The sequence below is a fragment of the Paramacrobiotus metropolitanus genome, unplaced genomic scaffold (assembly GCF_019649055.1).
Source record: "Paramacrobiotus metropolitanus isolate TYO unplaced genomic scaffold, Prichtersi_v1.0 Parri_scaffold0000143, whole genome shotgun sequence".
In the NCBI taxonomy this organism is placed as follows: Eukaryota; Metazoa; Tardigrada; class Eutardigrada; order Parachela; family Macrobiotidae; genus Paramacrobiotus; species Paramacrobiotus metropolitanus.
The window spans coordinates 1-108,917 of NW_026570363.1; the positions used below are offsets into that span (position 1 = coordinate 1).

The following is a 108,917-nucleotide window of genomic DNA, read 5'->3' on the forward strand; positions in this document are numbered from 1 at the left end:
ATTAAATTAGCACAACATTCGATTGCGGAATACGATGTTACTAATTTCGGATTTCGATGTTACTAAACAAGCAATTCTCAGCGACGCCGGCCCAGGTGTGCATCTGGCCGTAAAGGGTTTTAGGATCCAGTGGATCGCCTTTAATTAAATAATAAGTGCGAGTAATTCAGTTTATTATTCAGTTTAGCTCTTGATTCAACAGCTAAATTCATCAAGTACGTGGTTTATTTATTTACGTATTTATTTTAATAATCTGTATCAAATTCAGCAAACTGAAGACCTTACCGTTTCTTATTAAATACTACACGTATAACTCCAAAATTGTATCAAATAACCGATGCCATTTATAACTGACCTTAAATAAAAGCAAAAAATGGAAAAAATGGAAAATAACCAAAAAGCAATCGTCAGTTATTTTTTTAAAAAATTATCACCGTCAGAAGTATTTCCAAATAACCCCAAAAATACATTTTAACATGAATAAATAAATACAGAAGATAACAAATAAATAAAGTACTTAATTAGAAAACAGTCCCCAGATATTTGATGGCTGCTTGGGTTAATTACGAATAAAATACAGTAACTGGCACTTACCGGGGAGAGATCATCAGCGCGCATCTGGGCAACCTTCTCGGCGTAATCTATCACATTTCCCATGAGCACCGTCACTTTCTGAAGACGAAATACAGAAAATATTATATTCACTTGGACGACACATCAACGATTGTGTGCTGACTAATAACTCTTAATTAAATTCTCTTTAACAGGATTTACTTTTCATATTTATTTAGTATTTTTTAGGCACTAGCTTCATGATTTATTAACATCAAATTTGAAACACCCAGAAAAACCACTGGCAACATTTTTTTGGAAATTGTTTCAAATAATTCAATATAATTTTAAGCCATTGTTTCTAATTAAAATTAAATGCAGTAATCTGCCGGAAAACGTTGTTATCTTCAGGGCCTTTTTCCAAAAAACAAAGGGCAACTTATTCGTTAGACGTGCAAGCACCGTCAGCACGTGACGTGCTGAACTCTACTGCACGTCTCACGAGTCTACGAGAAATTACCATAGAGGCTGTGCAGCACGTAACGTGCTGCATTTCTCCTAATATCACCCGCTACCATACTACCACTCCGCGAAACGGTACCACCGCTCTGCCGTGGCACCGTAACAAGCGTGCCTATATGCAGCCGGGCTTATTAGCGCCAGCACTGGTAGCGGCTGATATATGCACACTTGTACGGTACCACGGCTCTGCCGTGGCACCGTAACAAGCGTGCCTATATGCAGCCGGGCTTATTAGCGCCAGCACTGGTAGCGGCTGATATATGCACTTTTGTACGAAAGGCTCTGCAGCACGTGACTTGCTACTCGGAACTACAGTAGACGTCTAACGCCTGCGATTACACCTTGGACACTGACAACTTAATTGCCAACGACTAGTCACATTAGTCGTTATTGCACCAGTGGTACTTCTGCTCGTTCTGATCCATGTGAATAATGCAACTGACCAAAAGGTTTTTACAGCTAATGTGACATTAGCTGTAAAGACGTACGGCATCTAGCTGTTCGTTTTGGCCGGTTACGAACATACGGTCAGTGCCAATACACTTCACTTCAAGGGTAGTCTTTTCTGCAAAGTTTGCAAATCGAAACTGTTAACCGAACGCAACGCTCATCTGTCCCGGAAGCTGCTTATTTAACTCAGAGAGGTAGTTTTTTGCTGAATGGTAGTGGAATTAGTTGTCTCGTGTTATTAAATTCAGACAATTTTCTGATGGTGGTTCACATACTCGTTTGAAACTCCGCCAAGCAAAAGCGCTGTATTTGATTAGCTTGAATCACGGGGAGTCGTCGTCAGACCTGAAAACTCCAACAATCTTTTATTCGCATCAAATATGTGAATTTAATCATCGACATGCATATACGAGTACGTACTTTTGCGCGCTGCCGTGGGCATATGAGAATAAAGGACAACCACTGCATACAACCGCTCGCCCTTTGTCACCAGTTCACAACACTGAAGGCTCACCGCGGCAGAAAAAATACACCCGGTGAGTCGGTGACCATGGGGAGCATAACAAAGCACGAAAGCGCTTTACTCTGAAGTCGTCAATGAAATTGTCGTCACCGGTGGCAGTGACTATTGATTCAAATCTGTACGACTGACTTCAGCGGCACGGTACAACGACACCGCTCATGACGCATGGTTGACATCACCGTAATTAGTGGCACAGAGATCAAACCAGTCACGATTAAGGAGCGGTGGAGGACCACCCTGATTCGGAAGAGGAAGATTATAGAGCGGATCGATTTGTTAATTATGTGTTTGTGTATATTATTTCCAGATTGTGGCTTATATTATCACTTACGGCGATGCCATCGCCGCGATGTATAGATGAGTTTCCCTAAGGGATCTCTCCGCATTCACCGTTTTGCTTTTCCTATATCATTCATCACCATTGAATACCATTGTATTGATTGGTTTTCCCATGCACAGTTGCACACCTTCATTGACCACCCAATACAATGTATCCAGGACTAAAAATGTATGCATTTCGTTTTATAACAAATACAGCGTAAACAAGCGAATTATTACGTTTGTTATATTTGTTCGAACCCTGTTCTCGACATCTCGAATATTTGTTTCTGTGCAATGGATACGTCCTGTTGCACAGTGTGCACAAAAATACAGTAGTTTAATTTCCGTTAGTAAAGTACTGAACCGCTGACCTACTGGCGTCGTTACACTGCTTAGTCCTATATTGCACGAAAACACCACCGCAAATGGATTCGAATGGGACAGCTGCTCAAAATCTATCATCAGTTCTCGGGATGCTCCACGTCAACACCACGCTATCGCTCCCACCACCGTATAACTCATCGATTGGTCGTTCGGTATCAGCCGGTCTCATTAGCACCGGGATACTGGCCGTGACATTCAATACCCTAGCACTACTCTTGACTCTGTTGAAGAAATCGTTGCGAACACCGTTTAACATGTATGTTGTTGCTTTAATGTGCAGCAATGTGGCGTTTGTGTGTGTGGACCGTTCTATGCTCACTTTGGCGGATGTATACGGACCATCCTGGCTGGGTAATTCCTTATGCACGGTTCGCCTGTATTCCTTATACGTACTGGCCCCTCTGATCTACCATTATCACCTGATGATCACACTGAATCGCGCCTGGGCACTATTCGGACCGCTGTCCTACCGCGCCCGGCATAATCACACAACCGCCGGTATTTTGTGCGGTGCGGTGGTCGTTTACGTGCATCTCTTCATGCTGCCACAAGTGGTACGGGATCACCTGTACTATCGTCTACCGGTGGAGAAAGGCTGCCGACTCAATCCCGCCAGCCAGTATACGCTGACGGAATTCACATATGTCTGGATTTACGATGTCCCGACGGTGGCTATCATTATCGCGTATCCATTTCTACTATGGAAGATGTTGTCCCGACGACGGTGGCGACGGGCTAGACCAATTTCCGGTAATATACCTGAACCTCGTCGATACGATACTAAACAGGAAGCGTTCCATCGTCCGTTCATCCTGCTGACGCTGTACACGTGCAGTACCATGGTGTGTTGGCTGCCTAGTATGTACTATTACACTGTTCTTGGCAATTTCCCCACTATCCCATTAAGCCCGGCCCTTTACCAAGTCACGTCCAGTCTGTACAACGTGCAGTCCATCCTGGATCCACTGTTCTTCTGTCTCACCGTCAGTAATGTACGGAGTTATGCGCGCCGACTTTGCAAAGGTACCAGCGATAATCGAGTTGGTAGTTCCAGCGATGGAGCTGAGCTACGAACCGCTCCAACGGGAAGCAAGGAGGATACGAACGCTGTGGCTATGATGTCTTCGTACGTGAGATGATGCATGTTCTAGCGCAGCGAGCCCACCAGGCCGCCACTTTTGCATTTTTGTTCCGCGCATGAATCGTCAGTTTTTGTTACGGCATCTGTTTTGCTGTGCTCGTTTTAGATGTTAGCCGCACCTCACTAGTGCTGCTGCTCTAACCGGTCACATTACTTTACCCTGCATTTAAAATAGTAAAAGGTTTGCAGAAATAATTTTAAAACGTTCTTCTCTATAGACTGTACGTACACACTATATTTACGTAGCTTCGGTGAATTCTACGTATTCCAATCGGTAAAACAGCAGAATCTTCACTCCTCATTACTTTGTTAAAATAATCTGCATTCATCCATGCCACATTTCTATTTCAGATTTTTAATTAAACGACTAACACAAGCAAGATAATGAGCCGATATTGTTGTACCAAGGAGCAGAAAATAATTGAAGATCGGATGTCAATACCGCACATGAACCTCCAAAATTGGCTGCAGTACAAACACGCATCGTGCAACCAGATTCTACTTGAGCCGATTTTATACTTAAGCCTATATCTGCGGAAAGATTGGGCAAATAATGACCGTTGACAAAAGTCCACCATGATCCGTGTAAAGAAGTCCCGGAATAACCCCTTCCACAATACGGATACATGGCCTTCAGTTTTCGCACCTCATTAGGGGTGAATTCAGTAAATAACCTAATACAACAACAAAAAACCGGGCTCTGCGAATCCAGGCAGCGGACTATTCTTGGCCGATTTTCGCGCATGATCTTACGTATTATGGCTACCAAAATTTTCCAGCACCCAGTTAGTGCCCTTCGGCCGAATGGTCCAGACTTCACGGTTAATGGCGAAATAATACCGCCCGTAATGCATCACCGAATAAATGTCATAGGGCAAGCCAAAGGTGGTGGTGCTTATCTTATCAAAAGCGTAGTAATATTCTGCAGTGATACCACAAAGTAAGAAGTTAAGAACAACAAATAACACACATCGGCTCTTGTACCGCAAAACTTTTTAGTGTCTGTGCTCGTACTTGGTTGAATGTTTGGTCTGTTTGTTTCCACGTAAGTATCCCGGTCTTCGCGACTCTGCTCGTGATAAAAACCTAAACAGGGATTTCCAGAGTTTATAATTTTGTTGTCGCAAAATTTATTCGTATTTTTCTTACCAACTGTGTGCATCAGTTCATGCAACACTGTTTTAAACCGTAAACAATCTGCAAAAAACAGTCTATTATTTAACAAAAGGTCCGTGTTCGTTATAGGCTTAGGAAATACTTTACTTCCACAGTTCCACTTACAGCCAGTCGAGGAGACCTCGAGGTTTATTGTCTGGTTCTTGCCAAGTTTTCCAACATAAGAGTTGCACCCACAGTCAGTAACCTTTCTGCATTCGGCCATTTAAAAAAAAAGATGATGTCTTTTGATAACTACCCCACTCCTGATCCACCTTTACGGATGTCCACATAATCAACATCTCCTGATTTCCATGGCAGGAATACCATATGCGCTACCTTAAGGAACTCATTCATTGCTGCCAAAATAATGTCTTTTTCGGAATCCGCTAATAAAGGAAGTCATAGGAAGACAACATCAGAATTTGTATTACCGCAGCGTTTGACCATACTCACAAAAGGAGCTGTCAATTTTGTATGGAATAAACACTGGCCACCGGTAATTCGCGCCAATAATCCCACTTCGACTTAGCTGACCATTCTGTAATTTAGTGTGCTGTGAACGGCCTACTGTTTAACTGTTTAATACGACATCGGCGCATAGTTTGGGTTGAGGCCCAATACGAGGCAGCAAATACGTCATAAAAATATCAGAGAGAGCATCAAGTATCAAACGTTCAACATGATCTGAAGCATTTGCATTGCAAGTACTCCCAATCTGACTTGGGTATATAATAATAACTATATATGTAGATATTAGCGGTTTTTTTAAACACCCTACGTACCTCGTATTTAATACCCCAAATATCTCCGTCGAACAGGTTTTCGTTCTCAGCGGCGAATGGAGCGGGGGGCTTGTCTCCGTAATCGGTCGTCACATTCTCGACATGAAAAAGGTACTGCAACTGAGGCTCAGTTATAACTAGCGGAGGAGCAACCGCACACTGCGCCAGGACACAAAGTCCTAGAAAAAAAGGTAGTGAATGTAAAACCAGGAAAACCATCCTCACTGGGACACGAGACTGCAGTGGGGAAGTTTCATTTTGTAACCTGCGCATTTATACTTCGTCTTAAGTTATCAGAAGCTTCTTCAGGCGCACAGTATAACAGCTGCCCGTATCGCAGTTTTTCGGATAACACTAATCGGAAATATGTTTTTACGGCGTCAGTGGTGACGTTTTGTTGTTCGGCAGGATTCGGTTTATGTGACAAAATGCGTATTATGTGATAAGGGCTTATTAAGTGAACACAAGATTGTCACTTTCTTAATCCAGGTCTTAATTCCGTAATAAAATCGTAGTGATAAAAACTGATCAAACAATCCTTGCTTCCTGTTTCCTGTTTTCTTCGTTTTGCGGTTGTATGTATTATGCGATTACTCTTAGGCAACGAAAGCTATAAACCTGAATTTAAAAAAATACGAACCGCAGAAATAGTTTTGGTTGTCGCACTGTTAGATGCAGTGGACTGATTTGCATAAATTTTATGAAAACCACTTTTAATCGCAACGTACGGTTGGTGAGTTATGCAGATGGAACTGGACAAGTTGATGTATTTTACTGATTTAAGTTTAAGATTAAGACATTCAAACTATATTGCGAACGGTTTAAAGCTCTGCTACAAGATTCACCGGAATCTGTATTTGCTGCGTAATTACCGGTGAGGCCAAATAGTGGAGAAAGGGACAGTTTAAAGTCTGTCGTTACAATTGTTTGCTTGTTAGTTGTTGCTAAGACTATGTTGTTACTACTAAAGGCACCAGATACAGTGGTCTGAGAGAAATCTCAAATCGGTGACTAGTGCCACCATCAGAATAATTAATTCAGAGTCGGCAGCGCGTGACGCTCACAATGATATGCCGGGACCAATATCCAGACTCGAATTAGATATTTGTAGCATTCTTGTTATACCATTGCACGAATTTGACTGGCATCTGTGATTAAATTTTTTGATTTCATTGGAAGATAACATACAGGTACAGCACATTGACAAAGTCGTTTACATGCAAAATGTAATGATAAATTCTTTTGGATAGCGTTAAACAAATCCAAAGCTTCCATGCGCCACTGCACGTTTCTTTTCCATAGCAGCGCTTGAGGTTGGAAAGCGTCTCATTTACTTGGAAACAAACTGAGCGCAAATTGAGCGGATGAGAACTTTCACTCGCTTCCGGTAGTCACGTGACATTATCAAGAAAACCATCTGAAAGCCATCAGACACATTCTCATCTTGCATAATTTAGTTTACAGGGACAAGGCAATGATAATAATTTACGCAGATAGCTGAAATCATATTGCACCTAATGCTCTTTCGAGACTCTGTAACACGCAGATACGATACATTTATTACAGGTTTACCGGCGTTCCGGCAATCCCGCAAAAATACACGGTCCGCATCCAGAACTGCACAACGGGATGCTTAACAAACAGCACAGGATACTGCGATGAAATCCACGTGTGGGGAGTATAACAAGCCAAATACCAAATCGACGATACAAACAGCATCTGCGCCAGGCGCAGCCGCTTCAAACGAGCGGACACCGGCAACGGCAGTCCCGTAGGACTTAATGGCTCTACAGTGCCCGGCGTCGGTGTAGTCCAACCGATAACGTTTCTGTGACGCGCTAAGGCCATTCCCGTCAATATCGCAATGTAGCACAAAAAGGTCACAGCCAGAGGAATATGTACACGAAGAATATACAACGCCGTAATTCCCCATGTTGACTTGTCCGGTGTCGAAGGCGCAGTGGCGCATGCCGTCCACATCATATTGACGCGAGCGTACTGTCCGCCCGCGTTTAGTGTCAAGCATAAATCGATGCTGCACGGGATGACCCAGCTGAAGGCGATAAAAATCCTAGTGAGGCGATGACTGACGTCTTCCCGATAGAAAACCGGCGTCAGCACCGCCATCACACGATGTACAGCCAGAAAGCACACCGACCAGTTCTCGGCGCCCCACGCCAAAACGTAGAAAAACAAGAAGACGCGACAGTCCGTTGGGTGCATTAGGTAATTTGACAGAATGCCGGAAAGATTTAGGACGGTCTGCAATGGACCGCAGACCAAGAGATCGATGCAGAGGAGGTGGATAAGTTGTTTGCTGGACGATGATAGTTTCCCGGTCCTGATGACAGATATCAGCAAAATGCTCAGAAAGCATGAAGCGGCTTGTATGATTACGTTAAAAGCGAAGCAGAGAATACCGGAAATTTTGCCATCCACAAACGCATGCACAGTAAAATTCGCTGTGGTATTCATATTTGCAATTTTCTGCTAACGTATAACGAAGCCCTATAAACTATAAATCAGTGTCTTTTGTCATACAGCTGGAAACAGAGCTGTAGATTTGTTTTATTCTTGATGTCTGGGGTTAACGATGAATGCAAAGAAATTTAATGCCAATAGGAAATTAAGATGTCGCATGATTACAGCTATTTACGGGATGACGAGAATGAAATTCGAGCACGGGAAATGCCGAGGACGAAGGAATGCATTACTTAGAGACTATTACATAGCAGACAAACTGTTTCGTCCTTCGTTTTGAACATCACGTCGTGGCTAGTGGCTAATGGAGTTAGTTACCTTGCTTTCTTGCTTCGAAAAACACGTTTTGCAAAAGCATTACGTAAAAGCATGATTAACCGAGAAGTTTATCGAATGCTCCGTTTTCTCGTTAATAAGGGAATTAATGCCTATCGGAAGAATATTCGACCGAAGCGAAGCGAAGGTCCTCTATGTTCAAGAGAATAGAAAATTTTGTCCGTCGGTCACGCACGTCGGTCACACCCTAAGTTGTCGGTCACACTCTAAGCTGTCGGTCACAAACTATGCCCATATATACGTATTACGTAACACTAATCTTTAGAAATTCAATAGCGCTAAAGCACTAATTTAACAGCGCTTTGTGTGCGGGAAAGAGCACCAAAGCATAGTGTTAAGCTAATATGTTGCCCAGTGCCCGTTATTCCCCTAACCAGGCTAGCGTCACAGGCCCCCCTCTCAGAAAAACTTCATTTTTTGCAGGATTGCAGAGTAACACTAGGGTATGCTTAAAAAAATAATTTCATCTGCCATGGTCAGCAGGGCGTGGCCAAACAGAATTTAGAAGTTACAAACTTGCTATGTTATAGCCTATGGCCAATGCATTGCTTCGTACTTTAAACCATTTACGAATTAATACGAACCACTTGAATGCGCTATCGTACGAGGCCTATGTGTGTCCAATATTCCCCGTTAACCGTTTTTGTTTCTGAAGCGGCCTGTACGTGGTACTTAACAATATTTTGTAAGAGCTAGATTAGCAGGTGTAATTGTGTAAATACTTCCATTTCCATTCGCGCTATCAGTTTTTATCACATACCGCTAGCACGAAAACCGAGGTAATGAGGACCTACAGATTATCTCTAAACTTGAAAATAATTAACTGTCATCTACTAGCCCGTTTCAGAAACGGGAAGCCGAGAATATTTAGCGCACATAAGCCTCGTACGATACCACGTGAAGTGGTTTGTATTAAATCGTAAATGTGCTTAAAGTACATTAAATCGTAAATGTGTGAAGCAATGCATTGGCCATAGGCTATAACATAGCAAATTTTAAACTTTTAAATTTTGTTTCGCCACGCTCTACAGACCATGGCAGAAGGAACTATTTTTTAAGCATACCCTAGTGTTACTCTGCAACCCTGCAAAAAATGAAATTTTTCTGAGAGGGGGGCCGGTGACGCTGCCCTGGTAAGTGTCTTCATGGTGTACTAGCCCTGTGCCCTATTCCTTACGTAGTACTTAATGATACCCAATAATGCCTTGAGTATCTAAAAATTTCAAGTAACTGCGCAGTTTAATAGGTATAGCAATAATGTACGAAGGTGCTGACTTGTATTGTCTTAGGAAGGCACTAAAATTTGGTAGTTTATTCGGCATTTACATCGAAATCGAAATACAAGATACCAGGACGATCGCTAATGTGCTTGATATCTTCGTCTTCGTAGCTTTCGGGCAAAAAAGATACACCGATAGCGTAGCACCCCTGAATAGTACTTAAGCAACTGCAGTGTGGGTGGTAAGGCACTGCGAATAAACTTTCTAATTTAGCGAACTAAAATTTCTAATTTAGCGGGCTAATTCGCGGGCCGAGTCAACCAGTGTTTGAATAATCACGGTGGAATAACATTATTCAATGTTATTTCATTAAAGAACAATGTTTTCAACGTTATTCAATGAAATAACATTTTACCGTACCTATCCGTCGTTAACGTTTTACTACTAACCACTCCGTAATAAACCTCTCTCTCATAACCTGATTGAATAATAAAGCATCTCCCCGAAATTACCGCCCGGGGTGCGTTAATAAATATCAAGCGCCCCAAAATAATAAGTACTCTATATACCACCAACTGCTTCATAACAATTACTGTGATTTAATGGGTAACAGTACATGAACTTAAAGGTAAAGTGATGTTCGTTGGCTAACCGTTTTAGGTGTATGTTCCAGCCTTCCAGGATGCTGCTTGCAAGGCTGAGCAATTACTGTACCGGTAATTTCTGCGCTCAGTTTTATAGAACAGGATGAGCAGTTGTTTGAATATAGCCGTCCCCTCCGAAATATGCTTTCTTTATTTCGTAAGAATAAAACCGGTACATCACATATGACTTAACATAGAAATATGTGACCCACTCCTGTTAACCGTTAGCAGAGCCAGAAGCAAGCTATCATGCTTTGTCAACTGCTATTCCGAAATATCATTCTGACACCATTAATTTTGACTTGCATTTCCCAACAGTCTCGATGATAATTTACTAAGCAATGCAAGCGGTTCATCTGCATACAGCCTGCGGAAGCTAGCGTTTATACCAAAAAGACTTGCAAAAAAAGATGTTAGCGCCCTACTGGGTCACCTTCACAGTTATCTGCATATTTCTGTCCTTCGTATTGAAAAAATGGCATACCATTCTGTTGTTTAAATGAACATTACCGTATAAACTACTCTTAGGCTTCGCTTCGGTCTTATAGTGCTAGCCTAAAGCGGTGCACTTTCCTAGTTTAGTATATCACATACATATGATATCTGCGACACACTGAAGCAGTTATTTTGGCTTTGTCGATAAATTTGGATTTCGGTAATATCAGTAACCCCACGCCGGTTAGCGCCCACGTTTTCAGTAAAAAATCCGAAAAATATCTTATATCTTCTGGGTGGTGAGCCGGGATTTGTTCTGCTTTCTAAATAACTGCCAAGAGTTATAACGTCATACTTTGTACGTAAATTATTTATCGCTCCATCACAATTAAGCAAATCACATGAAAATCTGCGTAATCAGAGGCCTGAAAAAACGTATATTTAAGATTTCGGACGTCTACCGTAATGTTTACGCTTTCGTCTTGGCCGATAAATACAGGACCTCAAGGTCTGCGAGACAGCTATGGATTCTTTCGCTTTAAGTGGGCAATAAAAACGGTTTGTACAGTATCTGGTATTGTGCATGCACATTATCGGTTAGAAACTACAACTAACTAGGAAAGTGCACCGCTTTAGGCTAGCACTATAAGACCGAAGCGAAGCCTAAGAGTAGTTTATACGGTAATGTTCATTTAAACAACAGAATGGTATGCCATTTTTTCAATACGAAGGACAGAAATATGCAGATAACTGTGAAGGTGACCCAGTAGGGCGCTAACATCTTTTTTTGCAAGTCTTTTTGGTATAAACGCTAGCTTCCGCAGGCTGTATGCAGATGAACCGCTTGCATTGCTTAGTAAATTATCATCGAGACTGTTGGGAAATGCAAGTCAAAATTAATGGTGTCAGAATGATATTTCGGAATAGCAGTTGACAAAGCATGATAGCTTGCTTCTGGCTCTGCTAACGGTTAACAGGAGTGGGTCACATATTTCTATGTTAAGTCATATGTGATGTACCGGTTTTATTCTTACGAAATAAAGAAAGCATATTTCGGAGGGGACGGCTATATTCAAACAACTGCTCATCCTGTTCTATAAAACTGAGCGCAGAAATTACCGGTACAGTAATTGCTCAGCCTTGCAAGCAGCATCCTGGAAGGCTGGAACATACACCTAAAACGGTTAGCCAACGAACATCACTTTACCTTTAAGTTCATGTACTGTTACCCATTAAATCACAGTAATTGTTATGAAGCAGTTGGTGGTATATAGAGTACTTATTATTTTGGGGCGCTTGATATTTATTAACGCACCCCGGGCGGTAATTTCGGGGAGATGCTTTATTATTCAATCAGGTTATGAGAGAGAGGTTTATTACGGAGTGGTTAGTAGTAAAACGTTAACGACGGATAGGTACGGTAAAATGTTATTTCATTGAATAACGTTGAAAACATTGTTCTTTAATGAAATAACATTGAATAATGTTATTCCACCGTGATTATTCAAACACTGGTTGACTCGGCCCGCGAATTAGCCCGCTAAATTAGAAATTTTAGTTCGCTAAATTAGAAAGTTTATTCGCAGTGCCTTACCACCCACACTGCAGTTGCTTAAGTACTATTCAGGGGTGCTACGCTATCGGTGTATCTTTTTTGCCCGAAAGCTACGAAGACGAAGATATCAAGCACATTAGCGATCGTCCTGGTATCTTGTATTTCGATTTCGATGTAAATGCCGAATAAACTACCAAATTTTAGTGCCTTCCTAAGACAATACAAGTCAGCACCTTCGTACATTATTGCTATACGTATTAAACTGCGCAGTTACTTGAAATTTTTAGATACTCAAGGCATTATTGGGTATCATTAAGTACTACGTAAGGAATAGGGCACAGGGCTAGTACACCATGAAGACACTTACCAGGGCAGCGTCACCGGCCCCCCTCTCAGAAAAATTTCATTTTTTGCAGGGTTGCAGAGTAACACTAGGGTATGCTTAAAAAAATAGTTTCATCTGCCATGGTCAGTAGGGCGTGGCCAAACAGAATTTAGAAGTTTAAAATTTGCTATGTTATAGCCTATGGCCAATGCATTGCTTCGTACTTTAAGCACATTTACGATTTAATACAAACCACTTCACGTGGTATCGTACGAGGCTTATGTGCGCTAAATATTCTCGGCTTCCCGTTTCTGAAACGGGCTAGTAGATGACAGTTAATTATTTTCAAGTTTAGAGATAATCTGTAGGTCCTCATTACCTCGGTTTTCGTGCTAGCGGTATGTGATAAAAACTGATAGCGCGAATGGAAATGGAAGTATTTACACAATTACACCTGCTAATCTAGCTCTTACAAAATATTGTTAAGTACCACGTACAGGCCGCTTCAGAAACAAAACGGTTAACGGGGAATATTGGACACACATAGGCCTCGTACGATAGCGCATTCAAGTGGTTCGTATTAATTCGTAAATGTGCTTAAAGTACGAAGCAATGCATTGGCCATAGGCTATAACATAGCAAGTTTGTAACTTCTAAATTCTGTTTGGCCACGCCCTGCTGACCATGGCAGATGAAATTATTTTTTTAAGCATACCCTAGTGTTACTCTGCAATCCTGCAAAAAATGAAGTTTTTCTGAGAGGGGGGCCTGTGACGCTAGCCTGGTTAGGGGAATAACGGGCACTGGGCAACATATTAGCTTAACACTATGCTTTGGTGCTCTTTCCCGCACACAAAGCGCTGTTAAATTAGTGCTTTAGCGCTATTGAATTTCTAAAGATTAGTGTTACGTAATACGTATATATGGGCATAGTTTGTGACCGACAGCTTAGAGTGTGACCGACAACTTAGGGTGTGACCGACGTGCGTGACCGACGGACAAAATTTTCTATTCTCTTGAACATAGAGGACCTTCGCTTCGCTTCGGTCGATGAAACTTTACTGTTCGAATTGCCTAAAACGGTCGTTTTTTATGTTAAGGTGTTTGCTAACCTTTAGTCAGCGCATGTGCTAACAATAAGCTGCGGTCTTTTATAGAACATTTCACCGGATGTTTTTGCTATTTGCGAAATGGGTTTTACCCAGGGAACTTAACTGCGAAGTTAGAGTAACAATGAAGAACGTATACACTCTGCCCACTGATAACATTACTGGGAAATTCGCATTTACATACTGCGTCAGCGGCGGCATACCGTTGTTCAGCAGAATATGATATTATGTTAACACCTATCTATACGTTACTACGTAAGTACTTCTTGAGTCTTGATGTTCTTATATGGTAAGAACTGAATACTACCTGCAGTTTGTACGGTGTACAACAATATCACCTCCTGCATTTCCATAAACAAACGGTTGTAGCTATATCAAAACTTCGATCGACAAACTTCGTCGCAAATTTTCTTCACATTTTAAGTTTCTGCTCTTATTTCACCTTGTTTGGCTTTGAAGATGTGTTAAGAGAACCACAAGCGTCAGAAGTGGGAATAGCCCAATTCCACCGCTTGCGTTACATTTACATATGCATTTCATAGCTAAACCAAAATGTTCAACTGGCCTGATTATATTGGGTTAAGTCAAGTACGTGCACTGAAAAAGAAATATAAAATGAGACCTTTCATCGGTACGCCATTAACAAAGTGTACGAGTAATCAACAAGCGCTGTTCAACAGAAAAAAACGACATACGCGCATAAATCGCCAGCACTGATCGCAAACAGAGAAGCGTTTTGCCATTTCCAGTATTAAGGAGCTCCTAGAATCTGCACTCGGTTAAGAGAAATGATCAAGTGCGGGATGGCAGTTTGTGATTTTATGGCTAAAAGTATTGAGAATATTGCTTTCGCACATTTCTGAACACTTTCTCAGTTCTCGTTCTGTTGCATTTTAGAAAAGCTCATGTAAAAACAGCTTGTGCGTTTAACATTCGGTTACTGAGGAATGTAAATTACAACGGAACAATGCTTGTAATATGTACGCCTATGAATTTATTTACAGCAAAAGTTAATATTTCAAAGCTTTGCTTCAGGACGAAATGCCAGTAACTGACTGAACCAACGTATGCAGCAGGTTTTTGAAATTTATATAATTATTATTATTATTCTCATGTACAAAGTAGTAATGTACATACTGCATTGTTACTTCGATCAACGGGAAAAGAGTGTAATGAACTGCGTTCATTTCATGATCATCTGCACGGCAGCCTGATGAATTAAAAAGTTGCCGGGAATGAACGCAAAAGAAGAAAGGTACAGAAGACTACAGCTTTTTCATGGAAGGAAACTCTGTTTGTCAGTGTTTTCAACACTGCAATTTGTTTACGGAACTAGAAACGCGTAGAGCCCTGCACGAGCCGAGCAGCTCGGCTCGGCTCACGAGCGCTCGCTGCTCGCGAGCGCTTCGAGCGAGCACGCGCCGTTTTGCGTTTTTGCGAACGAGCTGAGCATCAGGAAAAAAATAACGAGCGAGCCGAGCGAGCGGGATAGCCGGATGCGAGCGATCCCGAGCTGACCGCCTTCTGCTGTGCGAACTGAAAACTGTTGTGAGAAACTGCATAAAAAAGCTCTTAAGGCCTTTAATCCATCGTCAGCGTCGCGCTTCGCGCGACAAAGTTTTCATTGTGTTTTCAGGCTAGCAGCAGCCTGGTAGCTAATACACAAACATAACTTCGCCCTAATGCTTCCTAAACAAGGGTTGGAGATGCTGAGTTTTCGAAAGTGCAGCAAGTAAAAAGTTAAAATATGGAATCTGATTTTGAATTTAGGAAGTTCTGTTTCCAAAAAACACGAAATTGCCATAAAATAGCGTAACTGTGAGGAGGTGAAGCAGAAAAATCGCAGATCGTCCACAAAAGTGCTCTTAGCGGCAAAATAAATTCTGTGAAATGCTAGTCGCGCACAAAAAATTTTATTTTCCGTGTATAATTAATTTTTCACTGCCGATCTTGCGAGCGAGCCGATCTGGGACCATAATAAGCACGAGCGAGTTGAGCGAGCAGGAAAAAAGAAAAGCTGAAAAATGAGCGAGCCGAGCGAGCAAAGGTAGGAGCGCGAGCGAGCTGAGCGAGCAGGAAATTGTGAAAAGCTCAAACGAGCGAGTCGAGCAGCACTTTTGCTGCTCGTGCAGGGCTCTAGAAACGCGTAGGTGATAAGGAAGCGGCATCTCCGTAGACAGAACAATACCAAAGTCTTATCACACACTGAGTACAAGTTATTCTGCAGGACAACAACACGTCGTCGCTGACGCTGAAGGTGGGAACTTCACATTAATGGCATCATTAGACATACTGTAAAACAAAAATAGTGCATTTTTATTATGATCTATGTTATTGATTCCCCAATAATAAAAACCATTTTGAAAGCCGCATAAACATCCGGTTAAGGAAAACGATGCCATAATATAAAAACGACAATTTTTAGTCCACAATCTTACAATTCACCTCAACTATCAAATAAACAGTTCAAGAGTATTGACTTGGCCTAGGCCCCTCTTCACAGTGTCAAAAGTTCCAAGACAGTTCTTTGCTAACCCTTAAGAATGCGATCAATCAATATATTTCTCGTTTTCGTTGGGGTTGCGCTCCTGGTCGCTGCCTGCATGGCTTCCGGTAAGAATTAATTCATCTGTGCTTAAGCGCCTCACATTACCCGCAATCAATATAATTTTCTTTTCTTCACTTGGAATAGATATTTGCATTATAACTGCATATTAATCCAAAGTATGCACAACTGCGATGGTCAACCATGACACTTTAGAAGCTTAGAGTTGCGCCGTAAGGTTAAACATTTGGGGGTCTTATTCTCTTTCGTGGATTTGGGAGTCATTGAATACAGTATTTTGGTCTAAGTTGTCTTCCTGTCGTACCTGTTGACTTCGTGATCGCAGATGTTGAATTTCTGGACGACAAAGAAGTTGCCGCTGCGGAAGGAGAGGCACGTGGGTCGTGCGGATGTCCGCTGGGATTTCTCTGCCGACGCAACTGCCGTCGTCGAGGCTACAGCAGCGGAAAGTGCCATCCGGATCCATGGCAGTGCCACTGCCATGGATCCCTGAACTTCACCTGCGGATGCAACAACGGCCAAGGACCACTGATTTCCATTGCAAATATGTGCTAGACTGATAAAGAAATCGCAGTTTGACTGTTAAAAAAAGTATGCGGAAATTAGAGCGGAAAGATAAATGGTTTCTGCACATGCAGATATTACATTGTGCCCGCTGTTTTGGACAATAGCGTTGATTCTGCTTGTAAATAGTTGTCTTCGTCCAATTTTAAAATTTATTGATAAAATCGAATAATAACATGTCACAACGTGCTCGTATTCCATCAGATCAGTCATTGGTGAAAAGCCTGACCTTGGCAGAAAAGATCGGAATCCCTTTTTATTAGTTTCCAAAGTACCGGTGGATTCTTTGCGGTGAGGACAGGTGCTGCTTGCTCTTGCTATCCGTATGGCTTTCAGAAGTGCCGCTGGTGCGAATTCGGTGATACCCGTGTTCCAATGGGCCTAGACTCCAACTCTGACTCTGACTCTGATTCTGACCACTCACACTCTGACTCTGACTACTCAAAGTCTGACTCTGACCGCTCAAAGTCTGACTCTGACTCTGAAGGTTCTTAGGTTTCTTAGGTTTCTTAGGTTTCTTAGGTCTCTTAGGTTTCTTAGGTTTCTTAGGTTTCTTAGGTTTCTTAGTTTTCTTAGGTTTCTTAGGTTTCTTAGGTTTCTTAGGTTTCTTAGGTTTCTTAGTTTTCTTAGTTTTCTTAGGTTTCTTAGGTTTCTTAGGTCTCTTAGGTTTCTTAGGTTTCTTAGGTTTCTTAGGTTTCTTAGTTTTCTTAGGTTTCTTAGGTTTCTTAGGTTTCTTAGGTTTCTTAGGTTTCTTAGTTTTCTTAGTTTTCTTAGGTTTCTTAGGTTTCTTAAGTTATTCTTAGGTTATCCAGTCAGAGTCAGAGTCAGAGTTTGGACAGTCCGAGTCAGACTTTGAGTAGTCAGAGTCAGAGTTTGAGCGGTCAGAGTCTGAGTCAGAGCTTGAGCGCGGGCCGTTCCAATGTTCCAGCCTGTCCGCCGCAGTCGCAGTTACTATCTGTACAGTCACAATCAGTACGGGTAGTGTCACTAGACTCACTACTAATATCTGTACATCGCGGTGCAGTTTGTTTAGGCGTTAGATCTCACTGTAGTCAGTGCCACTAGCGTTACTACCCATTGTGCTGCAGCCGTTTTAGAATTTTTAAACTTTGCTGTCACAGGTTCGTCTTTCTCAGTGACTTTGCGACCCGGAGCTGTAACCGGACTCTTCTACGCGCTGTTTTGGTTCGTGTCTTCACGTTTCTGTCGGACGTTTCCATTCAGAGCAATTCCGCTTGAGTCTGGTTTGATGCAGTGTTGGGCTGATAAATAAATAGATAGCCGCCGACTGGCAACAAGAATAGATAGATGTGAGATCCAGAATGGAAAAAAAATATTTTTTTGTTGATATTTTGTTACGCTCGCTGTTGACAATAGCATTGATTCTGCCTGTACATACATGATACAGATATATAGCCATTTTGTCCAGTTTCAGTAAATTTCAATAAACTGGATAATAAACTTTTCAATGTCCAATTTCAATAAACCTGACACACCAAAACGCGTTCAAAGGTTTTGTCTAATAAAATTAGTTGTCTTTTAAAAAACGTGATGTCGGCAGAAATGACCATTTTATTGAGTTACCGTGGTCCAAATCGAATGCTGAACAGGGGCAGCAGTTCCTGCTGCTGTTAGTTGCAGTGTTGTCGCTGCCGGTGTGAACTGGTGATATTCGTTTTCCACACTTCCAGCGCGCTTGCTTAAGTCACGACCACATTCGTAATCGTTGCACAATTCACCATTGCGCTACAATTTGTTTAGATTTCTAGCTCTGCTGTTACAGTTCCGTGTGGCGTCTTTCTCAGTGACGTTGCGACCCGGAATCGTACAGTAACCCTGTCTGTGTTAAAAATTTAGGTTTTATGCACTATTTTTTGTGAACGGACAGATTACTTGCTATCGTGGTATTCACTCTTGGATTAAGTTTGATACAAACGCAATGGTTCGTTGTATTGATCCACCGTTTTTATCTCATCCAAGTCTTAGTGGCAGTATAGTTGTCATTTTACGTGGCCGTATGTATTAGAGTGCAATTATCGTACTTTATTATTCCTTCTCCTACGCACGCATCCTCGCAAAATTGTGCACTGTTAACCAGCAAGCAATATTAACGGAGTGTTCTAAATGTATCGTCGAGCGCTGCAAACATCATGGTCGGAAGATTGCGCACAAATACTGTCGGCTCTCAAGGACCTCGACACCACCGCTTGCTCCGACAGCGAACTGGAGCAGTTAGCTACCGCTTGTTTGGCCGCTGCGGAACGGGAGCGTGCCGTACACAAAGTCCTAACAACCACGGCATACTATACGTACGATATCTCCCCCAAACACCTGGCATTCATTCAACAATCGCAGGATGCCGTCAAAGAGCGGTTCCTGGAATTCTGTCAACGCATTACGGTGAGAACATGATATAAGCGTGGACCTGATGAAGGTTCACGCGTAGGAACAGAATTAACGGAATTCTGCCTACCAAACAGATCTGGCAATGCTATACAGCGCCTACGCTATGGAAAGCGAGAAATGGCGTGATTGCTAGAACTTTATGACAACACTAAATTCGTAAGAATTTCCATGTGGACAACTCCGCATTGCTGACTGCAGCAAGCGTGAAAAATGCGCACGTAGCCGCCACATGATGCGGGTGCGCGCAGAACACCATGCTTTCGCCACGCGTAAGGCGGGCGCGCTATGAACACGCAACAGACTGCCAAGCGAGGGTGTACGCATGTACGCCTGCGCTCACATGCCTCTGGGAGGGAGGCTGAGCTCCGTCGAAGCAGAATCCACGTCCAATTCCTTGGGATCCTTGACGGCTCGTCTGTGCGATTAATAAAACATCGAGATTTAATCTCCCTTTAACATCACAAATTCCAATTACATGTGTGAATAAAGAGATCTCGGAACAAAAGTAAAAACAGTAAAAAAATATCAACAGAATTCATTATCAAAACGACTAGGATCCTCCGACTCCTAAAGGTCACTGGGTCCTGTCAACCGTAATCCGCTTTGGTCCATTCCGCTTTTTTGAGCAATCTTTATCATCACAATGAGAGATCCGCTTCTTAGGAATAGGTGCGTATCAAGTACGACTTCCGAATACTGCTGCTTCATCTTTGGATAATTCACGTATCAAGTACGACTTCTGGTAAGGTCATTCTCTTTTTCTCGATGACTCTCTTGAGCAGTGAAGTTCTCAAAGGTCATCCCATTCTCTTTGATGTGCGACTCGTTTGGGCCGTGACGATCCCAAAAGGTCATCCATTTTTCCATAATGAGTTCCGTATTAAAGGTCATGGAGGAACTTAGCCGATTTTTGGCTTCCAAGCAATTCTGCTTGCCTCCCTTGCAAAGGTCATCATTCTCTTCAACCACTTTCTTCGGTCGCACATCCTTTTCTTTTCCTTATAGTGCAAATTGACGCGCACTTTTCTTCTTTCCTTACCAGGTTCGAGGGCCGGTTAACGCCGTAACTCCTCTTTCTTCTGAGGCCGGTTATCGCCGTAACCTCAACATCTGAAAGTTTTACTCCTATTTTCTTGAACTCTTTCTCTTTTTCACCCTTGTGGCTTCTGTCATTCCGCGAGTGTGCCGACTCAGTAGGCCGCAACTACACTCTAAAGGTGACGTTTTAAATGTAATGAGGAAGGCCGGTTAGCGCCGTTACTCTTCCTGCTTCGAGGGCCGGATGACCTCCGTAACTCCCCATATTTCGGATCGCCTTGATCCTCTGCAACAAAACTCTGAAAACAATAGAAACACAAACGATATGACAGTTCAACAAGTTATGTCTCCTTCGCCCTGATACTGTACCTTTATCACCATTCTCGTGCTGCCGACTGATGGCCGTAACTAGCACATCAGCGATGCCCTAAAGGTCATCACTGATCATTTGAACCATTGTCGCGGTTCCGATCGAAACGTCGTCTTTCTTTTTCATTACGATCAGACGTTCGATCTCAAGGTTCCCTTTCCCTCTCTTGCAGCTCGTCTCCTTCGCTCCGGCTGCAGGTAGCACTGTGCCGATTTCGGTCACCTCTGCGCTGAATGCAGATCAAATGTTTTCTTGCGTCAACCATCCTTACTTTTTAAGTCCCGTGACCTTTCTCGTGGATGATTGGATGACCTTTCGTCTACGCGTGACCTTTCTGATTCTCGTGACCTTTTTCGAGAATGATCGAATGACCTTTCGTAAACGCGTGACCTTCCATTTCTGTCGGCTGACCTTTTTTTCGAGGATGATTTCGGTCGTTTGAACTCGTCTCTCTTGAAACTGCTAAAGGTCTCCGTCATTTCTTTTTCTTGCGTACAGAACTTGCGCATTTCCTCGACTTTGTCTTCGATCACAATTTTGGTGACCTGCGACCATCGGCTCCCTTTCGTCAGGTTGACCTTTTCTTGCAGGAATATCGTATGTTCCTCTTTCGTTAGTGAGAGTGGATCCTTGAGGATGATATCCAATTGCTGGATAAGTGATTCGCGGATTATCACCTCCTCTACCTCTTGTTTATTCAATATCGCGTCCGAAACGGGTACTGCAAGTCCCGCATGACCTTTAGCTGCATTGGCTAAACCCTTCTCTGCCGCAGCTTTTTCTCTTTCTTCCAAGCGCTTTTTCTGCATCGTTCTTGCTGTGTCTTTTTTAAACTTCTTTCTGAACGCATCCGCTTCCGCAGTTCTCGGAGGTTCAAGAGTGACATCCCATCCAGGTCTGCGTCCTACCCACATTCGGTATTTATCCTCCAAGATCACTCTATCTTCGGGCGATAGTTTTAGCCACGTTTTTCTTCTGACCAGGTGTCGAAATACATCTAAATTGCCTCTTCTTGCTTCGTGCGGTATTATCAGGAGCTGATTTGGCATCGGCACGGCCACCACGCATTCCCAGCAAGGGAATCGTTCACTTGAAAGAATGTTGTTGCGCTTGCAATCCGGACAATCCTCGTTGTAATTTGTCAACGGGTCGCCGGTGTCCTTTTTGATCGAAGGTCTTTGTCCCTTCTCTGCCTTCTGATGAGGTTGGCTCCGTTCAGCCATTCTGACCTTTCAACCTGCAATCTCAACAATTGTAAGTCCCGTGACCTTTTACTGATTTCATTTTCCAACGTCTATCTTTAAGCCTATGATAACAAGGCTATTCAGTGCTGAGCTGAAACTTTTCGCTGCTCTTTGATGATGACCTTTGTCATCCTTCTTTGACTGAACCATTTTCATCTGTATGGGTGACCTTTCCCATCTTAGCCCATTCGCTAAGTATTTTAGCCCCTTCGCTAATTTGACTCTTCTTGCAGAGTGTGGTTCGAAAGTAAGTCACGCTCTGCGCTTTCATTCTCATTTCTGATTCGCGTTAGCTTCATCTTGTGTGGTGGACCTTCCTCCCACACTTTGCTTCTTGCTGATGTATGGTGACCTTTCTCTGCTTCATCAGCACCATGACATTTCGGTCCTCTTTTGCTTCTGAATGAGTGCTACGTCTTTTTCCATCAAAGTCTTTCAAAATAGGCGCTTCTTCTTCTTGCTTGAGCACGGGTGACCTTCCCCCCGCTGCAATTTCTGCTGACCTTTAGCTGCCAGCTTTCCGGATAAAATCTAATGACCTTTTTCTTCCAACGTTTTGGCTAAAGTCTGATGACCTTTCTGCCTCGATCGCTTTTTAAACCTTTTCTCCTTAACTGCTCAGTACCATTCTCTCATGAGCAACTTTCAGCGAAGTCAATAATTCCTTCCTCTGTATCCTTTAGCTCGGGTGACCTTCTGCCCCGGCTGAGCTTCCCGCTGAATTCTGATGACCTTTAAGTGTTTCACTCGCTCTTTGATCCTTCCGTTCCCTTTCGTCTTGCGCCAATCGTTCATGAGCGATTTTCATTCAACGGCGTGATCGGAAATGACTTCGATTAGCGGGTTTATTTCTGATGACCTTTATGCCGTCCCAACTTCCAGTCTTAATATCATAAACTCCTATAAGCCTGATTTTCGGGTTTATTTGTTTTCGTCCTTTAGTTATCCGATCAAGTAATGCTTTGTCGGCTTCGTCTTCGTCTTGGACTTCTCCTCTCAGAATCTGTTCTGGAGTCGGCTTCGGAGTTTTCTTCATTTTCTTGACCTTTCGCTTCTCAATTTCGTTCGCGATCCGTTGGCCAAGTTGGTCGGCTTTTTCTTTGACGGCTTTTATTTGTTCCGCTCTTGAGAGGTCATCTTTGACGCTGGTAGCAGAACATGGTTCGAAAGTATCTTGAGGTTTACGCTCTGCTACTCTGCGAGCAGGCTCAACCATTTTCGCTCTTGAAAGGTCATCCCTAATGTTAGTAGCGGAGCGTGGTTCGAAAGTAGGCTCCACTTGAGATCCATGCTCTGTGCTTTCTTTATCCTCATTTCGGTGTGACCTTTCATTTTGCTCAATCGTGGTCAAGTTCCCCGCTTCTTGATTAAGCTTCATCGTGACTGGCGTCTCAAAGTCTTTAATCTCTTTCTTCTGTCGTCCTCTCTTTTTCTTAACTGGCTCTTCCGCCTCTTTTGGCTCTTCTGCCTCTTTTGGCTCTTCTGCCTCTTCTGGCTCTTCTGCCAAATCAGGTACAGAGCGTGGTTCGGAAGTATGCTGACGACTACGCTCTGCTTCATCTTGACCTTTCTCAATTATCTCCGAAGCTGCCCTTTCAGCTTGACCTTTCTGAACCGGTAACGGTGGATGCCACGGTTTCAGACGATCCACCGAAACGACTCGTAGGTCCGGTTCTTTCACCGCATCTTGCTCGATGACCTCGACTTCGTTCGGTCTCGGAAAACTGAGAATTTTCCACACTTTGTCATATTTATTCTTGAAGTCGGATTGGTTTTCCTTCTTTCCTTGCTTTGTATCTTTCGGGAGTCTAATTAAGACTCGATCTCCGACTTTGAATTGCGGCTCTGACTTCTTCTTGTTGTAGATTTCCGCGTGCTTTTCGTAAGCATCTTTGATGTTGCACTTCGCCACTTCTTCTGAAAAGGTCAAGTTCCTTTTCATGGTTTCGACCCATTCGTCTGGTGCACCGTAGTCGTCAGGAACGTTCGTCTTCGTCACTACGTCTTCTGGCATGGTCATTTCTCTCCCGTGAAGCATGTAGTACGCTGAGTACCCCGTCGTTGCATGTACTGCACGGTTCATTGCCGATATGACGTAGGGAAGATACTTGTTGAACTTCCTTTCATTTCCCGCTTTCAGGTACTGCGACAATCCATCACTGATGGTCTGCATCTGCCTTTCCACCTGTCCTTGACCTTCAGGATGGTATGCTGTTCCAAACGTGTGTTTGATTTTGAACACGTTGGTGACCTTTTTCAGTACTTCTGCGGTGAAATGCCTTCCGCGATCCGTATGGAGAATATGTGGCGCTCCGTGCACCAGAATTACGTGCTTCACAAAGATCTTTGCGAATTCCTTTGCAGTAGCTGTTTTCATTGGCTCCGCTATGACATACTTCGTCAGCTGGTCGATGAAGACCGCGATGTATTTGTATCCTCTTTTCTTCGTTGGAAGTAGGGGTCCTTTCAGATCCGCATAGACTCTGAAGAATGGATGTCCGACTTTGATCTCTTGGAGCTTTCCAGGCGGACACTTCCTTGGTGTCTTTATGAACTGACATCCTTGACACGCTGTAATGTAATTCTTGACATCCGTACTCATACGGTCCCAGTAATACCTGAGCCGGATCGCGGTCAGCGTCTTTTCGAAACCAAGGTGACCTGCTGCTTTTTCATCATGCAGTGCATGGATGATTGCCCTTCTCATTTGCAGCGGTACCACATATGTCCTTTCCAGTCTTCCTTTCTGGTCTTTGACGCGATACAGTATGCCGTTCCATAACTGGTAATGCGTCTCAAACTTTGACCTTTTGTCTGCGTCTTGCAGGTGCTCCAATTCATCGATGATCATTGCCAAGTGCGGATCTTTTAGCTGCTTATTCCGCAACTGCAAATTCGTATCATCTTCTTCTTCTTCGTCTCCTTGGAGGTTGACGATGCGGACTACTGCCGTGCTGAGTTCGTTCCAATCTTTGATGACCTTGCATCTCGGAAGAGGCTTGTGACCTTTCTCGATTTTCTTTGAGAATCTCAGCAATCTGATGGGACACTCTTCCGGAATGTATTCGGAGAGAATTTCTGCTTCGCGAAGGTCATTCTGGTCTACCATTTTCTGACCGTCTTTCGTGACCTTTCCATCTTTTCGTTCGGAAGCTTCTTTTCTCACTCTGTTGACCTTTATCTTGGTAGCGGAGCGGGGTTCGAAAGTAAGACGACGACTACGCTCTGCTTCATTTATGCTCGAGCGCATGTCTCCGCTTTTCTTTTTCTTCCGACACAACCCTTCTCATGTCGGCTTTCAGCCGTTCTTCCCTTTCTTCGGCTAATTGTACGAAAAGTTGCCAAACTTCAATCGGAGGTTCTTCTCTGTTGAGTTCGTTCTTGTAATCTTCGAAGTTTGGGATTTCATCATACTCTTCTTCGTTGCAAGTAGGACCTTCAATTGGCGCTCTTGAAAGGGCATCTGCGTTGTCGCAGTATTTGCCCGGCTTGTATTCGATCTTGAATCGGTGACCTTGAAGTGCCAATGCCCATCTTGTCAATCTTGGAAGTTCATACATGATTTGTTCGACTCCGATCTTAAGAGGTTCGTCAAAGCTTTGTGATCCGTTCTCACTGTGAATTCGGAGTAGTCGATGTACGACTTGAACTTTCTGACGGCGAAAACTACCGCCAGGCATTCCCATTCTGTTACTCCGTAATTCTTTTCCGCTCCATGCAAAACGCGGCTTGCGTATGCAATGGGATGTCCATCTTGGGACAAGATCGCACCTAGCCCTTCCTTTGATGCGTCGCACTCGATCACTGTCGGCTTTGTCGGATCGAACTTCTTCAATACTGGATCCTTGCATAGCGCTTCTTTAAGGTCATTGAATTCTTGGTCATGGATTGCTGACCAATCTCTTTTGATGTTCTTGTCATGTCTTAGCAATTCGTAAAGATGCGCCGTCTTTTGCGCGTATCCAAGGATGAACTTTCGGTAATAGTTTGCTAATCCGAGGAATGACCTCAACTGCCGTTCAGTTGTCGGTTTCTTTTGGCCATTAACTGCCATGACCTTTTCGGGATCCATTTTAATACCATTCTCGCTGAGGATATGCCCCAGGAATCCCATTTCGCGCATGCCAAATTCGCATTTCGTCGGCTTAATTGTGAAGCCTGCGTCGACCAAACTTTGAAGGACATTCCTTAAGTTCTGCATGAAGATCTCCCAGGTCTTTCCTGCGAAGATTACATCGTCGATATAGCCGAAAACGCATCCCATTCTCTTTGCGTTCGACAAGACTTTATCCATACAAAGTTGAAAGGTCGCAGGTCCATTGCAGACTCCAAAAGGCATTCTTTTGAAACGGAACATTCCGTCCTGCGTGACGAAAGTTGTCTTATCTTTCGAGGCTGGATCCATTGGGATCTGCCAGAAGCCACTTTGTAAGTCCATCTTGCCGTAGTACTTGTTTCCCGCGCATGCGTCAAGCAGTTCGTCTGGGTTCGGCAGTGGATAGTTGTTCTTTTTCGTCAGCTTGTTCAGCAAAATGTAATTGACGCAGAATCTTGTTCCCATAGTTCCGTCGCCATTCTTCTTTGCGGCGAGTACGACCGGAAAACTCCATTCCGCATCGGATGGTTCAATGACATCTTGCTGTAGCATCTCTTCGATGTGCTTTGTGATGAATTCACGACCTTTCCAACTTGTTCTTGCTGGATTGCATTTAACCGAGTTTGGCATCGGCTGTGTCAATAGTGTGCGTTACCCCTTTGACATCGCCGTACGGTTTCTTTGACGTGGGGAGAACTTTCCAAAACTCCCAAAATGCATTTCGCACGTCATTTTTCTGTTCTTCAGTTAGGTCTGGTCCCAACTTTAATCTTTCAATGATGTCGTTCAGTTCTTCTTTCGTCTTTGCGTCCACTTCAGGATCTTCAAGTATGTTTTTCACGACGGTAGCCGAGTTGACCTTTACATTCTCTAGGTGTTCGTAATGTTCTACGTAACCGAGAAATTGGCCCTTCCTTACGGTCTTTCGGCTTTTGCTTCGGTTTTCGATAATAATTTCGAATCGAGTGCCGTTATGGTCCGTGACTCCCGTTCTCGGTTGGACTTCATTATCCTTTTGAGGAATTGCTGTATACATCAGCTTCTGATTCCGTGGCACATGAACGCCCATCTTGACCTTTACGCGTGTGCCAAGGTTTGGTCTCAGCTTAACTCGTTGGTCGCTGTAAACCTTGATCGCTCCTTCTGGGATTCTTGCTTTCTGCACTTTAATTCTTCGAACAATGATCTCTTTCTCTTGTTGTTCGTTCTTTTCATCGTCTTCGTCGAGGTCCAGCAGATCTTCTTGATCTGAAAGGTCACTCACTCCAGAATCTTCAGAAGTGGTCGAGTTATCGCTCGTGCTCGAGAATTCCGAGTCGGATTCGCTGCTGTGGTTAGCTTCAAGCTCTTGACCTTTGCTTTTTCTCGATTGGTCGCTCATCGACGCCTTCGTCTTCACTTTCTGTTGAAAGGTCATCGCTTTCATCCTTGGAAGCGCTAAGTTTTTTCACTTTTCGTTTTTCGGGCAGAGGTTTGTCCGTTTCCTTGGACTTTCGTCCGTTTCGTGCTGCTATCCTCGGATTTGTTCGTGTTGCACGAATCCTTGCTCGTGACCTATCCCTTTCATCGTCTTCCGAGCTATCATCTGCTTGAGCGGTATTCTGTGACCTTTTTGCTTTTCCAACTGGCGGTCCTTCCTCGCCAGTTTCAGGTGACCTTTCGTCAACTTTCGAACTGACCTTTCTGGCTCCTCTTCCAGCATCGCGTTTAGTGACCTTTCGTTCTTCTCGGTTGGTGGCCCTTCCTCACCGTTACCGAGTGACCTTTGTAGTGAAGCCACTAACGACGCTGCTTTCTTCTCTTGCGGCGACATTTGAGCCTTTTTTGCCTCTGTTACCGGGATTCCGTTTTCCTTATCCCGAAACGCCTGGTTCAGTTCCTTGATCATCTGAGCCAACTCATACGCCGTGTGCGTTGGTTCTCTTCTTCGGCGCCTGTGCTGTTTTCTTGAGCAGCACTTGTGCTGACCTCTTGTTCTTTTTCTTTGGTTTCTTCGGCGCTTGTGCCGTTATCTTTGTTCTTTTCTTCTTCGGCGCTTGTGCCGTTTTCTTTTTCAGCGCTTGTGCCATGACCTTTCGGTCTCTTATCGCCGATAAAGACGCAATTTGCCATCAGTTCTTCTGTAGTCCAGTCATTGTTCGGTACCGTCTCATACATGCACCAAGTATCTCCGCCTCTTTCGGGATACTCCACTCCATCTGGATCTGGTGCAAAGGTCACCTTCTTTTTCTCGGATAGCCAAATAATCCAAGTTCGCGTCTTTTCGCGTGACCTTTAATTCTGGAATTTCTCCTGTGAATATCGGTACTTCTTCGAGGATTTTGCCCCATTGTTTATTCCATTCTCGTAAGCTTCCCTTTTGAGGCAGGCCTGGTAAAGGTCAAATAATTCGTACACTACTGTGCCGAGTCCAATTGGGAAAATGATTGCTCGTCCTTGACCTTTCCATAGATAATTAACTCTGAATTCCCAAAATAAGTCAACTCTCGCTTGCTCCCATATTTCGTTCTCTTCCATTGCTCGTCGCCTTTCCTGTCGAGCTTTGTAATCGGGTTTGTATACCACGGGTCGCTTTTATCCGCCTTTTCGGGAATGAAGTTGTCCGCTTCTTGCTGCCAATGATGGAGCCACTTCCTCTGGAGATGATGTAGTTCTTAACTACCGATAACCATTCTCGATAACATTGCCAAAGGTAAGTTGCTTTTGACAGTTCCGGCATGGGAAGTGTTCTCATAATCGACTTGACCTCTATTTCTTCTTGTCTTTTATGACGCGCAATTGCTGCATTGCATTTCGGCCATTCCGAAAGGTCATCTTGTGTCATTTCTTGCATGCATTTTGCACATCTTTCTTGAGGTCGCGCTATCGAAAGGTCATCGCTGTCGTGCCAATCGTGATGGCAAGAGGTTGCTCTCTTCCGCAGTCCATTCTCTTGGTTTGCGGAAATGACGCGATTGTTCCCTTCCGGCATCCGTTGTCTCGGTTCAGGACGGACGATAACTCGCTTATCCGCTTCTCCGGAATCGGTATCTGTCCATTCGTCATCTTTTTCGATTTCGATTACGCTGTTATCTGATGATATTTCGATGACTTCGATTTCTTCATCTGCAGAGCGTGGTTCGGAAGTAAGACGACGACTACGCTCTGCTGCATCGTTGCGCGCTCGCGTGTCTCGGCCTTTCACCCGCCCTCTTGCTTTATCACGTGGTTCGAAAGTGTGCTGAGCACCATGCTCTGTTTTCCTTGCATCCAGTTGCTTTCTGGCTTGATCTCGTATTTCTGAGAATAATGCTCTTTCGTCGCTGTTCATCAGTCCTGGCTCTGTCCTGGGCCCAACCATTTTCGTGCCCAGTGCCTCTGGTACTGGGAGTAGCCTTGACCACTCCATTCCTGGCACTAGCGACTGTTTCTTTGCAATCAGTGCTTCTGCTTGCATTATCTTGATTTGTTCCATCGTTGGTGACCTTTGCTTTCCTTTAGACTTCGGTGACCTTCTTGCTTCTTTCAGTATTTTCAATCCCTGTGCCTCTGGTACTGGGATTAGATTTTCACCATTCTCATTTTGTTCCTTATCATTCGATCCCTGTGCCTCTGGTACTGGGATAGCCGTTTGCCCCGAATTATTTCTTTGTTGAAGTTCGGTGACCTTTCCTGCATTGACTTTTGCAGAGGATTTCGGCTCGTCATCTTCGGCTTCAGTTTCTCGTTCTTCCTCGTCGTCCCCGTCTATCAGGATGAATTTCTTTGCGAGGAAGTCGAATCCCAGTAGGACTTGGACATCGTCTGACGCTGGTCTGACGTAGAACGAGTGTTGACTCGTTTTCCTTCTTAAGGTCACTGAGTTACGCAGTAGTGCGTTACTTCGAAGCCTGACGTTCCGCTGATCCCTTTGATCATCACCTTCTTTTTCGGTGGTAGTCTTACAGTCTGGAGGCCATTCCTTTCACAGAACTGTTGACAAATCAAAGACGTCTCTGCGCCAGTGTCAAGCATCGCCATGACCTTTTTATTTCCAATTTTGACTTCATGTGTATAAGCTTCGATCCGTTTCGGTAAGTTTCCATCTTCGAGTTTCAAGACTCTTATTCGACACTTGACTGGGATTGGTGCAGCATGCTTGCTCTCTATCAGACCTTTTGAGCTCCAACGATCTATCCGTTTCGGTACGTCGGGTCGCACATCTGAGAACCTTTCGATCCTTTTTGACTTCGGTAAGATATTCGCTTGCTCCTTCGCAGCGTTTTCTTTACCCGTGACCTTTGCCACTTCGCACGTCAAACCCTTCTCTTGTGCGTTCTCGTGACCTTTTATCACTTGCGCAATAACTTCGTATTGTGACTTTTCATTGCGCACGTCTTTAGACGGCTTATCTTGCAACTTTGCCATTATCTCTTGCGTAATTTCATCCGCAAAGGTCATCTCGTCATCTTCGCTCTTTTTTTCTGGTGACCTTTCGTACACAATCATCTTATGGTCGTTTTCTTTCATCCAATCGGTAATTTTCTTCGCAATTTCGTTATTCGTGCGAGTTGGATCGATTTGAGATGACAATCCGTCAGTTCTTGGCGGTGACCTTTCGTTGTCATTCCGGATTGCTTCTGTCATGTCATACGACTTCTCCTTCTGCGGAGTTTGCGCTAAGTCCGGTGACCTTTCCGGTCTTGACATGAAAAATCCACCATTTAGTGATCTTTGTAAAGGTACTTTCTCACCATACTGAGGCGGTAATTCACCCTTCTCAATCCGCTCTCGAAACTGACGGTTATTTTCGTCACATTGGTTCTTCTCTTTCCAGTACTCTTGAACTTTCGGTTGTGAAGCTTTTACCATTTCTTCGAGATGCTTTCTCATCCGCCAGTCTTGTTTCTCTCTTTCTTCCCAGTAAGCTTCTCTGGGAATTCTCACATCTTGCGGTGACCTTTGTGGCGGAGGAACTGGTTTCCACATACCATGTCGTCCATTTGGTCTGTAAGCCACTTTTTGCCACTCCATCTTTTGTTGTAGAGTGTTTGCCTCATCGAGAGAGTCATCTGAGACTTGCTGTGCCCCTTCGCTCTGTTTCACTGTTTGCTGCGCCATTCGCAGAGTCAAGTTACTTTCTTGACCTTTCGGTTCATCGGCGACTTCACCGTGACCTTTCTCTTTCAGTGACTCTTGAGTCTGCTGCACTGGCAATCTCTCGTGACCTTTCACTTCTTCAACTCTCGCTTGAGGTGACCTTTCGGTCTCTTGCGCTCCTTGCGCAGTCACGGCCCTTCTGTGATCTTCCTCGGCAGCTCTTGCTTGAAATACTTTTGCCATCTGCTCAAGGAATTTCGGTCTATCTGGACCGCCTTCGTGCGTTCGTTGCACGGTTACGGTCATTCCGTCAACTTCAAACGTATTTTCGACGAACTTTCGGAATCTCGCGTGATGTGTTTCATCATCCTCTCCGCTTGAGATTTCCGCTTGCGTCTTTCGCAGAGTAGCTTCACTCTTCCTCGCGGTTGCTTTCCGCGGTGACCTTTGGGTCTGCTGTCCTTGCAGCGTCACGTTACTTTCGTGACCTTTGCTCGCAGTTACTTTCTGCGGTGACCTTTGGGTCTGCTGTCCTTGCACCGCCACGTTACTTTCGTGACTTTCTTGATTTGCAGTTACTTTCTGCTGTCCCGGATGCAGAGTTGAGGCCCTTCCGTCAACCCTGTTCCCCGCAGTTACTTTCTGCGGTGACCTTTCGGTCGGCCCCGGCTGAGTCAAGTTACTTTCTTGACTCCCCGCAGTTACTTTCTGCGGTGACCTTTCGGTCAAATTCTTCCGTCCTTGCGGCAATCTTTTAACACCCTTCTCTTGACCTTTACGAGCCCCTTCGCTCGATTTCGAGTTACTTTCTCGAATCCTCGGATTTCTTTTCCGGGTCATTGCGTTACTTTCGCAGCATCCCTTTCTCGCTGCGGTCCTTGCCTGCAGCGGAGCACCTTGCTCCTCTATATCCGGTGGTTTCGGTTCCGGACGATCAGTAGGCTCACCGGCGCCTACTGACCTTGAACGTTTCCCTGGGCCATTCCCTGAACCGGCGCACCTTGCGCCTGACCGGCACCATTCGCCGGGGCGAAATTAAAGCCTCCGCCTTGCTGACCGAAACCGTTCTGGTTCCCACCGACGAAGCCGCCTTGCTGCCCGCCGAAGTCGCCCTGGCCACCTTGACCGGCGAAATTGCCCTGGCCACCTTGACCGGCAAAATTCTGGCCACCTTGACCACCATTATTCCACTGGCCTCCTTGACCAGCACCGTTCCATTGGCCACCTTGACCACCACCATTCCATTGGCCACCGCCGTAATTTCCGCGATTGCCGCCGCGGCCTCTGCCTCTACCTCGGAAGCCGCCTCTAACCGGGCCATATCCGCCGTTTCCTCCGCCTTGGCCACCTTGACCGGCGAAGTTGCCTTGGCCTCCGAAGTTATCCTGGCCGCCTTGACCTCCGTTGTTCCACTGGCCACCTTGACCAGCGAAATTCCCTTGGCCGCCAAAATTGCCCTGGCCTCCTTGATTGTTGTAGTTGGCCTGGCCACCTTGACCGGCGAAGTTCCCTTGGCCACCCTGACCAGCATACCGTCCGCCTTGGCGTGATTGTGGCACGTAACCATTTGCCATTGCGTTGCGCCATCCGCCATGGTTGTTACGCAGCATCAACCATTCTTCATACACGACCCGGTTGGGGTTCTGATTCCACGGTGTTCCCGCGAACGAACACGCTTGTGTGTAGTGGTTGCCGTACATGCAGTTCTGGCATGTCAGTGCGTTATTGGCCACCCATCCGTCGATCATGGTGAACAGGCGCTCTACTCGCGACCCGTATCGTGGTCCTTGATTTCCTTGTCCACGGTTCGGTCGGAAGTTTCCTTGATTTCCTCCGCCACCGTTGAATCCCTGGCCAGAAAAGCCCGGGTTCGTCTGAGCCATTCCTTGACCACCGAGCCCTCCATTCAGGGCATTTCTCTGCACGTTTCCTTGTGGATTCTGTTTCGGCCTTGCTGCCTGCTGAGCTGATGCTTGGATCGCCGCGATCGCAGGCTTGGTTACTTCTTGGACGGCCGTTTGGATCGCCGCGATCGTCGCGTACGATACCTGACCTTCATTTCGACCGTTACCAAAGGTCATCTCTTGAGTGCCTAACGGCGGGAATTCCGTATTGTATCCTGACGCCTGCGCCGAGCACGACTGGTTCTGTCGCCCATTCGCGACTTCTTCGATCTGGCCCGATCGGATGATCACGCAATCATCTTGGACTCGATTGCCTCTCGTGACCTTATACTTTTCTTCGCCAGTCGACCAGGTGCGGAAGAATTCCTTGATATCCATTGGGTTATGGAATTTCTGTGCTCGGAGTGCCTTATAAAGGTCACTGTCATTCTTACACCCTTGAATCAGGAATCCGATAGCCTGCTTCTCAGTTATGATCCGTTTCGACTTGAAGCGCATGATCGCCTGATAGAACTGGTCAAGCGTTTCTTTACCAGCCTCGAACTTTCTCGTCATCGCTTCTCTTAAGGCGTTGACCCCTTCGTCACGATCGCCAAAATGTTCTTTGAACTTTGTCATCCATTCATCGACGGTTAACTCTTCCGCCTCTTCTTCGTCATCGATTTCTCTTTCCGCGTCAAACCATGCCTTCGCGTCCCCTTTGACTGCGTTGGCGACTTCCAGCATCATTGCTGCATCCGAAAGGTCATACGTCTTCTGAGTCTCCTTGACCTGACGGATCCAACCAAGTAGAGCTTCTCGGTTGCCGTTGTAGTCGATCAACGCGGATTTCCGGGCCATGGCTCTCATGTAACCTCTGAATTCCCGTTCTTTGCGACGGAGTCGCTGTGCCTCAGCATGGTATTCCGCGCGGTATTCTCTTTCTCGCCTCTCCTCTTCACGAGCTACCCTTTCCTGCTCGTTTTGGCGAACTCGTGGATCTTCATGATTATCTGGTTAATGGTCAGATTTGTAGACGATTGTTTCCCTCGGTCCTGTTTCTTGTTGCCGAGGATTGACCCCACCGGTCGGTCCTGAGTGCCCCTTCGCCAACTCAGTATCGTCGGTGACCTTTTCAGCTTTGACCTTATCTTTATCATGGCCGTCGCCTCGACCAGTCCCCGTCTTTAAGGGAGCTTGGAAATGAAAGCTACCTTCGACGGTGTGGACTTCACCGTATCCAGGGGGCGGAGATTCGATTCGTTCTGGCTGTTGGATCTCAGTTTCCTTCTGTTTTGCCGAGCGTTTGAGAGTCTTGATTTCTTCGTCTCTTTGTTTAATTGTTTCTTGTAGCTGTCTCACGGTTTCATTTGCGTCCTTCCGCAGTTTCTCGTAATCGTTGTTTGCTTCGGTGACCTTTCTCATTTGCTCGAGGATTGTACTGGCCCTGTTATCAAGGGTCTTATCGAGATCCATTTTCGCTGCTTTTAGGATCTCAGCTTCTGCTTCCAATCGTGTAATACGATCCGCTCTGTCTGCGAGGGTCCTTCCTCTCGCTTGGCACTCTTCCTCAACTGCTTTCAGTTGGACTTTTAGTTCCGTAATTTTATCATCCTTTTCCATTACGGAAGTAGCCAATCCGACTGATTCATCGCTCAATTTGGCGATCTCTTCTTTTGTTTTTCATTTTCTGTCTTTCCTTCTTTATTCACGACTTCTAGCACAGTGACCCGTTCGTCACACCGTTGTGCTTCCTTCAACCACTTCTTTGCTTCTTTCTTTTGGTTGTCGATTTCGTCATTGAGTCGCTTGATTTCAGTTTTTGTTATTTCAGCCAGTTCAAGCAGTTCCTTTGCTGCTTGATCTCTCTGGCTTTCCGCTTCGTTGTGTTTCCTTTTCATCTCTTTTAATTCTGTTTGTAACGTGTTGACAAGGTCTTCGCGTAATTTAAGGTCATCCTTCAGTTTCGAGATGTCAGCCGTCAAGCTGGTGACCTTTCCGGTGAACTTCGTCGCATTTGCTAGAGATTCGTCCCGTTTTTTCTCGGCCTCCTTGACCTTTGACTGTAAAAGGTCATGCTCCTTTTTCAATTCTGCTATTTCCTGTGACCTTTCAGCTGCTTCCTCGGACAGACCGTAGTTTTCTGCGGTGAGTATACCTTCCGCGTCTCGATCTTCTACCATTTTCCTCAGATCCTCTGCAGCTTTTTTCTGACCTTCAAATCTGACTTTCCATTGTTGCGCTTCATCTTCGAACGTGACCTTTTCTTGTTCCATCACGCTCAATCTGGCTTCGACTTCAAAGGTTTTGTTGCGTTGGTCCCGTATCGCAGCGAAAGCTTGCGCTTCCTTTTCGTCGAGGAGTTGTTCTAGTTCCTTGACGCGCTGCTTTAATCCGTTCAATACAGACGTTTTTGGTGATGATGACCTTTGTTCCCGGTCGTCGGCTCTTCCTGACGCCGTTCCTTCAAAGGTCTCTTCTAACTTGTCCTGGAGGGTCGTTTCAAACATCCCTTTCGTTAAGTTGGCCTCCTTCATTGCCGTATGGAAAGACGTCCGTATCGTCGTTTCGTCCTCATCGTCAGTGCAAAACTTGTCACTTGACGTGGGGCTGGTACCATTCTCTTCCAGCTGTTCTTGTAAGAACAGTGAGTTTCCCGAAAGGTCATCCTGTTTGACCTTTCCCTCGTCGATCAGCTCGTTGCTGCTGACGGCGCCACCACCTTCGGTGACCTTTTGGCTGACTTCGGTATTTCCCTTCTCAGTTTGATCCGCGTTTTCCTCCTTGACCTTTTCGGCCGACCGTGCCATTCCTCCGGTCTCGGCCTTCTTGTCATCTTTGTTCTGTCCATCTGAAGCCGTTCTCTCTTCGGTGACCTTTGCTTGGTCTACCGTGTTATCTCCGACATGTCGCTCGGAGCTTTTTCCATTTCCGTCACTCGAGCTTTCGTTTTGAGTTTCCCTCAGGGCCGTTTGATATGTGGCCTCTGAGCCTCTGGTGTCCTTCCTCCCAAAGGTCTTTTGAGCTCGAGTTGCTCTTTCATGTTCCACGGGCCGTGTGTACGGCTTTAGTTTCCGTTCGTAAGGGTTTTCTAACCCCTGAGACCGTTCTCTCTGACTGCTTGATGAGACTGGTTCATTACCGTCTGTGTCTTGGTCCATATCTTTGGCTTCCGTTGATGATCGGATAACTTGGACGATGCTAATAATGTTTCTGACACGTGTGTTAGTTTTAGCTACGTAAGCCCCTTTACACGTAAACAGAAACAAGTGCTGTCCTAAAGGTCACCTTCCCTTCTGTATCAGCTCAACTTTATTAAAGGTCACTCTGCCTCCAAAAGAGCTGAGTCTTTTCTAAAGGTCACTCCCCTTAATAAGATTAAACTTATTTTCCGCTGTTTCAGCCTAATAGCTTACTCCGTCACGTTAAAGGTCACTTTCTCTTCAGAACTTATTCCATTTAAAGGTCACGATCGATTTTGGTCAAAAACGTTCAACCTGAGAAAATTTTTGGATTTTACTGAGAAATCAACTCAGATTTCCTCAAAATAAACGTTATTTATTCAGCTTTCAACTTTTAATAAAGGTCATCATTCTCGTCGAAAATTTTTTTAGTAAAGGTCAACTTCTCGTCAGTCAGTTGAGAAAATTTTCTTAGCTAGCTACGTCACGATCTTGAGCGTCGTGCGCAAGAACTCCGCCTCCTTACAAAATCTGAGCTTTTAATTGGCTGATTTCCTAGCTAACTTTAGCTACGCTGCTGCGCCAATCGCAGTGCGAATAACCGACCAATCAGAAGCGTTGTTATTCTGTTTATAAGGCAGAGTGACGTCACGACCAAAACCGAAAATTTTTGCTAGCGCGCCGTGCGCAAAAGTACCGCCTACTTCTCTGCTCAGCTCAGAACCGACGAATGAAAATTGGAGATTTTACCTATCGACCAATGGTAAAATTAATAACCGAAATTCTGACCTGTTCGTCTCCCAAGTCTAGAAATCGATCCTGCGTCCTTCCGCGAATCCTCCTGATGCTCCTCCAGCGATTTAGCTGACTTCTCCTGGGCCAGCCGACACCCCTTCTGCTTCGTATCAGCAGGACGCAGCGGTGCGTCGACCAAAAGACTTGCTGGCTGCGGGTCTTCTGTCGCGCCTTGACGTTGGCAACGACAGGGGCGCTCGATCACCCTTTTGGGTGAGCGCGTATTATGTGTGCTCTCTACTGCAGTAGAGTAGCACCTGAAACTCCACACCCGCAGTCCAAAGTGGCTTGCCCACTCGTGCCCCCCTTCGGGCTTCTGCCTCTTCTGGCGATCTTTCTCGGCGCTTGTGCCCCTCCAGTCAAAGCTACGACAGTAGCCCTGACCGCGTCAGACTGATACAGTACACTCTACGCAGTAGAGATGCACCGTTTTCAAGTCTGCTGAGTGGATCCAAACGCTCCCTTCGCCACCAAACCGTACGCGAGCCCTTTCTCGCGGGAAAAATCCTCCACTCCTCGTCAGATGGACGGGAAAAACTCAGGGATTATCCTGGAGAACACGACTCTTGCTACCATATAAGCGTGGACCTGATGAAGGTTCACGCGTAGGAACAGAATTAACGGAATTCTGCCTACCAAACAGATCTGGCAATCCTATACAGCGCCTACGCTATGGAAAGCGAGAAATGGCGTGATTGCTAGAACTTTATGACAACACTAAATTCGTAAGAATTTCCATGTGGACAACTCCGCATTGCTGACTGCAGCAAGCGTGAAAAATGCGCACGTAGCCGCCACATGATGCGGGTGCGCGCAGAACACCATGCTTTCGCCACGCGTAAGGCGGGCGCGCTATGAACACGCAACAGACTGCCAAGCGAGGGTGTACGCATGTACGCCTGCGCTCACAATGAGAAATCCGAGTGGTATATTGGTTTCAAGCATAACCTTCTGGTTGCTTGCAATAATTTTTCTCGGCAAATTCTCACCTCTAGGAAATTTTCGGTGAGCAGATGGTCGAAACTGAATCGTGATCCGAGAAAATGACAGTATTTCGCATGGTGGAACAGTTGAAGTCTGGGCTATGCGACATCGAAGCGGGAAAACAAGGTGAAGGGGCATAAAGTCATACAGCTGACTCCATTTTTTATTACAGTAATAATACTCGTACTGAAATATGTGTACGGTCACTACGGTCACTACGGTGCCTGTCTGACATTGTCATTGGTTGTCAGTATTTCCAGAAATTTTTCATGAACAGTAAAATATGATTTGACAATTGCTAATTCTGGAAAATATTGCATGTAAATCTTTTAATTTCGCAGTGACCTCCGTTTCCAGTGCAGTTCCTCAGCTGCTTAAAGACCTCGAAGCGGCGACTAAGGTGGTCAACTTGAAGTTGGTGCCTTGGAGTCTGCCGATCACATTGGGCAAGGCCGAGAACTACCTTCCGCAAGAATTCGACGATGTGGTCGATGAAAGTTATCAAGAGTCAGGACGGATCTTCGTTCATTACGGTATGGTGTTCGCTCGCCGTCACGGCACGATTGTACACGCCCATACCAGCGGATGTCTCGCAATGGATCTTGTTTCCAGTATGAACAAAAACGAAGAGAACGTCGGAATGATATCGTCCATGTCCTACACGTACCCGAACCGTCTGGACGGCGGCGCCCTCACCAACGTCAAGTCCAGTGGCGGAGTGTACAACATCCAGAACATGCTATCTCACGAGGATCGCCGTGTGGAAGACATTGCTACATTCGGAATCTCCTACGACAACGAGAGTCTGCTGTTGTTTCTGGTGGAAGCCGCGGTGCATCTTGGCCCGACCACGGATCAGCAGTATTTTATTGGCGCCCGTATTATGGAGCAGCGCCGGTTCCGCTTGAAAATTTTTATCCTGGGAAAACCTGCTTGTCCGAAATCCGCGCAGGATTTTGGTGCTGCCGTGCCAGTCGATCCACGCATGGCCAGTTGTACAGTGACCGGGAAATTGGTCAACGATCGGGATCTGGAAAATTACAGTGATGTGGAGTTGAGTGAGCTGTTTGACGTTATGGTTGTGCGGATCCTGGAAGCGGATGAGGAGAACTACAAAGAACGCGAGCGTTTTGTGGTGGATTTGCCGGTGAAGTTGTCGGCATCGTCGAGCAAGGTGTTTTCGATTGACTTCAGTCGCACTGTACAAAACGCTCATGCGGTATGGTTGAGCCACAGCAGCCAGCCGCAAAAGGATCAAGCATTCGATAATGGAGGAGTCGTGGAGGGCCATCCTGATTCGGCAGAAGAAAACTGATGAGGGTGTTGCTTTGCTATTAGTAGAGAATTTAGTATGTTGCTGCGTTAAGGGATTACTATAGTGGCTGTGCTAGTGCTGCTGAAAATTCGTGTTTCTATGCCATATTTAGCATATTTTGAATTTCTCGTGAGCTGGGAATCACCGCTCTAGTTTCATGCTCTAGTTTCGTTTCCGTGACACGAACTGATGACTTTGAATTTTGCTGGTGTATTAATGCGACAGTGCTTTGTTGCTTAACATTGGCAAAAGTAGATAAAACTCAGTTTTATATATAAAACTGTATAGTAAATGATCACAATAAAACTCGCATAACAAAAGCTTTCGTTTTATAACTAGAGACTATTTACTTAACAGAGGGCGCGGACTGCGCGATAGCGGTCGTATTCGTTACAGATATCGATTACAAGTTTAACGTGCGTAAATATGTACACCTTTTCCGGTTGCGTATCGGTCAGCAGCGTAATGAACCAAATACGTAACCACACGCATTACTATAAAAATTGTAATTGCGGAATCAAGTCGGAAACAAGTCGTGCACATAACTGCTGTAATCCGAGCATGCCCAGTTCTTGCAACTGCAATATCCGGTCTCTAAGATATCGCAAAACGTGAATACAACGGGGTAAAACATCTTGCGCATTAAGAAAATTAATAAGAGCAGTAGAACTGTAGAAAAAAAGACTAGTGGTTACAGCGCTTCCTTTGCTTCGGATGTACAGTACAAGCGCAAGTACAGTAGACTAGTGGTTACAGCGCTTCCGTTTGCTTCGGATGTATTTCAGCTAGTAAAACAAATTATTTTCCTGTCCTAGTTGGGGCTGGATTAAGCATTTTGAAGACAAGAAAAGCGAAAACCGGTTATTCGGTCGAATAACTAGCGGTATAATTTTAATAGCTGCTCTAATTTTATTTCAAGTATTATTATCAGTACTGTGCGCTGTAATTGTGATGTGCGGCAACCTTTATACCCTACTAGATTTTTTTTAGTGAGCAATTTTTAATTTCAACCTTGTACAAGCAAATGCCATTTACAATTAAATCTCATATACCGAATAGCTAGAACAAATAAAACAGCTCTTCTAGCTCTTTTGAACAACCAACAGTTCCCAGAACAGAAGCGGCTAGATCGGTACTAGATCAGTAATTTGGTGTCAGTATGGTAACGATTGCAATATTATGGCCAGTCGTCCGGCAGTGAGCTGAGGCCTCGAATGACCTCGTATGCCACAGCATTATTATTGCACACGCACAGTCACCTGGAAAACGGGCGCAGATGCATTTACCTTAACGCCCGCCCGGTGAATTTAAAGTTACGGGAAATAAGCTAAAAGAGGAGAAATGTCAAGGGTGCCTGCCGCTTGTTGAAGGAGGAAACGCTGCATATCAGTTGTCAACGGTGCGATTTGATTACGGAACTCGTAACGCGTAGCTGATAAGGAAGCGGCATCCTAGTAGACAGTACAATGCGAAACTCTTATCACACACGGCGTATACCTAACTCATTCTGCGGAACAGCAACACGCTGTTGCTGACGTTGTAGATGGGTGCTTTCCAATTTCCATCGGTGATATCATTAGCCATAGCGCGTAAATGGTGCTTTGTTATTCCAATCTGTGTAATTGACGTTTTACAAAAGTAAAAAGCCGTCTTGCAAACCCCATAAACATCCGGCTGAGTGAGCTGGTACCATGATATACCCGGTTCGCCAGGTAGCACTTTTTTGACGTGTGTTGTGCAGACCCGAGACGTGACGGCGACAGTAGTGTAACGAGTAGGGGTGTGGCCCTCTAGATTGTCATATGTGATTGGCTCTCTTAGTGGTTCATGTTCGTTCATGCGTTCAGCTCGACGCTGCACAGCAGCGGTCCGATGCATGCATGCGGCTTCGCCGCTGTAAGTTCTCTAGATTTCTCTGCTTGGGCCTTGCTCAGATCTTGGAATAAAGGATCTTTGTTCCCGGGATCGAGGCTCTGGGCAGTTTCCCCATTATTTTAGGGTCACATTCAGGATTGCTTGTGACAGTATGTTTAAGTAGAGTTATCGCGCAATGTTTGACGTTAATTGGTACGTCTGGAGTACGTAGACTACGTACAATTACAACGAAATTGTTACAATTAAAACGCATCCGTCCTGGCTCCGTATTTTGACGGTGCTCGGCACATCTAATCCATGAATGCCTTTTTACGAAATCGAACCGGGATATAAAGGATAACTTTTAGCCGACAAACAATTTACTCTGACTATCAAAATAATAATTCAATCATTTTGATTGGGTATCAAGGTCATTTCATAATTTTTACGGGTCAAAAGTTTCAGAACAGCTCTTTGCTAATCCTTAAGAATGCGCTCAAACAATGTACTTCTCGTTTTCGTTGGGGTTACGCTCCTGGTCACTGCGTGCATGGCTTCCGGTAAGAACTGATTCCTCAATGCAAAAGCCATCTTACGTTATGTACTCGCAACCAGTATAAGTTTTGTTCTACTTCCAAAAAGCAAGTGTATGGAAAATACACACTCGTGTTTGTACAGCTTATATGGCCGATCTCGATATTTTAGGCATTACTGTTAAGGTCAGAATTAGTCAGTTTACTGTAGTTCTCTTTCATGAGAGCGGTAATACTCGCCTAGTATCCTTATCTTCCTGTAGTACCTGTTAATTTTATGCATACAGACGTTGAAGTGTTGGACGACAACGAAGTTGCCGCTGCGGAAGGAGAGGCACGTGGGTCGTGCGGATGTCCGCTGGGATTTCTCTGCCGACGCAGCTGTCGCCGTCGAGGCTACAGCAGCGGAAAGTGCCATGGATCCCTGAACTTCACCTGCGGATGCAACAACGGCCAAGGACCACTGATTTCCATTGCAAATATGTGTTAGACTGATAAATAAATCGCAGTTTAACTGTTAAACAAAGTATTCGGAAATTAGAAGGGAAAGATAAATGATTTCTGAGTTTAAAAAGTGCCCCTGGTGCGAATTCGGTGATACCCGCGTCCGAGCCTGTTCGCCGCAGTCGCAGTTACGTACTATTAATTTTGCACAATCGTAATCAGTAGTGTCACTACTTGAAGTATTAATACTATGATGCAATTTGTTTGACGTTAGATCTTTCATCGTAAATTCGTAATCAGTGCCACTAGCGCTACTACTCATTGCATTGCAGCTTTTTTAGAATTTCTGAACTTTTTTATCACAGTTTCGTCTTTCTAAGCGACTTTGCGACCCGGAGCTGTAACCGGAATCTTCGGACGTTTCCATTCAGATTCAGAGCAATTTCGCTTGAGTCTAGTTTGATGCAAATGCAAAAGAGTGTTCTGGTTATCAAGAAGAGTGGCTTATCCTGAGTTTAACTTCAGTTTAGGTATGCTGTATGCTTTACTTTTGCAAATCAACAACGGTGTATTTTTAGAAGCACTGCATTGTACGGATATATTTTTTCAACCACAGTGCATTTTATCTTTGGAGCTATATATCCTCATAAAATTGTATATGCTGATCAAGCGACGCTGTAGAATGTATCGTCGGGTGGTGGAAGCAGCGTGGTCGGAAGACTCCGCCCAAATACTATCGGCTCTCAAGGACCTCGACACGACTGCTTGCTCCGAAAGCGAACTGGAGAAGTTGGCCTCAGTTTGTTTGGCCGCAGCGGACCAGGAGCATGCCGTATACAAAATTCTAACAGCCACGGCAACCTACACGTACAATATCTCCCCCAGACACTTGACGTTCATTAACCAGTCGCGTGATAAAGTGAAAGAACGGTGCTTCGAACTCCGCCAACGTATTTCGGTGAGAGACCAGCTGTAATGGGTCGACCATTGCCGATTTTTACTCGGTCACTCAGTTTTTGACGTAAATTAAGTTTTTGTGAACGTCTAAGTAAGTACTTTATTTCCATGGCAATTTCTCTGCTCTAGGATATTTTCGGCGAGCAGGTGGTTGAAACAGGATTAGGACCTGAGAAAATGAATGTATTTTGTTTGATGGAGAAGCTAGAGTCGGAACTGAGTGGCATGGAAGCTGGAAAGCTAGGTAACGGAGCAGAGCATATTGTAGAAGAAATTTAATATACGGTATGCATCAGCCTTGGCGTCTAATGGGGCTGGGGCAGGGTGGGGCAGGGCATCTGATTTTTAACGTCGCACTGAAACAACACCTTTCACTTTCGGATATACTTGATAACGACATTTTTCGCGCAAAGCGCGAGGCTAGCGAATTATTTTGTCTTCTAGCGTTCGAGACATCTTAATTTTGCAAGGTCCTTTGTGGTACTCGTTCGGCGTCCGTTAGATTTGAAGGATTTTTTAGCGGGAACCGCAACAAGTTACTGAAACCTAATTACATTTCCCGTGACTAAGTCTTTTTGCCGCTGTAAAGTTTTGTGGTGTAAAGTTATATTGTAACCACATATAATATTATGTGGTGTAATATTTCTTATGTTGCAGAAGCCTCCGTTCCCAATGCGTCTCCCCATCTGCTCAAAGACTTAGAAGCGGCTGCTAAAGTGATCGATCTGAAGTTGGTGCCCTGGAGTCTGCCCGTCATACTGGGCAAGGTCGAAAACTACCATCCGAAAGAGTTCGACGAGGTCGTCGATGAAAGTCAGGGCCAATCTAGACGAATCTTCGTCCATTACGGAATGGTGTTCGCTCGTCGTCTCGGCACTGATGTTGATAGCTGCACCATCGGAAGTCTTGTGCATGACGTTATGGACGGTATGAACAACAACGGGAAGGAATGTGGCCTCACGTTTGCCGTGTCGTACACGTACCCGAACCGCCTGGGCGGCGGCGCTCTCATCCACGTCGTATCCAGCGGTGGAGTGTACAGTATCCGTGAGCGGCTGCCTGATAAGAGTGGCCGGTTAGCAAACGTTGTAATATTCGGGATGTCCTATGACAACGAGAGTTTGCTGCTGTTTCTGGCGGAAGCTGCGGTATTTCTCGGAGCGGATACGGGCCATCAGTATTTTATTGGCATCCGCATTATGGGTCAGCACCGGTTTCACATGAAAATTTTCGTTTTGGGAAAAACCGCCGCCCCGAAATCTGCGGAAGATTTCGCTCTGACTGCGCCCGTGGATCCCCATATGGCCAGCTCGATGGTGGCTGGGAAACTGGTTAATCAGCAAGCTCTGGAAAACTACAGCGACGCAGAGTTGGGCGAGCTGTTTGACGTTGTCGTTGTGCGTACTATGGAAGCTGCTGAGACGAATTACAAAGAAAGCGATCGATTTGTAATGGATTTGTCGTTGAAATTGTCGGCAACGGTTACGAAGATGTGTAAGCTTGACTTGAGCGACACGGTGGAATGCGCTTATCATGTTTGGTTGCATGATCGCAATCAGTCGCAAAACAATCAATCGAATCGCAAGGGCGGAGATGTAGAGGATGAGAGCCATGAAGAGGAAGAATGAAGAGTGGATTGCTTTGATGCTTGTCGTTTTACAATTACCCACATGAACAGCTCCGTTTTGTAAATACATACCAGGCCTGCATGTCACCAAAAAAACAGTAGAATGCGCTCTCACGCGTCAATATACCATCAAACGCCAAGAAGTGTGATTATTTTAACTAAAATAATTAAACGGCATTAGTACGTAATTAAATTGTGCGAAAAGAGTATTAGTTAATTTATTTACTTAATTACACTAATTTAACTCGTAGATGCCATGGCAGCTAACAACGACAAACGTCAAAAATGAACTGACACCTAGGGTAGAAATTTACCTGCGTAATTAATAAAGATGGCGCATTTAAGTATACTTCGTACTCTTAAAAAAAATTCGGCTCTAACTCCTCTAAGAAAAGTTAAATGAGATAGTACGATCAAGAAAGTTAATTAAGATCACACTTCTACTGCGACAGATACTTGACGGTTCAAATTCGCATTATCCAGTTTCCATACAAGAACAATAATAGCGGAAGCACAAAGACAACTCGAACGGAATTATCAATAAAATTGTCGATGACAAAGGCGAAAAACTTCTGCTGAAAGAGATTTCAGCACATTATAGAAAGCAATACAACGCAATGTTTTGATCTCCGCGCTAACTGCTTTCTTCTTCTTATACGTGCATGTTAGCAACTATTGCGCAGGAAAAATATCAGATTTGTGTGTACAGCTGAATTTTTGAAATACCAGTTATTGCTGCTATTTCTTTTCTTTCTTCCCTTCGCTGCTTTCCGGTGCCGCTCATGCAAATCGTCTCGCCATCTCGGTAAATGTACGAGTGTTGTACCGGCGATACGTGACTAGTACGTAAGTGTAGCATTAAAACATCGCATGCATATTTCTATCTGTACTTCTATGTGTTGTTATTGGTTATTGCTTATCTCTTTGGAATTCGAACCAAAAAAATTGTTAAAGCAGTACCAGGCTGGGAACGATAAAGCTGGACATGCTTGAGGTCTGCTATTGTTGGGTAATACTGACTTTTCTCCTTTCAGGGATTCATCATCCTACGCGAGTGATTTGTCCGTAACTGTTAAACGAGCCCTTGTTTTCATGTTGCATTACTTCTGTCCTCCAAGCAGAAACAAATGTTGTGTACAGATATGAAGTGTCTCAGCCTTTATTGTCCTGTGGTTGGTACAATTTCAGATCGTCAGTACATGTAGTTGACAATTTCACGAAAACAATCAAACAAAGTGCTACGTAACTGACAACAAGGCAACATTTTGGCGCCGCAAAAAGGCAAGCCGACCTGCACATCACAAAGGGGCCTAAAAAAGAATGAAGTAGCAAAAGCTGACTGGACAACTGCGCCCACTCCAAATGCCGATGGCGAATGGCAATTGCACAGTCTTTGATGGAATATTTTGTTGTTCATCAAGGACAGGCAATTCTATGCGATTACGACCATCGATAAAATATGCAGAAATCCCATAAAACGTCTGTATAAGTAGTAAATTCATATAAATACTGCGGGGATCTATGTACACATAACTGGATTGGACATAAAAGTGAAGCATACTGTACTTACTGTTATGACATCGATTAGCATTAAATCGTCTGCGATATAGCGAATCTCTTTCAAATTTGCCGGGAAGCTCAATAAGTCACCAACTTGCAGAAAATCATGTGATCTGACATTGACAGTGGACTGACATTGATTTCGCTGAGGAAGAGATTCTTTACACAGTCAATATGGAAAAAAGGCTGGACATAACATCATTCGCTTTAATAATTATTATCATCTGAAATCTAGTTTCCGATTACGAATATCTCTCACTCTACGCTGTGCTGGAAATCGAATACGGATACCCTTGAAGAAAATTTCGAAGCCAGGCAGATGAGCAGTCATTACAAAAACGTCAAGGTGTGAAATACTCATATTCACGATAAAGGTGCGCAGTAGCAGAAGTTTTCCATTTGCAGATTCTGCGCAGGTTTTGCAGTTTGCAGATTCTGCGGGGTTCTGTTATGCTTTTTATTTAAAAAAATGGATAGCTAAGTGCATAATTGAACTATATCCTATGCACGGTTTAATTTTACACAAAACTGCCAATGCGTTGTTAACTGCAAGTGCAAGTTTGTCCACGAGGGCACCATGTGCTCTGGTCGTAGTTCGGCTGGTTGAGGCACCGTCCACCGCGTGGTCTGTTCAGCGAGCGGATGCAGTAGGAGTTGCAGTCGGTGGCACCGTAACGAAGACGATGATAAGTCTGCCAAATCCAGCGTTCCCCCTGCCCGTCGCAGCCGTAACCAAGGTTCTCCTTTAGCCATCTACAAGCCGCCGCAACGCTTCCGTAAAAAGTGTCGGCTTTGGAATCTTGGATGCGAGTAACCAGTACCAACGCCAGGAGCATACAGACCACTATCATCTTTGCCATTTCTAAAAAAGACAGAAGTATGTCGATAAGCTGGGAAATTTTGCGATAATCAGTAAATTCGTAAACACCGGGCCCGTTTTAGCAAAACGGAGACTACGCACAGGCTATTGTTCTTGAAACAAAATTTAAAGTTTTCGTACCGGATGGGTAGAGTAGGGAATGCTAGCGATTACAGTCTTACCTTCATCCGGAAAGTTTCGTCCACACTTGTACCGTTGTACCTTGTACCGTTCGGATCAGGAACAATTTCGAGTTAAATAAAAAAATTTAATATTGGATTGCAACGCTGCAAGAACATCAACAGTATCTGCTTTATATAGTACGAGTATAAAGGCAAAATCAGACAGTTTGTTTACCGGAAGTTTGATAATTGTCGTTCTTAAACAGTGCTGAGCAAAACCCGGATATCAAACATGGAAAATGGCAATTCCCCCATTCGGAAAGATAAAAATACGTCATATGCCACCATAAGCTATAATTTATTCGTTTAATTCTCCACTTCACAATGGTCGTTGTTTATTTGAACAGATGACGCTGTCGGAGTGATAGCGGTTGCATTTGATAGACAGGAAACGATAACGACGATTACTTGTAAGTAAATACTTTCTGCTTCCAACATTCCGCCTCCTTAAAGAAATCACAGTTGTTGTCACCATGCATACATTCGATTCATTCAAACTGAATTCGTGAGCGCATGGGGCAGGCAGGGAGTAAAAAACAGAGCACAAGTAATTTATTTTGTTTGTTTGAATAACAGAAAGAAATTGCCCTGTTGCATCCTGTTTATAATAATAAACACGATGCAACAGTAGTTTATCGAATTTGCTTATTTTGTCGTTAACTACGTTTTATTGCAGTTAAACACGACAGTCTCGGGACCAACTCGCCCGCGTCAATCCAACAGCCATCCATAGTTCGTTCGAGCAGGGTATGGCACTACATACTACAGTCTGTACGGTCGAGATTTGTGCAGATTGTCTATTAATTTTTATAGCTACTACTTGCTATCAGTATCATCATAAAAAGCAAAAGCCATGTATAAATATTGCGATCAATAACCAGGCCTTAAAAAACTGCAATAATGGCGCAAGGGAAGGCAAAGGGCTGGTAACGTGGACTCCAGTGAGAATGCTTCCTTCCTAACATACACTTTAGCTAAAACAAAGTACTACTCGTACCAATGGGTGCCATCTTGCCGTTTTGCGCTGATTTGCGTCAAAAACTTTCAATAGCATCTCCAAGTTTACAGCATAGGGCAAAACAGAGAAAACCGAAGTGCGTTACAGGCTCTAGTCACGCTCTAAGACAAATACAGGACAATTGTTTGCATGACACTTCCAGCTCACACTGCAGAAAGTAACGGAGCAGCTCAATCGCAAAATCTTGATCAGACTGGCATAAGAGTGATTTTTTGACATCATTATAAATGTGCGTCAAAAAGCACATCCAAGAAAATGTCCCTCCGGGAGCAGATTCAAGAGATATCAAGAATTATTCCGAAGGGTAAAAGGTCTTCCGATGGAACATGTACTGTGATAGTTGATACTGCATACTGTTATATCAATTTTTATAAAGGATGCTTATAGGTTTGACGGCATATTATTTTGCATCTGCATGTGCTAATACATAGATCCAGCAATCAGAGATAGTTTTTCTACAACTAATTGTAAGTATTGAACAGGCATGTTTGTCTTCAGCTCAGTATTAAACAGACCTCCACGTGTTTCGTGATCTGTATTGGTAAACAAAAGCCTAGCACTTGTTCTGGAAACACTGTGTGTTATACGCGAACAGTGGACCGACATTGATATTGCTGGTGTACAGATTCTTTGCACAGTCAACATGGAACATAGGCTGGACATTTACATTATCGGACCTAACACTAGGCGAAATGTAATTTCCGATGACAAACATCTCACTGTACGTTCCGTTGGCAATAGGAAATTTCGAAGCCAAGCGAACGAACAGTCGCAATGCAGTCGTCCAATACTTTGATTTTCTTTATCGGTCATGCGGACTAATTCAGAACCTTCCATTTTATCTCTGGATTCTGTTCGCGAGTACTAGTACCAGTCGCCTTCTAATCCAAGATTTTGTAGGTGTACAAGATCGGTGATTGTGTACGGCTCCATGGTGCCGATTGTCGTTTTGTATATATCAATCATCCGTAACTGCGGGAGATTCTGGAAATCGTTCTTCTTGACGATCAACATTGTGCCGAATCTTATAGTGAGTCGGACGACGTAGGGCAGAGGCCCCACTGCACAGATCTTGGACGCTATGTTGTTGGTGAGTGCACAGTCAATTGTCAATGCAATGAGTTGCTGACGAAGTGGTTCAAGTTGACCAGAGCCTAAAATCTTCAAAATTTACGTGATCACATTTAATTTTTCTAAGGGGAGGGTATTGACTATCTTTTATCTTTGCACCATGTAAGTGAACTGAAGCGTTCAGAGAACTTGTAACAAAATGCAGCGCAAGTACATTTCTCGCGCGAAGCTGAAGCAGACAATATTTCCTAAAGAAGGCCAAACGAAATAAACATTTAGGATCCAACTAGGTGGGGGGGACTTCACGCGAAGCTCGAAGCTAACGTACTGTATCCTGCAAGAACTGCAAGAAACTCGTAGAAAAATAGCCAATTTAAATTTAAATTTTCTTTGTGGCTGTTTTTTAAGCTTTGTTTGGCGTTCAAGTATTGTGATTTCTCCGTACCATGTCTGTTTTACCTTGCTCTCTAACTGCCGTCAGCATATTTTTCGAAATTTAGGAAACCGGTTGGTTTTCTATAATATGGTTTTCAATAAATGGTTGTGTTAACTGTCAACTCGGTAATTAAGTAGGAAGTTGGAACACTGTTACCGCAAATGAAAAAAATAAACACAACCTAACATGTCCGAGTTACCAGCAGGAAATGCAATGGCATATCAGAATGCTAGGTTGTATATTTTTGCTTAGATCTTCTTTGCATTTTTTGGCTGCCTGCTTTTGTTTTGGTACCCCGTTCACGACCTTTTAAAACCCCTCATTTCACAACTTTTTGCTCAACCATTCACTCCGTCCATTACTTTTTGGCACTACCTTGTTCACTTCGCAACCTCTTCCGGCGGTGCGCTTAAATCATTTAAGTGATTTAAGTGATTTAACCGTCTGTACGACAACGGCGAATCAGACTGATATCCACCGATTATTTCACTCAACCCAGCTGTTCATAACTACTTCAATTCAAATTGCACTGATACCTCGTTAATGCTGTACGTCTCCTGTTTGAAACGTATCAGTGCGTGGGGAGGGTGGGGATAATGGAAAGCTGCTGACCGGAAGCGCAAGGAAGGGGTGTGAACGCGAATGAGTTGGCCACCTCCGATCGTTCAAGCCGCATGTGCAACCCCTTTGTTTTGGTTGTACAAGCAAAATATTCCTTTACACTTTCCAAAATTGTGGTGTAAGAAATCAAATATTGCAAAATTCTCGTTAGTTTTTTCTAATGGGAGAACGTGAAACGCGAAAGGGAAAGAAAGGCAGTGAGCAGAATAAAAGGTGGTGTCGAAGGTTGTGAACCGAGTAAGAGGTTGTGTACGGAGTTGTCACCTTTTGTTTTTCTTGGGTTAATTATTTCCCATGGTTCAAAACGATGCTTTCTTCCGGCCTGCTACCATTTTGAACTCAGCCAGCTGCAGCTTTAAGGCCTCCGCTTCGATATAATCCGCAGGTTTGCTTCGCAGCTGGACAATTATTGCAAGTCAAATCAACTTGGCGATAGAAATTAGATTTTACCGTCTGTGAGCATGGTAATTTGTGAAGCGTTAGTCAGCATGAGGTCAGCATCGCTGCCGGTCCATTGTGTCAAACTTTCAAACTCTGAAAGCCGACAGATCGTGAAACGGATTTGCCAACCCATTAAACAATAGCTAACTGGCCACGACTACAGTAGTTTACATGCTGATCTGAGCTATGTTAAAATATTCGCTTTTGCCAAGTTATGTTGCTTTGCAGTTGGTCAGAGATGGGGAGCACTACGTTTCTCTGATAAAATAAAATAACATCTAAAAGTTGGAAAATCACAACAAAGAGGGGAGTATTGGCAGTTTTTAAGCACACGTCCTCATCTAGGTGAGCACATACACCTTTACGTCAGCACACTTTGTGCTACGTGGGCACAAGTTTTTAGGCCCTGGGTTCATCTACGTCAGCATGAACGGGATCTTCGGAGGGGGAGGTGAGGTCCTTCAGTGTGATGGTCATAGCGCGTTTAGGTTTGATAGTGCCCACTAGCTTTGTTACACTGGTCAACAGGTCCCGCCGAACCCACGGGCAGTCCACCTCAAGGAAAGTGCGTGAAATGGGGACAATTAAAAATTCATCGTTTTGCATTCTGTCGCAGTCTTGCCGAGAACGAACCGGGCTACAACTAGAATGGGTTGCTGCTGGAACTGCAGATAACTGTATGCACTCGACGCTCGTTAGCTTATCAGAGCGGAAGGAAAACGTTGGTTCGGGAGAAACTGCAGCTTTGGTTGAGCTTTCTGGCCGTTTATTGTAATCAGTCTCCATTTGGCCGCTTACTATAAATCGCGAAAGCAAATCTCGGAATGCGTCTTGACGAAACAAAGTACAAGTTTATTAAGGTCCCAACGCAACTTACCCGATATTAACTAGCGCAATGTGGCGACCATCACATACAACAAAAAAAAGGGCTTTCCCAAATTCGCGCTGGATTTTATTGCAGCTGATTCAGTGATGTAATTGGATCTGTCACCTGTGTGTGGCCGGTTCGACGATGGCCGGAACGTTATCTGAACTGCGGCTACAGCAAATTCGGATTTGGCGAACTGTTGGACATTGCGTCTGTGCGGATCAGGCAGCATATGGGGAAAACAGCAAAAAACGTTTTGTGGTGGATTTGCGGGTAACTGGATATGGTGTATGCGATTGACTTGGGCTGCACGGTAACAGGCGTTCATTATTATTTTGTGCCTAGTTAAACGATCGCAGTAGCGTCCAAAGAAGTGGTTCAATACGAGTACAGCTACTAGTATTACTAGTACGAGTACATTCTTACTTTTATTCGGCAACAGTCGAACAGTGCACAGAGCGATACGCCTGCACAAGCTTACATTGATTAAAACTAAATTCTAATATTCAAAAAACATGAAAAAGAGAACATAATTAATAAATAACAACATAATCAACAAATAATAATTAATAACGAATCATAATAAATGATCACAATAAAGTGGTACAGCAGTAAAAGCTATTATACTCGTATTTTGGGTTTTGCGCAGTTTCGTTTTTATGCAGTTTTTATTTATCATAGTTTTAAGGAATATGTACTGTACACGCCCACCATACAACTTCCCACGAACTCCTATTTCTGTATCAACTGCAAGTGCATGTTTGTCCAGGAGGGCACCACGTGCTCTGGTCGTAATTCGGCTGTCGGAGGCACCGTCCACCGCGTGGTCTGTTCAGCGAGCGGATGCAATAGGAGTTGCAGTCGGTGGCACCATAACGAAGACGATGATAAGTCTGCCAAATCCAGCGTTCCGCCTGCCCGTCGCAGCCGTAGCCAAAGTTATCCTTCAGCCATCTACACGCCGCCGCAACGCTTCCGTAGAAAGTGTCCGCTTTGGTATCCTGAATGCGAGCAACCAGCACCAACGCCAGGAGCAGACAGGCCATTATCATCTTTGCCATTCCTACAAAAAACAGACGTATATCTACAAACTAGGAATCTGCGATAATGCTGTCTTACATAATTCGAAGATTAATAGATATCTGGCCACCTTCTACAGACTACAAGTACAGCGGCGACTGTGTATAACTTCAGACTATTGTTCTGGAAGCGAAATTTACTAAGGTACCGGAGTAATTTAGATCCTACCTTCGTCTGGAAAATGCCGTCCCCACTTGAATTCTTTAACCGTCAGGAAACAGCAACAGTGTTTGAGCCAAATAAAACTGAAAAATGGGATTGCGATGGTACAATAGCATTTATCTGCTTTATATATTATGAAAGTAAATTCAGGTAGTTGTTTACCGGAAGTGGAAACTGGCGTTCATAAACGGTGTTCCGCGCAACCCGGATATTAAGTATGGAAAATGGTAATTCTCCCATTCGGAAAGATTCATATACTGCCATGATAATTCGTCTTCATATCAGGCGTTGTCAAACAGGAAATATGTGATAGCCGCGTTTGCAGGTGACCCCTTCTTTAACGCAAAGCATCGTAATCATTACTGACCACCATGCATTTGATTAACTCAGTTCAGTAATGTTTTTAAGCGAACTACAATTATTCAACCACGCGCACCAGCTGAAATCAGGAAAGAGTTCGAATGACGTTAAAATAATTGTTGCAGTAATCAAGTTGTCAAAGAGCAGACTACTTTGTGTTGTAATTCGATTTTGAATGTGCGCAGAATATGTAATAACATGATGAAGTTCAACAAAATATGTATTCGGTCGCTGAATTACAGCACTGATCTATATGTACACATATCCGGACACGCTTTTAGTTAAAGGAAAGCCCATAAAATGCAAAAACAACAAATAATAGATTGATCTGGATTCGGATGCGGTGTAGCAGTAGAAGTATATATGTGATTGTGCTGCTTTCCCAATTAACCAGGAAGATCAATTTCCGAAGAAATCGCGGAAATCACTGTCACTGTTACTAGCTTAGTTGAGTTCTGCTCCAGGGCGTTTTAATACATTTGTGGTACACTCCGAAGGAAGTCTTTTCCAAGGAGTTTTGAATTTTTAAGTACAAATTGGTGCAGTCTCTACACGCGTTATTGGAGGACAACGCTCATTTTGTGGCCGTGTTTTATATTCCCGACATACCATCCAGCGCATGCATACAGTATTATCCAGTGCAAAAATCTTAGACATTAACATGTTGGTGACATTTGTTGACCAACGGTCAGTTCGATGGATTGCGAACCGGGTCGGTGACGTCAGCATGCATGGGAAGGTATCGTCGTTCAGTCCAAGAGCAACGGTGCGATTATGCCTGCCATTGCTCTCCCTTGCATTACGCCGACTAACTGCGCCTGGGAGTCTACTTCACGAAAAGTGCGTGTCGTCGGTTACCCGACATTGGACTACATGACATTCAGTCGGTCTCGTGATTGTTTGTATAGATCGACCGTATTGGAGCTGAAAGCATCGGTTACGGAAGAATATATCATACACTCATCCCACGGAAGCGGGAAGGTTATCATTCGAAACGGAAATGTTGTTCGTAATGTTCCCCTGAATCCTGATGATTCTGACGCATCTTGTACCTTTTGCGTGTTATCTGAGCTCGAGCTGCAGTCAGTCTCCGTTTCGTCGCTTACAAAAGAAACCCGGGAAATAGCCTTTTACACACCTACAGCCCTTCACACGTGTACAATGTAAGCAAGTGTTCAGTAATATTAATCACAGTACGGTAGGATGTTACAGTCTACGAGACGCGCCGGTGCCTAGAAGGGCGTACAGTGTAAAGCCTGCTTACTGCTCGCAGATGTTCAATCTCACAGTTCTACCTCACAGGTTCTCACTGTACCCGTTTACTGCATGATTATTTTCCTTCTAGACCATAGGTGATACAGACAGAGACTGTCAGGTAGTGTACAAGTTGCACGAAACGCTAGCCAAACCGGAAACTTCGTCATCTTTATGGTATGACGAGAAAAGCCGCCAGAATTAATAGCACTGAAATAATTATGAATGGAAACGAACAATGCTGAGTGATTCATTTACACGATTTTGCTCGGCTTCTGTTTAGGTTCTTTCCCGGTATAACGTATAATTATGCGAACTAGCTGGAGGATATCTCTGCCATACGTCAGGCGTAGTTCATTAATTAAACTGCTTTTGTCGCCGGTTCCACAAAAGTGCACGTGATGGCGCTACTGCAAACGGAAGCATCAATCTGAGGCATCGATCATCGGTACCGGTAGTGGCAAAGCAAGCGGACACCGGTACTGACTCCGCGCAATGGTCGCTCGATTGCGGAAAACATTGTGACTACAGATATTTAACCAAGGCTTTTTTAGTTCGATGCTCTTCCCATCCTGAATGTTACGTTATGGCTTCCCGAACATCTATAACCTCGCACGCTCCTAACAGCACCATCAGCGCATTGGCCCAACTGTCAACCGGGATAATTCAGCAGGTTGATTCATCGATAGCCACCGCAGTCACCACACCAGTGGACGACCGGTCCACTCATGGATCAACTGATAAATCGTCGAACAGTCTGACTGGACATTGGGATATCGAAAAATTTCGGCCCCAGTTCACGTACAACTTTGATCGCGAGAAGAGCCTTGGCACGGGTGGACAAAGCCACGGTGTATACGCGGCGACACCCAGTGCCGCAAATGTACAACCTGGGAAATTTGCTGTGAAGTGTATTAACCCACGGGATTCTAACCTGTCAACGAATGAAGCTATCAAGCAAATAATCAAGGAGTTCAAGACGATCATCGGGCTCGATTCGCCTAACAATCATCTGGTCAAGTACCATTATTTGGACTGGGGAATGTACAGTGACGCACAGGAGTTGCGGATTTTGATGGAGTACTGTGAAGGTAATGTGCATAAGACATTAATTTACGTTTGTTAACGTATTATTATATTTTTATTTTATTATTGTTTGTTTTTGTTTGGATTATTTTATTAATTACTAACTCTTATTTTATTTTCCCGCTGATAATGCCACCAAACAAGTACTCGTACTGCAGTTCAACATACACTGTAATACGAGTATATTAGAGTTTAGACAAACGGTTTTGTGCAGGCGGGTCGCTTTCGGAGAAGAATGAGAAACTGGAGAAAGCCGGCCAGCGATACAGTCAATCGGAAATCGTACGCGACTTTACGGGAATTCTCAACGGTCTCGCCTTTCTGCACGATAAACGGATTGTGCATCGTGATCTGAAGGGACAAAATATTCTCTTTACGGCCGACGGAACCGCCAAGATTGCTGATTTTGGCATATCGGTGCAGCTTGCCGGTATGACAACGGGTTCGGGGGATGCTGTCGGCGCCGCGGGAACGTACCCTTACATGGCACCAGAGAATTTCAACAAGGATTTCGGCAAAACCGGTCGGAAGAGCGACATCTGGTCGTTGGGCTGTGTCCTGCTGGAGATGCTGCAGGGTCACGCTCCGAGGTATTACCGCTTCGAATCCGGCGACAAAAAAGTGGAACTGCGTGGAACGGATATTGCTAAAGCCTTATCGGCGCAAGAGAAACCTTTCCGCTATCCGCAGTTTAACCGGGAGAACTGTGGCGATACAGAAAAGTTTGTGCGGGATGCCGAGAAATTTCTTGATCTCTGCTTGAAAGCGGATGCATCCGAACGACCGACAGCAAGAGATTTATTGAATCATAAACTTATTACGGTAACCGAGCAAACTGCACAATTTTGTAGAAAGACAAATGACCGCATAGCCACTTTCCACAATCGAAGAAATTACAAGTTTGAGAACAACAAAAATTATATTTTCAGGGCGCTGTGAAAGGCAAGGCAATGTTCCAAAAGCTTAAATCGGAAGTAATGGAACACACGAAGGGCGTCAGAAACGGACTATTCCGTCAAATTAAAAAGGATCCACTGGGCGCGCTGCAGAAGGTGGTGCAAACTGGATCGACTTTGGTCAATACTCTACTGCAGCTGGCCGATTTAGTTTCGGATAATAATGATACGGAAGTGCGACAGTCTAATCATGTGCATCAGCATCTGCACTTCCACAATGATGGCTCTGACGCCGATTCTTCGGAAGATGATCAAAACGATGACGATGATGATGATGATGATGGCGATGCGAATTATCACACCAGTAGTGCTGGGTATGGCTATGATGACGGTGATGATGATTACGAGGATACCGATGAGCAGGATGAATCTAACTCTAATGGCTCAGACTCGGATTCTGACTGAGAGGCAACTGTATTTTACCTCAACAATCACACAAGCGTTTTCTACAAACTCTTACTTCGATTTTACGAATCATTCCTAGAATATTAAAGCGCTGTGCGTGGATAACTTACGTATGTGTTGTGACGTACTTGTTGTTTGTTCCGTTATGACTGTATGACTTGTTGTCATTTTCTAATGCAATAGCTTAACTAATTAGTCTGAACATTATAACTTCAACTAATTCTGTGGGCTTGCTTCTAGCTGAAAAGTCGAATTAAGGTTTGTAGCAGAATTTCTATGTTAGCTCTAGGCTAAAAGGAAGTTCATTTCCTTCCGTTTTGTTCTGTTTGCGTTGTTCGTTTAGTTGGGTGGTTAAACATTTGGGAAGTTCCTGAATGTTTCGGTCTCGTTGACTTTCGGTAGGCACGGCATTCCGCTTGTACCTAGCGGATGTAGGTAGCTCTGTATACGGAGTCCAGAGCAAACTCTCACTTTATACGATTGAGTGGATTTGAGTGGATTTGGTCATCTGTGCGGTTGTTGCTGTGCGACTTCCGCATAGCATGTCAGTATGGTAATGTTAATTGCAATGAGCTACCATTGGTCAAATGACAAGCTAACGTATTTGTCGTTTGAAAACAGGTTATAGTAGCTTTTTGTTTTAAAAGTACGGTACGTGGTCGTTTTTGGGACAGTGTCACGGAAAATCGGGATTTTTTTCGTATAAGTTATTTCCTGGTAACACGGGTGGGTAACAAGAATTAGGACAAATGGGTCAGGCTCGGCACGGATATCCTTGTCACGTGTCCTGTACGTCAATAATTATTAATTATCTTTTTGGCAAGCTACGATTTTTATGTTCGCTGAAGGTAGAAATGAAAGTCAGATGACAGACCCTGCAGGCGCGGATTTCATATCGTGCCATTGTTCGTTTGATTGAAATCTACGTAATCACGCGTTATGCCGCCTTGAAATTCTGACAGCCGTACCCTTCGCGCAGCTAATGACTCACTTGTCGAATACTGTCACCGGATTATGATGTACTGTGGATTATTGGATACCGGCCATCTTATTTGCTAGAAGGTGCATTTTTAATTATTCCAACACCCCACTGACAATCAGTATTTTAAAACGACTACCAATTCAGGGAGCAACATAATTGAAAAACTCATAATCTCGTACAGAATTCATATAAGGTCGTTGGTCCTTATGCGGTACGAGACATTTCTTCAAAACAGCTTTCGCCGAGTTCAAAAAACGCGTCTCGACGCCATAACGTGGTCTGCGACCGAAATCCCCGTCCATTAAAGGCACTACGCCCTGTGAAAGAGCCGTCCGCACTTCGTCTGGCGACACGGCGCTGATTACTTTCCGACCGGCATTGTAACGAAAAATGGGCGGTGTCCCTTGCAACATTAAAACCAGAATACACCCTAGACTCCACACATCACTACGTCGTCCAGCTTGCCCGAATTTCACCGCATCCACCAGTTCCGGCGCTTTGAAGGTCCATGGCGGACCAGCCCCGCCAGCCACTTCGTTGGTCATCGTCACGCTCTCCTGCAGTTTGACTACAGTACTGTAGTCAGTGACCTTCAGAGTTTGCTTGGTGGTCTCCGCGAAGATTAAGTTCTCTGGACGCAGGTCCCGGTGGACGATGCGCTGTTCGTGTAGATAGTGCAGACCCAGTGCGACGCTGGTAAAGTGCCGGCGAATTTCTGCTTCAGCGTATCCGGTGCTGCGGCGGGCGTAATGCTTCCGCAGATCGGCATCTAATGTCGGGCCTGAAAAGTAATACAGTCAGTTCTTCGTTGAGTAGAAGTAATTATTCGAAGTTTCTCGCATTACAACTGTTTCGATGTATGGCTTCGCAAAGGAGATACCTCCTTTAAAAATATTAACACAATTACTCGCGAAAAACTTTTTTTGCAACTGCATGGTAAATTTTAGATTATGTACTAGTGAGATAAGCTATTCTTAAGAAAAGTACAAAAATGTACGATAAAAATTAGCACAGGGAAAATTATGATGGTAGAATAAAACGTGTTTGAAATACAGTTGCTGACATTTTTTGCTCCTCACCATAACAACGCTCCATAACAACACACAAATGGTGTTCTTGTGGTTTCCGGTCAAATAATACGTACACCCACAAATATTTGACCAGGTTCAAGTGTCGGAAGTCGCGAATATTCTTAAATTCCTGTATGGAATTGACGACGGTGTTGTACGAGAGCATTTCGCCTTTTTCAGCGGCTGCTAGAAATTCCCGACGGAAACGGAATTTTTTCACGGCATATTTCTGTCCGTTGCTTTTGGCTTTAGCTTTGAAGACACCGATGCCGGTGGTTCCTTGTCCAATTAAAGAATAGGCGTCCATAGCGCTGGGAGGTCGAAAATCAGCGATTCCCAGGAGGACTTCCAAACGGGAGCATCTATTCTGCTGGTCGTCCATCGTGTGCGACTGTGAAGAGAACCAACAAGTTTATTTAACCAGGACGGCCAACGTAACGGGCGACTATGAAACATGCCCGTAAACTGAAAACATCACATGAGACAATAGGTTTGTGGTATTTTCCTAATAGGGATAGCGTTACGTCGCATTTACAAAGATACCTAATCTGTTTATGGAAGGCGCTCCGAAAAAGCCGACCTGAATGTCGTAAGCGTTAGAAGTCCGTGCAAGGACGAAAATGTCGTTACCCAAACAAAAAGCAGCAGACACTCACTGTTTAAAAAATAAAACATAAACATAATTATGACAGAAGCACGGTTTAAATGATGGAATGTTAGGATTTCCGGAAGGCGAAGTACGAGTTACAAAACGCGATGCTAGGCTGGCCATCTGTCGTTCTGGAAGCAAAATTACTCTGCTTCTAACTTTGCCATACACCAAAACTGGTTCAGTTACTAGTAGTAGTTGTTTTTGATTGTGTATCGGCATCAGCTTATTCACTTTAAGCACATATGCTGCACTACGAGTACGTACTAGTGCATATGTTGAAATACGTGCCTCAACCGCAACAACGGGTGTTCAGTGTGCACGTACTGTAGAAGCATCGTTCTGTAGTTTATCTTGTCCGAGCTGCCTATGTATAACCCTGCACGCTGCAGCACTAACATTATTAAATATTAACCAAAAGACTTTTGTTTTATTAAGTTGCGTTTCATACGGCAACCATTCATTGGACATGGCTTTGATGTGAAACTGTGAATACAGCACAAACTGCATTACGGTATCCAGGACCGGGAGGAGCTTCTGTTTCTAAGTAAATAAATACATACAACTGTTGTATGTCGATCATCAAATTAAAGGAACTGCTGTATGATTCAAAAGTTGTATATTTTACTCTTGAATTACGAGCTGTATTTGAGCTTCTTTACGGTACACGGCGTTTAGAAATTCCGCTATGACAGTATTTATTGCAAAGTTTTAGTATTGCGACCCAAGGTCGAACATAGTAATGCTGTATGTAATTTGAGCACAGCTGAGTATAATCGCCGGCAAGAAAGGTAGTTCTAGTGTGTCTTTTCGAAATACTTGTTTTTCCTATTACGTTATACTGTAAGAATAGCAATCAAACGGAGCGAAAAAAGGAAGATGTGAAAAGCACCAGAAAAGAATTGTTGTGGCATCATAGCAGCTGCATCCTGGCCACATGAAACTACTGCACATATTACAGAATGACATTCAACCCTCAAACACTGCAGCAAGATGAAAAAAGCTAACACTTTTTCTTGATACACTGTGTGTTATAGGAAAACAGGGGACCGGCATTTATGTTATTGATGGACAAATTCTTTGCACAGTCAACATAAAACATAGACTGGGTCCCATCGGCGTTGTTGGCGAAAACGTAATCCGACATGTAATTTCCAATACTGAATATCTCGCCGCGCGTTCTGCTGGCAAGCAGATATGGCTTCTCCTGGAGGAAATTTCGAAACCAGGCGAACAAGCAGTCACAATGCAATCGGCGAATGTCCTGGCTTTCTTCGTCGGTCATACGGAAAAACGGAGAACCCCCGTCTTCGTCTCGATTTTTCATTCGCAAGTACAAACCGGATTCTAGTGCGAGATTTTGCAGATGCACAAGATCAGTGAAGGTGTATGGTTCCATGGCGCCGATCGTTGACTGGAACAAATAAAAGACGCGCAACTGCTGGACATTCTGGAAATCCTTCTTCTTGACGATCATATTCTTGCATAATGCTATACTGAGTCGAACGACATACGGCAGCTGACCCAGTGCATACACCTTGGACATTATCGTTCTAGTGGCACAGTAACCAATATTTAGTTCGATTAGTTGCTGGCGAACCGGCTCAACGACGTCAGGATGCACGGGATCCAAGAGGGTGTCGTTGCGCTCGTTCAGGTTGATAGTAATGGCGCGGTTAGGACTAACTGTGCTCACTTTCTTCGTTACACTGGCCAACAGCGGTCGAGTGCTCTGCCCGCATTCCACTGCAAGGAAGGTGCGTGACATGGGATACAAGGAAAATTCATCCGGTACTGTTCGATTGCAGAACTGTTGCAGACCGGCCGGGTTGCAGCGGGAACCATCGGTCACATTAGAATACGCCATACACTCATCCCATGTTAATTTATCGGTGCGGAAAGGAAACGTCGGTTGCGAAAAAACTGCAGCTTTGGGAAAACTTCCTGGACGAGTATTGCAATCGGTCTCCATTTCGCCATTTACTATACACAAAAAACATTTTAAACAACAAATGACGAAACTAAGTACATTTCATGTACAGGGTTTTGCGGTTAACCGTTCACACTATTTTTCCTCATGGCAACCCTTTGTTCGTTTTGAAAACCACGTTTATGTTGAAAATGTTCATGTTGAAAACCATGTTCATGTTGAAAATATTGTCCCTTATTCGTGTTGAAAATTGTTTCATCTACATACTTACTTAAGTTACTTTGCTTTACAGAGGGTGAGCCACCCAAATTGGCACACTTTTGGTAGGAAATTATTTGTGAGTTCTAGACTCAAGTTCTTTTAAATCCGCTGATGCAGTTTTTTCCCATAGCGTTCTGTGAACGGAAAACAACTAATTTTCCATGAAGATATTACGCGCACGTGACATAAAGTGACCACAAGTGTCCGCGACCGGCGAAAAAAACGCAGACAAAACGTTTCACTTCGTATTTTTGTTTTTCAATGATTATTAAATGAAGCAAGAATTTTTTTGGTCACATTCAGTTTCTAATTTTAGAAGATTTTAAGGGCTATATGAAAAAGTATAAAGTTGTGTGAAATCCCTTTTCAGGATCCCGAGGGAAAAAAACAGAAGTATTAAAAAATTGGGGATTTACACTTTCAATTAAGCGGCTGCCTTTTGCAGTGGGAAACTCGTGGCAAAAAAACCGCCGATGCCGATTTTGCTTTGATATAAACAAATATTTATTTAGACAGGCTTGTAGAAGATATTCTATGAAATTCAGGACGAATGGACAATTAGTTAGAGAATGGCAGATGTTTTCTGGACTTCCGGTCAGTTTTGGGAGCCGACGTCCAGAAAAACTCAACCATGGCTTTGATCAAAACCGAATTACACTTGTCTTAAAGAGCATTGATTCTTTAACATTTTAATGCATTTCGTATGTAATGATCGGTAAAGGGGGATTTTCAGGAATTTGTTTTGCGAAAGGCATTCCAGTTTTGAAACGCACTGTTTTTCTACCCCGCTCCAGGTTTTTCTTCCTGGATTTTGAAAGACATCTTTTACTAAGCTCAGATATATTTATCAAGTACAAAATACCCCAGGCTATCGGATAATGTTTTTGAAAAAATTGTTGAAGACGAAAGGAAGTTTTAAAAAATCAGTTTGTGCAGTGTGCCAATGTGGGTGGCTCACCCTCTGTATATATGTACTCGTATGTATGTATGATGAAGACCTCTAAGAGCATTGCTGCGAATTCCAGTAAATGAGGTAATGAGACTTCCGGTGTTTGAAACAATTGCAACCGCTCGGTGAGGCAGCTAAGAGCGAGTTTTATCCGGAAACTTTTTGAAATTGTCCATTCTCTTTTTTCGTCAGAAAAAGTGACTCTCTGCACTATGTACGGCGTATATACAGGGTGCACACGCCAAGTTGTCACCAAAACTTTGATAATTTATTAAACATTCCCGATAAGCTTCAGAATTTTTATTGAAGTTTGAGATGATTACAGTTTCTCTCCTGCATCATTTGAACCTAAGACTGCCAATAAGTAAGCGATTTTTGAAAAGTTAGATCAGAAAACTCGAACGCCACCTGCTTCAGAACACGGCCCGACCCGTCTACCATCGTCACCAACCGTTCGCCGTAAATTTGATTAAAAATCGAGGTCATCCCTTAGCTAATCGGTGACAAGTCAGAATTATTCAACCTACAATACTGTCTCGGGACGTATATCATGTGGTTCTCTTCGAACCGCTGGGAGGTCACAACTGCGACTCGGAAAGTGGCAGTGTCAAAATGGGGGTGGACCCCCTTTCAAGCGATCCCCACACAAACGAGGAATGTCACCCCTAATCATTTTTAACATAATATGTTTAGGGACACATGTAGCTTCAGTTTAGCGTTTGCTATCGACCAGGTGAACGCGGCTCATTCCGTTCCAGCCAATCCCCATCGGGCATATAATTTTTTTGGCGAACGCTTTCTTGATTCTTCCTTCCACGCGTCGGTGTTCCACAGTAAATCAGGAATGTGATGTATTTCCCTGTTTACTTTGGAATCGTTTAGAATGATCCCCTCCGCATATTTTTCAACTATCATTCGAACACCCAAAGGTTCCAGATAATTATGAAAAAATTTTCGCCGCTCGTACCGTATAGCATTATAAAAGCCTGACAATCTCCAATAAAAATTTCTTATAAATCAAAAACTGGTTCCATTGCGTTGGTTCTTTTTTTCAGCGCTTACCTAACCTATTCTGAGCTAGTTAAAACGAATTTCGAGAGTAGAAATTGTTTTCCTGTTTCTCTGATAAGGTGAGTATAATGACCAGAAATGCACTACCAGTCATCTAACTTTGGTTCTTGCTTCTGACGTCAGTTTCGAAGCTAACGGTCTGATACTAATTTCATTAAACGCAGAATTAAATTCTGTACTAGAAAAAAACAAATTGACTGGAGTAAATGAACTTTTTCTAATTTTAAAAATGAATTTAACCGATGGTGACAACTTGGCGTGTGCACCCTGTAGCTACTGCTTCTACTGAAACATTAAGAATAATTTGCTTAAATGAAACCATTTCAAATTGTACCGTAAGTGCGTCATTTGGAACCCGGATGATTTAAAAAAAAAACAATAATCTGCCGTTCCAAGAAAAATCCGACCTAGGCTAAAAGCAAAATAGTGGGAAAGTTAAAATGCAACTTACCCGGCGGCAGAAGTTCGATTAACGTGAATCCCAAAATGCACAATAAAACGATTAGTATGTCCATATTTTCACGTAGGACGGTAGGAATGCCCTTTGTGAACGTCAGCAGAGACCGCTGGCAGTCAACACCGCAGTCAGAGGGTAATAACTGCTATAATTATTAAAACGAATAATTAATTGAAGAACTGATCGTTCCTTTCTATATATCGAAGGAAAGTATTTATTTAATGGTTTATGGAAGCGGAATAAGCCGCCGGTTGATTGTATCATTTGATGCAGACTTCGATAAAGTGATCGACCAGCTTTAATATGGTGTATAAATTCTCAGTCTGCATATTAAAGTGTGAAGACGTCTCAGAAATACGTCGGTGTTTCAGCTACATAAAATTCTGATTTCTCGACAAAAGTGTAGTAATGCACTAACGCTTACACTGCAGCTGAACTGCTGTTACCCAGGGCACGGAAAATGCCGTTCTGAAGCAGCATGAAAATCGCTGTTTTATTTGCTAAAAATCGAAGTACTCGTACTGCATAATGCGTTCACTTGTACACCACAGCTAATACAGCTGCTGCCGGTTATTGTTCGCCGAGGAAGACCGAACCGGAAACTTCGTCAGTCATTGACTGACGTGGCGAGAGCAAAAAGATAATCGCACCGAAATAATTATGAAATGAAAACGAGGAAAGAGACGATATTGTCTCGCATTTTTTTATGTGTTTTCCGGCAGGACGTATAATAATGAGGAACATCTGCGGATTAACGCCGCTGTAATCCGCGCTTCACCGGCAGTTCATTACAAATTAGGCTGCTTTATCGGCGGTTGCAAAGAATTTTGTTACAAACGTGATGCCAGCTTTGCAAACGCGAGTGTCCATTCACGACAATCCCAGCACAAAACCGGTAGTGGCGAGACAAGCGGGGGCCGGTTTTATGTATGTGTTTTTTCGTTAAACACTTCGTGTTGCAACGTGTCCTGTGGAAGCAGCTGAGCTTGAATACCACTCTTTCTCGTCTAAATGCATACACACCCGAGACAATTACTTCAAAATCTGAAGCTCAAAACTGGAACTTCAAATACGAATACAGTCTACTTGAATGCAAATTCCGTTAGCCATAACGGTCTACTTACGGTAGCAACTACTACCCGTAAGTATTTAAATAATACCACCGTGCGCAACGAAATAAGTTGAACTGGAATTAGAAGTGTTGTTCTTTTGAAACATTGAGGAGCATGTACATGTAACAATGCTCAGTACAAATTGTACTTAATTGTACGCAAAGAAAGGCAACTGCATTATTTAACTTTGCCAAAGTCCTTTTGCATGCGCATTATCAAAAGACGCGAGACTGCGTTGGGATAGATTGCAGCAAGAAAGGTCAGCGGAAATCTGGACAAACTAACAGCCATTTTAAGACCTTGCCGATAAAAAGTGTTGTGTTGGGGTTTAGGTTATCTGAAGGTCGCAGAAGCAAGTACTGCTATCTTAAATTTAAGAAACGTAAATGCGAGTAAACTAAGAACTTCGACGTTCTTCGCACTTCCCCATATGAATACGTGTGCTGGACATCAGGGACGCGGTATTCTCTGCATTGTTCCACATTAGAAAACTTGATAATGTTTTATTAATATCGTGAACAAGCTTGTAAAATAGCAATAATTAACATGCAATAATTTTAAAAAAAGGGAGTTTGGCCAAGTGGAACAGCGCGACGAAGTGTCCGGTACGCGAATTTCTATTGTAAAAAGGTTCGGAATGGAAGAAACGTCGAAATATTCATTATAAGTTATAACACGCAACGTTAAATCGAGCTGTTCCTTCTAAAACATCCACTGATTTACATCTCTACATCTCGATAACGCCCGCTCTTCTTTATTCTCTTTTCCATTCATTTGACATTTGTACCTATTGAGCAAACTATAACAAATTTTTAGTTTCCACAAGGAAACCTAACAGCTTTTATAACGTTTCCGGTTTCTTGAGGTTCTCGTATTTTGTCTGCAAATAAAGCACCTATCAAGTATTTTACCCTTTTCTATCGTCATCACCGCACAACCAAAGTCGACTCTCGGCTCGGACAGTCGACAGGGATGAAGGTTCCACGTGCACCATGGTCGGGTCCAGATAGGATCGGGGCCGGGCCCATCGTCGGGCGTTGGTAGAATCTCCACACGGCTGCGTTTGCTCCAAAGACATGATTGAGGCGGGAAATGGGAGGCACGAAGGGGTAGAGAGTTGCTGCGCTGACACTGCTTTCGACAACTTTCAATGAGTCAAATCACAAATGAATCTAAATTAAAGATTGGTAGTGTGTGTATGGTATTGCTATGTTAGCGTCAACAACAGAAAACAGCATGACGGGAGAAGACACACGTACATGAACAACTACGGAGTTTGTGAGTAACTTCAACTGTAAAATTAATTATTTTACACACACTGATTGTGTGGCTGTATCCGGTTGCGCGACTGAATGACCAAACCGAAAACCACAGAATTAGAGCTTCAGCTCAGAGAGATATAGCACGGCTGACCCGATTACTGCCTAGTACTGTAGCCTACTCTATGATTCTTTGGCCAACATTCAGTGCAACTAGATTACTACTCATACATTTAAAGCCCATTTCAAATTTTTTATTGGTCTCAACGCTGCTGTTTTATTACTTTTTCTGTTGCTGCTCTTGCTTCGTTTCGTACGAATTTCGTTGCGAAGATTTCGTACACGTATTTTCGGATTCAAGCTTTTTTAGTTTCTCAAGTATTCTGTATAGATAACAAAATGGGTTCCTCTACATCAGGAATTATGGTTCACGATCGAATCTTCCGGAGTGCCGTTCAGTTCACTCTGAAGCTAACGATTGACGATTTCAAGTTCTATCAAAATCGAACGGAGGTTTTGTACAGTGACGGGATCGTTTCGACGGGCCTGGAAGCGGACAGTGGATTTCAAGGGCGCTGGCGAGTGTGTGTGGAGGCGTGTCACAAAGAAACTGTGGCTAGGGTGGAATCGAAATATGTTTCCGTCTTCTTGATTCTCACCGATGTGAACAGATTTTCCAAATCATACACTGGTGATCGCTCAGTGGATACCAAGTTCTCGGTTAAGTAAGTCGATGTAGGCTGTAGATGCTTATTTAAGAGCTGTCAAGAACAGTTTGAGGATTTGGGAGAACTGTAGCACTTACAGTTCTTTGTACAATAGTACGATGATACAAGTATAGTACTTGCTTTACTAGCACATAAATAGTGAGAACAGCGTCGAGAGAACCTTCTGCACCTTTTTAAGTAATATTAATTTTAGGACTTACTCCTGGGTTTACAAATAATGCGCGGAAATGCAGTTATCATTCTGGGCAGTTGGTGGAGGGCATCTCATATCAACTGGAAAAATGTTTTGTTGAGCTTATTTGGCGCTTGGTCAAATATTCTCTTAGAGGCACGCATTTGGTATTGTGTTAATAAAATATAGTAATACACAGGTAAAATATAGAGTAATACACAGATATAGACATATAGTAATACACAGATATGGTAATAACTAATACAGTACTTCTGGATTTCTCAACAACTGTTCACTTGATCATACATATTGAACACCTTCAACAATCGGTCAGCAGCGCCGGATAGGACGTTTTGCAAAATGAACGGGAATAATTCGGTTGTACAGTTGCACTGTAATTAACGTTACACGCTTACGCATGCAAATTTTTGTAATTTTAAACAGTTTCGATCACATCGGAACTGTTTAAAACTGTAAAGATTAGTGCAGATACGTATTTTTGTTACTAATATTTCGGCTTTGCTTTTATGTCCGGTTGCCCAGAGGTAAAGTACTGTGATTATTTGATGCGATGCGATTGATGAGCGATTATTGATGCGATTATTGTAACTCACGCACAAGGTAGTAAACATATGTAGGACATTTGAAAAAATATTTTCAGCAGCTGAAAATATTTTTTTAAATGTCCTACATATGTTTACTACCTTTGTGCAAAAAATGAGATTTTTCTGAAGGGGGAGGACCCCTATGTATTCTCCCTGGTCAGTTAGCTCTGTTACAGTGCTGCTGTACAGTGTACATGTAAGACGAGGATATGAAAACATACTTGGGTGACCGGTTGTTAAAATATTATGAAAATATTATGTAGTTAATGTGACCAGTTCTTGGGAAACCCCAAAATATGCGATCGTACTGACTGTAAACTCTTTTGTGTCTGACTTTACACAGCATTCACACCGGAAAGGAAATGGATGTCAATCTGAGAAACTATTCCGCATCACCGGCATTTGCCACATTCCCAACCGCTAGCCGTGCTGGTTATGGCTGGCGAAAGGCTATCTCGTATCAGCAGTTGCTTGATGAACTGAAGGACGACTCCGTGACATTCACTCTAGATGTTGTCTTGTATGCGAAGCACAATCTTGCACTTATTCCGGAATCGATCATCTCCAAACCATTTGAAGCAGATGGGAAATTCCTGTTGAACTTCACTACTCGCCAAAGCAGTCTGCTGATGTCGGAAGATCAGTCGCATTCAACGGACTTTGTCTTACACTCCAGCGACGGTCAGGAATTTGCAGTAAGTTGCAATTTCTTTGCAGCACAATCTCCCGTGTTCGCTGCCATGTTCAAGCACGACTGCAAGGAGAAAAAGGAGTCACGCTGTGATTTGGTGGATGTTGATGGGGAAAGTTTGGGAATTCTGTTGGATTATGTTTACGGGTGTAAATTTAGCAAGATCAATGTGGACAACGCGGAGAAGGTGCTGGTTATGGCTGATAAGTACGAAATGTTGGATCTGCGCTCAGTGTGTGAGCAGATCCTGGCTGAGAATATTCCACTTGATAAAGCTGCTCATTATTTCGTATTAGCCAAACAGCGCGGCTTGGATACACTGAAGAACGCAGTGTTGGATGTCCTGCCGGGCAATATGGAACGCGTTCTGCATACCGAAGCATTTCAAGAGGTCATGGGATCGGATGCTGGTCTGTTGCCGATAATTGTGGAATACGCCTCAAGAATGCAAGAATAACAACTAGTTTTGTGTCCCCAGGCGACAGTATTATGTTTTGTTTTTGATGCAATTCGGAGTCTGTTTGATTAGCGATGTAAGAATAAGTAGATACTCGCACATATTTAATAAATATTTATTAAATAAGTGCGAGTATCTACTTACTTCATTGGTTTTCTGCATATGCGAGAGTACGAGTGCTCGTATTTCGGTTTTTAAAGCAACTCCGAATTTGCTTTGCGCTGATGGGTGGCCAAGGGCCAAAATATGCAACCATACAACTGAAGCGACCAAAATTTCGAAAACTCGTGTAGTTCCTCGATGCGATCAAGTAGTGCGTTTTTTGTTCTTGGTGGGATTGCGCTCCTGGGCGCTCCATGCGTGGCTGGCGGCAATAGTTCTGCCAAGGGTCATGCCGTCTCCCGCTGCTTGTCCATATTCCAGTTTTCCATTTCGTCGTATCCAAAGTCACTAAGCACTGTCTACCTAAGAGCTTATGAAGCGGATACATCTGAAATTTTATAGATATGTGCATCGTAAAGGTCAGTCCCTGTTCCAGGTGAATGGGTATAAAGGCCTTCACCACAGTCTGTCGCATCCTTTCAGCTAGATTCGTAAGAAATCTTGCGCTGCACGGAAACGTACCTTATGTTGCCAGTAGCATCATCCTGATGGTGGACTTCCAAAAGCTTTATGGCTGCGCCCTTGCGCATGCTTAATTAAATTTATTACGAACGTTCTTTGCCGTGAATACTTAAGTACTGCTGTCGCCGATTTTTGTGTATATGGCTCAATATGGTTCTCGCCGATATAGTTCTTGCATTATCCGAGACTCAGAGTAGAAGACTATGTGCCCACGACAGCCGCCCATGCCGCCGCCTACCAGGTTGGCTCAAGCTCAAGCACAAATATCATTCTTGATCTTCGCCAACAGCGGCGATGGCACAGTGGCTGTGCTACGTGGATCTCACTCGTTAGCCAGCGGTTCGATTCCGCTCCATCGCCATTTTTGCAAATACCTCACGAATCGCCCTCCCTTCGCTAAGACCACCACGTCCGGCCGTATTTATGGCCGTCCTCTGTGATAGCATGTACTTCAAAAGGTTGCACTGTAGTTCTTTATGTCATGATCTTGCTTGTTGTTGCTTGATTATATTTATGTGGCCGGCCTGGCAACTGGTCATTGTTATGGCCATAGCAACATTTTGGAAGGTGCGGTGTTGTCGAGCTGTAGTAGTTTATTAAATTTAATTTATAAGTGCATGCCCGTACACTACATCCAACCGTTATAAATTTGCGCCGCAGTTAGTTACCGTCGGCCTGTTGGGTCAACTTAAGTGCCTTGAACTGCCCGCAACCCGGTTGGGTATGTCTGTGATTCCTATCGTGCTTCCAATGATTACTTAAGTACTTCATTTTGTACATCTTTATTATGATTGTATGTTAACTGTTTTTAGACCTACGGAGTATACAGTCAAATGAGTTGAGATCTACAAGCGAAAATGATTCTTCGCTTACATCTCGCACAGCTGCTGATATCCAAGATCATTTAATTCAACCAATTCTGATATCCAATTCATTCAACCATGTACTTATCTAATCTAAGAACCGAACAATGTTCCGCAGAGCAAGATATGTGAAAACAGAATTTCGATGGCAAAGAAGCGTTGTATCCTTTCACATAATATACAGTGGAACCTCCCGACCCTGAACACCCTCGGTTCGCAGTTTCTTGTTCAGGGTTCAGAGGTACTTCCCCCAGGGGCGGAGACTTTCTTTGGGGGCCCCTGACCTCGTATAATTTATATGTAGCCAGGTAATTTATGCTTAATTTATGATTTATGTCGTTTTGGGCAAGATAACAGGTTAACACGGCAATTACAATTCAAAAACATTAAATTTCAATATTCGTCGGCCGAAAATTATCGAGAATAGATTTTTTTTCATCAGAATGAGCAGCGGTGAACTTGCCCGGGATGTATTTCTTGCCTTTCTTTTTCTTGTTCATTTAAAAACTAAACATTTGTTCAAGAAATAAAAATACTGAACGGCAAACGAATTTTTACGAATGATCTGAGTGAACACCTTGAACACTTGATCTTTTCGGATGCTTTGCTGATCTGCTCTGTTCATGTCTGGAGGTATAATTTACTGAGAGAACATACTGCGGTACATAGCTGAATGTTCACGGTTCAGAGTTCAGAGGTGTTCAGGGTTCAGAGGTCCCCCCTAACGCTATACATTACGAGAAGCGCCGGTACGAAAAAAGTTGTTCAAGATTCAGAGGTGTTCAGCGTTCTGGGGTGTTCAAAGTAGGAGGTTCCACTGTACTCTAGAAAGGTATTCAAACACTATTCTACATAGCAGGATGACAAAAACTAACATTTTATCTTATAGCACTGTGTGTTATACGAAAACAGTGGGCCGACATTCAGATTATTGATGGACAAATTCTTTGCACAGTCAACATAGAACATAGACTGGGTTCCATCGTCGTTACGAGCAAAAACATAATCCGACATGTAATTTCCGATAATGAATATCTCACCGCGAGTTCTGCTGGCAAGCAGATACGGCTTCTCCTGGAGAAAATTTCGAAACCAAGTAAACGAGCAGTCACAATGCAATCGGCGAATGTTCTGGCTCTCTTCGTCGGTCATATGAAATAACGGAGGACCCTCGTTTTTATCTCGCCTTTGCATTCGCAAGGCCAAGCCGGCTTCTAATCCGAGGTTTCGCAGATTTACGAGATCGGTGAAGGTGTATGGTTCCATGGCGTCGATTGTTGATTGGAACAAATAAAACACGCGCAGCTGCGGGACATTCTTGAAATCGTTTTTCTTCACAATCATATTCTGGCACAATGCTATGCTGAGTCGAACGACATACGGCAGCTGGCCCAGTGCAGACACCTTGGACGTTATCGTTTTAGTGGCACAGTAACCAAATGTTTACTTCTATCAGCTGCTGCCGCACCGGCTCGACGACGTCTGGATGAACGGGATCGAGCAAGGTATCGTTGCGCTCGTTCAGGCGGACGGTTACGGCGCGCTTCGGACTCACCATGGTCACTTTTTTCATCACAATGGCCAGCAGCGCTCGGGTGCTCGATGCGCAGTCCACTCCAAGAAAGGTGCGTGACATGGGATACACGGCAAAATCATCCGGTACCGTTCGATTGCAGAATTCCTGGAGACCGGCCGGATTGCAGTGGGAATCATCGGTTGCGGTAGAATATGCCATACATTCTTCCCATGTTAACTTATCGGTGCGGAAGGGAAACGTTGGTTGTGGAGAAACTGCATCTTTGAGAGAGATCGCTGAACGAGTATTGCAGTCGGTTTCCATTTCGCCGTGTACTATACGCAGAAAACAGGGTTCCTAACCTACTACGGACGAAACTAGGTACATCGTATAGTCGTATACTATAATATGCTTTTATGTTAGCAAGCGCACTATTTTCCTCGAGTGAATCTGTAAACATGTGGAAGGTCACTTCATGGCCATGTGTCTGCCATGAATTATAAGCGTATTGCGAAAGCCTCTTAACTGCAATGCTGCAAAATTTTAATGAAGTAAATTCAGAGACTTTCGGCGTTGGGAGCAATTGTATCCGTTAAGTGTCCGTATATCAGCGAAATGCGAATATAATCGCAAAATCTTAAAAAATTGACATTCTTTTGCTGTCTGATTTTGAACCCACAGAACTGACTTATTTGTACTACTACTTTCATTAAAAAAATAAGACTAAACCAGATGAAACCATCCCAAGTGGTAAATGAGTCGTTTGGAACCCGACCGAGGCAAAAACCAACTGATCCACCCTCGAGTAAAGATGCGGCTCGGATCAACAGTAAAATAGTGCAAATGTAAAGTGTAACTCACCCGATGTAATTTCAAGGGATGTCAGTCCGAAAGTACACAATAAAACGATCAAAGTACCCATTTTTCTAGCTAACATAATAAAGGCGCTGGTGCAAAAAGCAACAGATGCAGTTTGGTGGACACAACCACAATCGTAGCACAATAATTACCACTTCTACAAGCGAACTAACTCGTAATTAACTGATAAACTGTTCGCATGTTTCTATATATTGAGAAAGCCTGTAGTGGACGGTTTAGTGAAACGGAGAAAGCCGCCGGTCGATCGTATCATTTAATTCTGACTTCAAATAAAATCAGCGACAATATGGTGTAAAACTGATGATTTCACACAACAGATGTGAAAAACCCCGAAACACGTCAATGTTTCAGCTGACTAAAATTTTGTTTTCTTGAGAAATGCGCAGATACACTCAAACAGCAGTTAGGCTGCAGTTTGAGTGTACCTGCGCATTTCTCAAGAAAACAACTCTCAAACTGCAGCCTAACTGCTGTTACGCTGTATGCCATCGCACGGAAAATATCGTTTGAGGCAAGAAAAGAAGAAAACCATCGATTGTCGACCACAGCTAATACAGCTCTTGCCAGCTATTGTAAGAAGTTGTTCGCGAAGAAATACTAAACCGGAAATTTTAATAATTATGGAAGGAAAATGAGTACTGTACAGGTTGTACTTCATGTGTTTTGCTGCATGCTGCCTTGCATTCTTTGTAAATGTTACCCGACAAGGCATACGTATATTAATGAGGAATATCTGCGGGTTGTCGTCGCTGTAAGTACTTCAGCGGCAGTTCATTAGTCGTCCTCTTGCTTTATCGGCCGGTAAATAAAAATACACGTGAGGCCGGCATTGCAGATGAAAGTGCCGAATCCAGACATCAAACATCTAAATCGGTACCCGTAGCGGACCGTGGACGCCAATTCTTGTTTCGCGTAATTAGGTATCACACTCACATGCAGAAAGTATGTATAACGTTCCGACGACAGACTGACCCAGGCTTTCACTTACTTACACAAGCAGCACCTTTGTACGCTCGTACTGCTTTAGATTCTCACATACAACTGTAAGATTAAGATTTGGAGAACCTGAAAAATTTGGTGTCAAGGGTTAACTATCCTCGTAACATTAAGTACGAGTCCAAACTCATTACTAATTAAGCTGTCAAGTGAATCTTTCAAGAGTTGAAACATTCATCGAGATTGATTCCACCAATATTATCGTCTATTAAACCAGAATATCGACTGTTTGGATTAGGGATTGTACATGTATGTACACGGATCTTCATGAAATGCCGATTTTGGTACAGCACTACGAAGTAAAATTACTTTTCGTCTAAGAAGGGCACGACACCTGCGACAGAAGAGCACTGCTGATTTACCTTATAATTTTAAATATGAATTTTTGAATTTACTAAACGTACATTTCCGGATTGTAGCCAGTAGCAGAACCGAAATATCATGTTCTGGATTTCTTCGTCGGTCATACGTTGTTCCGGAGCACCCTCGATTTTATCTCGATCTTGCATTCGAAAAGATAAACCAGGTTCTAATGCGAGATTTCGCAGATGTACAAGTTCGGTAAAGGTGTACGGTTTCAGGGATTCGATTGTCGATTCAAACAAGTAAAACACGCGCATCTGGGACATTCTGGAATTCGTTCTTCTTGACGGTCATGTTCTTGCATAATGCTATACTGAGTCGGACGACGTACGGCACAAGACCCAGTGCATACACTTTGGAAGTTATCGCGCTAGTGGCATACGCACCAACGGACAGTTCAATCAGTTGCCTGCGAACCGGCTCGATGACGTCAGAATGAACGGGATCGTAAGAGGCGTCGTTGCCCTCGTAAAAGTTGATAGTCAGGGCGCGGTTAGGACTGACTGTATTCACTTTTTTCATCACACTGGCCAACAGCGCTCGGGAGCTCGACGCACAGTTTACCGCAAGGAAGGTGCGCGACATGACATACACGTCAAAATCATTTGGTACTGTTCGACTGCAGAACTCCTGCAGACCGACCGGGCTGCAATACAAACAAACCATCGGTCTTGTTAGAATATGTCGTGCACTCATCCCATGTTAATCGATCGGTGCGGAAGGGAAATCTTGGCTGTGGAATAACTGCATCTATAGGAAGATTTTCTGGGCGAGTAGTGCAGTCGGTCTCCATTTCACCGCTTACTAAACCCAGAATACACACGTGCTAACCAGTTAATGACAAAACTAAGTACATTCACTGTACATGTTTTTATTAAATTTATGGTTAACACTCGCACTATTTTGTTTCCGAGTGTGTATTGAAAGTCACGTTTTTGCCCATCACGATTTGTATACTAACAACGAGACCTCTAAGCTGCATTGTTGCGAATTCAATGAAGGTACAGAGACTTCCGGCATTTGAAGAAATTGTAGCCGTTCGGTGTAACAACGAAATGCCAATTTGATTTCAAATTTTTTTTCAAAATTGACGGTTCTCGCCTGGATGGTGCCCCGTGGCGGTTGGGAGCCGTACGCCCAAGCTACGCCCGGAAGTCATCGTAGGCGCATAAAAACAGGTGTTTATCCCGGCACTTTTTAAACAGCGCGCGTTCGCAAACGGTGCTGTTTGTTAGTGCGGCAGATACATGAAAATTACAGCAAACGGGGCTCTACAAAGTAGGCGACAAATGTATGATAAAAATATTTACACTATTCTTAAATTAAGCGCCAGTGCTATGGCCGCGGTATCACACCAACGCGGTAAATTTTAGCACACTAACAGAAACAGAGCGAATGCATAGTTCATGTGCTGGCGCACCGTAAAATTCCTGTTTCTTTAGTGACGTCAAATTGACACACTGCCAGTTTGCGATCCCGGCACAATAATTAGGCCATGTGTAATGTTAAAGCGAAACAACAAATTATCAGACGTTAACTAAATAGCAAACCATTCTGTACTTTGAATACCACATAAAGTTGCGGACGTATGCCGCATGCATTACGTGCGATAGCTACGGGTAGTGTCAGGAATTGTATGCCGTGAAGACCAAACCAGAAACTTTGTCATTCATCGAGTTACATGACGAGAGGCAAACGGTAAATATACCGGAATAATTATGAGAGGAAAACGAGCAGTGAGTCAATTTTGCTGCATGTTGCCTCGCATTCGTTGTAAGGGTTATATCCAGGAGGACTTGTAACAACGAGGAATATCGGTGGGTTATCGCGGCTGTATTTCCGCAGCAGTTCAATAATACTGTAATAATCTAATAAAGTTGTTTTATCGGCGGTACTTAAAAAAGCACGTAACGCCGGCAGTGCAAATGGAAGTGTCAATTCTAGACTTCGAACATCAACACCGGTACATGCAGTTCTTGTTTCGCGCCGTTGTTGCGCTTGAATGCAGGATAGACATCGCATTCGGATCCATGCTGTACTCGCTCTAAGTAACGTCATTATTACTCCGAGTCTTCCGTCCATTCTCAGTCTCGCAAGCCTCTAGTAATACTATCAGCACGCTGCTCAACTATTCACCACGACAATTCAGCACGTTGATGAGACCGTTGACTACTCAAATCCAGCGGCTCGATTCCATTATAGGCACCACAGCAACCAGATTAGACTGTGAACAGTCTGAATGGACACTGAAACACTAGGGTATTTCGATGGCCAGTGTCAAAAGGAGCAAGAAAATTTTGTGTCGTCAAAATACCTTTATTAAGAAACTACTGAGACCTCAGAAATTTCCCTCCTCTTTTTGACCAGACAAAATTTCATTCCTCTAAAATGAGCTTCCTCCTTTGACATTATGTAGCCCATTTCGGTCACAGTTCGCATAATACTCGTACTATAACTTTGAGGGGTAAAAGAGCCTTTTTTCAAGCCACGGTGTATACGTGACGACACCGCATGCTAAAGATACAAAAAACAGCAAATTCATTCCATTACGTACATACTACAGTACATACTGCTTTACATTCTCACAAACTGGTAAAAATTAAGTTTGGGGAACCTGGGAAGCATTGCTGCCAATTGTATTACTCCAAAAACTTCCAAATTGACTTCGAGTGAAGCTGTCAGCTGAATCATTTAAAAGTTAAAATGATCGTCGATCTCGATACGCCCACTGGGATCGGAAAATGTAAGTAAAGCCACCTTCATGAGCTGCTAATTTGGCGGAGCGCTGTGAAGTTTGCATTTACATTTATTAATGATGTATAAATTTGCATCTACATTCTAAACGATCTTCGATTTAGCGCAAATGCACGACTTATAAATATCGCGGTTACCATGCTTCATTTAATTACTACGAAGTTGTTATATGCTTCAATTAGTATTAAACATCATAAAGCATATAGAAGGGTTTTTATTTGTATCGTTTTCTGGAAAGCTCGAGAAACTGGAGAAAGCTGGACAGCGCTACAGCCAACCGGAAGCTGAACGAGACCTGATCGGAATTCTCTATGTCCGGTTTACTTTAACGCCACGCGTCATCATGGTGGATGTGCCCACATGGCTGCACACATACTTTCTGAGCTGCAACCGCGCGTTATGGAAGTATTATTCAAGTATAACGTGCATTTCCAGTACGTCATCGAATCCTGTCACATCAACAATTAGTTTATGTAACTATCAAGTATAAAAACGAAATGCAGCCACACTCATCGCGACCAAGAGCTGTCGAAATTTTACTGGTCAAAGCGCTGTAGATAATACTATTTATGGCACACTCTGCTTACGCTAGCTTTTAACGTGATCGTGCAAATTACAGTGCCTCAGGTCTCCTGAAAAATGTTCTGTTATAATCTGGACCGGCAAACTTTCAGCGTCGACGCAACTGTCGCCGCAAAGGCTAAAACGGCAGAAAGTGCCATCGAACAGCTGCGGATGCTACACAGCCATAATGCCGCTTTCAAATAGCGGCCAAAACCCCCTTTATCTTCCGGTACATTTAGTTTAAAACACCGAATACGGTATCTGTGGCGTAGTGCAGTGGCACTGACGTCACGAGAATGTTGTGTCCGCTGTGACCTCTATGTGGTGTGTTGTCCAGCATGGTAACTGCGGTTGCAGTGTGCCATTGTTTTCCTGATGACAACGATCAGTTGGTTGTTTGCGCCCTCAGTTGCGGTTCACAATAAATACATTATGCCGCCACCTTCAAGTCGGGACAGTATCACAACACGCACGTTTTATTTGTTCACTGACCCACTGTAGAAACTGAAAGCCTTTCCCTTGCGAATTCATGCATAGTTGGTTGGCCACGTTAATGTTTACATAAGTACTATAACCAATGCGCAAAACGAATTGGGTTTACTAATTAGATTTACTTCCTTCGTACTAATCATTTGGATCAAATCTCATTCACGCAACCTTATCACCATTGCAAATTTTGTTCTCCAGTTGCCATCGATTCCTCTGGCAATACTAATTATTATTGACAGTAAGACGGATACCGAAACCAAGAAGTAAAGCAAAATGCAGTCATATTCACAGCCCTTCATCGATGCCAGATGCTCATACCTGTGGTGCATTAAGAACAAGGAACACTATTTAATTATTCTGTATAGCCCGTATACCTATGCAAAAAGTGGATAAAATGAATAACACAACGAATTTGACTGGTTATGCGCTGGTGGATGATACACTTTCCGGCACAATTTGCTTCGCCTTTAACGTGATCATACAAACCATAACTTGTTTCTTGAATATCCTACTCTTGTCGGTCATTTGGACCGGCAAACTTTCAACGTCCAGCATACAACTGATCCATCTATTCTGCATCGATCTCTTAATCTGCGGTCCCTTCCAATCCATTTTAAATCTGTCCGGGATTCTTCCGAATTTACTCCCGCGATCCGCGGACTGTAGCGCCTTCATGTTTTTCCACGTTTTGGCACTGGGCGCCGAGAACTGGTCGCTGTGTTTCCTGGCGGTACACCGTGTTATGGCGGTGCTGACGCCAGTGTTCTATCGGAAAGACGTCAACCACCGCATTACCGCGCTGTTTATTATCCTAAGCTGGGCCATCCCGTGCAGCATCGATCTGTGTTTGGCGTTGAACGTTGGAGGACAGTACGCCAGAATCTACACGGCGTGGACGGCATGCGCCGCTGCGCCATCCACGCGAGACAAATCAACGTGGGCCATTTCCGCACTGTACATCTTGCGTGTGCACGTTCCTCTGTCCGTGACCTTTGCGTGCTATATCGCTATTTGGACGGGAGTGGCAATAGCTCGGCGCAGAACCGTTACAGTGGGTCAGAATACCTTCGCGTCAGTGGGTGCGGACCCGACCAGTGCCGGACCGACGTTGCCAGGGTCAGGCAGTCCCGGTTCCAAGCGTTTGCGTCTGGCGCAGATGCTGTTTGTATCGTCTATGTGGTACTTTGTGTGCTACATGCCCCATACAGTGATTATAGCGCAGTATCCGCAGCTGTATGTTCGATATCCCGTTGTGCAGTTCTGGGTGCGGACTGTGTACTTTTCCGGAGTTGCCGGAACGCCGGTACGCATGCAGTTACTTGATCGTGAAACTGTAAAGTATTATGTCAACAAAGATGCATATTAACTGCAATATGATACTGGCTAATTAAGTTCTTAGGAAGATACTGCTGTGCTGCATAATGCTGATGCAACCTAACGATGTGTTTGCGTGCCCACAGATAATTTTCTTGGTAATGTCACGGGACTACCGGAAGCGTGTGAAGATCTTCATCAGCTCAGTTCGCGCGACTGTTACATGCACGTAAACGCCTTCTTTCCTAAAGCGTTGCTGCTTACAGAGAAAGGAGTGGTGCACTGGTGATCTTCGCCTTACTGGAATCAAAACTATCGGCATGGATGGGCGGCATTATGTATTATGTAATAGCTGGTTTTTATTAGTTGAACCCATAAAATAATGCTGTTTGAAATGTCTGAAATGATCGTGCTAATCTCGCAGCCCGTTTAATTGTCTGTCTTCTAAATGCCTAAATAATAATTTCTAATCGCACGTTTACTTCTACACATGTAGTCGAACCGTAGAGAAACTGAAGTTGCATACCGTACATAACAAACAAACTTGCTTGTTATTAAAGCACTTTGTGTTATACAGTATGAAGACAGCTCGCCGGCATTGATATTGTCAGTAGACAGATTCCGATACGTTCTATCCGAAACGTTGGACTAGTGCCAAACATTTTGTAAATATCTGTTTCCTTCATTCTAAGACGGTTATGCTGAATTTCGAAATGCTTTAAAGAGGAACACGGTTCGGATGGATTTGATACCCGTATTAAAGTAAACGATGGCAAGTAAACGTACACTTTCATTAAGCGCTTGTTTGCTGACAGAGATGAGCAATATTTGCGAGAGAATCTTGGTTTTGAAGGAACTAAAGCGAAATCATTTGCATCACATCACTATTCCTAAAATAAGTGTATTGTTATACATCTTCTTCAAATGAATAAAGAAATTCGAACTCACAGAACATTGCTGTTTGTAATGATCGACAAGAACATTCCTTCATATTAATTGCCTAACAGAGTGCACTGCATCGCTGACTGTAAACCGGTATTCGTCAATCTTAAACTCCTAACCAAAGCGAAAAAGCCGCGTGCCGCATATCCACGAATGCACATGACAAGCTAACAATTTGTCCCGAAGCAGTGTGTATTGTACGAGAACAACTCACTGGCATTGACATTATTCGTAGACAGATTCCGCGCACAATCAACGCGAAACATAGAATTGATTTCATTACCATGCACAGTAATGTGGTCCGACAGGTAACTCCCAATGGCAAACATCTCACCGCGGTCCCTGTCGGCAATCAGATACGGTTTCTCTTGGAGAAAATTGCGGAACCAGGCGAATGCACAATCGCAGTGAAGTCGTTGGACTCTCTGGATATCTTCATCGGAGAGCTGAAACTCAGGAGGACCCAGAGATTTTTCTCGGAACTGCATCATGGAGTACAGACCGGCTTCCAACGCCAGGTTTTGCAGTTGCACCAGATCAGTGAAAGTGTACGGTTCTATGACATCGATGGTGGATTCGTACAGGTGGAACACGCGGAGCTGCGTCACATTCCGGAAATCGTTGCGTCCGATGATCATTCCCTTGCAGTGACCGACACTCAGGCGGACAACGTACGGCAGACGTCCCAGCGGCGGAAATTTAAACGTTACACTAGGGGTGGCACATCTGTCGATGGTTAATTCGATAAGCTGATTGCGAACCGGGTTGAGGACGTCAGGATGAAGGGGATCCGTTAAATCGGGGCGTTCGTTTAATCGCGCTGTTATGGCCCGGTTAGGGATAACCATGCTGGCTAGCTTCATGATACCCGCCAGGGACGCCCGCATATTCCGTGGGCAGTTTACTTCCAAGAAGGTGCGTGACATGGGATACGCGACTGTTTTATTGCAGTATGGCAGACCCCGTGGGTTACACTCGTAACTATCGGGTGATGTATAGTACGCCATACATTCTTCCAACGTTAGCGTATCGCTGCGAAACGGAAAAACTGGTTGGGAAAAATTATTCTCCGTGGGAGGCGTTCTGGCCATGGAACGATTATTACAATCGGTTTCCATTACGGCATCCACTGAAAATAAATGAGTATATGTTGAACCGAACAGAACTGACATGAAAGGCAAAATTAATAAATTCGTGTAGTAAAGCGCGACATACCTAATATAAAACCGATAACACACAGTCCGACGACGTTTCTGTACAGCAAAAAGATGGACTTCGTCATATTTAAGAGCGCTTCCACAGAAACCACAAGACGCAAAAGCGAAGCAGCTGTGTTTCTGACTTCAAGGCCGACTGTAAAAAATGATTACTCCCAAATTCTAATTGAAAGTTATGGCTGCCTAGAATTATTACACCTCTGCCACAAAAGGATAGCGATATGTACACGTGAACGAAATTTAACGAGAGAAAAGGCTAAATGCGATGGGGTGTATGAAATAATCAGAATGGAAAGTAATTAACCAAACGCCCAACCATACCGTAGAACTGATCACATCTTTAGTTTGAACTTTAATTTGCGTATCATGCCGTAAAATCTTTGCTGGACGGCTAAACGTAGCGAAAGGAACCGTCATAATATGGGTAAGATGGTTCAGTTAAGCTGTTTAACTGATACTCTGGTGACTCTGGTACGATAAATCGGCGGACTGCGTGCATAAAGAATGTAGAGGGAGGAAAAAACGATTACCCGTTTGTACCGCACAGACTACATCTGTCTGGAGACCAGAATCGTACAGATAGTTATATTACGAAGATAGATATGCCTATTTTATAAAGGTAACGCATACTGTACTTATAACATACGTAAAAGCTATAACTATATATCAAACTACTAGTATATATGCGTATGCCACCTTATGAAACTGTACAAATATATGTATATGTAATATGGAAGCATAGTTATATTATGTAAATGTCACCCTTCCCGATAAATTTAAAAACGAAAACCGCCTGCTTTTGGATTATTTTGTTAAATATCTTGAACGCGGTATCTGTGCACTTTGAACTTCATGCTCGTTAGTAGTTTGCTACCATTCTTGGCATTTAATTTTCGATTGGTGTTACCTACTAATCGTTCGCTACATTTTGCTAGTAGTCTTTCCCTTGAAATTATTTCTGGAAGCAATCGCATGAAAAATTTTGCGATGTCAATCGGACACATACTCTGTACAGTACTGATCTTGGAAGAATATTCCAGGAAAACTGAAATATTTGTGAAATGCCGTGAATTTTTAAAAAAAAATTGGAACCAGCCAGGCCTATGACTAAACTCTCTTTTATCAATATAAAAAAACATCTAAATTTAAGCACAGGAATCCACTGCAGCAAGCGCTAAAAGTTCAACCCCGTAAGGTGCGCTATCACAGTATGTACCTACGGTACATGCCCGCTTCGGTCGGCTACAAAAATATCGATGCTTTCCATGGTAATTGGTAACTATATCACTGCTACCGATCCCTGCGTTAAAATTACACACCCACGGTCCTCTAATTATGACAAAGTTTAATTTCCGGTTGTGACTGTATCCTTTGACTGTATCCTTTCTTATCGGCAGCAAATTCCCGAAAGAAAACAACCTACAGTCACATGCATGTCGAATGATCATCACTGCAATTGCGTCGCCATAAACGGTTTATACCAGTCACTGGCAGTCTACGAATGCTTTAACAACAAGTGATACCGTTCGAGTATTTCTGCTCATCTCTATATATCAGTAAGAAGCATAAAGTAAAATGAATAATACGACATTTACTGTTGATGTTGGTGACAAAATTTCCGTCAAAATTTGTTTCATTTTTAATGTCATCGCACAACTTACGGCCTGCTTGATCAACATTTTACTACTGGCAGCAATCGCAACCGATAAACTCTCAGCTTCCAGCAGCCAAGTCCTTCATCTGCTCTTCGTCGATCTGTTGATCTGCGGTCCTTTCCAATCCATCATGAGTTTATCCGTCATTCTTCCCACATTTCATATGGGATCTGATGATTGCCGAGCCTTTATCTTTTTTCACGTCTTAGTCATGGGTGCTGAACATTGGTCCATGTGTTTCTTGGCTGTGCATCGAGTAATGGCGGTGTTAACACCGGTGTTTTATCGGAAAGAAGTCAACAACCGTATCACCGCGCTATTTATCTTTTTTAGCTGGGCCATTCCGTGCAGCATCGACCTGTGCTTAGCATTAAATACAGGAGGGCAAATTACTAAGGTGAACGCGAAATGGACAGCGTGTGCCATTGCGCCGGCGCCTGACCGATCAACCTGGGCGATTACCGCCATGTACATTATTCGCGTTCATGTTCCGTTAGCCGTGACCTTTGTCTGCTACTTCGTTATCTTGATCGGAATGGCTTTTAAACGAAGAACTGTAACAGTTACCACAAATCCGCCTGCATCGGGCTGTGTGGAGCCGAACAGCGCTGGGAAGACACGGCTGTCCGCTCGTTCCAAGCGTCTGCGTCTGGCGCAGATACTGTTCGTCTCCTCTGTCTGGTATTTCGCCTGTTATGCTCCGCATACCCTGATTATGCCGCAGTATCCTGATCTGTATGTTAAGTACCCGGTTATGCAGTTCTGGATGCGCACTGTTTATTTTTGTGGAATGGCGGGAACACCGGTACGAATACGCTTTAAAAAGGTTTTTACTATATTCATAATACGCATATGGAAATAACTGCTTATATGATGTGGCTTATTACTATAATTAGTGTTCTGGAACGCTGTCGCTTTGCAGGTTATACATGTATGTAACAATGTTTTTGCGTATTTTAGGTCATTTTCTTGATAATGTCACGGGACTACCGGAAGCGAGTGAAATTTCTCATCATCCGATTGCGCGCTACTAATTACAAATAATACACTACGTTCTTGCGGCAGGCATTGTTGTTGGCAGAGCAGGACCTGTAGTGCAGGGGAATGCTGGATTGGGAATGGATCAGATCGGAATCACACCTACCGCTGGAAATAATTCGATTAAACATGATACTTTATTGAGTTATTTTTTGTGGACTCACGAAATCAAAACAAACTTTTAATACACAGCTTTGACTTAAGCGCTGAATCATCTGCATACGCGATGATTATGTAATATGGAAGGTAACGAAACCACGGGAAAATGGCAGTTGCATATAAAACTGTCAGAATTGCCAAAGCAGATCATGAAAATTGCTATAAGCGAAAGGATAACTTATTTCACACTGTACTTCAGCTTCAGTCTTTCCTGAGTTGCGTTCGCTGCTGTGAGACAAAAACCCATTATTACAAATTAAGAGAAAACACAAGGAAAATTAGATTATTGTAATTGCTTATTTTAATTGCGAATATAATTCATGTTTTGTTGAACAAATGATTTTGAATACTGTACTGCTGCTGACTTCACTTCCTCCTGCGGCTACAAAGATCGATAAAAGTGTGCGTTTGCTGTCAGAGCACTTAAGTTGCTTAAATTTCAACAAAAAGATTGGAAAATTTATGAAAATTTAAATGTAAATAGGGCTAACCGAAAGGTCACCTTTCGGGAACAGCTTCGGTCTATGTGTGTTGTTTGGCCGAATGAACTGAATAAACATTCTGTTTACGGACAAGATCCACAGACTTCAGCATGCATGATCAGTACTTCGAAGTACAGATAGTTATGGTAAAAGTGTCAAAAAACGAACACAGTGAATGTTGCAAGTTTGCGATCAAATCTTTATTAGCAGATTATTTTCTGGAAAGCAGTCAAAATAAGACATGACAATGAGTAATTATATATAGAAGCGCTACTCGTACTATATACACATGACCATAAGCGCCTATTAGTATCTAAATGCTCTGTACAGTAACTATTTATACAGTGACAGTGTATAATTTAAAATAATATCGATAACATATTGTACGAGTACAATGACGAGTACAATGTTGGACACATCGACTGCTTAAGTTTGGGTTTAAGAAAGGAAATCGTGTGCTGTACAGTGCAACTAGGTAATGCCATGGTTCACTCCTTGATCAGTGATTCGACGGCCTGTACAGTTTCCCCATAGACCTTTCCTAGGGCGCTTTCATATTTAACCAGAAATCCAAGGAAATCCTGAGCGGCACGGACGATCTGGTTATGATGATCGGTACTCGTGGCGAGAAGGGAGTCAGCAGCAAACTGATACGCGGCCCCGATTTCCTTCTCCGCGTGCGGCCTAAAGTAGTCGACAACCTCGCCGACGCTCTTGGTCAGCACCGTGTCCTCAACGGTAGCATCATCAACCTTGGCCCGACCGATGATAATAATCTGCAAAACAAACTTTTTCTGCAACATATTAAGATGTGCTTTGAGATCATTCGAACGCACCACGATCTGGACAATTTTGACAGCGATTCTGAACCACTTCTTTTTCCAGAACCATCTCTGAAAGAACTTTGCGTCTGCAATATCAGTTGCCAATGCCATTATACAGAAGGGACATTTTGACGGTAAAGCGAAGTAGTTGGATCACCTGGTGTCCCTGGGTCGGTAATTTTCCTAATCAGCTCCTGGGCAATCGTCTGTGCACCCCCGGCATTATCTACGCCGTTCAGCTGCAGTTGACCTTTCGCTGCGAGTAGGTCCGAGACGATTTCCCGCGCGGCGTCCTGCGTGGATTCGGTTAGGTCGTCGAAGGAGGACAGGGTCTCGTTGGCATGCCGCAGTACGCTAGTGGGAACGGTTTCCCGAGTGGCCTGTTGCACCTGCGCAACGGCTTTCTGGATGTACGGCTGAGTATCTATAAACCGTACCAAAAATCGAAGATAAACCGGTGCAGAACTAGAGATGCTTAAATTTCGAAAGTACTTTTTAATTCAACCTGCGAAGTTAATTATAATTTCAACAATTTTCAAAAACTTCTATACTGTATCTGTACCTTGCAGGACAGAGGCTCTGGAAACCGTGAACGCGCAGGCGAGAAGAACGCAGATAAAACTGTTCATGGTCGAGTGCTTAATGATACGTACAAGCGAAATGGAAGTCGAAGCCGAAAAATCAAAATATAAAAGAAAAGAAAGAAACTAGCTGATGTGTGATCCCTGGTACGAAAGCTGATTAATGTTGGTTGAATTTATTGCAATGTGTAACCTTGGCCGCTTTTTATACTGTACATGCACGATGAGCTGAAGGGACACTGTTTTTCATTCCGTTTCCTTAGCACATAGGCGGAAGTTACGTTTTCATTCATCTTTGATGGATCCTCAACAGCCACGGCTACGCCTTCCCAAACGGATGTTTATTAATCCACTTGTTGTTCATTAAGTTTATTAAGGATATTTGTTATGGTTTTATGACTTCTATCTCTTCAATACGCTGACGTCCTTCACTTACCCCAGGATTAATCATTAATGTTATCTCTTATCAGTTATGTCGTAAAGGGTTGTTTGTTGAAAGATTTGTCGACCGCAGCGAAGCGAAGGTCCTCTATGTTCAAGATAACAGGAGTTTTTGTCGGTCATGTCGGTCACATACTAATCTGTCCGTCGGTCACGCTGCTCACGCACTATGTAATAGTAGAAAGCCTATAATATTATTACAGAGTAGTGTGAGGTTATATAGGGGAAAACCGTCTTATTGGAGCCGGTTCATGGCGCTGCTGCCGTCACCCGGTTGGAATGGGATGTTACGGCAGTAGGTAATATGGTTAAATCGGGCGCGGTACATGAGCACTATGTTTAAGCTCCAGCCGGGTGACGGCAGCAGTGCAGGGAGACGGTTCGGGTAGACTGGTCTTGCCCCCTATATTATGTGAAAGCATGTGTGTTTTTCACTGCTGTGTATTTACTAAAACAAATCGACATTATAAAAATTTGAAATTTATTCAATTTTGTCAACGTGGAAAACCGGTTTCTTCTGCATTGCAGGCGGTCCGATTCCAGTTCTTCGTGTTTTTCTTTATGAAAATCGTAGTAATTTGTTGCTGTTGCTTATTGATTATTTCCCTTTAGTGATTTTATTTAGTGCCTTTTATGCGAAATGAGTCAATGAGTAAGTTCTTTACTTAATAATTGTAGCAGCAACGTGTTTACTAGGGCCCGTAATAGGCTACTAATGTACCTTAACGATCATAATTTTTGTTTGGCTTGGCCAGGTGCGGTTGACCTATACATAGCTATAGTTTTGCAAATCTTTCCATGTAATCACACGTTGCCGAAGTTAGCAGTCAGATTTTGCATCAGTCAGCTGAGCGACCAAATCTGATGAAAACGTCGGTCAGCAATAATGAATGAATGTCAGGTGGAAAGTTGTAAGGAGAATTTTGGTACCATAAAAGTGTTTGGGACTTGGGAGTACTGTAAGTTAAAGGAAGTGCTTTGTGTACAAAATATGGTACCAGGAACCGACATACTTCCCTAAATGGGTCAATACGTATTTTTACGGACGGAATAAGATTTATGATTGTAAAAAGTACTCGTTGTACTCCCTAGTTAAGTAATTCGAATGCTTTTCTGTATACTCCTTATGAAGAAATACAGTATTTATTGTTTTTAAACTGACACAACTCGATAATTTTTCTCTGCTTGTGCTCTATACGTGGACCTGTTTTATCTGTGGAATTTTTGTCAATCTTCTTCCCTAAAATGCTCTACTATAAATTTTCGTTCTGAGGCTGTTGGCAAACCATTCTAGCTGCACAATACAGGCAGCAGATTTTAATGTTGACTAGAAGTGTGAAAGTGTGAATCTAAAGTAGGACGAAAATTCGTAATACAAAATAAGATTTTGTTCAGAATGGACCATCTTTCGGAATTTTCTGGCTTCGCTTCGGTCTTTTAGTGCTAGCTTGCAGCGGTGCACTTCCCTAGTTACTACATACCTGTCAGATGTCTGTTTACAGTTTTCTCAAGGGGTGCCGGTGCTAGTTGCATAAATCAGTGACTATAGTTTTGCACAACGACGTTATATGTTTTATTGTCCATCATTTACACTCTAAATGTCATCTAGAGACTACCGGTAGCTAGAGTAGATTTTTACCAATAGTCGGGATCACAGCACCAGCTTCGTCGGATATCGAACCGAACTGAAAATGATGCTTTACCAGACGTCAGACGTCAGACGACAGCACATCGTTCATCGGAACAACTGCTTTGACAAGCTACCGATGCCGGATGATGGGGAAAATTTCTTCGAGGAAACTGCGGGGCTCGTGTACAACAAATATGTCATCAGCTTTCCCAAAGCGCCGAAGTTGCCCGACGTGGATTTTATCCCATTGATTTTGGCGCGTACGTGTCGAGTCTTGTCGGACAGTAGTGAAAATCTCAGCGAGGTCAAGTGCATATTTGATCGGTACGCGAGAGTAGATGATTTGCAGTTCTCCTGTATGGAACACCGACAGCCGGATGTCTTTGTCATCTTTGTCGGTTGTCGAATGTCCGTACGAGTGGGACTGGACACAATCAGTTCTGTCTGCGCCAAAATGGAGAGTGACGGAAACGGTTAACTTTCCGGGTGTCTGCGCATTCGCTACGTCGAGACACCCGCTGAGCAGATCCGTATAATGACCAGTGTCCGGCCGTCAGTCCGGGGGCGTATGAAAAGGTCGCAGCGATCCAAGCACGCTGGGCGCGTACATTGGCTATCCGAATCAGTGGAGCGGCATCCGGGTTTTCTTGCAGATGTACGAAGACGCTATAAAAATAAATGAAGTCATTCATGTCTGATTGAATTGATAGTGCAATTAAAGTAGATCACTGTCCGGCTACGCGACAGGTCGTCGCGGACTCGCGGGACATCTGGTTGTGCGGGTATTTCGTCTAAGGACAACTCGTTTTTGTGGTAAGTAGTCATAATTATGACTGTTTGTTGCCATACACCAGTCGACAACTTTTCGACACCCCGAAAGTCGCGCGACCAAATGCCACACAACAAGATGACTGAAGAACGAGTCTAGATGAAAAGTAGCAACAGAACAGAGCAAGTTGTCCCAAAATAAACTAGCCGCTGCGACGAAATACTTATGGCGAAATGTCCCACGACGAAATGCCCCGCGACCAACTGAGCTGTCACGCACCGTCCGTTGTGGGTTGAATTGGCTGTATGCGTCTACGCGATAAACTTTTATTTAACAGGTTCAGTTCACTCCATCCTGATGACATCCCACAGCGCTGGAATACGATGGATCCCGCCAACTGGACACTGCAGTTTTGACCCATGTCACAATTGCGGCACTGGATGGATGCTACGAAGACTAAAACTGGCTTTGAAAAAATTAGGGTTTGCATTATTTCACAGGCTAAGCTACTTTGTATTTTGATAATCCATTAATTTTACTCGCTTGTGCCCTGCCGCAGTGCGGACTATGACAAAACCACTGCGACCATCGCTTCGTCGTTTCTTGTTTGTCGAAATGGTAAGCACTGGAACGCAGTTTTATCTTGCGTAGGAAATTCTGTTTACTTTCATTGCTCCTAGTACAGTGTGGCTGATCCCCATGATAATAATTTTCGCATTTGTGGCGGCTATAAAGAAGCTGTAATTCTGTTGTTAGCCTTGTTCTGTTGTAAACGCTGACTGATGGTTTCTCAACAAGAGGCAGACGAGTCCCTTTAAATTCAGATATACGATGCGGCACATGGTGGACGATTAATTAAATTATAGTAATGGGCTGCCGCTGGTGCAGGGGTCGAAGTTTGATTTTCAGGCTTTTATTCTTGCTGGCAGCTTGCTCCGTTTTACTGCAAAAGTGCGTTACTTGAAGTGCAGTTGAGGATGTACTGTAAAGGTCATCGGCTGCTTTATTGCGTATAATTCGTGCTTATTAGAGCGATATGACAGCTGTTGTATGCGAGGCATGACGGTTGAATTTAATGAGCGTATGTTTTAGATTTTCATTTCGGAGTTTTTTTCTGGTTGCCGTATTTTCTTCCAGAGAAATTACGATGACAAAAATAAAATAAAAGTAATAAAATGATCGGATCATAAAATAATAATAATAATAAAACTTGTAAAGCAAAGAGCCTTATCGATCTTCACTGTAAGTAAAAATTTAATAAGATCACACAAAACGCTCGATGCTGTGGCTACTACGGGCTTTATATACTGTACGTAAAATAATTTGCGCGTACATAATTGCGGCCAAGCTGGGGCAGTAACTAAAAGTACTCGTAGTGAATAAATTTGTACGTACTGCGGGGCCATTCGTACACGTGTGCATATAATATTATGCAGCCGTCCATACTGCGGGCGCTAAGAAGCCCGGCTGGATACGGGTATACTTGTATTAAAATAAATTATGTATATCAGTATATGCACGCTTGTACAGGTACCCGGCGGAGCCGTGGTACCGTCCCGGCTGGTTTGCTGTTACAAATGCTTTGCTGCTGTTTTGTGTTTCTGTTTTGATTAAGTTGTTTATTGTACGCGATTTAACATTTTGTATTTAATTCGAAGAAAATCGTTTCCAGTCTTTTTTACGTAATTTTTGATTGAAATTAATAGATCAAAATAAATTGAATTATTTGAAATAACGTACTCAAAACGTATAAATAATAAACGCGTTATAATGCAATAAACACGGTTGATATAATTAGAACAATAATTGTTTGTAATAAAATATCAATCCAGTTATCCTACTGCATGGGATTCTTCTCTGCTTTAAATTTCAGATTTTTTTTTAATGATTTTTAAATAGGTTAATTTTTCCATTTTTCTTCTAATTAATTTTGTCGTTGGGATGGCTTGAAAGAACATTATTTACTTAATTCTGTCGTGGTGATTGATGACTTAATATTTTCGGCTTATTTATTTATTTTGGTGATGACTGAATTCGGCATCCTTATAACCGCACGCTTTACCATGAGCGCAGAAATTATAGTCGCAGTGACAGAATTCGTAGTACAGGGGCATTAGGCCATTTCCATGCAGGATCTGTCCATATCCAAAAAAATTCCAAAATTTGGATGAAGATGGTTTTCGTAAAACAACCATGGTTATACGAGTAGAACATCTGTTTTTACTCTGAAATTTTTTCCCTTGGTACGATCGATCGCGGTACAACCGATAACAAAAAACTACAAATAGAAAGAAAAAGTAATCGTATGAAAAGTGTATTCATTTTAAAAACTTTTTTTATTGATTTTCGTGAGTATAAACACTTCTCTGTCGTGCATAACTGAGCCTCGCGAATGTGAATGCCCAGAAGGTGACCACAGAAGCATTATTACACAGTGAGCACTTGTCACAATCAATACTTATACGAAACGCGTTATGCAATGACAAAAGTCTATTGCTTGTAAAATTACTTTATAATTTCAACATCCAAAAATTAATAGATATGTTGTACGTATATCTGTACTGTAAAATAACAGTGAGCAAAACCAAGAAAGAACAGACTGCCGGATCATGACAGAAAAAAAATGGTCAAAATTGGCAATTTGGTAAGCTGGTTCAGAAACCGCATCCAGCTCGAGGATGTAACTTTAATAAAAACTCTACACCGGACAATTTTGTATGGTAAAACTGTCCACTTTAACACCCGTTTAGTACTCTACGAAGCTGCATTACAAATTGGGAAAAATCGCGATGGACGGGTCTTTCAGCAGCTCCACCATCAGATACTGCAACCAGCGCGGGAACGTGCCAACGCGATCCAGCGTCAGCCCCAGGGTGTTGATGGGCGCCAGTGGATGGATGTCGTCATCGCCCAGCAGTTGGACGCCCCTGTAACACGATACAAATTCGTAACTGTACGGGTAGAATCATTGAATATCATGCGTTAAAACGGCCCACATTCACCAACTCGGGTGTACATAGTACGATGCACGCACTTCACAAGTTGATTCTGCGCTTAACACTACTGTACCGGTACTGAAAAAGCTCCAGTACGATTTCTTTACATAGTCTATCCCTGTAGAATGTTCTTTACAGGTTTTTCTTGCTTTTCTTTATTACTGAATACAAATAGAAAAAGCTCCTTTTGATTTGATAAACTGAATTTAAAAAAACGTGGCATGAATTTTTACAACATAGCAAATCACACAAAAACCGTGCAGATAAACAGCGTAAACGTAAAACCTTTACGAAGTGAAGGCAGAGTCTCGACTTACTTCCGAAGAAAGCAGGACAGCGTCCAGCCGATCGGCTCAGCCGACTGCAGTTTCTCCTCCAGGAAATGCCGTTCGTCGGCGGTCATAGAAGGCGGTAGGAATCGGCTGAAGAATTCCATTTTACGGCGCCGGATTTGTGTGAGGAAGTGGGAGAAGTCCGCCGCCGGTTCGTCCAGCCACGGCCATTCGCCGTTCTCCCGCATCACCACAGCTTTGTCCACCAGCACTGTGCGCGTTACCTAACACACGCAAAAATATCACTAGTACTGCAAATGCACAATATTCTAACTTTATTAAAAACAAAGTCATAATAATAATCAATAATATAATATTACAATGGTAACAGTGGTGCGAGTTTAACCGGAAGTACCATACTCTGCACTCCGGAGGCTTCTTACGTTGTAAATAAATTTTTTAAATTAACAAAATAATTTTGTAAAATATAAACAAAAAAACAAAATTTGTAGGGAAGAAAATATCAAGAAATGGTACGGTGATATAGATATTAAAATAATTAAAATTAATGATTATCGGCGATGAATCGCGAACGCACTCGTACAATAGACTCGTGATTGCACTGTATTAATAAGTACCAAACTTTTGTACTTACTAATACAGTGCAATCACGTATTATAATACACCTGTAGATAATAAATTTTAATACAATATCTAAATTTTTACACATGTACATATTTCCTGCTGCCTGCGATCGACGATCGCTCACCTGTGGTGGCTTATCGAGAGGATGGAAGAATCCCGTGTAGAAGTAGCATTTCATGCTGACATTCTCCAGATGCACCGTCTTCACATATTTCGGCAACAGATCACTGAGATCCCCGGTCAGCATATGGACATCCTGCACCGTGACCAAACACTCCGTGCCGTCTGGCGCACCGCCCTCGGGAGCGGCAGGCAGCAGTTTCGTTAATGCCAGCAGCGCGTGATAAATATTGCCCCACAAGAAATGCCAGCCAGCGGCCACCTCCTCCCCACTTCCTTCCCCTTCCCCTGGCGGGCCCGGCCGGATGCCCATTTTGATCCAGCAGTCGTTTGGGACCGCCGTCCCGGGTGGGCGTCGGAAAATAACATGGCGGGTCTTGGCTGTCCAGAAACGCTGCAGAAGTTGGCGGCGCCACTCGTTCTCCACCTGGGCCGCTTCCCGTCGCGCTTCCGCATCGGGAACAGGTGGGCGTGGCAACAGGGATAAGGGATGGTGGGTCTCCCATTTGGTCAGATCGAAAATGACGGTTTTCTGCAGGCGCGGGTCCTTGCTGATGTCCGCCCATCGTTTGCACACCCTGTTAATAGAATTTTAATGATAAAGGCGCTCCAGCAAAGCCAGGCTGTAATTGGTGATGCAGAACGCAACTTACACCGTGCAGTTGGTACGATCAATGATATCCAGGAACGCGAGGATGTGCAGCACGGATTCGTCGGGTAAATCATGGAAAAAGCACGGCAAATCTGCACCGTCAGTTTCCAATAAAACGTTAGACATTGTGTTGGAAATAAGTGATGGTTTGCGGAGAAAAGTAGATGAAAAGTTTCACTGGCAAGAGAAAAAATAACCGAAGAACTTCAGAAAAGGATGCGCGAAAAGCTGGACGGTAGAAGGGCCAGATCGACGATAAACTTACGATGAGCGAAAGTGATAAGCGAGCATCGTGATGCTGATTCAGATTGCTGACAATGAGCGCTCTCTGTTCTCTTGTTCAGGTTGCGCAATAGGCTATTTGCGCATAGCCGGTGTGCAGTGGACGCTACACTCGTACGTACAGCTGTCCGTTACACAGGACTGCAACAGGTACTGTTCAATTTGTCCAGTTCAAGCTGATAATAATTATTCCAGTTGTACCGTACAACTTGTACGTACGTACTATGTCCAAAATTTAATGGAGTTCTCAACACAAAAAGCCAGCTCCATACAAACTGCATGAGCGGAAGTTCACCGTTGTACTTACTACTGTGTACACTAATGGTTAACTTAACCAGCCGTTACAGTCCTTACATTTCTGATGGAGTGTCTTTGTAATAATCAATTAGTACTTAATAATTATCCAACTTTACATTGAAATTTAACCTTGTAAAGACTTAATTTAGTGCTGCACAATCAACCCTGAATTATTACCGGTAGGATTTATTTGGCTGAACGGCAAATGGCACTTATTGGCGGAAGGTTCGCTGCCGATTAGTGCGTGAACGGTTGAAACAAAGTCTGTAACTTTTATTAGGATTTGTGTTTCAAACAAAATTAGAAACGGCGTTTTTACTTTTCTGTATTACGAGTTGTATGTGTGAACTGTAATTATCAAAATAAATTTCCAAAATAAAGCTAATTTTTATGTAATGATAGCCCTTATCAGGCCCATGCTCAAACTCGGACTTGGACTACTAAAACTTGGACATGGACTTCACTTGGACTCTAAAACTCGGACTTCGCTTGGACTCTAAAACTTGGACTTCACTTGGACTCTGAAACTCGGACTTGGATTTAGGCGTTTCTTATGTCTTCTTACGTTTCTTCATGTTTTCTTAGGTTTCTTAGGTTATTCTTAGGTTTCTTTGGTGTTCTTAGGTTTCTTAGGTTTCTTGGGTTTCTCAGAATACCAAAGAATACCTAGATTACCTAAGAAATACTGGTAACTTTAGAAACATAAAAACACCCAACAAACCTAAGAAAATCGAAGAAGCCTCAGAAACTTAAGAAACCTGAGAAAACATGAAGAAACGTAGGAAGACATGAGAAACGCCTAACTCCAAGTCTAAGGCATCGAGTCCGAGTTTCAGAGTCCAAGTGAAGTCCAAGTTTTAGAGTCCAAGTGAAGTCCTAGTCCAAGTTTTAGTAGTCCAAGTCCGAGCTTGAGCGCGGGCCCCCTTATCATATTTGGCTGCGAAGCATTTAACGTACGATATTGATTTCATCATGGGTTGACAAGTTTTCACATAACTCACATAAGAAACACGGGAGTGTGCTACACAGCTTGACCAGAACAAAAACTAATATCGCGTAAACATATTCACGCAGGAGAAACGAAGAAAACGTACAAAGTCGAACGAGCCACACCATTATTACCAAAACCGTTCACTATCCGGATGAATAAGGAGGTAATCGGAGATGGGCAGGGTATCCCGGTCCGGCACCATCGCCGCGGCGTGCTTCTCTAAAGCCGGCAAACCCATCTGTCGGGCCATTGCCACATAGTACATGGCATTCTCCGGTCGGACATTCCCCGCCAGGACCTCTTCACACGCCGTCCGCAAACCATCCATACCGTACCGTTGAGCCGCTGAACACAATTCCTCAATCCGGTCTTCCGTGGTCGGCCGCCCCCGGGCATAGGCGTAGCGCAACATCATCTCCAAAAGCTCCCCGTCGATATCCGGCAGCTTGCACGCCCCCGTCATCTTCACGGGTACATCGTGCGCGAACAGAAGATCGAAGACAGGGAAGGCGGAAGAAAGAATGGCGCGGTGAACCGGAAAAACGCGGTTATCGCTCGAGATAATGGTGGCGTCGGCGAAAGGCCCCAGCGACAGGAGAGACAGAAGATCAGCGCGGGGCGTTGCGACTTCGAACGTCATGATCACCACGACCATCTGGCCTTTGCGGAGGGCCGTGCCTTTGGGCTCGACGAGGGTGGAGAGGTCATCGCTGCGCTGTTCGGAAGACATGTCCGTCCATCCCTTCGGGCCGATTTTCACGGTGGAGTTAGCGCCACCTTTTGCTCTGCAAAGGTCAATAGTTTGTCGGCAATAAGCGCATACTTGGCGTAGTGAATATTGAGCGAAATTCTTCTGTAGTTTCACTTTGAGCTACCTTTATAATATTTGTAATTATTAAAAGTAAGACTATATTAATGAGTATTAACTTGAGTATATTTAAAATGAGCGCTATAATAATTCCCGGTAAACGCGATGGCTAAATGCTGCAAGTCACGCTGACTTCCCGCCTTTTCTCGTTCGGTTCGTTTATTAACCTTTGTTACAAACTACCGAACCATCAGCATTATTATTTGTCACGTACCGTACAGTGCAATGGATCAGCAAGTTTCTAGCCGACACAATCTGCTTGTGGTCGCTCTGGGGAAATACCCGCGCCGTCACTTTCTTGGTCCACGGCTGTACGGCCAACTGCACGCTCCACATGGAGGACGGGATCTCGGAATAGTCGCGCTGGCGGTCCACACGAAATTCGGCCACGAACCAAGTCCCGCTGGTTCTCTTCTTGGCGTTCCCTTGTAATAGAGGAGATTGGATGAAGTGCTCCGTGGGGATAGTGTACTGCAGGCTCCACGATAGGCGACGCTGCTGAGAGGGGAAGGGCTCGCGAAAGGCGCTCATGATCACGTCAGATAACTGATATTATTAATACCGTTGATATAGAACGCGAAAGCTCGTTTCTAATCTGCAAACGCGACTAGAGACAGAATGATTTTGCCGCTCGCACCGAGACGATTGAGGCACTTGAAGATCTGAGGATCCTGTGTACGGACTGTGGATCCGGTTTGAAACGTGTTGTATACGAGCATGATAGGTGTTACATCTGACGTATGGTTACATAATCGTCTATCTGGGATATTATTTCGTCGTCCTTCGTAGGTACTGTATGCTGTTTTGTTTTGTTGCTTGTACAAGGTACAGTATGTAACATCTGCAATATTCAAGCGGTACTTGGAAGCGGGCACTGACGGCATACAGATTACATGTACCTTTTTTATTGTGCATGGCGGATTATCAACGGCATTTCATGTACAATGAAGTCGACGAATTGGCCACACAGCAGTAGCACAGTGAACAGAGCTAACTTTATTTAAACTTGCAAAATTGAATTTACTTTCAGAATATATGCTGTTGTAAACAGCATAATTTAATATGTACTCGTATATTGGCGAAATAAACGACAAAAGTCGAGTAAATAAATCCGAATATCGGATAAGACAATTTAAAATAAGCACGTTCCAGACCACTCCAGTCTGCAAAATCGATGGTAACCTTAAAATAAGGGTATCAACATGGTTCTAATAAAAAAGTGTCACTCATCAGGGATAATGGCAGACTGTACAACCAAAATTGGGCATCCATAACCTTAAGGATGCTGGCCTTGCCTCCTGGCTTGTTCGGTAATGGACGGTGGTTTCGGGAGCGGTTTGTCTACAGGCAGGGGAGGCAGCGGTTTGTTCTTGGGGTCCTTCGGATCCGGTAGCGGCTTGTTCTTGTTGCTCTTTCCGGCTTCGATAAAACCGGCAAAGACCGCCAAGCACAGGGTCAACACAACAAGCAGTCGTCCAAAAGAAACCATCGTGGTTACTGTAAGAAGCGCGTCGAGAAAGAAACAAAAATCGTCGAAATTTAATTAACAATGTGCTGACTCTTAGCTAGCTCAGTGTATGATGGCCATGGTGCTCTGAACATCTGCTTTATAAAGCATTTCATGTTCTCGAATGCTTGTTTTTGAAAAGCTTAATTCGAACGATGTCCGTCTTTTGCGAGCGGTTTCACAGGGATTTTCCACGCACATGTAGTAAACAAAACGGAATCTTAATACAAGTTTCTTAGTACCTCGGATATATTATGTGGCTATCTTATGTTTCATTCATAACAAACACTTCCGGAGGCGCTCAGTGCCGCGCTGCCAAAACAGTGCCATATCTGTATTTGTGGTAAGTAACCTCGATTTCTTCGACATGTTTACATTCGCTACCGAAAAACAACTAGTAGAGTAGACATTTTCAATAACATTACATAAGTAGCATTTTTTCGTGTAATGGAAGACTCGCTGTCCATTTGACGTTTAAGAAATTATTCATAATTTTCAAATACCGTCTTTTAGCCCGACAGATGGCGGCAGGGCAAGTGCTGTTTTACCAGTACAACGAAATATGATAGAAGCATTGCAAATGTAAGTATAAATAATTAATTCTACTACGCAACAAAATAATGAAAAAATTACAATCATTACCATTATTTGCAAATAATAATAATAATTACAAAATTTTATTCATGAATAAATCAAGCAAACCCTACTTACGCTCTGGCGTGCAACTTCATTTCGAATTTTTCGCTCTGAACATTATCGGTTTACGCACTGTTCATCTACTGTATGATGTCTAGAAGTATAGATAAAATAATGATACTACCATTATTTATATCTAGAGTCTAGACGGGTGCAGATGATAAAAATAAATGTATAATTTCTGTATTTCAACTAAGCGAGGCCAACGACAACAGAGCGCGCGTGAGCTCATTACTTGTGAAAATTTCTTTTTGGAATGGAATTCACCTGTAATAAATTTACTGTGTACTGTTACTTATTGTTATTTCAGTAAACTGTTTTAACGAAGTGTAATATTTCAATTTCGCTTACAATGCGTGAAAAAAAAATTCAAAACGTTTCAACGCACAAAGATGTCCCGCAGTGGTCTTATAATGAACTGATGCAAATTCATGCAAACGGATGTTATATAACATGAAGATTGTGTCACACCGGAAATAAGATTTTTACATTTATGTTTTTTTCAGATTTAAAATGAATTTCAAAACTTTTACTGCTTATTGCGCCCTGGTTATATTCAGCTCCCCTACCATAAACATACTTCTGTGGAAGACCTTGTTATTTTTTATAGACACTCAATTACGGCAAGTGCTCGTTCTCAAAATGCCGGCAAATCGATTCCGAACTTATGAATGGAGCAATAACAGAAGCAAGAAAAGCAACAAAAAAATCTGACGGTGTAGTTCCGACGCCGAAGGGAATTTTGTGTACACCAAACATATTTTGACAGTGCGTTACCCAGTTATACTGGAACCGTGACCCATTGTTAACAGCGCGGTACTATATCGCCTCCGGAAGTATTCAATTATTATGAACGAAAAGCTTGAGTGTCTAATAATTTCTCTGGGGTACGAAGAAATTTCTGTTAAAATTCAGTGTTGTTTACGACATGTGCGTGGAAAATCCCTTTAAGAGACATTCATAAAAACAGAACACTGACCAATTATTAACGTTTTGAAAACGAACATTCGAAAGCACACCAAAAAGCCACATATATAATACATGCATGCGGTATACAAAAACCACTGCACGTAAGCAAGCTAGCCGTTTCTGTAGTCTTATCTCACTACAATTTTTAACTTTTCTTTGTCGATACGCAACAGCTACGATGGTTTCCTTGGGAAGATTGCTCGTTGTATTGACCCTGTGCCTGGCCATCTTTGCCGGTTTTATCGAAGCCGGAAAAAGCAACAAAGACAAGCCGCTACCGGATCCGAAAGACCCCAAGAACAAACCGCTACCTCCCTTGCCTGTGGACAAACCGCTCCCGAAACCACCGTCCATTACCGAACAAGCCAGGAAGCAGGGCCAACATCCTTAAGCTTATGGGTGCCATTGTCAGTTGACCTTGATCGATCGCTATTTCCTGCTGATGCTGACTTATTTAAAAAAAAACCAGTTTGACTGCGCATTTGTAAATTGCTTCCGCAATGGTCTGTAATTTGTGTAATTCGAGTTTTGATGTCCGATATTCGGATTTAAATGAATTGGAATAGTGCAAATGGTTTGAGCTAAGATTAAATACAGTTTTTTGTGATAATCGAATCCGGTATATTTTGTCAATGCTGCGTCTTTGACTCTTGGTAGCATTATTAGCATCAGTTCGACAAAAAGGTTACTGGGAAGATACTCATAATGTAAATTGTAAAGTTACTGGTTACTGGGAAGGTTGTTTATGTAAGGTTACTGGGAAGATACTCATAATGACTTCGACAAAAAGGTTACTGGGAAGATACTCATAATGTAAACACATACGTTCTCTCCCTAATGCGAGGGAATGTTTTCTTCGCATTACCTGGAGTATGTATCAGGGATCGGGCCCGTGCCAAATACTGACTTTATGACAGCAGACCCCATTCGCCGCATTCTGTGAAACAACACTGCAACGGTACAACCACTACTGTAGTTGTAGAGCCATTTACTTTGCCGTCACTCGGAAAACATATTACCTAAGGTCCTAAACATAAAACATGTTTTATTACGGCGCTTAGCGGCGTAGCGTACCTTCGTTCCAGCACATACAACATGTACTCTGTACATAAAACGTATTTAAGCAAGGCACCGACATTTGGTTAAGTGCTGCCGGAATCAGCCGGATCACTCAGAAAGCATCGTGAACTTCGCTGGTGAATTCCTTACTATCGACGATTCGGTTTTCCTTCAGTATTACGATTGTATTTCGGCACAAGCATTTTCTCATTGATGCTTCGATTAAGCAGCTGGCCAAAAATGATGATGATCTACTTGAAAGTCGGGGTCTAGAATTTATCTCGGTGTTTAGGATTTTTATTCCGGACTGTGTAAGCGAGCTTTCTAAACTACTGCAACAGCGTGAAAGTATCATGAGATACTACAACTTGTTAAGCTACAGATATACGCTAGCCCGGAAAAGCTGCTGCTTAGAATTCTGCAAAATGCTTATGAATGCTTGCATTCAGTTCCAGGCTGTAGAAATTTGCTTAAATTTGATCGTATCTCGGCCACAGTCTACGAGGTCATCCAGCTGACGGCTGCTGATCATCAGCGCCGTGCTTCTGGTGGTACTTTTGGAAGTTGCAATGTGAATCTGAGAATGTGCATGACAAGTCTCGTACGAGTATATATGCGTAAGTGTCAGGTTTCGCATAATAATTTTTGTAGCCCAGGCTTAAATTTGATGCACAAGTCGGGTCGCTCCAGCTTTAATATGTTTGCGCGTCTTCTTGTTCCGCACATTGTACCTCATACAAATATTTTTATTCATGATGAGGCATATAACCTGGTTATGCATTTCAGTGACCGGCATTTTAAGGCTTACTTTTGGTAAGTAAATGACCTTGACAGGCGGAAATAAGAATTGTGAACAAAATAATACAATATATGAATATGAATAGAACATGAGTATAATAAGAATACAATATGCATACAATATATTAGAAGTATTGGGAAAGCAATAAGTATGATATCACTTTACGGTCGCCATCTTCCAGATAGCCGTTAACAGTTAATACAGGTTTGAACACTAACCTGGAAACGGACTGCCACTCCCCACCAGAATCGTACGCAGTACAGGATCATGTCCTTACCACTGTCAGCTTTCCCTTGCGCACCGACACCGTCACCATGGAAGAATGTTCGCGTTACGCAACAATGTCGAGAAAAAACGGCAGTAAAAACACATACACGCCGTTCAAAGTCTTGACTGCTCCAGCCCATATTGGTTTCGTGATATAAAGAGAACTTTCATTTACATCGACTGCCACTGGGAACAGTGCGAAATCCTCCAAGAAATCTACAGGAATGTCAGCGAAATCAGTCCTAATCGTACTGTGCTCGTCCAGTTGGAGTCCGAACCTGGCCCTGACGATCACCTGCACTCGGATGTTGTTAAACCGCTTCGCAAGCAGATCACTGGACTGTCAATTACGCGGTGTGAGAACGAATTAACAAATAACGTTCAACCGTAGTGGGCACTATGCGGCTCGGACTGATCTACCAATGTTGATTGTTATTAAGAATGTGCACTACACAACAAACGATAAAAATAACTTTGGTTTGCGTCGAAAATTTCCTTCGGCGGTTGGCTTTCATACGGCTTTCCTTCGAACTGTCTCTGCTATTTTTCCATTCACAACTTCGATAAGGTCGCCAGCAGTTTGAGAGCAAGCTCATACCAAACAGTAACAAGTTAAAATTAGGGCGAATCTATAGTCACCCCTTTTCTATTAGGTAATTCTCGCACCCTGCATTTCCACGGGCTATAGGTATACATACTTCTTTTCTTTCTCAGAGGGGTGACAAAGATCCATTGAACAGTTTTTCGGTTCACAAAAATGTTTTGGCGATTTAATATGACTAGGATTCAGGCATTCACATACAATGGTATATTAGGCACTCCATCCGACAATGAGCCGGTTTGGCTGTTCGGCCAGCACAGATCGAAGCGCACGCCGGTCCACGCGCACGACAATATCGCCCTTCTGCCGTGACAGAAGAGTCCGTAAAACCAAATGTCAGGCGACAACCTGTCGCGTAGCCCCTTCTGCAGGGGTCTGCTTGCTCACTGGTCTGCATCCGTTGCTTTTTGGGCATCTCAACAAGATTTCATTTTCTACAACCTCCAGCCAGGCACGTTGGGTGGGAGCTATGGTGAATATTGCGTTCTCTGGCCTGTACCCTTCCACAGTTTGCCCATTGTGCCGGGCAACTGTCGCTCCATCACCGGAAACTGAATGGTCACATCACGCGTTTCCCGTCCGTAGAACGTGATAACTGAAGGACGTTCATTTCATGGTACCCGCTTTAACGAAACAGGTGGTCACTGGTACATATGTATTATAGGCCTTATAAGGTGTATCTGCAGGAGGCCAATAATTCGATCATGTGCTTTGTGCAAAAAGAATAAATACGAGGGTATAAGGGCCCGCATAATGCAGATGAGGGGCATTGCGTATTGGCATCCCTGACAACATGTAAAACACGGGGATCCCTAATAATCTCAATTGAATGGCCTCACACACTTAAAATTATGACATATCGTCTATGACAGGGACGGAGCCAATAAAGTACGGAACCAGAAAAAACCGGAAAGTCTGTAAATACGGGATGAACAGCACATTTGCGCCGTGTGTACGGCGTACGCCATTTACTTGCATTTTGACCTGTGCTAGAGTGGTTATAACTTGTAATGAATCTTTCAACTCAACAAGTACTTTTGCTCTCGTTAATTACGTAGTAGCCCTGCAGACGTTCGTAAATTGTCCAAACGCAAAAGCGATCTCCTTTATTGTACAGTTTATGATTGTGAGTTGTGACAATACCCAGTTGACAGTTTGCTACGCGTTAGTCTCAAGCAGTACCAACAATTCTGCAAAATATGGCCAGATTATTATTCGTTTTGGATTTCGTCGGACTGCGACCAACTGATTTTGATATGGGTTTTGACAAGTCAAAAGTCGAGTCCCGACACTGGAAGTACCCTAAGTGTTTATTAATTAAGCCGACGAACATTTTCAAGTACCTAAATTTACCTGAGGACGATGGTATACGTAAAATACATCGTGCAGGTACAGATGACAGCCCACGCTGTCTTCAAGCAATACATTTTGCAAATATATAAGGTAAATCAGTAAACGTGTACGGCTCAAACGTAGCGGTGGTGCAATACGCTAGTCCGATACTGCGTATTTGTGGCATTCGGGAAAAGTGCATTTTCTGAATTTTCAAACGCAGATCCGACTGGATCCTGAAATTTGGATCCATCCCTGTTTCCTAAATCCTTGCGGTTGCTTGCTTGGTGCTGCATCTTAAAACGTCCAGTTCGATGATTTCGTTACGGATAAGGTCCATGATGTCTGAATGGATCGGACAGACTGTGCATTTTATTAACGAAAAGTTACAGTAGCCACACAGTTGGTACTGATGATTGATAATCACTCTCATGATTTCTGCCAGCCGGATGAGGTTTTCCATTGAGCACGATGACCCAGACATGGTTTCGGGATGCTGATGTTGTTAAATATGGAGCATACTTTAAAGGTTCATACATTTCCGGTCCAAAACACTCCCAGAGGTGCTTGAATTTGCATCTTGAAACCGGCGATATTCAGCGCCGAAGATTTCGAGTTGGTTCGGAAACTGAATTGTGATAGCTCGTATGTGTCGTATCGCAACTTCGTTAAAAAGATACCAGATCTAATTAGCGACATGCAAAAAGACGAAATTGGCGATAATACCGACCAAAACCAATATTATACGAGTATACTATAGTCAAAATCCCGTCTAAATAGTTTTCATTTCCTTTAAATCACTTCCCCTTCAAACGCCAAAGCAGGAACTGCTTCGAAGATTTGTTGTCAATGATTGCGAAAAATTCAGTTTAACGCGGCAAAAATCTTGTTTTGTAATTAAATGCTTCTGTGAATGATTTTTGTGGAAATTCCTACAAGCAGCGGCTTGGTGGTGATGTCGAAAATGAAATTCCTTGAAATATACAGTACCACTGATGCCGTAAACACCAGTACAATACGTACACAAATATTATTGTAGCTTATATTTTGCGCTGCGCATACTCGTACAATTTTTGTTCTACTTTCATGATATAAAAGAAGAATACGGTGCTGTTCGTATGGCGCATATCACCAAAGTCAATTAAATCTATGTTTGATGATTTACTGAAGTTTTACCGAGCCCAGCTGCGTATCTTGCTCTAGCAAACATGAATGTTTTACGATCCGTCTGGATGATGTTGGTCTTGGTGGTCGCGAGTTTGGTAAGATAAAAATTAACATTTATTGCTCAATTACCACCATACAGTATATCATTTCCGCTATTCGTTTATACCTGGACAACCCAGAGCTTAGAGTGGTTGACCTATAGCTAGTGGTGATGTTGCAAAGTTTGATGGTAACAACGCGAATCCATATCAATCTTACAGCCTAAAGATACTTAATACTTTCATCAAATGGTAGAAGTTTTTGACATTAATTATTCTGAGGTTGACAAAAAATTAGATTGAAAAAATAGCACTAAGTATTTTTATTTTGCAGCTGGTTGGACCTTCTGTATGTAGGATTTGTAACCCGGAAAACAGGCGGTTGTGTCACGTTCACGAGGAAATCGCCAGAGATCCTTCAAATGACCAGGGACCACTGTGAACAGAAAAGAATAGCACCGCTGTGAAGTTGCTCTGCATTTTCGAACGTTGGATGTTGTTGTTGTGAAAATATACTCTTATATGTCAGAAAACATCGCTACTAAAGCATTTTGACTTGTTTAGAGGTACTACAACGCTTCGCAAGAAGTTGTTTCTGCGAAGGTTTGTAAAAAAATCTAAAGTCACCACGACAGCTGAATCCCGAGAACATCGGACATAGTTTATTTGACGTCTAGGTCGGACATCGGTCGAACATCGGACATAGTTTATTTGACGTCGTATTTTATGTAAGAAGAATAGTCAAACCAAAGTCAGCTAGACTAAGAAAAGCTGAACAATCTAGGAAGTCAAAAGCCTATTTCCGCTTCAAAATATATATGTACAAGGTCAAACACGTTGGCGACAATCGCCGCTTTAATGAAGGGACATCATCTGTCCGCTGTACAACAGCAGATACATTTGAGACCGTAGTTTTTCATTCTTTGATTAATGATTCGACGGCCTGTACGGTTTCCGCGTAGACCTTGCCCAAAGTGCCTTCATATTTAACCAGAAATCCAAGGAAATCTTGGGCGGCTCGGACGACTTCGTTATGATGCTGTGTGCTAATGGTGAGAATGGAGTCTGCAGCAAACTGATACGCCGCCCCGATTTCCTTAGCAGCATGCGGTTTAAAGTAGTCGACGACCTCGCTGACGCTCTTGATCAATCCATTGTCATCGGCGGTAGCATCGTCAGCCTTACCATTACCATTGACAAAGCCATCTACGATAGCGATCTACGAAAAAGCATAGTTAGTACCATAACAAACTGCATACTATGGGTCTCGAAACGCACCACACGATGGGCAATTCGAACAGCTTTTTTGAACCACCGCCAAATTCTTCCAAAAAACCCTTTAGTGCCTGTAACCAGTAACAAACTTGATTAAAAGTCAAAAGAAGGCAGATCGATTTTCAAGTGAAATGGTTAACCTTGTTCGGTAATCTTCGTAATCAACTCTTTGGCAATGGTCTCTGCACCGCCGGCATTGTCAAAGCCGTTCAACTGCAGCTGACCTTTAGCTGCACGCAGATCCGATACAATTTCCCGCGCGACGATCTCTGTGGAATGGGTCAGGTCGTCGAAAGCTGACAGGGTTTGATTGGCTTGCCGAAGCACGCTGGTGGGGACGGTTTCCTGCGAGGCCTGTTGCACCTGCGCAACGGCTCTCTTGATGTATGGCTGAGTATCTGTAAACCGTCAACACTGTAGAATTAAAGATTTCGAATTTAAATTATTTTTTTAGTTTAAATTAAAAAATATTTAATAGAAATCTTTTAGAGATATAAATCTTTTGAATCCGCATCCGTACTCTGCAAGACAGAGGAGGCACTGGAAGCCGTAATCGCACAGGCAAGAAAAGTTAACATAAAGCTGTTCATTGTCGATGATGAGTAAAACTTATGCAAGAATGAAACTCCAAGGCAAAAAGGTGATTACCAAACAAATGAATAAAGATAGACTTGGTACAGTAAGTAAATGATCCCTTCAAATTGAGTTAATTTTTGCTCACTGATTGTTTTAATCCGCGGCTTCGTCCGCTTTTTATATATGCACGATGAATCTTTGGTAAATTGTTGTCTACTCGGCATAGAAGCAAAAGGCGGAAGTCATGTTTAGAACCTGTTCAAGCACATCCTCAATACTCACTGCTGCGGCTCCCCAAACGGATATTCAAGCTCATCCACAAGACACTTTTATGTGTTCCCTCTGATAGAGTCTTTGTTAGCTGCTCAGTGTTATCAGTCACGTCGCGAAATGTGTTACTATTAGAACAGTTATTTCGCAAATACGGAAGCCTTATCAGTATGTGTGTCGTCAAGTGCCTGTTTACAGTTTTCTCAAGAGTCAAGAATCACCGCTAGATACATCACCAGCGTATTTGCTTTCGTGGCAAAATTAATTCCACGCACAACAACATTAAGTATTTCTTTTGATTCTCCATCTCGCGAAATATGCTTATCTAAATCAGCGATTTGTCCTCCAGGAATAAGTCAATAACCAACCAAAAAAAATGCCGGCATACTATGTATGTGATCACATACGTACTTACTAACTAAAGAAACATAAAAAGGCAGCTCGTTATAAGTGTTTACTGCGTATATTATTACATATGTATTAGCTATTACAGTTGTCATGCAGGATGGGGATAAGCGCACAACCAACACGTCGTGGTACGTCACGTGTTATATCCGAACACCTGAATATTTTAGCGGCACGATTTACTGCTCCTGACCCGATTATCCCACCATTCGCATTCTGGGTGTCAATTATATGTTAATGCCACTGAAAGTAACATCCGAGAGCGATTAGTAGTGTTACCATATGCGCGTGTGTCCATACATGTCGATAAAATATTATGTCGACCAGTAAGTAAATAACTTTGCAGCGCTTCTTAATCTTTGTTTCATTTTTGGCGGTGTTTAGATGCCGGAATCAAAGTATACAGATATTTTTCTGCCTATTAATTTCAACAGCTGATGTCAGGTAGCGGTTTACACTAAATAAAAATCTTAATCCTGTTTGTTTGATGGACCAGTTTCTCGCAGTACGATGCAGGGCAAATATACAATCATCTAAATTCGAAGAACACAAATTCGTTAGAGCATTTGATTCTTAACCTTGATATCCGTTTGACGACATCATAATTTTATCTTTGTGTTTTAGTTCTGTTCGCAATGGCCGATTGCGACCAGCAACCAGCTGAGATACGAGAGAAAAAAACACACAGCGGAGGAATCTTCAGACTCCAAATAAATAATACTGCGCACACTATTTGTTTTGTTGTTCAACGGTGCCGTCCGCAACGAGTTCGGATGGACTCTTACAATGGACTATTCCACAATTTTTCGGAGCCACGCCTCCTTCAACGCCGGATATTGCACCAAGCTGAAAATATTTTTTGTTAGTCTAATCAGTTGCTACAAGAGAGCTCTTCTTATAAACTACGAATACATGTACTTAAGATGACTAAATCTGCAGTAAATAGCTGAAAGTATGGAAAATTATACTCCAAACTTCCTAATTAAATATTAAATTTGGTCATAATTGCCGTATGAGATACACTTACCGCAGCAACAAGTGCTACCAACAGCAGTATCCAAAGTGATTTAAGCACCTGCATTGTGTACACAGAACGTTTAAATAATTCAAAACACCGTTTAAATAAA

General features: G+C 43.4%; 14 protein-coding genes and 5 long non-coding RNA genes across 22 annotated transcripts; 6 read left to right on the plus strand and 13 right to left on the minus strand.

Moving 5' to 3' along the window:
* Positions 1 to 4,260: 4,260 nt before the first annotated feature.
* Positions 4,261 to 6,065, minus strand: LOC129599319 (zinc metalloproteinase nas-4-like). The gene is made up of 6 exons (XM_055497532.1): positions 5,834 to 6,065; positions 5,175 to 5,589; positions 5,043 to 5,090; positions 4,908 to 4,979; positions 4,647 to 4,815; positions 4,261 to 4,567 (listed from the first exon to the last, which is right to left on the minus strand). Exons 2-6 carry the CDS (start codon positions 5,272 to 5,274, stop codon positions 4,261 to 4,263), a joined length of 696 nt encoding a protein of 231 aa, XP_055353507.1. The 5' UTR covers positions 5,275 to 5,589; positions 5,834 to 6,065.
* A 1,054-nt stretch (positions 6,066 to 7,119) lies between these two features.
* LOC129599302 (uncharacterized) lies at positions 7,120 to 7,774 on the minus strand. Its single transcript, XM_055497515.1, has 2 exons — positions 7,406 to 7,774; positions 7,120 to 7,250 (listed from the first exon to the last, which is right to left on the minus strand). The coding sequence occupies exons 1-2, from the start codon at positions 7,679 to 7,681 to the stop codon at positions 7,164 to 7,166; spliced, it is 363 nt and encodes a 120-aa protein (XP_055353490.1). The 5' UTR covers positions 7,682 to 7,774; the 3' UTR covers positions 7,120 to 7,163.
* Positions 7,775 to 22,934: 15,160 nt separating this feature from the next.
* LOC129599320 (uncharacterized) lies at positions 22,935 to 25,235 on the minus strand. The gene has a single exon (XM_055497533.1). The coding sequence runs from the start codon at positions 25,233 to 25,235 to the stop codon at positions 22,935 to 22,937; it is 2,301 nt and encodes a 766-aa protein (XP_055353508.1).
* Positions 25,236 to 34,818: 9,583 nt separating this feature from the next.
* LOC129599321 (cilia- and flagella-associated protein 157-like) lies at positions 34,819 to 35,973 on the minus strand. Its single transcript, XM_055497534.1, has one exon. It carries the CDS (start codon positions 35,971 to 35,973, stop codon positions 34,819 to 34,821), a length of 1,155 nt encoding a protein of 384 aa, XP_055353509.1.
* A 6,183-nt stretch (positions 35,974 to 42,156) lies between these two features.
* On the plus strand, positions 42,157 to 44,904 carry LOC129599315 (uncharacterized). 2 transcript variants are annotated; one of them, XM_055497527.1, is made up of 5 exons: positions 42,157 to 42,311; positions 42,636 to 42,800; positions 42,952 to 43,228; positions 43,357 to 43,471; positions 43,885 to 44,904. In XM_055497527.1, the coding sequence occupies exons 3-5, from the start codon at positions 42,953 to 42,955 to the stop codon at positions 44,853 to 44,855; spliced, it is 1,362 nt and encodes a 453-aa protein (XP_055353502.1). In that variant the 5' UTR covers positions 42,157 to 42,311; positions 42,636 to 42,800; position 42,952; the 3' UTR covers positions 44,856 to 44,904. The 2 variants fall into 2 exon arrangements, with proteins under 2 accessions (XP_055353502.1, XP_055353503.1); XM_055497528.1 differs by lacking the exon at positions 42,157 to 42,311 and having other exon boundaries at positions 42,341 to 42,800.
* Positions 44,905 to 45,999: 1,095 nt separating this feature from the next.
* LOC129599293 (uncharacterized) lies at positions 46,000 to 47,672 on the minus strand. 2 transcript variants are annotated; one of them, XR_008691899.1, is made up of 3 exons: positions 47,456 to 47,614; positions 46,425 to 47,276; positions 46,000 to 46,335 (listed from the first exon to the last, which is right to left on the minus strand). It is a non-coding gene; the product is annotated as an uncharacterized LOC129599293 (long non-coding RNA). The 2 variants fall into 2 exon arrangements; XR_008691898.1 differs by having other exon boundaries at positions 46,000 to 47,276; positions 47,456 to 47,672.
* A 233-nt stretch (positions 47,673 to 47,905) lies between these two features.
* Positions 47,906 to 49,543, plus strand: LOC129599305 (uncharacterized). Its single transcript, XR_008691901.1, has 3 exons — positions 47,906 to 48,002; positions 48,132 to 48,202; positions 49,374 to 49,543. It is a non-coding gene; the product is annotated as an uncharacterized LOC129599305 (long non-coding RNA).
* Positions 49,544 to 52,325: 2,782 nt separating this feature from the next.
* Positions 52,326 to 53,347, minus strand: LOC129599304 (uncharacterized). Its single transcript, XR_008691900.1, has 2 exons — positions 53,159 to 53,347; positions 52,326 to 52,973 (listed from the first exon to the last, which is right to left on the minus strand). It is a non-coding gene; the product is annotated as an uncharacterized LOC129599304 (long non-coding RNA).
* Positions 53,348 to 55,146: 1,799 nt separating this feature from the next.
* On the plus strand, positions 55,147 to 57,588 carry LOC129599288 (serine/threonine-protein kinase dst4-like). The gene is made up of 4 exons (XM_055497499.1): positions 55,147 to 55,245; positions 55,321 to 55,857; positions 56,067 to 56,674; positions 56,782 to 57,588. Exons 2-4 carry the CDS (start codon positions 55,353 to 55,355, stop codon positions 57,211 to 57,213), a joined length of 1,545 nt encoding a protein of 514 aa, XP_055353474.1. The 5' UTR covers positions 55,147 to 55,245; positions 55,321 to 55,352; the 3' UTR covers positions 57,214 to 57,588.
* Positions 57,589 to 58,275: 687 nt separating this feature from the next.
* On the minus strand, positions 58,276 to 60,061 carry LOC129599309 (cell division protein kinase 2 homolog CRK1-like). Its single transcript, XM_055497519.1, has 3 exons — positions 59,809 to 60,061; positions 59,275 to 59,656; positions 58,276 to 58,976 (listed from the first exon to the last, which is right to left on the minus strand). The coding sequence occupies exons 2-3, from the start codon at positions 59,645 to 59,647 to the stop codon at positions 58,336 to 58,338; spliced, it is 1,014 nt and encodes a 337-aa protein (XP_055353494.1). The 5' UTR covers positions 59,648 to 59,656; positions 59,809 to 60,061; the 3' UTR covers positions 58,276 to 58,335.
* Positions 60,062 to 60,673: 612 nt separating this feature from the next.
* LOC129599308 (uncharacterized) lies at positions 60,674 to 64,953 on the minus strand. Its single transcript, XM_055497518.1, has 2 exons — positions 64,577 to 64,953; positions 60,674 to 61,897 (listed from the first exon to the last, which is right to left on the minus strand). The coding sequence occupies exons 1-2, from the start codon at positions 64,638 to 64,640 to the stop codon at positions 60,918 to 60,920; spliced, it is 1,044 nt and encodes a 347-aa protein (XP_055353493.1). The 5' UTR covers positions 64,641 to 64,953; the 3' UTR covers positions 60,674 to 60,917.
* Positions 64,954 to 68,820: 3,867 nt separating this feature from the next.
* Positions 68,821 to 69,606, plus strand: LOC129599322 (speckle-type POZ protein B-like). The gene has a single exon (XM_055497535.1). It carries the CDS (start codon positions 68,821 to 68,823, stop codon positions 69,604 to 69,606), a length of 786 nt encoding a protein of 261 aa, XP_055353510.1.
* A 1,641-nt stretch (positions 69,607 to 71,247) lies between these two features.
* Positions 71,248 to 73,919, minus strand: LOC129599298 (uncharacterized). The gene is made up of 2 exons (XM_055497510.1): positions 73,471 to 73,919; positions 71,248 to 72,944 (listed from the first exon to the last, which is right to left on the minus strand). The coding sequence occupies exons 1-2, from the start codon at positions 73,544 to 73,546 to the stop codon at positions 72,514 to 72,516; spliced, it is 507 nt and encodes a 168-aa protein (XP_055353485.1). The 5' UTR covers positions 73,547 to 73,919; the 3' UTR covers positions 71,248 to 72,513.
* A 6,959-nt stretch (positions 73,920 to 80,878) lies between these two features.
* LOC129599303 (uncharacterized) lies at positions 80,879 to 82,407 on the minus strand. The gene is made up of 2 exons (XM_055497516.1): positions 82,126 to 82,407; positions 80,879 to 82,039 (listed from the first exon to the last, which is right to left on the minus strand). Exons 1-2 carry the CDS (start codon positions 82,190 to 82,192, stop codon positions 81,078 to 81,080), a joined length of 1,029 nt encoding a protein of 342 aa, XP_055353491.1. The 5' UTR covers positions 82,193 to 82,407; the 3' UTR covers positions 80,879 to 81,077.
* A 3,241-nt stretch (positions 82,408 to 85,648) lies between these two features.
* On the minus strand, positions 85,649 to 87,052 carry LOC129599299 (uncharacterized). The gene is made up of 4 exons (XM_055497512.1): positions 86,848 to 87,052; positions 86,443 to 86,709; positions 86,298 to 86,371; positions 85,649 to 86,237 (listed from the first exon to the last, which is right to left on the minus strand). The coding sequence occupies exons 1-4, from the start codon at positions 86,912 to 86,914 to the stop codon at positions 85,950 to 85,952; spliced, it is 696 nt and encodes a 231-aa protein (XP_055353487.1). The 5' UTR covers positions 86,915 to 87,052; the 3' UTR covers positions 85,649 to 85,949.
* A 431-nt stretch (positions 87,053 to 87,483) lies between these two features.
* On the plus strand, positions 87,484 to 90,449 carry LOC129599313 (uncharacterized). The gene is made up of 3 exons (XR_008691902.1): positions 87,484 to 87,959; positions 88,953 to 89,592; positions 90,044 to 90,449. It is a non-coding gene; the product is annotated as an uncharacterized LOC129599313 (long non-coding RNA).
* A 1,765-nt stretch (positions 90,450 to 92,214) lies between these two features.
* LOC129599314 (uncharacterized) lies at positions 92,215 to 94,650 on the minus strand. The gene is made up of 4 exons (XM_055497526.1): positions 94,393 to 94,650; positions 93,744 to 94,317; positions 93,020 to 93,258; positions 92,215 to 92,633 (listed from the first exon to the last, which is right to left on the minus strand). The coding sequence occupies exons 1-4, from the start codon at positions 94,515 to 94,517 to the stop codon at positions 92,474 to 92,476; spliced, it is 1,098 nt and encodes a 365-aa protein (XP_055353501.1). The 5' UTR covers positions 94,518 to 94,650; the 3' UTR covers positions 92,215 to 92,473.
* An 11,262-nt stretch (positions 94,651 to 105,912) lies between these two features.
* On the minus strand, positions 105,913 to 107,283 carry LOC129599301 (uncharacterized). Its single transcript, XM_055497514.1, has 4 exons — positions 107,060 to 107,283; positions 106,680 to 106,937; positions 106,543 to 106,610; positions 105,913 to 106,483 (listed from the first exon to the last, which is right to left on the minus strand). Exons 1-4 carry the CDS (start codon positions 107,127 to 107,129, stop codon positions 106,181 to 106,183), a joined length of 699 nt encoding a protein of 232 aa, XP_055353489.1. The 5' UTR covers positions 107,130 to 107,283; the 3' UTR covers positions 105,913 to 106,180.
* A 362-nt stretch (positions 107,284 to 107,645) lies between these two features.
* On the plus strand, positions 107,646 to 108,710 carry LOC129599335 (uncharacterized). Of its 2 annotated transcripts, XR_008691905.1 has the most exons (4): positions 107,646 to 107,776; positions 107,879 to 107,921; positions 108,175 to 108,234; positions 108,415 to 108,710. It is a non-coding gene; the product is annotated as an uncharacterized LOC129599335 (long non-coding RNA). The 2 variants fall into 2 exon arrangements; XR_008691906.1 differs by lacking the exon at positions 108,175 to 108,234.
* Positions 108,711 to 108,917: the final 207 nt, after the last annotated feature.

Bases quoted from the DNA above. Each gene is read 5' to 3' on its own strand.
- LOC129599319 (XM_055497532.1), bottom strand. From the start codon at position 5,274: ATGGCCGAATGCAGAAAGGTTACTGACTGTGGGTGCAACTCTTATGTT. The intron at 5,091-5,174 runs GTAAGTGGAACT...TGTTTTTTGCAG, and splicing joins CGAGGTCTCCTCGACTGGCT to ATTGTTTACGGTTTAAAACA. The intron at 4,816-4,907 runs GTACGAGCACAG...GTATCACTGCAG, and splicing joins CAGACCAAACATTCAACCAA to AATATTACTACGCTTTTGAT.
- LOC129599302 (XM_055497515.1), bottom strand. From the start codon at position 7,681: ATGGCCTTAGCGCGTCACAGAAACGTTATCGGTTGGACTACACCGACG. The intron at 7,251-7,405 runs GTAAACCTGTAA...GATGGCTTTCAG, and splicing joins GCGGGATTGCCGGAACGCCG to ATGGTTTTCTTGATAATGTC.
- LOC129599320 (XM_055497533.1), bottom strand. From the start codon at position 25,235: ATGGTAGACCAGAATGACCTTCGCGAAGCAGAAATTCTCTCCGAATAC.
- LOC129599321 (XM_055497534.1), bottom strand. From the start codon at position 35,973: ATGGCACGGTCGGCCGAAAAGGTCAAGGAGGAAAACGCGGATCAAACT.
- LOC129599315 (XM_055497527.1), top strand. From the start codon at position 42,953: ATGTATCGTCGGGTGGTGGAAGCAGCGTGGTCGGAAGACTCCGCCCAA. The intron at 43,229-43,356 runs GTGAGAGACCAG...TCTCTGCTCTAG, and splicing joins AACTCCGCCAACGTATTTCG to GATATTTTCGGCGAGCAGGT. The intron at 43,472-43,884 runs GTAACGGAGCAG...CTTATGTTGCAG, and splicing joins CATGGAAGCTGGAAAGCTAG to AAGCCTCCGTTCCCAATGCG.
- LOC129599288 (XM_055497499.1), top strand. From the start codon at position 55,353: ATGGCTTCCCGAACATCTATAACCTCGCACGCTCCTAACAGCACCATC. The intron at 55,858-56,066 runs GTAATGTGCATA...GGTTTTGTGCAG, and splicing joins TTTGATGGAGTACTGTGAAG to GCGGGTCGCTTTCGGAGAAG. The intron at 56,675-56,781 runs GTAACCGAGCAA...TTATATTTTCAG, and splicing joins TGAATCATAAACTTATTACG to GGCGCTGTGAAAGGCAAGGC.
- LOC129599309 (XM_055497519.1), bottom strand. From the start codon at position 59,647: ATGGACGACCAGCAGAATAGATGCTCCCGTTTGGAAGTCCTCCTGGGA. The intron at 58,977-59,274 runs GTGAGGAGCAAA...ATTACTTTTCAG, and splicing joins TGTTATGGAGCGTTGTTATG to GCCCGACATTAGATGCCGAT.
- LOC129599308 (XM_055497518.1), bottom strand. From the start codon at position 64,640: ATGGACATACTAATCGTTTTATTGTGCATTTTGGGATTCACGTTAATC. The intron at 61,898-64,576 runs GTAAGTTGCATT...TTTTGTGTATAG, and splicing joins AATCGAACTTCTGCCGCCGG to TAAATGGCGAAATGGAGACC.
- LOC129599322 (XM_055497535.1), top strand. From the start codon at position 68,821: ATGGATGTCAATCTGAGAAACTATTCCGCATCACCGGCATTTGCCACA.
- LOC129599298 (XM_055497510.1), bottom strand. From the start codon at position 73,546: ATGTTAGCTAGAAAAATGGGTACTTTGATCGTTTTATTGTGTACTTTC. The intron at 72,945-73,470 runs GTGAGTTACACT...TTCTGCGTATAG, and splicing joins ATCCCTTGAAATTACATCGG to TACACGGCGAAATGGAAACC.
- LOC129599303 (XM_055497516.1), bottom strand. From the start codon at position 82,192: ATGACGAAGTCCATCTTTTTGCTGTACAGAAACGTCGTCGGACTGTGT. The intron at 82,040-82,125 runs GTATGTCGCGCT...ATTTATTTTCAG, and splicing joins TGTTATCGGTTTTATATTAG to TGGATGCCGTAATGGAAACC.
- LOC129599299 (XM_055497512.1), bottom strand. From the start codon at position 86,914: ATGAACAGTTTTATCTGCGTTCTTCTCGCCTGCGCGTTCACGGTTTCC. The intron at 86,372-86,442 runs GTGATCCAACTA...CTGATATTGCAG, and splicing joins TACCGACCCAGGGACACCAG to ACGCAAAGTTCTTTCAGAGA. The intron at 86,238-86,297 runs GTGCGTTCGAAT...TTTGTTTTGCAG, and splicing joins TCAAAATTGTCCAGATCGTG to ATTATTATCATCGGTCGGGC.
- LOC129599314 (XM_055497526.1), bottom strand. From the start codon at position 94,517: ATGTCTAACGTTTTATTGGAAACTGACGGTGCAGATTTGCCGTGCTTT. The intron at 94,318-94,392 runs GTAAGTTGCGTT...TTCTATTAACAG, and splicing joins GATCGTACCAACTGCACGGT to GGTGTGCAAACGATGGGCGG. The intron at 93,259-93,743 runs GTGAGCGATCGT...TGCGTGTGTTAG, and splicing joins CTCTCGATAAGCCACCACAG to GTAACGCGCACAGTGCTGGT.
- LOC129599301 (XM_055497514.1), bottom strand. From the start codon at position 107,129: ATGAACAGCTTTATGTTAACTTTTCTTGCCTGTGCGATTACGGCTTCC. The intron at 106,938-107,059 runs GTACGGATGCGG...GACGGTTTACAG, and splicing joins TGCCTCCTCTGTCTTGCAGA to ATACTCAGCCATACATCAAG. The intron at 106,611-106,679 runs GTTAACCATTTC...TACTGGTTACAG, and splicing joins TACGAAGATTACCGAACAAG to GCACTAAAGGGTTTTTTGGA.